Source organism: Phyllostomus discolor, chromosome 8 (genome assembly GCF_004126475.2).
Source record: "Phyllostomus discolor isolate MPI-MPIP mPhyDis1 chromosome 8, mPhyDis1.pri.v3, whole genome shotgun sequence".
In the NCBI taxonomy this organism is placed as follows: Eukaryota; Metazoa; Chordata; class Mammalia; order Chiroptera; family Phyllostomidae; genus Phyllostomus; species Phyllostomus discolor.
This window is the reverse complement of record NC_040910.2, coordinates 113,908,622-114,042,117: the sequence shown is the minus strand read 5'-3', so window position 1 is coordinate 114,042,117 and position 133,496 is coordinate 113,908,622. Positions and strand designations below refer to the sequence as shown.

Here is a 133,496-nt window from a genome sequence, read left to right as displayed (position 1 = left end):
GGTCTCCTGTGTTCGGTCTGGCTGAGGGCGGCGTCTGTGTTACACAAGCCCCCACCACACACACACGCACACACACACACACACACAGTGTCCCTGCTGCCCAGAGTCGGCCGCCCCGGGCTGGGCAGCTCTGCGGGAGAGACAGCGCGTGGGTCTCGTGGCCCTCGCCGCTGAGCAAGAGGGCGGGCCACGGTGTGCGGGCGGCTCACTGCCAGGGTCGCCGACGCACCGAGGGGCCGCTGCTCTGTCTGGGGTCCCTGTGGGTGGGCGTCGGAGGAGGGAGCAGCACACCTGTCCCCCGGAGCGTGTGCAGCTGGGTCCGAGGAGAAGGGCTGTGCTCTGGGAGCTGCCACGGAGCCCGCCTCTGCTTCCTCCTGCCCCCCCCCGCCCCAGGACTTCCACAGCCTGGCCACCTACCTGTCGCAGAATACCTCCTCCGTGTTCCTGGACACCGTCTCGGACTTCCACCTGCTGCTCTTCCTGGTCACCAACGAAGTCATGCCTCTGCAGGTACGGCCTGGGTACCGGGCGCCGGCGGGCCCGGGGGTGCGGCTGCACGGTGCCCCCCTCTGCTCCTGGCCCAGAGCCGCGGTCGCAGGCCCCACACGTCCTGTGGCGGTGACCCCGCACCAGGGGCTTGCTGGCCGGAAGGGGGCGTGTGCACGCTGCGTGTTTGCACTGAGACAGCGTCAGAGTGGGACGCAGCCGTGGTCAGCTCTGTGTCCCCCGGCACGGAGCTGGAGAGACGCCACGGAAAACTCCTGTCCCAGCTGCTCAGGGCCAGAGCCCCTGCTTCTCCCCCGTCTCCCTCCTCCCGGATCCGCTCCCCGCTCCTGCGCCCAGGCAGCCGGCCAGCAGTGCGGCTGGCTTCCGTCAGACACTCTGGGGGGGCGGGGGGGGGCTGTGCAGGTGGCAGCCGCTCTCTGCGCCGTGCAGGCCGGGGCCCCATCAGGCCCCTCACAGGGTGGCAGGCGCTGCTTGTGGTCCCCGCCCAGCATCGCTCCCTGCAGCTCCTGTCCCAGCTCCTGAAAGCTACGGGCCTCTCGTGCACGCGGTCCCGGTTCTCCGCCCCGTGACCCGGGAGGCCTGGGCTGGAGCGCGTGTTTGCAGGTGTGACGGCGCAGGCACAGGCACAGGTGCAGGCGCCGAGGGAGCTGAGCAGAGGTGGACTTGGGACCAAGGCTCCTGTCCGTCCTCACAAGCCCAGAGGCCGGGAGCCTCTGGTCTGGGCCGTGCCAGCTGGCACGGCAGCGGCGAGGGCCGTTTGGAGGAGTTCAGAGTCCAGCCCAGCCCAGCCCTTGTCCGTGTGGACGGACGTGGGCGCATTTGTCGCGTCGGTGGTGGCCCGTGAGGCTTCTGCGACCCCTGTGCCGTGTGTCGGGGTTTCGGGGAGGAGGAGACCTGCGAGCAGGGGCCCCTCCGCCACAGCCGGAGCGCGCGGGGACCCCTGTGCCGGCTTCTTGCAGGACAGCATCAGCCTCCTGCTGGAGGCCGTGCGGACCAGGGACGAGGAGCTGGCGCAGACGTGGAAGAAGTCCGAGCAGTGGGCCACCATCGAGCAGCTCTGCAGTAAGTGGGCTCCCAGTCTCGGGCTCCCGCGCGCCCTCCCGCGCCCACTGCCCGGGGGCCGAGCCCCCAGACAACCCCGTGTCCCGACAGGTGCTTTCATGGTTCCCCAGGCGGGGAGGTAGGTCCAGACGGGCGAACGTCCTCTAACCGTGCAGAACCACTGAGCTCTGCTTCTCTCCCCCCGCCCCTCCGCAGGCACCGTCGGGGTGCAGCTCCCGGGCCTCCAGGAGTACGGCGCCGTCGGGGGCTCCCCGCACGCCACCGCGGCCGCCATGTGGGCCTGCGAGCACTGCACCTTCATGAACCAGCCGGGCACTGGCCACTGCGAGATGTGCAGCCTCCCCAGGACCTAGTGCCACCCCAGCCCTCTCTGACGCAGGGTCGTGGAGCCGTGCCCCACGGTGGGCAGCCCTGGAGGGCAGGGCAGGGGGCCTGCCCCGGGGTCTCTGGCTCACGCAGCCTCTCGGCACCAGGCTTCCCTGAAGAACGGAGCCGGGCCGGGCTCTCCGGCCGAAACCAGGCTCCTCACAGAGGAACGGGGCAGCCCCCACGGGCGCCTTGACATGTCCGCCTGCAGAGGAGGGCGGGGTGCTTGCTGTGGCCGCCGGCCCCCCTCCTCTCTGGATGCCGTTAGTTCTTGCCCCTCCCCTGGCTGTGGGCGGGGCTCTCGCTGGCCTCTGTGCCCTGCTGCCCTGGGGCAGAGCCTGCCTGCAGGGGCCACTTCTCCCCCTTCGGTAGCCAGTGCCCTGTGGCTACGCGAGTGGCCACGGGCCGGCCGGCCTCCGTCTGCTTGGTCTGCAGTTTCCTCGCTGCCCGCCCTCGTCCTGCTCTCAGCCGACGTCCAGGTGGGACCGTGGAGTCGGCGCCGGTTGTAACAACAGTTATCAGTGACCCCCGCCCCGGAGACTTCTATTTATTTTTATTGAGATAAAAGCTGCATCAGAGGGGAGTGAGAGAGACTAGTTCCACTTCTTCCCTCCAGCCGCCCCGTGGGCGTGTGCAGGGTGGGAGGGGCCCTCAGTCAGGTCTCCCTGGAAGTAAACCTCAGTGCCTGGACTCTTCTGCCCGACCGCGTGGCCGCGGGGGCCACAGAAACGAGCCCCTGGCCCAGGGCGGGGCGGTGGCTCCAGCTGGGCGGAGGCTGCTGGCCGGGTGCGTGGGGTGAGCTGGGTTTTCCAGGACTGGAAGCTCTGGGCCCTTTGCCCCCCACACAGTCCTGCCCGCCCCAGCCTCTGCACATGGCATGGCCACCGAGGGGCCTGTGGTGAGGTCACAGGGCGGGGGGGAGGCCTGAAGGTGGCTGTTGTGCTGATGGTGAGGTCCGGGCCATCCCAGGACAGGCCATGCTGACGCCTCTTTGCCTTAACAAGAGCCCGGCCTCTGAGCCGCTCCGCAGGAGAGGCCGGCCCAGACCGGCTGCCGAGGGCCCTCACGCCTCCCCGGGGCCGGGCTGGCCCGTGGGCCCCTTCTCCTCAGGCTGTGCACAAAAGCACTCGGGCATCAGCCTTGGTGGCCGCAAGCGCTCTGCCGGGCACCTCCAGGCCCCGCGGTGCAGAGCTGTCTGCTCTGGGGGACAGGAGCCGGCCGGGTCTGGTCTGGCCGGGGCGGCCCAGCCAAAGCACAGCCAGCTGCGGAGGACTCTGGTTGCGGCCCTGGCAAGTGCCCTGGCCGGAGCCGCGGCCCCTGTGCTCTGGCCCCGCCCCCGGGTGCGAGGCTGCGGGCGACCCCGCACTGGACCTCGCCCCCAGGGGCGCCTCAGCGAGCTCCCGCCCTCTCCGCCGCAGTCCCCGCCCACCGCGGCCTCCTCGCTGCCCAGCCCCCGCGCCCACACACCTCGTTTGTCTCCGTCTGTCTTTTAGCGAAAGAAAAAGCGTTGTGACTTCTCCGCTCTGGCTTCGAGTCGCTCTTTGTTCAGTAACGCGCTTCATTCCAGGGTCCAAAGACAGCCAGGGCTCGGCCCAGGCAGCCCAGCCGCCTCCTCTCGAGCAGGGGAGGGCCCCCCCCCCCCCCCCCCCCCCCAGAGCAGTGTCCACGTGTGCCCCTGGCCGGGGGAGCACTGCCAGCCACCTCTGACCAGCCTGCTACTGCCCGGCACACCCCCTCCTCGCCACTTGGGCCGCGCGGTGGTGGACCTGGCGGCTCAGCGCTGCCGGACGCGGCCCTGCCGTGGGTCTAATAAAAGCACCTGAAGCGCTGCCGGCCTTCCCTGTCGTTCTGGCCCGGGGACCCCTCCCTGCACCCTGAGCCTCAGGGCCAGTTCCTGTGGCCTGGGGTCAGGTCGGGACCACTGTGGGGAAGGGGCCCCGCTGCCCCTGCCCGGGCTCCCGGTGCCTGTCCTGCCTGCCCCCCACCCGCGTGGCTGCTCCGGGCCTCTGCACGCTGGGACAGGCGTGTGGAGCCAAGTAGCCGGTGAAGGACGAAGCCCGGGCTCCCCAGGGGTGCAGGGGAACAGGCCGCAGGGGAACAGGCCACAGGTGACAGAGCTGGCTGGGCGGCCCCGTCACTGGGTTTGGTGCCGGCCTCACACGCCCCGCTGGGGCCTGAGGCCCCCGTGCCGGGTGGGCTTCTGTGCCCACACCCGGGGCTCGCAGTAGGCAGCCCCATGCCTGTCACCCCACACACAGTGGCAGTGCTGGCGCGTCTCAGGTTCCTGACGTGAGTTCTCAATGTGAGGTTCCCAGACCTCCCCGAGACACCAAGCAAACGGGAGTGTCCTCAGAAACAGGACCGGGGGTCCTGCCCTGCTCTCCTTGCCCCTGTGCCCTGGGGGCTGCACCCAGCACAGTCGGAAGCGTCTGTGGTCCCTGCACTCACTGCTTCCTCCTGGGTGGGCTGTGGTTTGTCCTCGGGAAGGTTCTCCCACCTCCGAGGTCAGCATGGAGACCGCTGACCGCCTGCGGCCAGGAGAGTGCGCCCTGCACATCCCTGCGCAGGCCCCTCAGCCCACCTCACCCCCAGGGTCAGCACTCAAGGCCCCCCGACGTCTGTGTGGGCTGGTGGTGCCCGTGGGTCCTCATGTTGCCCATGCAGGCTTGCCCGCTGGCCTTGGAGCAGTAGGGAGTGGGGCGGAGGGTCGGCCTGCCCAGCAGTGTTTGGGGGGATGTTCCCCCGCCCCCCACCCCATTTTGGGAGAGCAGCCCTCCCCTGGGGGGGCGGGTCTGTGGCTCCCAGGCTTGATGAGCAGAGCAGCTCGGGACACCCGTGCCCGTGGAGGTGGGGCGGGGGGCATCACCGGAACGCGTGCGGCCCTCCCTGCCCCAGCATCCCGGACGCGTTTCACGCCCACAGACCAGGGAGCAGAAGGGGCAGACGCTGCAAACGCCACACTTTGTGTGCATCCCAGCACGCAGGGACGGGAGGGCCGCCTCTGTCTGGCGCCCCGGGTGCAGTGCCCACATCCCTGCACACGGCGTGAGAATTTGGCTACCGGTTCTTCGTGTTTGGCAGGCACAGCAGCCTCCCCGATACCAGCTTAGCTTCCAAGCCCAGAGAGCACTTGGCAGCCGGGCCCCTTCACCGTGCCTGGCCACGCCCCCCGCGTGCCTCTCCTGGGAGACCGCCCCATTGGCTCCTTGAAGGAGAGGGGCGTGGCTGGCGTCTGCAGGCGCCTTGCCGGGGTGCTCGGGGTCTCGCAGTTTCTCCTCGGAAGAAAGCTCCGGGCCCCTCTCCGGGGAGCACCTCTCCGGAGCCCTGGAGGACAGGAGAGGAAGCAGTCCGGCGGGGGCGGAGGTGACTCGCCCGACACCACTCTCCGCCCCTGGCTGATGGCTGGCGACCGCCCCAAAGCCGTTGTCCCCTCAAACCCACACACCACGCACGGCTTGCGTCCAGGCAGGGGAAAGGAGGTACTTCGCCCACGGTGGGCTCAGCCGGCCAGAGGGACCCAGCCCTAGGCCCGGAGCCACTGGCCGTGGCGGTGGCAAGAGTTGGCACAGCTCGCCGCCGCAGGACCCCACGGCATCCAGGCGCTCCCCAAACTCTAGGAAAGCGCCTTAGGCGCGTCCTGTCTGCTCCACCGGGGGACCCCGCGGGCCTGCCCGGCTCGGAGACGCACGAAGGGAGCGGGACGTGGTGCCGGACCGAGGGGGCCCCCCCGGCCCTGAACGGGCGTGGAAGAAGATGCTGGGGACCGGCCGGGCACCCCCAAGCAGGCGCCTCGGGCCGCGTGCAGAACGGCCGAGGTGGGCGAACGCAGGCCGTCGGGTTTCCCGTGTTGGCCAAGCCGCTCCGTGTCCCCTAACTTTGCCGCACGGGCGCTGCGCCCCAACCCGCGGGCCGAGGTTCCAGCCCAGACCCCAGGACCCCGCAGGCTGCCGCAACGCGCGGCCCCGCCCCCCGCCGCGGCCCCGCCCCCGGTGCCGCTTTACGGCGGAGGCCGCGTCGTGACGTAGGCGGCCGTACGGCGCCCCCGCCCACCCCAGCACCAGCGCCTGGAGGCGGAGCGGAGTCTCCCGCGCCACCGGCGCTTCCCGGGCAGGGCCCACACCATGGCGGGCCTCGCGCCGCGCGTGGACTACCTGGCGGGCTTCAGCTTCCCGGTCGGGGGCCTGGCGGCGGGCAAGCCTCGCGTGCTGCGTCTCGGGGCGGAGATCCTCCTGTCCACCGGGAGGGAGCTGGTCTACGTCTTCGACTCGGGAGGGAGGCAACTGACCGTGAGCGTGGGGCGGCGTCCCGGCCCCGAGGGGCGCGCGGGGAGCAGGGAGGAGTTCGAGGAGTTCGTCCGCAACTAAAGCCTCCTGCACCCCCCGCCCCCCCGCCCAGGCGGTGTACAGGTTTCCCGGGCAGGTGTGGCACCTGGAGGTCCTGGCCCTTCGCAGGATGCTCTTCGTCCTCTGCGCCTGGAGCGGCGTCTATTGCTTGTCTTTGGACCAGGCGGGCAGGTGAGGAGGGGTCGTCGGGCGGCCCCGCGGGGAAACACCGGCCTGTGGTCTGTGCGACCTGCCTGCCAGTGCACTGGGGCAGGACGAGCCCTCACCAGCCCTTTCCCTGGAGACGCAGGGGGACGGTGGGTTCAGACCCAGCCTGGAAGTCGTAGGCATGCCCACCGCCAGCCCCTGCGTCCCCTGGCAGGCTGCTGCTGGCAGAGTCCGGAGTACACCGGGTGCAGGTGGGTGAGTCTGCCTCCAGGAGCAGGACTTACCCCCTTGGCCTTGGGGGTCCTGCCCCCTCGGGCCTGACACACCTCCCCAGTGGGTCTCCGTGGTCCTTGAGCCGTTGCCTAGAGCAGACTGATGTTGCCGGCGGGGCCCAGGGCAGCAAAGAGCCTGCAGGCGCCTGCTCACTCTGACCTAAGGCCCGGGAAAGTTTGGTGTCGGCGGTAAAGGTGACCTCAGGCTCTGACAGGCCCCTCACTGATGAAGCTTTTCCACCGGAGCTCCGTTTTCCGGAAGCCTTGCTGCGTGCGTGTCCCTAGGCCAGCGGAGTCGTCCGTGGGGCCGGCCGCTCCCTGCTGAGCCCTCCATGAAGCTGACCCTTCGCTGTGAATGGTCCAGAGCCAGGCTGGGAGCGGGTTGTCAAGGAGACAGCGTGTGAATATCGGGAGTGACGCTTCCCTGTCTCCTCCGAGGTCTGTGAGCCAGAGCGAGAGGGATGAGGAGGACAGTGAGCCCCCGGCCCCCGTCATCCCTGTGGACCCAGACGCCTGTGTCCTCCCCGACGCCACGCTGCGCGCTTTCACCGTGCTGGACGGCGCGCTCGTCACACTGGCCCAGGGCACCGCCCAGTGGAAGCTGCAGCTGTTCGAGTGTCCTGGTCCGGGGCAGGCCAGGCCCCTGGGCAAGACCGGCGAGGTGGAGCTGTCCGCCTCCACCCCCCCAGCCGGTGGCCCGGGGAAGCCCGAAGCCCCCCGCTTCCTCCCGGTGCTGTGCTGCGTGTCACCGCCAGGCTGCGGGGCCTCCCACGGCCTCCAGCGGGGTCCCCGGGGCTTTGTGCTGGAGGGGGCCCTGTTCGGGCTCCTCTTCGGCATGGACGCCACCCTCCTGGAGTCGCCCGTGGTCCTCTGCGGCCTCCCAGACGGCCAGCTCTGCTGCGTCATCCTGAAGACCCTGGTCACCTGCAGCTCGGCCCCGGGGGACCCGAAGGCCCTCGTCAGGACCCTCCATCACCTGGAGGAGCCTGTCATCTTCATTGGGGCCCTGAGGACAGAGCCGCTGCCTGAGGACGGGGAGGACACCCGCTGTGACTGCCTGGTGGCGCTCGGCCACCGGGGCCGGACATTGGCTGTCAAGGCCAGCCGCGACGGGGCCGGGAGTCCGGTGCCGGAGCTGCGGGAGTACTGCCTGCCGGGGCCCGTGCTCTGTGCCGCCTGTGGCAGGGGCGGCCGCGTGTACCACAGCACGCCCACCAGCCTCTGCCTGGTGGACCTGGCTCGGGGAAGTGCCCCCTGGCTCGGGGAGGAGGCGGATGTGCCGGCCGCCGGCCTGGGAGGCCTGCCCTCCCTGCTGTGTCCAGCCAACCTGAGTATCTGCAGTGTGGTCACCCTCACGGTGTCACCGAGGCCGCCTGGAGGTGAGAGTCACCGTGTAACCCCAAAACCAAAGGCACGGACACGGGTGAGACCACCCTCGGCAGTCCCCTCTCTCTGTGAGCTGGCCGGTCCTCCCCCGCCTCGCCCCCGGCCGCTGGACACCCAATGGGACAGGGTCAGCTCACCCAGCAGCGCCTCGTGGTCAACGGGACAGTGGGTGCGCCCTGCCTGGTAGGCTCTGCCCCTGGGTGGGCCAGGGCAAGAGCCCCTTTCCAGGACAGGCCTTTCGTCTCGAGGGATCTGGGGGGGATTCCCGTGGGCTCAGGTTGAGTCCTGACGTTTCCGTCGAAGGCCAGGAAAAGCCTCCTTTGCTCACTGCAGGACCCCCCAGCGAGCCCGCCCTGGGCTGGGGGAGGGCGGCTTCCCGGGGCTCTGACTGTGTGCACTCTGGGGGGGGGCACCCCCAGGGCCCGTCCCTGTGACACGGCCCAGGAGTTAGCCTGAGGCACGGCCCGTCTGCTGCTCACAGGCAGGACGCGGGTCCTTGACAGTCCTGGGCAGGGGGGAGGCAGGTCCCCCTGTTTCCTGGGGCACCCCCTGGTAGCCCAAAGCCAGCGCAGCGGGGCAACGCCAGAGGGAGGCGCACACGGCACTCGCTTCCCTCCTGAACCCCTGGAGCAGCCGTGCCCAGCGGCCTGCTGAAGGTCAAGGTGGGGCTGCGCCCGGCTGAGACAGGGGCCCACGTGGGTCCTTGTCAGGCCACTTCTAGTCCCGTCCGTGGACAGCGTGCCGTCTTGGTGCCGCCTGCGCTGTGCCGACACGTCCCCTCCCAGGGAGGGCCCTGGGGAACAGGAGCGTGAGAGGCCTGGGCGGCCCGTCGTCCTGCTCCCTCTCCTGGGTGTGGTTCCCGCCGGCGCTTGTCTCGGGTCAGGGGAGCTGTCCAGCAGCTTGGCCCCTCGCCCGTGTCCATCTTCAGGGGGCACCGAGCTCCTGGCCCTGTCTGCCCGAGGCCGCCTGCTGACCTGCCACTTGGAGCAGAGCCCTGAGGCGCCATGGCCCTCCAGGGGGACCACCATGGACACTGGCCGGAAAATCAAGGACCTGCTCTGTAGCATCAGCACCATCTCTGAGAGGTGAGCGGCCGGCGACGTCCTGGGGGGGCAGCATCCTGGGTGTGGACACTGGTCCAGGCCGGACCCGTTGCTTTGCCTCGGAGCACCAGCAAGAGCCCCCGACGCTGCCCAGCCGACGAAAGGCTGGCCCCCTCGGGAGACAGAGGGGGCTGCACGGCGTTCCCCAACCACCCCCGTCTCCTGGCCTGGGCCTCGGGGACCCTCTCCGCGGGGCCACCGCCCCCCGAGCTCAGCACCACTGCCAGCAGCCCCACCCTGCCTGCGCCCTCACCCTCCCTCCGGGGGGTGAGTGGGTGTCCTGCAGCCCCGGCCCTGGCCCCGGCCGGTGAGGTCCTGTCTGTAGTGCCAGTCCCTCTCGGGCTGTCATGGTGGCTGCAGAGGGCCAAGGGGCCACCTCCGAGCACAGGGGGCAGCAGGGAGGCCCCTGAGCACGGGCACCACGTGGCCCCGTGTCCCTGGTGAGGGTGGCAGGCTCCCTAGCCCAGACGGCTGCGGGCGGCGCCGGGATAGGTGCTCCTCGGGGCCCCTGGGGGCCACGCTCCGGCTCCTCCCAGCCCCGGGAGCCGGGCCTGGGCCCTCCACCTCGGCTCCCCGCGCCTCCCCGGGCCGTCTGCTCTTCCCAGGGCGTCCTCCCTGAGGAGGGCCGTGGAGCAGCGGGACCAGGCCCTGACGCGTCTCAACGAGGCCCTGAACGTGAGCTGCGCTCTGCTGTCCCGCCGGGAGGGCCCCCGGCCCATCTCCTGCACGACCACCACCGCCTGGGGCCGCCGGGAGCTGCGGGACGTGCTGACCGCCACCTGCCTGCTGGAGAGCAGCGGCGGCCCCCGCCTGGGCCGGGGCTGGGTGCTGTGCGTCCAGGTGCTCCCGGGCGCCCGGGCCCCAGACCCGGAGGCAGCTGGCCCGGCCATGACCTACACCGTCCCCGTGGACCAGCTCGGCCCCGGCGGCCGCCGAGAGGTGACTCTGGCCCTGGGCCCGGGCGAGGACGGCGTGCTGGACCTGCCCGTGACCGTGTGCTGCGCCCTCTTCTGCAGCCTCCAGGAGGCGCTGGGCGGGGCCCTGGCCCCCTCGGGCTCTTTCGGGGACGCCTCACGGGATGAGGACCGGCCCGACACCCTGCCCGGGCCGGGGGGCATCTGCCTGCCCCTGAGCGAGCACACGGTGGACCTGCTGCAGGGCCTGCGCTTCCCTGGCCTGGCCGTGCCCCCCGCGCAGGCCTCGGGGCCGTCGGGCCCCGCTCCAGACCCCGTGGACACTTTCCTGGAGGCCTGCTGCCGCCCGGCGGGACCCGAGCCCCCGAGGGCCACGTACCTGCCCCCCTCCATGGCTGCCATCACGGTGTCGGCAGAGCTGCTCAGAGCCGCCTGGGGGGGCAGGTTCTCAGGTTCGTGCTGCTGCCCGGCTTCGCTCTGGCCTCCAGGCCCCGAGGCCTGCGGCTGGGGGGGGTTCTCCTCGCTGTCCCGGGACGGTCCCAGCTCTCGGCCTGCATCTCTGTCCTGCAGGCACGTCCCTGAGCTGCGCCACCCTGCAGTGGCTGCTCGCCGAGAACGCCAGCGTGGACGCCGTGCGGGCCCGAGCGCTGTCCTCCATCGAGGGCGTGGCCCCGGACGGCACTGACGTCCGTCTCACTGTGCACGAGGCAAGTGGGGGGCCGGCCTCCGTGGCTGCTGCTCTCTGAGCCAGGGGTGGGGGTGGCGGTCTCCAAGCTGCTGGCAGGCACGGCCCGTCCCCTGGGGCACGGGGACCACACCGGCCCGGCAGCTCGGCCCCAGGTCATGGGCCTCACGTGGCATCCCGTGCATCTTCAGCTCGGTGTCGTCCAAGCCTCCGGGAGGGCCCGGGGCAGACCTCAGCTGCCCAGCCTGCGCCTCGTGTGCACACTGGAACCCGCCGTCGGGGGGCCCGGGTGTGCGGGGGGCTGTGAGCAGTGTCCGGGCCAGCCACAGCCGTCCCCTCACTCCGGGGGTGTGCTGCAGGGAGCAGGGGGGCCACTTTGCTCTCAGGCGGGTGGGCAGGTAGGTGGGCGGCTGGTTCTCCAGGTGGGTGTCACCCGGGGGCAGGGAGACCCAGCCTGAGCGCCCCCCGGCCCCAAGCCTCGCCCGGCCGGGGGGCTGTGGGTGGACTCAGGCCCCTCCTGTGCCGCAGGTGGCGGTGGCCGACGTGTGCCCAACGGGGCCCCTCCAGGCCGCGGAGATCCAGGTGCAGAGCTGCTCCCTGGCCAGCGTGTGCGGGGTGCATGGCGCCGTCCTCAGGAGGATGCAGGTGTGCCGCCGGCCTGGGCTGCAGCGGGGCGGGGAGGGGGGGCTCCCCTCGTCTCCGCCTCCGGGCGCCCCTGTGTGCGGGGTTCTCTGCTCACCCTCCTCCACTCGCCGCCCTCAAGGGTGCCCAGGACACACTCGGCCAGCAGGCGGACACAAGAGCTTCCTGCTGCTGCTCACGGGCCGGGGTCCGCTGGGGGCTCCTGCGCTGGGCTGGCGGAGCAGAGGCCGCCCTGGGCTCGGACACCCTGGGCTCGGGCCCGGGACGGGGCGTCAGCTCATCGGAGCCTCTGGGTCTTTGCTGGGGGGCGGGGCTGGGGCCGGCCCCCGGCACAGTGATGGCGGCCCCAGTGCCACGCGGACTGGACATCTGCGTGTTCCGGGGAAAGGCTGTCAGTGGTGCCCTCAGCTGGGCACAGCCCGGCTCCTCTGCTCGGGGCAGGCCATGCCACCACCTGCCCACTTGGGTGGTTTTCCGTGAGTGGGGTCCACACAAGGGCCTCACCGGGGACACACCAGCCCCCCCCCCCCCCGGGGTCCGAATGCACAGTTTGAGCTCTGACGAGGGACTGATGGCTGCCCTGGACGTCGGCAGGCTGGTCACCTGCTGGTCACAAGCCCAGGCCAGCCACTCTGATGGCCACCTCACGCGCCTCTGTGACCCTTCTGCGACGCTCCTGCTCCCGACCTGCCATGACCCCGGTGACCTCCTCGCTGCCATGACCAGCCGCCCCAGGGCAGCGGCGTGGGCCACCTTGAGCCGGACAGGGAGCTGCTCTGGGTTTCGGGGCCCCCGCTGCTCTCCCTTGGGTCCGAGTCTCCCCAAGTAACCTGCCCCTTGTCCCCCAGAGGGTGGTGGAGGAGCAGGCCGCCCGGGGCTCCAGCCCGCCCGACCTCCGCATGCAGCACCTGCACCAGACCCAGGCCAGCCACGAGGTGAGGCCCCTGGGGGTCCCGTCCTCAAACCCCCCACCAGCCCCGACAGTGGGGACCGCCCCTGGCCAGGCTCCTGTGTTGCCCTCAGAACTTGGGTGGGGAGTTGTGCTGGGCCACTGCTGTCTGTGGCCCCCCTTGCCCTAGCTGCTGGCAGGAACCCTCCTGTCCCCTGGGAGGTGTGGGCTCCCCTTGCACGCTCTCTGTCCCGAGGGAACCGCAGGGCCAGGCAGGGGGCCGCCCTTCTCGGGCACAGACGAGCCCATGCTCAGGCCTCCCTGCCCTGTCCCGAGCAGGGCGGGTGTGGGACAGGCGCCCCCCAGAGGGGCTTGGTGGGCATGGCAGGGCCTAGCGCTCGCCCCCACTGCCCCTGCAGGCGCTGCTGCGGGAGGTGCGGATGCTGCGGGACCAGCTCTGCGAGGAGGATGGGGCCGGCTCCCGTGCTGCCACTGCCACCGAGAGGCTCCTGCGGGTGTACCGGCAGCTGCGCAGCCCAGGCCTCCTGCTGCTGTGACCACTGCCGCTGGGGGTGCCCGCCTCGTCCCGCCCCCGTCCTCCCCTCCTCCGACCGAGGCCCACCGTCTCTGCCCTCTTCCTGGTGCTGCTGGGCAGTGTCAGCGGCGTCCACTCCACTCACAAGCTTGGGACCAAGGGCTGGACCCCAGGGCAGGAGTCGCGTGGCCCTGGGAGGCCAGGGAGAGACTGTCCAGGACTGGGACCTGGGGCGGGTGTGGGTCTGCCCGCCACTGCCTGGAGGTGCCGCCTCCCCACAACTGCCTGCCACCCACGGGGGACAGCTTGGCCCTGCCCCTGCACTGCTGGGGGGCTGCCCGTGACACAGCCCTAGGACAGGGCAGGGGGCTTCAGGTGGCCTGTGGCCGGGCCACCCCCACACCAAGCACTGCCTGGACCCCGGTGGGGGGCAGCAATGGTGGTGTCCTTTTCCGTGTTTGGGGAGGTGACCCCTGGATGTCCCCTGGTGCTATGTGTTGGGGGCTGTGAGGGCCCCGCCGCCACCTCAACTGACCTTTCTGTGAGCTGCCTCTGCCTCCCCTGGTCTTGTTTCCCGCTACCCCCCACCCTCCAAGCGGTGGTTTGGACCCAGATCCCTGGGCGCCCCATGTGTGCCCTGCACCAGGTGCGCCGTGTGCTGGGCTCTCTGAGGCCCTGGGGTGGAGCACTGCCCGGGGAGTGAAGGGGAAGGTGGGTACACCTGCGACGGGGCAGGAAAGGTGGGATGTGACACGGGGGACAGCCAGGGCACAGGCCGCAGGGCGGTGGCCTCAGCAGGCCTGGCCAGGGTGTGAGAGCCGGGTGTGCACAGGTGCCAGGCGGTGCCTGGGGCGGCTCAGCCAGGGGAGGGGGCCGTGGGCTGGCTGCTGCTGCGACATCCCCCACACACAGCTCCAGCCCGCCTCAGCCACAGGCCACCCTCTGCACCCAGTCCCAGCCTGCGCTCCCTACCTGGGGTGCCAGGGCAGCCCCCACTCCCCCTGCCCGCCGGCTGCAGTGGCTGCAGCGGCTGAGGTCGATGAGGCAAGCCCCCCGCCCTACGCCCTGCGGGTCAGAGCCCAGGAGCCCGCCGGCCTGGTGCGACCTGCCTTCGGGCCCTGACCCGCCTTCCCTCCCAGATGCCACCAGGGGGCAGCACAGGCCGCAGCTCAGCAGCCTCCCGGCTCCTGGACCGCTGGGTCCCGAGTCTGCTGCCGCGAGTTCACCGGTGCCTTCTTTGGGCTCCTGGCCCTGCCCAGACCTCCTTTGCCCCTAGGGTGAGGGGGCCCGGCCCGGGGTTCCATGGGGAGGGGCTGCAGGGAGGCTTAGGACAGACCTAGTGGGGCCCGCGCCCCCAGGTCCCCTCCTCTCCCCTCCCTTGGCCTGGCCCCGTGTGTCACACCTTCACTGGCACCTGCTTTGCGCCTCCTCCCTGCTGCCCCTTCGGACTGCCCCGCCCTCTCCTGGGGCCACACTGGTGGGACCCAGTGGAGGGGCTCCCACCCCAAGGGAGGGCTGGGCTGGTAGGGGCGGGGAGAGGGGCTTCCTCCCCAGGTGAGGTCTTCTGTCCCTCTGTGGCCTCCCTCCCCCTGGGCTCAGGCCCTCCCCCAGCCCCCATTGCCCTCATCCTCATGGTCCTGACCAATGCCAGGGGCACATCTCCCATCTCAGAAGACCCAGGCCACCCAGCCCATCCAAGGGGCAGTGGCCTGGGTGGAGGTTCTGGGTGCTGGCCGCTCTGGGCAGGCACATGGGTGAACCAGGACCCGGTCCCGTCAGCCACCCTGGCCTGGGGTGGCAGCTGGCGGCCGGGCGAGGCCCTCTGTGCACAGCTGGGGTGGGCTCCGCCTGAGAGCCCCTCTCCTGGGGGGGGGGGGTCGTCTGGGAGGCAGCAGGGCAGCTCCCTGAGCTGAGAAGGGTCCTCTCCCTGGCCCTCCATCCACAGGTGGTGGGGAACTGTGGGGGTGGTTTGTCCACCAAATGATTCCGGGGTTCCCTAACCTGCCCCAGCGCTGGGAGCAGCGATGCTCTGTGGAGACACACTGACCCCAAAGACCCTCCAACTGCTCCCTCTTGCTGGGCCTCCTGGGGGGCGGGAAGCGGGGCAATCAGAGGAGTGCTCCCCCACCCATTCCTGGGGTTGTGCAGGATTGAGGGGGCGTGACCCGCCGGGCCTTCCTCCTGGACAGGCCGCCACGCTGCATGTCCTGGGCATGAGAGGTGGAGAGGCGGAGCGCGACCCCCAGGACCCAGGGAGGGCCGCGGCGGCCGAGGACGCCATTCCGGGGCTCGGTGCTGAGTGACCAGGCGAGCCCCGCGCCCTGCAGTGCTGACACTCCGCGCCCGCCCAGAGCCGCCGCCGCCGCCACGAGCCCGACAGCCACTGAGACAGACACGGTTTAATGGGCGACCAGGCTCGCGCGCTCAGTACTCCCAGAGCGCGACCCCGGCGGGCACGTCCGCGTCGGCGCGCAGCAGCCCCGAGGCGCCGCCGCGCAGGTACTTGCCGTTCCGGGCGCGGATGGCCAGGCGGCCGCGCTCGCGGAACTCGAAGAGGAAGTCCTCGGCGCGCTCGCCGTCGCTGCACACGCTGCCGTGGCTGCCGGTGTGCCAGAACCCGCAGCGCCCTGCGGAGCGAGCGGGAGTCGGCGGGGCGGCTTCCGGCGCCGCGCGCAGCCCCGCCCGCGCGCCCCCCGGGCCCCGCCCGCACCTCGGATCTGGTAGGCGCCGTCGCTGAAGCTCAGGTGGAAGACGTCGTACACCGAGCGGTTGGTGTCCAGCTGGTTGGAGCCGCGGCGGTGGCACACGAAGCCGTCCAGGCCGCGCAGCACCAGGATGGGCCGGTTGATGAGCTTGAGGATGAACTCCTCGTCCTCGCCTGCAGGGGGAGCCATCCCTGTCCGAGCCGGTCAGGCGGGGCGCGGCGGGGGGCCCCCCAGGGAGAGCTCCCGGCAGGCTCGGGCTCCCGGGCCCAGGTCTGCCATCGCCGGCATCCTCCGCGACCTCGCGAGGGGCCTGCCGCACCCCAGCCTGGGCGCCCCGAAGGTGTCGTGGGGAGAAGGGTGCTCTGGGACCTGACTGCTGGGCTGCCGGCCACAGCGACGCTCTGGACCAGCCAGTGCCCGGGAGGGGGCGGGGCTGCTCTGGGCGGGCGGGGAGCGCTCACCCACGAAGTCGCTGATGGCCGCCAGCTGCCCGTTCTTCTTCATGCACACGTAGCGCCCGTTACTGGCCTTGAGGGCCACCCGCCGGCCTCGCCACTCCATCTCGAACATGGTGCTGGCCGAGCTGAGGGGGCGGGGCGAGGTCCCTTCAGAGCAGCAGCAGGTGGGGGCTCAGGGCCCGGCCTTCCCACACCCCTGCGTGCGACACTGCCCCCTGGGGGCGGGGCAGGCGCTTGCTTCCCAGCGGCAGGCACGCCGGGAGCTCTCCCCACCCGGCGGGCAGGCTCCCCAGAGGGGCTGCTGCGACAGATCTCCGCGGGGAGGGGGCTGGGGACGGCCCACTCACACTTGGGTGGCCGTGGCCTGGATGCCCCCGTGGGTCACCAGGGCCCAGTAGCCCCCGGTGCAGGAGTAGAAGGTGCACTTCTTCGTCTCCCGGTCGATCTGCATCAGGAAGGTCTCGTGGTCCAGCTCCTCGTCTTGGTTGGCGGAGACGTTGACCCCTGGAGGGAGGAGAAGGGAAGCCCCTCACGCCTCTCCCTGGGCGGCTGGGGAGCAGGCGGGGGGAGGGGGAGGCAACTCTTGGGGCGACCCCGAAGCCAGAGGGGCTCGTCTAGCCCCTGGGAGGGCTCAGGAGGCGCTCCGCTCGCTCCTCAGGGGCCTGGACGCTCCGCCCCCAGGGCAGTGGGGGCGTGTGGAACCCCGCACGCCACGCCCCCAGCTCCGACCTCGGCCGGGAGCCGGCAAATCCGCGGCCGATAATCAGCTGGTAATCCGCCAGCTCTGCTCCCCGCTGCGGCCCAGCACCCACACCGGCCTCTATTTATATCTCGGCCCTCGGGTGCCGTGTGGGCACGGGGCCCCTGTCCTTCCTGGGGCCGTGGCCCAGGGCACAGCCAGGGCCTGGGGTCCACTCTTGGGTACGGGGCAGGGGCTGGTCCCTTGTCACCGCCCCAGATGCCCACTCGTGTCTGGGGTCTCTCTGGTGTCCTAGGGAAGGCCAGGGCTACCGAGGCTGTGCCTGGGGTCTTGGGCTGGGGACAGGGGAGTGTCCACACTTGGATGGGGGACAGCTGGCGGGCTCTGGGGTCTCCCTGATATCTTCTCATAAACGAAGTTTCTGTTTCCACGGCAACTGGCTAGTCTGAGGGGTGCCGCCGGTCACAGAGGCCCCCCTCAGACCCCGGCACATCCAGCTGGGGGCCTAAGGGTCAAGGCCAGATCTTGTCCCACCCCGCACCACCGGCAGGGCTGGGCCTCCCTTCCTCCCGCCACAGCCCCCAGGCTGGGCCTCCCCTCCCATTCGGGCCACTGCCCGGAGGCGAAGGCGGCCAGGCCAGCATCCTCACGGCCATCCCCACCTCCCACCTGGCAGCGACAGTGAACAGCCCGAGCCCGCCCACCGCCCTGGGCTCCAGGTGGGGGGGGGCACCGCAGGAAACAGCCCCCCCTCCCGGCACTGATGGTCTGCAGGGAGCGGTGACAACTGGTGTGTCCGGTACCCGTGACCGCTCAGGGCCCGGGCCGGGGCCGGCCTCCTGGGGAAGGGGACTCGGAAGCAGACCCCAGGGGCCGGGGACAGCCCCAAAGGCACTAACAGGGTGCACGCCCCACATGGCCCTGCAGACGGGATGCAGCCGGGGGGGGGGGGGGCTCCCTGCCACACAGCCATGTGGGCGCCTTGACCTCAAGGTGGGAGACCTCGCACAGAGCCCAGCGCCCAGAGGAGCTGGCTGGGCAGCAGTGGGCGAGCACCAGCGGGCTCTGCAGGGTCAAGAGGAGTTCTCCCCACCCCTTCGAAGACACGGGAGGAGCTCAGGCCCCTGTCTCCTGCGGCTGCGTCCTGTCCGGACAGGAGGCCCAGACCACGGGACGCCAGCCAGTGGTCAGAGCCGCCCCTGGGGGGCGGGCACTCGGAGGGGAATGAACGGGGGCTTTGGTGCTGCCCCCGAGCCGGCAAGGGGTCCTGCCTGGGACCGCCCTCCCCCAGGCCTCCAGAAACCCCTGCACAGGACACACTCGATGTCCCAGTGGGTTTGCTGGTTTACAGCCGGCTTTTTGGTGCTCTTGGCAAGACTCGGACCACCACGCACCGCGCCTCGGTGTCAGTGAGGGGTGGGGCAGCCAGGCCCTGTCCCGGGGAGGAGAAAGCAGGCGCCTGTGGGAGTGGTCGGGGATTTGGGGGCCGCCTGGCCGTTGCCACTCTGCAGAACCGGCCGCCCCAGCTGCCTCGGATGGAGGGACGGGCCCTCCAGGACGGAGACGCCACATCTATCCTCCTCCCGACACCCTGGGCGCCCAGTCAGCCCCGAACCTCGGGGGGCCGTCAGGCTCACTGCCGGGGAGGTGGGGCGGCAAGAGTCGGCCCCTCGGCGGCAGAGGCGGGCGGTGGGTCTGGTTGCCGGCCACCGTTCCAGGGTGGTCCCTGCGGCCCTGTCCCTCGCCACCACCGAAACCAACCCCATGGACACTGCCACCACACTGCCAGAATCGCTGGGAGAGCCTGCAGCCCCATCCCGGTCACCACAGCCACCCTTACAGCCACCCTCACCGCCACCACCACCGCCACCGCCTCCGGCGGCACCACGAGTCTGGCTCGAGAGCTGAGCTCCGACCGACCCGGAGGGGGTCTTCCCTGTGTCACCGACCCCGTGTCACCGACACACCAGGCACGTGGGCCTGAAGCTGGACCGAGGGGCCCGTGGTGGGCGGGGGCGGGGCCCTCCGCCTGCAGCCAGAGCCCAGGGCCGGGCCACACGCCTGGACACGGGCTCGGGAGGCTGTGGGGCACCCGCACCCGTGCTGGCCTGGCCTGGGGGACACGGCTCCCAGGTGCTCACGTCGGGGCCTCTGCCCTCTGGAGGGAGGGGCTCTGTGCCAGGTCAGGGTCACTCCTGGGCACACAGAACCAGGAGCCCGGGCGGGAGACAGCTGAGCTGCCCGGGGCCACTCTGGGACCTCGGCTCCCTCGGCGGGAAGTAGGAGCTGCCCATGGGTGTTTGGGTGTGGAAGGGCCCACTGGTCACATGGGGCAGGCGACCGATGACCAGGGAGGCAGGGGGACCGGGCTGGACCCACAGGCAGGCAGAGCCTTCCCGCCAAGAAGCACAGACCTGGGGTCATCGGTGCCCTGCGTCCCCCTGGGCCCAGCACTGGAGGGACCCTGAGGTCCTGCCCCACCCTGCCCCTGGGCCAGCCACGTGAGGGTGTGGGAGCACGGCTCTGCCCACCCCCGGCTCTGTTGGCTCCTCCCCAGTTCCCTTTGAGTCCAGAAAGTGCAGTGTGGGGGGGAGGGGGGGAGAACTGGGACGGTCCCGGGCGGGCAGGGCACCGCCCAGCCAGCCTGAGGGGGAGCCCCTCCCTCCCGACCCCAAAGCCAGCAGCCCTCCACGAGGCACCCCCACCGGGCGCCCAGACGCGCCGCCCCGCGCCCCCTCACCTTGCCGCACGGACAGGTAGCGGTGGTTGGCGGCCACCAGCACGACCTGCGGGTGGCTCTCCTCCAGGTCGAACAGCTCGTCCTTGCCGGGCCGCGTGTTGCGGCCGGCGCGGAGCGTGCCGGCGGGCCCCACGGGCGCCAGGTAGCGGCCGTCGCAGTCCTTGAAGGCCAGCTTGCCGGCCTTGAACTCCAGGGTGTAGCGGGCGCGGGCCTCGGGCTCCCAGACGAGCCGGCCGTCGCTGCGCAGGTAGCGGCTGTCGCGGGCCCGCAGGCAGTACTGGCGGCCGCGGAAGATGAGCGTGACCAGCGCGTCCACGCCCCACGGCGCGTTGCTGTCGGCCGCGATCTCGTCCTCCTGCGGGCACAGGTGGGCGTAGCGCCGCCGGCTCACGCTCAGCAGGTGGGCCTGCGGGTGGATGGCCAGGTGCACCGTCCACAGCTCGGCCGGGGACACGGCGGTGGCGAAGCAGGACAGCCGGTCCTCGGTGCCGCCGAAGAAGCGGCCGTGGGGCTCGGACCGCAGCGCCCAGCGCCCGTCCGGCTGCGGCAGCACCAGGAAGCGGCAGTCGCGGCCCGGCCGCTCCGCCTCGCAGGCCACGCGCCCGCCCTCCTCGGCCGACAGGTAGCGGCCCAGGTGGCTGCTGCGGAGCAGCACGGCGGGGCCCTGGCCCGGGACGGGCTCCAGCACCCACGTCTGCTTCCTCTTGAGGCTGGGCGCCGAGGCGTTGACCTTGAAGCCGAAGCTCTCCGCCGTCAGGTAGCGGTCGGCGTCGTTGACCAGGCCGAACTGGATCTTCAGCACCTGGTGCAGCCCGTTGGTGGGCATCGCCGCGGCGGCGCCCCGGCGGGGGGCCTGGCCGGCTCTGTCCGCGCGCTCACGGCCCCCGGCGGCCCCCAGAGGCCCGGCTCCGCTGGGCTGGCCCGTGGCCCCCGGGCCCCGCCGGCGTCATGGACCCGCTGCCCGCCCGCCCGCTCGGACGCTGCCCTGGCCGGTGGCTGCGGGCCCAGGCAGCTCTTACATGACCAGCGGGCAGGAGAGGGCGGGTGGGGGGCGGATCAGACCTGGGCCGGCTTAGGGGCAGCGGCCGCCTGTCCTCGCCCCAGCTTGGATTTCAGCCGCTCCCGGGCGGCGGCGGGGCCGCAGCCGGGGCCGTGGGGCTGGACGGCGCCCCCGCGGAGGGCCTGGCCCGCCCCGTGGGGTCCCCGGTGGCTGCCGCGGCCCCGGGCTCCGGCCCTGTTCCCACCTCCTGGCCCTGGCACCTCTTGGCCCTCTCCCCCTCACCGCCCGCCCCAGGGCCCCCAGACCCAGCGCACGGACCCGCCAGCCCTGCCCAGCGCCTTCCCGGCCCAGCGAGAGCCACCGAGTGGAAAACACGGCGCGGCCGCAACCCGATCACAGCCCTCCACCCTCGGCGGCCGCCAGCGCCTGGCCAGATCCAGTTACCGCCTCCCTGGCTCCTGCCACCAGGGGCGCCTCGAGGCCCCCCACCTGGCGGCTGCAGCCCCCGCGTCCTGCAGCCCCCCGAGGCTGCCCCGGGGCCCCAGGCCCGATGCCCCCACCCCCCTGAGCGTGGCTGGGGCTGGGCGGCTGGTCCCGGCCCCTGGGGCATCAGACCCGAGCCCGGGCGGGCAGTGTGGAGGGAGCCAGTGCCCTGGCCCCACTGGGCTGGGCGGCCCGGCCGTGCCGGCCCCGGGGGGGCCCCTGCTTGCAGCCGAGGTGGCAGCCCTGTGACAGGGACAGTGACACCTGCTGTGGGCCACTCGGGCGGGCGGAGGGGGACGAGGGGGAGCGAGTATGGAGGCGGCAGGCCGCAGGCCCCGGGCCCCGGTCCACTCGGACCTCTTGCCCGCCCTTCTCTGGGGGGGACCCCTGGTCAAGCTGGCCGCGGTGGATGGCCCTGGGACCCCTGAATGGCCGTCCACACCGCCAGAGACACTGGCCTGTCCAGGGGGCTGTGTAGCGCTGAGGCCAGCTAGGAGAGGCCGGACACTGGCCACCCCCGAACCCGGCACCTCCCAGCCCCAGCGGCCGGGCCCCCCCCTGCACCCCAGCCCGCCGAGCCCCGGGGGCTGTCTCTGGGGACGTGTGCGGCCTGGCTGGGCCTGGCTCCTGCACCTGCCTGCGGGGCTGGGCGCCAGGTAGTGAAACCAGAGCTGCCCTGGGTGGGCCCGGGCCAGCGCGGTGTCCTCTTGCTCATCACAGCGTGTGACCCTCGGGGCTCCCTGGGGGCCGGGACCTGGGACCTCGGGGCACTCCAGTCAGTGGGCCCAGAGGCCTGCTCCACCCTCGGGGGCCTGCAGGGCCCAGGCGCAGCCCTGCAGCCGCCTGGAGGCCGGGACGGGCCCCGGGCTGTGGGGCTGCAGCAGGCGGAAATGGGCTCGGGCGGAGCGGGCGGGCCCCAGGCGGCGAGGCGGCAGGCGGCGCGAGGGTCCGTGGTTGGGGCTGGACGCAGGCTCAGGAGCCCTTCCTCCCTCCCCCAGCCCCCTGCGGCCGCCTGGCCCGCCTGGCCCGGGCAGACATGGAGGGGACCGGGACCCAGCCGGGATGCAGAGAGACACCCCCAGGCCGGGAGGACGGGGCGCAGGTCCCCACTTGGGGGGCCCTGCAGTCAGGCACTCAGTGGGGGGAGGCGGCCCCCGCTCCAGGGCCGCGCTGTTCGGCCTCTGCCTGCGCCTCCAGCCCTGGCCCTGGACGGCCGCCGCAGGGCCCGGGGGTGCAGCTGGCCGCCCCTCCGACCTCCACCTGTCTGTGCATGGGGGCAGCTGCGCCCACGGTCCCCCTCGCCTGCAGCCCGGGGACAGGGCTGGGACGGGCGGGAGGGCGCGTCGGCGCTGATGGGTGCTGGCAGGGTGCGCGCGGCACCACGTGCCTGGAGGGGAAGCCCGGCCGCCAGGCGCTAAGCGGGCCTGGCTCCAGGCAGCCTCTTGGCGTCAGAGCCAGCGTGGCTGCGGCCTCTCAGTCTGGGGCCCCCCCAGTCCCGGGTGGGGGTGAGGCGCCTGCCTGGGGTGGCCGTCGGGCCCTGGGGGGGGGACTCTGAGAGACGGGCCCCCCAGGCTGTCCCCTTGGAGGAAGGCCGTGTGCAGAGTGCCCCCCACCCTGTCTCTCCCTCGGGACCCCGGGCCCTCGCCTTTCCGGAAACCCCCACAGCTCTGGCACATAGTAGGTGCTTCACAAGTCCCGTGAACGTCCCGTGTGGGGGTTCCTGTGTGCCGGGCTGAGCTCTGTTCTGTGTGTGTGTGTGTGTGTGTGTGAGAGAGAGAGAGAGAGAGAGAGAGAGACCACACACAGACAGGGATGGGCAGGGCCGGGTACGGCCTGGAAGGCACAGCCGCTGGCCCACCCCCGGCTGCCCAGCAGGGTGAGGAGGAGGCTCACACAGACGTGCCCACCACCACGTCCTGCCCGGCCTGCCCCCTTGGACCCCCAACCCCGACACCGTCCCCTCCCGGGACAGGACGTGCCCACAGCAGGTGCCCACCGTCCCAGGCTGTCGTCACCTGCACCTGCCGGACCTGCAGGCAGGCCGCTCGAAGCTCCGACTGAAACAGGTTTTACGCTGGGGGCACCTTGTCCTGGGGGCCACCAAGAGGCCACGGGGGTGAGCTGCACCCGGCCCCTTCCTCAGGGAGGGACCATCTGTGGCTGGACACGGCCAAAGGGACGCTCGTGGCCACCGTGGGCCTGGGAGGCAGGGGACCCCTCAGTTGTGGGGAGCCCCCAGCAGACAAGGCGGGGCTGGTCCCCTTCGGGGTGTCCGGCAGGGCCAGGGGCAGGGAGGGCTGATCCAAGGGTCCCAGCCTCCGGTGTCCAGCCCGGAGCTCTCAGGGCAGGACTCCTTTCCCGGGGTGCTGGGGGCTGGGCGGACCGGGCCTCTTGGAGGGGCCCCCATCTCCAGCCAAGGCCCCCCAGGGCTGCAGGGAAAGGACCCCTCCTGGGCCCATCTAGACCAGTGGCCCTGGATGCCAGCGCCAGCCTGGGCTCCTGCCAGCACGCGGCCTGCTGCCATGGCGACCAGCACGCGAGCCAGGCTGGGTGCTGGGCAACGCTGCTGTTGGTGGCGTGAGCTGGCACGGGCCGGTGTGTGTGCTGGCTGGGGGCGGGGCGGCCCCCGCCTTGGCTGGCCCGGAGCCCTGGAAACTGGGAAATGGCCCAGGACGGAGGCTGGGCAGCCCCCCTGCTGCGGGACCTCCACGAGCCCCACCTTCCCAGACCCGCCCCAGGCGCCGGCCCCTGCTCTGGGCATCACTGGCCGCACCTGCCCCCGGGCCTCGAGGCTGCAGAGTTGCTGCCCATGGAGGAAATCCCAGTGCCCACCCTGGTGTCCAGAGCCCCTCGGCCCCAGGCCCAGCCACCTGCTACTCTTCGGGCATTGGGCTCCCGCCCCGCCCTGGCCCTCTGCCCCTGCACCAGCAGGCCTGGCCGACCCGCCCCTGCTGGGCCCCTGCTCCGGGAGGCCAGGCCGCCCTGCCAGCCCGGGTGCAGGCGGGCCCAGCCCAGGCCCGGGTCTCCTGGGTGCCCGTCCCAGCCCAGCCCCGGGGTCTCACGTGGCCGGGCCCAGGGCCCAGCCTTGCATGTCACTCACTCCTGCACACGGGCCGGCTCGGCCGCCTCATGACTTTTTCATGGCCCAGCTCTCTGTGGCCCGCGGCTCCCCTTACACGGTGGGCGGGGCCCGCTCCCCTCACTCCGGCCCAGCAGGGTTGGTTTACTGTGGCCCGAGGGCGGTTTAGGGTGACAGCTCCCCGCTGTAGGATGGGGGGCAGTGTTGGAGCGAGCAGCGTCGGGGCGGGGGGGGCCCGGTGCCCATACTGTGCCGTGCACACGGACGCTGGGGTGCCCAGCCCGCACTTTCTGTCTGCTCCACGTGAAACCACCCCCACCCCCAGGGCCCCTCTTCCACCCCTTCCCGGTGCTGGGCAGGGTGGGCCCTCAAAGTTCATGGACCCTCTCCTGCCTGGCACAGAGCCGCTGGCTGGACTGGGGGAGCCCACATGGGGCTGTCAGGACCCCAAGCTGGGGCGTCTCCTGTCTTTGTCTCTTGTAAGATCATAGCCGGGGGAGTTCGGTCCAGCAGGGGAGGGAGAGACGGGGGGCCTGAGGGCCACAGCGAGGCCGAAACGCCCTGAAGGACCATGGGGACAGAACCAAGGGCATCCGAGCCCCCCGAGGTGCCCCGTGGTCTTGGGCGATCATTCCACACCCAAACCCCAGGACCTTGGCACGACCCTAGGACCAGAGAGGAGCACCCCAAGACTGTCTCGGAGTGGGCCCCTGGCTGCATGGGGCTCAACCCAGGGACTAGACCCGCTTCAGGAAGACAGACATCCGCTTCCTGCCCACCTGGGTCTCCAGGTGCGCAGGGCGGGGGCCCAGGTGGGTCAACACCTGTCAGGAACTTGGGTGCCCCAAGAACCGGACAGCAAGTGCAGCAATCAGTGAGTGGTCAGTGAGTGAAATGGTCTCAGAACAGAAGGTTAAATGCTGGAGCAGAAGAAGAGATTCCACTGCAGGGTCAAAGGAAGTAAAAAACATCCCAGAAAATTATTTAAAAAAACAAAAGAAAACAAAACGAAGACAAACAGAAGAAAAAAAAAAAAAACGTTCATGAGTGCATCTAGTAGCTGTGACATTTAATAAAGCTTCCCCCCAGAAAGAACAGAGAAAATGAAGCAGGAGAGAAATGGTGAAAGAAATCACACAAGAAAACTCGCGAGAACGGAAGGATCTGCGCAGCAGGCGTCTCCAGGGGGCCAAGGCGGGAGCGAGGGGCCTCGGGGTGGGGAAGCCCCCCCCCGCCCCCCCCCAGAGGTCGGATGGGCGGGGACAGGGCGGCCCCGGACGCCGGGAGCGCAGCGCCTGCCATCAGAGACACCGCGAGGTGGGCGCCGGGCACCCAGGGGAGTGGGAGTGCCGCCTGGCCGCCTGGCCGCGGGCGTCTTCTGTCTACCGCCCCACGGCCCCGCAGTGACCTGACCCCACGCGGCTCTCTCCACCCCCCAGAGCTCCGCCTTCAGGGCCACGGCCCTCTGCTCCTCCCCCCACTCCCCCCAGGACCCCCCACTACCCGGGTGCAGTCCTGCGGGACCCCTGAGGCTGCCCCCCTGCCAGCACCCACCCCCTTGTGGTCCCGCGGCCTCCCACAGACCGCAGGGTGTGTGCACGGGGTGGGCGGGGTGTCTCAGAGGCCCGCCCCTTTGATTCTGGCCCCGCCCTTCCTGCTGTGAGACCCGGAACCGGCGCGAACCTCTCTGAGCCTCCCGTCCCTTCTCCCCGAACTGAGTAAATGCTGGGCGCTGCTGTGTATTCAGCAGACACGTGGGCCAGGTCCCCGCGTGGCCCTAGCTTTGGGGTCCCTGTGTGGGTGCCTGTGTGTGCATCGGGTGAGCTGGCCCTGCCCTGTCCCGTTGCCCTGTGTGCGGGCTGACCCGTAGGCCACCTTCTCTCCCTGCGTCAACACTGGCTGAGGTCACCAGCCACTCCCAAGCTGCTCTGCGTCACCCTTGGGCGCGGTGACTCCACGGGGGCCTGCGGCCCAGGGCGCCCCCCTAGACCCGGGCAGGGCGGGGCGGCGTGGGGTGCGGCGGGGCCCGCAGGCGCCTTGGGACGCCTCACCTCCGCCGGGCCCCAGGGCCCAGCCGCGACAGCGGGTCCCACCTGGCGGCCCACCTGGGAATGACACGGGACTGCCCGGGAGCCGGGCGCCCCCTCCTGGTCCGGGGCTCTAAGTGCCTCGCCTCTCCGGGCAGTGACCCTGGTGCTGGCCTGGGGAGGGGCGAGCCGACCGCAGACACTGCACCAGCCTCCAGGGTCCCCAGGGCCCTGGGTGCCCTCCCTGGCCGTGCTCCGCTGGGGCAGAGAAAATGCGGGGTTTCTGGTGGAGGGGAGGGGGCTCCGGCACCGGGTCGGAAGCCAGCTGACAGTGGGGGGGCAGGATGGCCGCGGGGAGGCAGGGCCACCTCAAGGATCGGCGCAGGAGGGCAGGCAGGGCATCCCAGGCCTCCGGCCCCCGTTGGCGCAGCTTGGGGGTCGCTCGCTGTGTTTCCCGCCTGGGCCCAGCCAGCCTCGCGGGGCCCTATTTCTCCCGCGTACACCAGCTAAGTCGGCTCCGGGAAAAGCCTGTTCCCGGGGGCGGGGCCGGACCGGGCGGAGCGTGGGTGGGGCGGCACAGGATGTGCGATCCGGCTCCGCCCCCGGACAAACCGGGACGCGCGGCCCTGGGCTGGGCCTGGAAGAGAGTGCCCTGGGGTGGGGGGGTCCCACGGGCCCGCGGGATCAGACCAGCTCCTCAGGGGGTGTGCTTCCCTGCCTGCTGGGGCTGCCCCTCCTCCCTGCTGTGCCGTGCCCCTTTCCCCCCGGAAGCCAGTGCCAGCGAAGGAGGGGCGGCGGCTATAGCCAAGGATGGCTAGTCAGGACCCCACCTCCCCCCACTGTGCCCACCCTGGGGACAGTGTCCGGGAGGACAGATAGCCCAGAGACACGGTCTCCTGCCTATACCCCACTCTGACCCCACTCTGACCCCACTCGGCCAGGTCACCTGGGCACCTTCTGTTTTGCCTCAAGGACCTGCCTGTTTCCTGCGCCGCGGGGAACCTACAGCTGGGTGCTGGCGGGTCGCGGGGGCAGGCAGGCCCCTTTCCCCTCAGCCCAGCAGCAGCCCTGTCTCCCCGCACGCTGAGTCAGGGCTGGGGTGGGCGCCTGTGGGGCTCTCCCCTGCGCACCCCTCAGCGTGGCTCCTCCCTTCCCGCTCCTCCGCCTCTGTCCTCGCTGTCTGCCGGGGTGGGTGCCCGGCGCTGCTCCAGGCGCCGGCGAACCTAAGCCCCTGGGGAGGAGGTCGGGGACAGCGGGGCACTGGCCGGGGCTGGTGGGCAGGGAGTCGCAGGTGCACTAGCTGAAGCGGCGGGGTCAGGTCCCGTCCGAGGCAGAGGGTGGCAGGAGGAACAGTGTCCTGATTTGCAACATCAGCTGCGGGGGAGCAGGAGGTGGGCGGACCAGCGGACACCGCGTGGGTCAAGGATGTGCCAGGGGCGCTGTGGCCTGGCAGGCGCCCTGGATCCTGTCTCTGGCTCCCTGCCAGTAAGAACCACTGGCGGGGGCGGGTGGCAGCAGTCCACCTCCAGGCAGGGGGGCCTGGAGAGTGCCTTCCACTCAGAGCGAGGCCCCGCTGCCCTGCTCTGACACACAGAGGGGCTGCGTGCTTCTGAGTCGCCACCAAAGATGGGACACCTGGGGACAGCAAGGCTTGAGGCCCGGCAAACCCCAGCAGTGAGGCCTAGGAGGGAAGGCCCCCCAGTGGCCCCCTGTCCTCAGGCCTGTCATCCAGGGCAGGTGGGCCCCCAGCCTCAGAGTCCATGGGGCCCAGGTCCTGACTCCCAGCCCAGCACTTTCCCGGGAGCCCCCCCTAGCCACTGCCCCCCATCGCCCCGGCCAGGAGAGGGGGAGCCCGGCCAGAGGCCAGCGGGCCCGTCTCTGCAGGCCCTGGAGCCCTCCTCTGCCAGAGCAGCAGGCAGGAGGGGCTCAGGGACCCCTGATCTGGGTGTCTCTCTGCACCTGCCCCCTAACTTCCTGTGGGGGGCACACCGCGAGCCTCAGTTTCCCTGTTGTGAAGTGGCACAGCCCTGTCCTCGGGCAGTGAGAGGTGGACGGCACGTGAGGCCCCACGGGGTGACTCAGTGGCATCAGCACACGCAGAGCTGGCTCCCTCGCGCAGTGACCACACGGCTGACCCCTGGAGGCTGCGGGGGGCTGTGCGGGCTGGGGTGCCGGAGGGGGCTGAGCCCAGACCCGGGGGAGCCCTGGGCAGCGGGACCTGCTGCGCCCCAGTCTGAGCAGCTGGAGAAGTGCCTATGGGGCACCGGCCCAGGGACGGGAGCGTGTGCCCCTGACCTTGCCCTTCGACTGGAAGGTGAGGGGGGGAAGCCATGCCGGTGGGAACCTGTCCTTGTCACCAGGGCAGCCCTGGGGGCTACGGTTCCAGAAACAGGGCCCGTCCGGGGGCTGCCCCTGCCCCCGGGGGAGCCCACCCAGCGCCCCGGAGTGGGCCTTAGGTGACATTGGGCCCGCCCATGGGCCAGGGAACAGGACAGTGAGTTGGGAGCGGAGGAAGTTTGGCTGTCCTTGGATTTTTTAAAAAGATTTTATTTATTTATTTTTAGAGAAAGAGAGGGAGAGAAACAGCCACGTAAGAAACACCAATTGGCCCTGGCTGGTGTAGCTCAGTGGATTGAGCGTGGGCTGCGAACCAAAGCATCGCAGGTTCGATTCCCGGTCAGGGCACATGCCTGTGCCGGGCACAGGCCCCGGCCCCCAGCAACCGCACATTGATGTTTCTCTCTCTCTTTCCCTCCCTTCCCTCTCTATAAATAAATAGATACAATCTAAAAAAAAAAAAGAAAAGAAAAGAAACACCAATCGGTTGCTTCTCATAAGTGCCCCGACCGCCCAGGGCTTCCCTGGACTCTTTAAAATAAAGTCTCCAGGACGAGGCCATCTTAGGGCTACAGAGGACTCGCAAAGGTGGCGTGCGCGCTCCTGCAGGCCCCCACCCTTCCATTCCCCACCTTGGTGTCCCACAGGCTGTCACCCTGCGATTGACCCGGCTGCGTGGTGCTAATTGCCCTCCAGACTTGACCTGTTCTTCCTGTTTCCTGTCCCAGGACCCACCCCGGGAGGGGAGAAAAGGCATTCCGGGCAGGTGGAACACGGCAGGGGCAAAGGCCAGGACGGGGAGGCCTCAGCGCCAAGGTTCTACCCTGCTGCCCGCCGAGGGGAGCCGTCAGCTAGAGGTGGGAGGGAGGCGGAGGGGTAGGGACGGTGCGGCGGGTGGAGACGGGCTTTGGGCGGTGCTGTGAGGTGTGGAGGTGACCCAGATCCTGGGGAGCAGCCCGAGGCTGGAGCAGGGAGGTGACAGGCAGCGTGGGTGTCGGGGGAGGAAGAGGTGGGAAGAGCCTTGAGTCCCGGCGGCCCGGTAGGCGGGCCTGGGGCGGCCTCGGCTCGGCCACCCTTCCCTGCACGGGGAGCCCCGCCCTACTCTGCAGCCTTCTCAGCCATTAGGGGGACGCAAGATGAAATCAGACCCACCGAGGTCGCAATAAACCCACGTAGGGCAGCGCTGAGCTAGAACAAAATCTCGTACTTCACGAGCCCTAAGTGTCCGTCCTCAGATTGGATGGACACATCCGCTCCGGGGGGGCGGGGCGGGCAGGAGGGCGACCGCAGGCGCGCTCTCCACCGCGGGGGGGCCCCCTCATTACTGGCCCCGGCTGCTCATCCACACGGGCCCCTCCCCAGGGGCCCCCGAAGTCGGAGTAGGGGCGGTCCTGCGCTTTCCGGAGCACAGCCCTGCGGTGACCTTGGGCGAGGCCCTCGCACTGCCCTGTTGCAAGACTGAAAAATCTGGTCGCAGAATGCGGCGCTTCCGCAAGCCCTGCGCCAGGAGGAAGGGGGGATGGGCTCGCTCCACCTGTGGCCTGCTCCCACCGCGTCCCCTTACTCCTGGCTTCGGGAGGTTCTTCCCTGGCGGCGGTCGCCCCTGTCCTCGCCCGCGGGGCATCCAGCTCCGCGCTCCCCACCTCGGCGCCCACCAGACCTCGGGGGACACAGGCACCTCGCCCCCGCCCCCGGCCCGCCGTGGCTGGGCCTGGCAGGGGGGCGGCGGGGTCCTTGGGAGGCACGGAGGGCCGGGGGTGGGGGTGGGGAGCGGCAGCGGTCCCCCCTCCTTCCCCCGCCCCTCGGAGGCGCCGGGGCCGCCCCGCCACCGCCCCTTTGTTCCGATGGCCAATCGGCGGGCTCCTTGACTAAATAAGGCGAGGAGCGCGCCGGGCGCCCGCCGTCCGTTACTTCCGTCCCCCGCCCCGCCGGTGACTCAGGGCCGGCGGCGGGCGGGGACGGGGCTGCCCTGGACGCGGTTTCCCGGGCGGCGCCGAAATCGCCAAATATGGCCGCGCCGCTCGCTGCCGCGCTCCGCCCGCACACCTGCGGCCGCACCTCGACTTCCCCGCCGCGGGTGACACAGCCACTTTAGGGGTAGTAGCTGCCCCCGCCCCGCCTCCCAGCCCTCCGGGTGCGGGGCTGGCGCCTTGCTGACGGGGAGCCCCGGGAATCTCGGCCTCGCCTCACTTTCCCCGGACTCTCTGGCCTTGCACTCGGCGCCCAGACGGGTGCAAGGTGGGAAACTAGGGCCGTAGGGCGGGGACAGAGGTCCCTGGGCCTCTGCCGCTCCATCTGTCTCCAGAAGCGGTCCACTCCCCCCTGCATATCCCAGACAAAGGAGGGTGAAGGGAACTGGATGGGGTGGCAGGCACCCCCCGAAGTCAAGGGGTCCGGCCAGGAGCAGAGGGTGGGCAGATGCAGCAAGAAGGTCTTAGATACTTTCCACCTCCCCCACGTTCTGAGTGACATCTCGGGACTCCCAAAGTGGAATCAATCACCTTGCATCACTGACGCCCCCACTGTGAGAGGGAGTCAGGGTGGGCTCTCGGGAGGCCCGGCCCTAGGGTGCCCCTTGGGTGGGGCGGGCACCTGACAGCCAGCCTCGCCTGAACCTGGGGCAGCCTGGGAGTCACTGACCTAGCTAGGCCCAGTGGCACAGGTGGCCAAGGGCAAGGCCCTGGCGTCTGGGGACTGCAGCCCTCAGGTGCTCGGGGCAGCTGCTTCCCTTCTGGACCCAGCGTCCTCATCCCCAAATGTGGCCGCCAGCTGACGGTGCAGGGTTCTCGGGGTGCCTGGCCCCAACCACCCCGCCCCCCAACCTCAGACACGGGCCCCAGTCAAGCTGAGTGTCTGGGACAATGGCCCAGGTCCCGGCCTCCCTCTGTCTGTTGCCACTGCCACCCCTCTTGGCAGGCGCTCTTCCCCTGGCCCTCTGGTGGTCATGCGAAGCAGCTCCCCAAGTTCAAGTGACCCCGAGAAAAAGCAGTACACTTCCTCCCCTCCCCACGGGGCAGGAGCACTGGCGCCAGCAGGTGCGGCCCGGCTGCGACTGGTCTCCCAGCACAGGCTCCGGCGAAAGGGCGCGCCCGAGACCAGGGAGAACCCACAGTCTCGGGCGCCCCGGCCCCAGGGCAGAGACGCAGTAAACCCCCCCACCCCCCGCCCCCGGGGTTGGCCCTCTCCGGGTATCGCAAATAGAGAAAACGGACGCCCCTCAAGTCTAGCGGGGGGTGAACCGGCCGGGAAAGTCGTTTCCCCTTCTCTGACTGCTTCCCCACAAGGTCCCCAAGTCATTTAAGTGAAAGCCCCATTCTCTCCTAGCGGATGGGGGGTGGGGTGGCCCCAAACCCGGAGCGGAGCAGCGCTTGGGGACAATCGGGGCTTCGGTTTGAGGAGCAGGATGCGTCACGTGTGGGTAACACCGGGCTTCTGTCTGCACCGTGCCCTGCCAGGGACCCTGAGCAGGGCACCCCCTCCCCTGGCGGAGGGGCCTGGGCGGTCACAGGTGCCCAGTGGGGCGGGGTGCGAGGTCAGGGATCCCCGGGGTGCCCCCGGCCGCGGGGCCAGAGCGCCGCAAGGGCGGCCTGCGGGAGCCCCCACCCACCCTTCCCCTGGCCTGGCACGGGCTCGAAAACAGCCTTCGCAGCCCAGCTCCCTGCGGAGCCTCAGCGGGGCGGAGGGGGTGCAAAGCCCCGCAGTGGGTCGGGGCCGCGGCGACACACCCTGACTTGGGGCGCGGCCCAGCCACCGGCCAGGCGGTTTCGGGGTGCAGCCGGGCCCTCCCCCACAATGCACGGCAGTCCCGGGGCGGAGCCGGCCGGTCGGTCCCGCGGGGTCCTCCCCGCGACCCTCTCGCAAACCCGGGGCACCCCTGCTTGCCCCACCCTCGCGGCAGCTCGCGCGGGGCGTCGGGCGCGGGGTCTCCGGAGCCGGGCCGGCGCGGGCGGGGCCGTTGGGGGCGGTGCGGGCGCGGGGCGGAGCCGAGCGCCGGGCCCCCACGTGCCCCGGCCGGGCGGGCCAATGGGCGCCCGGCGTTCGGAAAGATCGCCATATATGGACATGTTCTGGGGCCGCGCGCGCCGCCGCCCCGCGCGCGCGCCCCGCTCCGCTTAAATAGCGGCGGGGGAGGCCGCGGTCGGTCTCACTCACTGCACCCCGGCGGCTGTGCTCGTCGTCTCGCTCGTCCGCTCTCCGTTGCTCCGCGCCCCGCGACCGCCGCCCTCCCAGGTAAGCAGCCGGGCCTGCGCGCCCCGGCCCCGCTGCGAGACCTCGCCCCGCTCTCCGCGGGCCCCGTCCCGGGCCGGGCGTCCCGGCACAGCGTCTCCGTGAACAAAGGGCGGCCGGGGCGGACGGGCGGTGGGCCGGCGCCCAGGCCGCCGGCGGGGGGAGGGGAGAGGCGGGGCGGGGCCGGGCCGGGCCGCAGTGCGGAGAACCCCCGGTGCGCCGCCGCGGAGGGACGTGGGGGGCGTTCGGGGAGAGGCAGGCGCGGGGCCGGGCGGTTGCTGCTGCGGGCGGCGCGCTGGGGTCGGGGCCGGCGGGGTCTTGGCGCGGAGACGGGCTCAGCGAGGCCGGGCCGGGCCCCCGGGCGCGCCCCGCCTGAGTCCTCGGCCTCCTCTCGCCCAGATCGCCATGGAAGAAGAGATCGCCGCGCTCGTCATCGACAATGGCTCCGGCATGTGCAAAGCTGGCTTTGCTGGGGACGACGCCCCCCGGGCCGTGTTCCCCTCCATCGTCGGGCGCCCCCGGCACCAGGGCGTCATGGTGGGCATGGGGCAGAAGGACAGCTACGTGGGCGACGAGGCCCAGAGCAAGCGCGGCATCCTGACCCTGAAGTACCCCATCGAGCACGGCATCGTCACCAACTGGGACGACATGGAGAAAATCTGGCACCACACCTTCTACAACGAGCTCCGCGTGGCCCCCGAGGAGCACCCCGTGCTGCTGACCGAGGCCCCCCTGAACCCCAAGGCCAACCGTGAGAAGATGACTCAGGTAGGCGCCGCCCTGCCGCCGCCGCCCTGCCCGCCTTTCCCAAGTCATTTTCCGTTCGGCTTTATTTTCTGAAATTCAAGTATTTCTTTCGATATTTTCAGGGCTCTGTTCCTCTCCTGGCATTTCCTCCCTGAAGTCTCAAGGTTTCTCATTGTGTTTTTGCCTGCTTTCCTTTTCTGTCCTCACACATCACTCTGGGGGCATGCTGGCATGCGTCGTGTGAGCGTGGGGGGGTCCGGGTCTCGCCCCCCGCTAAGGGCGCCCGTTGCCTCTCGTCCAGATCATGTTCGAGACCTTCAACACGCCCGCCATGTACGTGGCCATCCAGGCCGTGCTGTCCCTGTACGCCTCGGGCCGCACCACCGGCATTGTCATGGACTCTGGGGACGGGGTCACCCACACGGTGCCCATCTACGAGGGCTACGCCCTGCCCCACGCCATCCTGCGTCTGGACCTGGCTGGCCGGGACCTGACCGACTACCTCATGAAGATCCTCACGGAGCGCGGCTACAGCTTCACCACCACGGCCGAGCGGGAGATCGTGCGTGACATCAAGGAGAAGCTGTGCTACGTCGCCCTGGACTTCGAGCAGGAGATGGCCACCGCCGCGTCCTCCTCCTCCCTGGAGAAGAGCTACGAGCTGCCCGACGGGCAGGTGATCACCATTGGCAACGAGCGCTTCCGGTGTCCAGAGGCGCTCTTCCAGCCCTCTTTCCTTGGTAGGTGGCGGGGGGGGCGTGGGGGTGTGGCCCTTCCGCTCCAGAGGGAGGCCCGAGTTAAGACTGAGCTTCTGTCTGCTAGGCATGGAGTCCTGCGGCATCCACGAGACCACGTTCAACTCCATCATGAAGTGCGACGTGGACATCCGCAAGGACCTGTACGCCAACACGGTGCTGTCCGGGGGGACCACCATGTACCCCGGCATCGCCGACAGGATGCAGAAGGAGATCACGGCCCTGGCCCCTAGCACGATGAAGATCAAGGTGGGTGTGCGCCCGGCCTGAGCCGGCCTGGGCACATGGGGGGTCAGAGTGTCTGGCCTGGCAGGCTGGGCCCCTGTGGCGCCACCCAGGGTCCTCACGATGTCCCTCTCCCCCCAGATCATCGCGCCTCCTGAGCGCAAGTACTCGGTGTGGATCGGCGGCTCCATCCTGGCCTCGCTGTCCACCTTCCAGCAGATGTGGATCAGCAAGCAGGAGTATGACGAGTCGGGCCCCTCCATCGTCCACCGCAAATGCTTCTAAACGGACCGTGGGCTGACGCGCGGCACTTGCTGCGCGAGTGGATCAAGTCCAAGTTTGCCCTGGCAAATGTACACACCTCATGCTGGCCTCGTGAAACTGGAATAAGCCTCTGAAAAGAAATCGTTCTTGAAGCTTGTATCTGAGCTCAGCACTGGATTGTAGGCCTGGTTGCTGATTCTGACCTTGTATTCAAGTTACCTGTGCCCTTGGTACACGCCTAATACCCTGTACACACCTTTGATTTCAGCCTCTGCGCGTGCGGCCGGTCACCGGCGGCTTAGAGGGGGGCGGGGTTCTGGGGGAGACCTCTGGGGGCTGGACGAGACCGCGTGTCCTCTTGGGTGGGTGTTAGCCCCTCGGTTTCCCCGGAGGCCGGCACGACCCTGACCCTGACCCCGACCCCGTCGCCCCCTGTCCTGCCGGTCTGACGGGGCGGGGGTCCAGGCCTTGGGACCCTTTTCCTTTCTTAGCTGATGTTTCCTGCCAGCACACCTGGCTTGTTTTACTTGCCTTGAGTTGGAAAACGGTTTGCATTTCCACCTGTAAATTTATTCATTCTTTTAATTTATGTAAGGTTTTTGTACGTAACTCTCAGTTCTTTAAGAGATGACAAATTTTGGTTTTCTACTGTCACGTGAGGACATTGGGCCCCAGCAACAACACGTCATTGTGAGGAGAGAATAAAAGTGCTGCAGTCAAGGCCGGCTGCTGTGTTTGGAGGGGGGAGGGAGGTCGGCGAGGTCGGGGGGGGGGGCAGCTCCTGCTCGGTCAACAGTTAAAAGAGTGTGATCAGGCCGACCCTGGCTTCAGGGAGTTGTTGCTGGCCAACGAGCTGGCCGACGTCTCGTCCTCCAAAGCTGGACTTTGTCCTCAGGCCTCCGGGTTGCCACCACAGGCGCCAGACCGGACCCTGCACAGCGGGTCCGTGTTTGGGAACAGTCTGCAGCATACCTGGGCTGTGAGGTTCCCCTGGGAGAACGGAGGCTCAGGCGCAAGGGGTGGGGGTGGTGCCACCCTTCAGGCCTCTGCCTTTTCCTGTCACCTCGCAGGGACCCCGCAGCTCACCCTTGCAGCCTCCCACTCGAGTTGGGGTGTTGTGGGCAGGGGCAGAGGACAGTGGACTGGACTGAGGAGGGGCTGTGTTGCCAGGGTGGGAGGGGGCTGGTGTGGCTGCCCAGTGAGTGGCCCTGTCCCACTCCACCCTGCCTGGCCCTGGGGCAGAGGGTGGGTGGGTGTGTCTACCATGAAGTGTATAAATGAGGTGAGGCCTTCCCCCTTCCCGCTGCTGCTCACCACAGGGGTCCAGCTCGACCCTTGCCTCCCAGTAGTTCTCGGGGGTTCCTGGGCCTTTTCTTCGTGGCACCCTTGGGATAGGAAGCAGGTGTTAGGCCCAATGACTGCCCACTGCAAGGGACTGGGTGCTCAGGGTGTGGCACCCAGCCCCAGGTTGCCCCAGCCTGCAGGGTGCCCCAGTGAGGCCCCGCAGGGACCCCGTGAGGACCTGTGAGGACCCAAAGCTGCTGGACACCCCACCGGTCCCAGTCCTGCAGCCCTGAGTGCACAGAAACAACTCTGGCAGAGGAGGCGGGGCCTGAGCAGAGAACTCGGCCACCGTGACCTCCAGCCAAAGCAAAGGCAGCTCAGTGCTGCCCACGCCTGGACCTGACCCAGGGCGAGCGTCCGCAGTGTGGGCAGCAAGGACGGGTCCGCGGCCAGGCAAAGGACCGGACATCAAACAGGAAAGTCTGGCTGAGTGACAGGAAAGCGAATAGCAACATAGAGAAATTGAAACCTCAAAGGCCGACCTCAGCTTAGTCTATGGAAGCTTCTAGGTGCCATGCCTCTGCAGAGAAGTGCCTTGGATGCTGGGTGTTAGCATACCTTGGGAATGCTCCCCTCCCCGAGGGCCGGTGGCCCACCTGAGTCCAGATGGTGGGGCCCAGCGAAGGACACCTGCCCAGGGCACAGCCAGCAGCCCCCACACCCAGCAGTCCACGTCCCCGGGCAGGAGGGGACATGGGTGGCGCTCTTCTCCCGAGCAGTCACTGTTTTAGCAGCAGACAGGCCATCCGGGGAGGGAGGTCAGGGGCTCACCCTGGGGGGGCTGCCGCCCCGCAACCCCAGCCCCCGACCGCCTGCCTCCCTGGCCTGCAAGATCATTTTAAATCGTGGTCAAGTGTACGCAACAAAATTTACTCTTTTACAACCGCACCAAAAAAGAATAAAATACTTCACAATTAGCCCAGGAAGCAAAAGACTTACACCGACACTAGGAAACCTCGCTGGGAGAAACCAAATGGGACAGAGAAGTGGAAACACGGCCGTGGGCGTGTTTCTGGTGCCTGTGCTGCCAGAAGCGGTCTGCGGCCTCAGAGCGGTTGCTACCACACCCCAGGGCTTCTGGGGAAGCCCACCCTGAAACTCCCAGAGTTTCAAGGGACCCCGAAGAGCCAAAACACCCTTGAAAAGGAAGAACAGCCCTGGCTGGTGTGGCTCAGTAAATCAAGTGCTGGCCTGTGAACCAAAGGGTCACCGGTTCGATTCCCAGTCAGGGCACATGCCTGGGTTTCAGACCAGGTCTCCAGTAGGGGGCGCGTGAGAGGCAACCACAGGATGCTTCTCTTTCTCCTCCCACCCCCCCTAAAAATAAGTAAATAATCTTAAAAATCAAAAGACACATCAGAGGCAGGCAAATATGGAGGAGGGACAATGAGGCTCTGCCCAGGTCAAGTCCACGGGCACGTGGTAAGAGGCTGTGCTTCCAAAGAGAAAACCACGGCGTGTTGAATATGGTGTGCTCTCCTGACTTAATGTCCCTTTCTGTATTTTTCTTTTTCCTCTCTTCCTCCCTCCCTCCGTCCCTTTCTTCTCCTTTAAATCTGATTTTAGAACAGTTTTAGATTTCCAGAAAAGTTGCAGATAGTACAGAGTGCCTACCAGGCCCCACCCCCTGCACCCTGCGTCTCCCCGACATCTCACACAGGGTGGGGCACTTGGTACAGTTCACGAGCCAGTCCTGATACATTTTTGTAACTGAAGTCCACACTGGACTTCCTCCGTCTTGTAACCTATCGTTCCTCTTCCGCGGCCAACTCTCCCCTGACAAGTGGGGGCGCTGGCTGCCTCTGGGAGGGTCCTGGTGCCGGGCGACCGGGGTGGGGCCGCGTGCTGGGCGGGGCTTGTGCGGACGTCCCTCTGCTGGGACCCGGGTGCCGAGTCTCTCAGGGTGGGTCTGGCCGCGTGGGCATGGGCGTGGGGCAGCGAGGCCACAGGGGCGAAGCGCCCTGGTCAGTGGTCACGACAAGGTCCTGCTGTCAACGTGAGTCACGGCGACGGCGCCGTGGGGCGCAGCCGCGCGACGCCAGCAGACGTCTGGCTCCCCACGTCGCGGGCACCTCCGGCCTCGCCCTTCTCCGCGGTCAGCTGTGGGTTTTCACGGGCTCTCGATGGGTTCGGGGAGTTTGCTTCCGTCTTCATTTCACTGCCGTTTACTTTTGTGTCGTGAGTAGGTGCCCAGGTCTGTCGCGTGCGTTTTCCGCGTCCCCGAGAGGGTCGTCCGTGCGCGTTCTTCCGTCCGTCCGTCCGTCCGTCCCGGCGAGTCCCGCCCACCGGTGCCTGCAGGTCAGACTGGCCTCGGGCTCCGGGAGAGCCCCGCCTCGTCCCGACGCGCGGTTCTCCCGCGGGTTGCGGGTGGGCTCTGCCGTGCGTTCAGTCTACGCACCCGCGTGTCCGAGGGGGATCCCTCCGCGGGAGCGCCCCTGTCCTGCGAGGTCCTCGCGGCCGAGCGCCGTCAGGGCAACGCGAGCCCAGGGGTGTTTGCTCTTCTATCTTTTGAAAGAGTTTGCAGCAGAGTGGCTGTTGTCTCACCTTACACGTGTGGCGGAGTCCACCACCTGGAGAATGTGCGCGCGCATGTGCACACCTGTGGAAGTGCGTGCGCATCCACGCACATGCGCATGCGATCTTTTCCTATCCGCGATGGTCGTTTGTGTCTTTCGAGACAGGTGCCTGTCCCACCTGGGGGAGCTGGTGCCACGCCGCCCGCCCTCCTCGGACCGTCTCTGCACCGCGTGCAGGGTCCGCAGGGAGCCCCGCCCTGCCTTCCCCGATGTCGGCGCCTGGGGGTTGTTCTCGCTGCTCCTGGGCAGTTGCGTTCGTTGTCTGTGGCTGCCACGCGGAAGCGCCGCGGACGGGGCGGTCCCCACAATAAGAACTGACTTCCTCACGATCGGGAGGCCGGGAGTCTAAGGCCCAGGGGCCGGCAGGCCCCGCCCCCCCTCCCCGCTGAGGCCTGCGTCCCGGGCGTGCGGACGGCCGTCCTCTCCCTGCATCCCAGGGGGTCAGTCCTCTGTGTGTCTGTGTCCTGGTCTCTCCTTGTAAGGACCCCAGTCACACGGCCTCAGGGCCACCCCTTGCCCTCATTGTCACTTAATCCCCCGCCTCCAAGTGCAAGGACATTCTGAGGCGCTGGGGTGAGGGCTTTGGAACGTCAATTTGGGGGGACACCATTCGGCCCATCATCACCCCAGTTCTTACTACAGGTGTATCAAAGTTATCCAATTTTAATTAAAAAAAAACAGCTGTTGGCCCTGGCTGCTGTGGCTCAGTGGATTGAGCCCTGGCCTGCAAGCCAAAGGTCACCGGTTTGATTCCCTGTCAGGGCACAGGCCTGGGTTGGGGGCCAGGTCCCCAGTGGGGCACGAGGGAGGCAGCTGATCGATGTGTCTCTCACATCGATGTTTCTCTCCCTCTTCCTCCCTCCCTTCCTCTTTCTCTATAAAAATAAATATTGTTTCGAAAAATCTAGCTTTTATTGATTTTTCTGTAGTGCTTATCCTTTCTCTGTAACATTATTGACTTTTGCTATTATTTTTGTCTTTTTATTTTGGGGTTTTAATTGTTCATCTTTTTTCTAGGTCTTAAGATGGAAGCATAGATAAATGACTTTGGATCTTTCTCTCTTTTTAAAAAGATTTTATTTATTTATTTTCAGAGAGAGAAGAAGGGAGGGAGAAAGAAAGGGAGAGAAACACCAATTGGTTGCCTCTTGTGCGCCCCCTACTGGGGACCCAGCCTGCAACCCAGGCATGTGCCCTGACTGGGAATCGAACCGGCGACCCGGTGACCTGTTGGCTCACAAGCCAGCGCTCCATTCATTGAGCCACCACAGCCAAGGCTAGGTCCAGTTTTAATGGCGCTGAGTGTTCAAATCTTCTGTGCCCTTCCTAATTTTCTCTTTATCACCTCAATTTCTGAGAGAGGATGGTTGGAATTTCTACTTGTGCATCTTCTGTGAGGTTTCGCTTCACTTATTCGGAGCTTTGCTGTGGTGCGCCTTCACCCCGGGTGGCACTCCCCGTCCCTGGGTCCCCTCGCCCTGCTGTTAGCTTGGCAGTTTCCTGCCCTGGTGATGGGCGCCTGCAGGGCCCGGCACGCCCCACTCCTCCAGCTGTAGCCCACTCGCATCTCAGGTGCGTTTCCTGCAGACGTCGGTTATCCTGGTCACGTCTTCCACCAGGAGGTCGATGTCTGGCTTTTCACTGGAGGATTTAGACCACGTCCATGCAATGCAGTTCTCCGCGTGGCTGGGAGCAGGTTTCACCATCTCATTGTCGGGTAGATTTCCCCGTTGTTTCCGCCGCCGGCTTCTTCCGCGGAGCTCTCTCGTGCGCCCCCCTGCGGGGGTCCCACCCGCGCTCCCCCTGGAGGGTTCACCAGCTTCCTTCTGAGCACATCACGGAGCCCCTCCAGCAGCGTGTGGCCGGCCCACGTGCACTGCAGGAGGCTCACGGTCCTTCCCTTCCTCTTCATCCTCTTTCCCGCGGCTCGTTTTGCCGCAGACCGAGCTCCTGCAGGCGAAAGCCCGGCCCACACACTTCCCGCTTCTCACGCCCTTTGTTTCCATGTGGTACCGATTTCCCCCAGTCTGTGGACTTCCTCCACCGTCCTTGTAGCGCGTGTCTACACGTCCCTACAGAAGGGAAGGGAGAGAGAGAGAAGGAGAAGGAGAGAAACATCGATCGGTTGCCTCTCGCATGGGACTGGGCCCCTGACCCCGGCAGGCACCCTGGTTGGGGATCAAACTGGCAACCCCCCACTTTGAGGGATGACACCCCGCCAGCCAGCCCCACCGGTCCCGGCTGGATATGGAATGCAGCTGACAGATATTTTTTTCTCTTTTAGCAATTTATTCCGTGATCTTCTGGTTTGTGTTGTTTCTTACAATAAGTCAGCTGTAATTCTTACCCTTGTTTCCCTAAATAAAACGTGTCTTTTTTTCTCTGCCCACTTTTGACGTTTTCTCTTTATCACTTGTTTTCAAACTTTTTTTTTAAACAGGAGAAAATCAGGGGTGGGTTTTTTTTTTAAGATTATTTATTTATTTTTAGAGAGAGAAGGGAGGGAGATAGAGAGAGAGAGAGAGAAACATCAATGTGCGGTTGCTGGGGGCCGTGGCCTGCAACCCAGGCATGTGCCCTGACTGGGAATAGAGCCTGCGACACTTTGGTTCGCAGCCTGCACGCTCAATCCACTGAGCTACGCCAGCCAGGGCTGAAAATCAGGTCTTTAATACACACACAGGGAACACACGTGTGCATGGGAAGGTCCCCATTCTCACCTGACCAGGGTGGCTCAGCGGGTTGGGCATCGTCCTGCGAAACGGAAGTCGCCGGCTGGTTCCGCCCCAGGGCACACGCCTGGGCTGCGGGCCGGTCCCTGGGTGGGGGCGAGTGTGAGAGACAGCCGGTTGGTGTCTCTCTCCCTCTCTTCCTCCCTCCCTTCCCTCCTCTCTAAAAATAAATATATAGAATCTTTCTTTAGAAGAGTTCCCCATTTTCAGCCGATGGAGCTGAACACTTTGGTTCAGATATGTCACAACGTGGTTTTATTGTCCTTGGGATTTGTCCAATATTCGGATTTATAGTTGACAAACCCAAATGTGTGGGTTTATAGTTTTCAACAAATGCAGAAAAATTTCAGCCATTACGTCTTCAAAAACGTTTTTTGTCATCCTCTCCTGTCCTCCTGAGATTCCAAAATCCGTGTGTTAGTTAGACGGATGGCTGTTGCCCCACCGGCCGCTGAAAAAGCTCCTATTGTTGCCTCTTTCTCTCAGTGAGTGAGCCAGCAGCACTTCGGTCCGCGGGCCGGTGCTCGGGCCACTGGGCCACCTGGCCAGGGCTGTCACCTGGTTTTAAAGTGCATGGAAGTTTGCTTTGGCAGACAGTCCGTTTATCACCGAGCAGCCTGACCTCTTTGCAGTGACTTCAAAGCTTTGTTGAAATGTGTCTGGACCAGCCTTTTGCCCCGGGACAGCCGAGCCCTGCTGCTCAGGTCACACCCGTGGGACTCTCCCGAGACGCTCCGAGAGGTTCGCCGGGCCCAGGGGAGCCGCGTGTGCCTGGGATGCAGGCGGGCTCCAGGGACCGTGCAGCTCTGCTCTGCAGGGCTCTGCCCTCGCCACGTCTCCCGGGGTTCCCTCACGCACACGTGCAGTTTGAAACCCACCAGAAGCCTCAGGGGACCTCTGTGTGCCCTTCCGGACTTGTCCTCTGTGCCTACCTCCGCTCAGGCACCGCGCCTTGCAAATGCCAGCTGTCTCAGCCTCTCCCAACGCCGGGCTCTGCGTCTCCACTCAGGAGACCCTGCACTCCGTGCCTCGGTGGGGAGCGGGCCTCCTGCCGGAAAGGGAGGAAACCGGAGGGCCTGAATCTGCCGCGCTGCTGCTGCTGCCGCGCAGGGGTCTTGGTCCAGGGCTGCCTGCTGTCCGGTGTGCAGCCACAGCCACTGCCTGGCTCTTTTTCCCTGTTTTCCGGTGGTTCACGGCAGGCGGGCAAACCCCTGTCGGTGGTCCCAGGACGGCCAGGGCAGCATCCCTTCTATCCTTCGGAGTACACATAGTGACATGTCTTCACACATAAAAGATGTATGATGGCCCCAGCTGGCGTGGCTCCATGGAGTGAGCGCCAGCCTGGGAACCAAAGGGTCGCAGGTTCGATTCCCAGTCAGGGCACATGGCTGGGTTGCAGGCTGGGTCTCCAGTAGGAGGTGCGTGAGAGGCAACCACATATGGATGTTTTTCTCCCTGTCTTCCTCCCTCTTTCCCTCCCCCTTTCTCTAAAAATAAACAAATAAAATCTTTAAAAATAAAGATATATGAGGGACCTGATTTTCTTTCATCCACACACCAGTGGCACCTTTCCTGTGAATACAGTCAGGGGCCATGAAACAATGTTTCGGTCGACGGCGGACCACGTGCGCGTGACGGTGGGTCCCTGAGACATCGCCTGGCACCGCTGGAGCCACGATCACACTGTCGCCGTCACGTGTCCTTGGGCACAATAGTGGGAAATAGTTCCCGTTCCACGGTATCCCGCACAGCCCCAGGCCGCCTAGGTCTGTAGCCCAGGAGCTGAAGGGGATGACGCAATTTGTCACCCCAAGCACACCCCATTGGCCCAAGGGTGACCGCAGGCTGGGCGGTTTCAAGAAACAGACACGGGAGAAACTCTGACAACCGCGTACAAGTGACCCTTTGCCGCAGACAGGACATTTGTGAGGGGGACCGCCCTGTGTCAGGGTGTCCCCTCCCTGCACGGGGAAGAGGGGGTGGCCTTCCTTCTAGAAGCTCTCCCCAGCGCAGAGGGTAGAGAGTTGTTGGCTGTGCTTTTCCTGACTCCACCCTCCCCCCACCCATAACGGACTCCCCCCCCACCCCTCACCCCCGCCCCCAGCCTGTCGCCCTCAGCGGGGAACGGCGTCTAGCATGGTGGCCGTGGCCTTCCTAACCAGCCACTTGGTTCTCCAGGGTCCCTCCCAGCCACACAGGGGTGCGCGTGGTGCTGAACTTTTGGGGTTTTTTTCCCTGCTGGTGGTCTTTTATTACGGGGGCCCAGCCCGGAAGCCAGAGGGGCCGAGGGAGAATGTCTTTCCTCCCCCACCGGGCCCAGGCGGTGGGTGTCCCAGAGCCCGGGGGTGCGGCGGGTGTGTGTAAGCGCCCCTGGGAGGGTGCACGGTGGAGTCACGTGACAGTGCGTGTCTCAGGACGCGGTGCGGCAGCACGGGACCGCCGCACGCCGAGGGGGCCCTCTCCGCGGCTGCTCCGAGTCGTGCGGTGGCGCTCCCCGCCCCCCACCCCCGCCCCCGTTCACAAGCTCTCAGCGGACGGCCGCGGGGTGGGATCTGGCTCCTTCCTGCTGCCGCCGCCCAGGGGCGAGCACCCCCGAGTCCCCGTCTCCGCGGGTTTGCTGGGGAGGCCCCGCCCTCAGCCGGCCGACGCCCAGCTTCCACCGCGGCGTCCGCGTTCCACGGCTTTTCCTGTGTTCTCGGGGACGTTTCTGTTTGAGTGCGGAGGCTCTCCCAAAGCCCTTCGACCGCAGAGCAACCAAGGGCAATCACAGCGAGAAAAAGGAACAGACTGCAGGTTAAAAAACAAATAAATAAATAGATAAAATAAAAGTGGAGGCTTTTCCAAAGCTTCCTGCCCACTCAGTTTAAACTGGGCAGGCCTGCTAGTTTCTTGCCTTCAAGAAATAATCCGTCACGAGGTGGGGGAAGGAAGGAAAAAGTTGCCCGTCAGCCCTGGCCGAGTGGCTCAGTGGGTTGGAGCGTCACCCTGGGCGCCAAGGCTGTGAGTTCAATCCCCGGCAGGGCGCACACGGGAGTCAGCCAATGAGTGCACGAATGAGTGGAACAAGGCGCCGATGTTTCTCTCTCCCACATCAGCAAACACAATGAAAAACAAAGAAGAAAGAGTCCGTTCTCAGGCTCGGCCAAGACACGCACAGGTCGTGCAGCGTGGGTCGAGTCACCCGGCCCCTGGGGCCTCACCCCTCCCTTCCTCGCGGTGGGGGTCACCGTGCCTCCCAGGCCCGGGGGTGCGGCCCTGCTGGGCCAGGCCTGGGGTGCACTGGGGGTTGGGGGCAGGGCTCCAGCCTCCACGGGGTGCTCTGCCTCCGCTCCAGGCTCCCCCAGCTGTGCTGTTCCACGGGGTGCCCACCTCCTCCTGCTCCTGATTTCACCACTGACTCCTGCACGGGCCTGGCTGCCTGGCTGCGCCTCCTCCACCTGCTGCTTCCCCTCCCTCCCCTCCGGCGGCGTGTCACTGCCTGGGTGGTCCTGGCTCAGGGGCTCCCAGGGGGCTGTGTGCAGGGCCCGTGGTCTCAGGAGACGTCACCGACCCACTGGACCGGGCTCCTGCGGCTGCTGGTGGGAGGTGAGAGCCGCAGTGTCTCGCCACCTAATCTCAGGAGCGCTCTCCCTTGGGCCCTGCTCCAGCGGCCCCAGAACTCCGGCCAGTACACTGCTTGAGGGGGCCCTGGTCACAGGACCAGGGCACGGGGTCAGGGCCGGCCCAGAGGCGCCCACCATAGGGGGCACGTGTCTGCCCACTACCTGTTTGTTTTTAAAGCTGTTTGGCCAGTTTGTTATTAAGATGCTTTGGGTCCACCTGCAGCAGGTGAGGGCCACACTTGGAAAGGAGAAAGTGGCTGTTCCGCTAGGATTCTCCCAGAATCCTCTCTCCAGGGCCCTGCGGGCTCCAGGAACTCGGCCTGGAACAGAACCCCTCGGGTGCTTTCTCGTGCTTTTTGCTGACAGTGCTCTTTACCGTGGTTATGTCCCTCTGTGCGAGGCTTGAAGATCTTGCCTGTGAGGGAAGTGGGGGCCAAGGAATCACTCAAATTGTCCCTGCAGCCTGGACAGGCCTACGGAGAGCCAGCGCCCACCCCGACCCTGGCCGGGCCTCCTGTCCCCAGGGAGGCGTGGATGACAGGCCAGGGGCCAGGGCCTGCCACCTGACGGGGCCTCCCGGACGGCTGGGTGTCCCCGGCTACGGGCCAATAAGCCAGCTGCCAAGGCCAGCACCAACTGTGATGTCATCCCAGGGAGCGTGGCCGGGAGCCAAACGGAGGAGCCTCCGGGCGGGACGGGGCCTCCAGCGCAGGGGCCCCCCTCACGCACGGCAGCCATCCAGAGTCGGGGAGGCCGGGGGCTCTCTGCTGCGCGCGGCCCCTGCGGAGATCAGACACACGGGCTTTAAAGAGGAGTTAAATGCGTCAGTACAAAAAACGTCGGGCGGCGACGAGGAGCGGGGGAGGGGTGGAGCTGTGATTTATTGGCTCGTTAATAAGCGCTTCTAGGGCTGCGCTCGCGGCCTCCCACCCACCGTATGGTGCCCGTGGGCCCCTCCGCTGAGGTTGTGAGCGGATCCGCCCCCAACCTGGCACCCACGGGCAGCCAGGCCAGCTGGTGTCTCGGGAACATGGGATGCGAACTGCATGGGGAAGAGGCCGGGAGGAGCGAGGGGCGGGCCTCACCCGCACCCTCCTGTGTGGTCTCTGGTGCAGTTCCACCGAGTGCCCGGCAGGGCTGAGCCCGGGTTTCAGCGGCCCAGCAGCTGGGGCGGAGGCACCGCCCCCCCCCCCCCCCGCACAGGAGCCTGCGAGGCCTGGGGGGCCCTGCCCGCCCACCGTGGGTGTCTTTCCCCAGCCTCCCAACCCACCCCAGCCGTGACCACCGGTAATGCCTGCCAGTCTGCCGGGTGAGAAACGACCCGTTCCGGTTGCTGGGATGTGCACGTCTGATTCTGGGGGGACTGGAGCTTCTTCCCATTTGTCTGGGGCGGTTCTGGGCAACCGCTGGTTAGTTCCTGTTCACGTGCTGCTCTCTCCTCCCTGGTCAACCAGGACCCCCTGACGCTCCGAGCACGTTAACGGGATTTAACGTGAGGTGTGCGTCACGCAGAGCGGCTCCCGGCCGCATCACTGGCTCTGGTGTGGGGCTGGGACGGCCGCCCTCGGTCTTTAAGGGGGTCCGCAGGTTTATGGATTTATAGTCATTACTTTATTGTCAACAGATACTTAGGGAGGGCCTCCTGGGAGCCAGGCAGGCCACAGCTGGGAAGCGGGCGGAGAGAACTCACACCCCTAGTCGAGGGAAACAGACCGTGAAAAACAAGGAAACAGCAGCGCGTCAGAGCTGGGGGAAGGAACCTGGGGCTGGGGCCCGGCCTGGGAGGGGCCGGCGGGATCACGTGTTTAAACTGGGAGCAGGAGGAGGCCCACAACGGTGAGCAAAGATTTAAAGGAGGAAATGGGGGCGGCCAGAGGGAAGGGGGAGGAGCAGTCCACAGAGGGATGGCCGGTGCAAAGGCCCTGGGGTGACAGCACCCCTGGGTGAATCCCAGGAACTGCGAGGCCAGAGTGTCCAGGGGCCATGAAATGGTGGCGAACAGGGCAGAGGTCAGATTGGGCGGGGCCGTGGATGCCTGGAGGACTTCGGCTTCCCTGAGGTCAGCATCATTCTCCAGGTGCGGTGTGAAGCTGGAGCAGAGATTAGAGGGTTTACCCTTCCAGTTAGAGGCGGAGCCCCGCCCCGCGCCGGGTCTACACCCCCCTGAGGACCTACCTCCAGGTCTGCGCGCCACCAACCCCCCTGCAACCCAGGCAGCCCTTGGGGAGCGAAGTCCTCCCTACAAGAGAGGGGGAGGAGGGAGGCAGCCGGGTGTGATAGGTGCCCTCTGTTCTCGCGGCCACATGTCCCCACAGTCTGGCCCCCACTGTGCCCCCGAGCGAGGTGCAGCGGCTCCGGCCACCTACGCCCTCTCCAAAGGGATCTCGGAACCCAGCTGGACTCCAGGGTTGGAGGGTATTGGGGGGGGGGGGGGCGGAACCTGCTTGCAGGCCCACTGGCTCAGCCCTAGGGCGGGGTCACGTGCTAGGGGCTTCTCCGCGCCAAGGCTGCGGGTCCCTGCGGCCTTTGTTCAGAGCCCGGCCCGGCCACCTGGGCAGGCCCGAGGCGGAGCAAGGACAGGTCGGACAGATGTAGGGCTGGACCCCGAGGGCACGGCCGCTAGGGGAGCGGGCACGCCGAGCCCTGCGAGAGGCCTGCCTTCCCCGGGAAGAGGGAAGATCCTGTCCGGGAAGATGCCGGTCCCCGCGGGCTCTTCAGAACCCGGGATAAGGGGCGGGGATCGCAGACGCTTTGATTCGATTAGTTATTCTCCACAGCAGAGCTGACCTGGGAAAAATTTCCCCGAGCCTTATCTCTTAATCTTGTCGCTTGGCTGCCGGGGGGCTGGGGGAGGTGAAGGTTGTGAGGAGGAGGGGGGAAGGGAAGGAAAGGGAGAGGGGAGGAGGGAGGAAGGGGAAGGAAAGGGAGGAGGAGGAGGAGGAGGGTCAAGGGCGGAGAAGGAGCTAGGAGGGGGAGGGGGCTCCGTCCCGCCCGCCACCGGGGGACACGCGATCCGCCGCCAAGAACCCTTCGGGCCCGCGCCCGCCCGGAGGGGCCGACAGGGGCCCGGGCCTCTGCGGCCTCGCGGGTCCGGGGACGCCTTTGTTTCTAGATAAAGGAACCGCTCTTGCAGAACGCCGCAGCCAGATGTCGCCCGCCGGGCTCCGAGGGGCCGTCTCGTAAATTCTGCGTCTCCCTTTTGTGCTGAGCGTTTGTTCTCACAATAACGACAGTGCCGCGGCCAAACAGTGCCTCCACCTCCCGGTGCTCGTTGGAAGTTTGGGGCGCCGGGGGGCCCCGCACGGCTGGGGAGGGGCGGTGCGTGTGGGAGACCCCCGGGAGGCGGGATCGCGGGCACACCCCGCGCGAGGAAGCCAGGGCCTGGGGGCACCCCGCAGGTACCCTCTGGTGACCGGACCGGCCACGCGCAGGGCCCAGTGCGCACGCGCGCGCCCCACCCGCTGCGCTCCCATTGGGCGCTGAGCCTCTGCCCTCCGTGATTGGCCTGAGTAGCCACCCGCTCGGCCAATGGGCACGCGACTCCTGGCGGGCCCGGCCGCGGGACCCGCAGGGCGGCGGGGTCTGGGTCAGGTCCCCTGGGGGCTTCCTGCGTCCAAGTCGCTTGGCCCCTTTTTAACTCTCCCGGCGCCGCCCCTCGGTGAGGGAAGTGAGGCTGTGAGCCAGTCTGCGGTCGTGGGCGCCCTCAATAAGGGGCCTGCACACAGATCCCCAGTGGCCGACCCCCCACCCCAGGCGAGGCGCGGCTGCCGAGGGCGACCCTCGCAGGGTTTCAGGGTTGTCCCCTGCCTTCTCTGCTCTCCCCCTCGCCGCGGCCCCGCCATTCCCAACACCGAGGCCTTAGAAAGCAAACAAGCCTGCTTTCACCCCAAATCAGCGCGGTCACCTGCAGGTGGCAGGTTTGCAGGAAAATACAAAAGGCCTTTCTCCTCTGCAGCCTCTAAGTTATTTTTCACGAGTATATAGTTTGCAATGAAAATATTACTTAAAAAAATCAATGCTATACTAAATAATAATAATGAAAGTAACGAGTGTTGGTGAGGATGCAGAGAAATTGGAACCCTCGTACAATGCTGGTGCAGCCATTATGAAAAGTGTGCCCACTCTCAAAGAGCTAAAGACTGAATTACGTCCCACCCCTAGGAACATACCCAAAGGAAACGAATGCATGCAGGGGCTCGACAGTTCATGTTCATTATTCACGCAGGGAAAGGGCGGAGACAGTGCAAGTGTCCGCCAGCAGACGATGGACCAACCCGGCGTGGTGTGGCCGCTCGGTGGAATAGTCCTCAGCCATAAAAAGGAGTGAAGTTCCGACCCAGGCTTCGGTGTAGGTGGACCCTGAAGACATGATGCCTGGGGACATAGCCGGACATGAAAGGGTGGATGTTTTATGATTCCACTTCTGTGAAATACTTCAAATAGAAACAGAAAGTGGGTTAGAGGTTACTGAGACCTGGGGGGGGTGGCGGAAGGAGGCCTTATTGCTTACTGAGTGTGGGGTTTATGACATGCAAAGGTTCTGGGAGTGGGTGGTAACGGCAGAGCGTGGTGAATGTACTTAATGCCACTGAACTGTACACTTAAAATGGCAACTTTTGTTATTTACATTTCATTACAATTAAAAAAATAATGCTGTAATATGCCAAAACCACGGAATTGTATACTTTAAGAATTATTTATTTTTAGAGCGAGGGAAAGGGAGGGGGGAAGAGAGGGAGAGAAGCATCGATGAGTTGCTAGGGCCAGGGACCAAACCTGTAACACAGACATGTGCCCTGACTGGGAGTCGAACCAGAGACCTTCCAGTTTTGCGAGATGATGCCCAACCAATTGAGCCACACCAGTCCGGGGGAATTGTACATTTTAAGTGGGGGAACTGGATGGTATGTGAGGTATGTCTCAACAAAGCTATTAAAACATTTAAAGCCCAAAGACTGGAAACCGTGTCTGCCTGCCCCCGGTGTTCCAGAAGTGCTCTTGGCTGGGTGTGGCAGGGTTTAAGTTCAGAGGAGGCGCCGGTAGCTTCTGGGTGGGCCGCGACACCCTGCTTTACTGTGCGCTACCGCCTCCGCCCAGCTGGCGAGCTCCGCGGGGCGGGCTGCGGCGCGAGGAGGCATTCCCTGCCAGAGGCTGCGTGCATCACAGAGACAGGGACGGGGGGCACACAGCCGCCCCGCAGGGGATACAAGCAGACGCAGCTCCCAACCGCCGCTCTCTCTCCTCCTCCCCAGCTCTGCCCCCTCGAGGCTCCAGGCAGGAGCCCCGCAGGGTCACCCTAAGCGGTGTCTTGCTTCTGACTCTCACTGGGCAGCTCCCTTTCGGTTCCCAAGTTCTGTGCGGTCCAATCAGGAACAAGAGGCCGCGGGGGCGCTGTCGCGGAGGTGCGGCGGGGTCCAGAGGCCAGGCGCGGGGAAGCCGCCAGCCTTTCCTCCCGAGCTTGTGCTCTCCCCACGCCGCCGGCGCTTCAGGTTCTTCAGGCCGGCCGCCTTCCCGGCCGCAGCCGCTGGAGGGCGCCTCCATACCGCTCCTCTCGGCCGGCGGGCTCCGCAGGGAGGGCCGACGGCGGCGCCGAAGGTTGATTTCCTGGTTCACGCCTCCTGGTAGACCCAGATGAGTGCGGGAGGCCGCAGAGGCGGCTTTGAACCTGGTCCCCAAAGTCACCGGGCTGCAACTTCCTGCCCCAAAGCTGCACCGCAGCTCGTAACGTTGGGCGAAAGTGCAGCAAAAGCTCCGTGGATAGAGTAACCGCCATTCCTTTCTTCTAAGGCCCGGCGCCTCCAGTTACCTGCTTGAGCGCTCAGCAAACCTGGACCAGTCCCACCCTCCCGAGGGGCTGTCTGCGATGCGGCCCGAGCACTCTGTCCCGTGAGACGCACACTAGATGGCCAAGACCCTGCGTCGGGTCACTCCGGCCCATCCTCAGCACCACAGTGCCTCAGAACCCTGCCCGAGCAGCAGGTGTGGGTCCTCAACAGGTGCTGAGCAAGGAAAGGGGAGCAAATATCACTCTCTCCCCGCCCTTTCCCATCCCACCCCCACCCCCAAGCAGCTGGGCCTGGGACTCAGGCTGTCCCGGGTGGCCTGGCAGGAAGGGGCGGCATCTCCCTGTGAAGTAGCCCCGGTCCCAGGGTAGTTTCTGGAAGTGGGCCCTCGAGCCGGCCCTGGCCTGGGCATTGGTCAGTGTCCTTTCTCAGCCTCTGCCCTGCGGTCCTGAGGGTTGGCAGGTGAAGACCACGCTGCCCTGCGTGGGACTTCGCCCATGAGGTGTCCGGCCGCCTCTGGTGGCCCAGCTGACATCAAGGGGCAGATGTGGTCTGGCTGTCCAAGGGGGACAGGGGGGTCACCCAGCAGAGGCACTTGGGCGGGGTGCCTGTGTGCGATGGCAGTGGGACGGGGCGGGGGCGGGGAGCCCGGCCTGACCCGCAGGGACCCTGCAGCAGCCCCAGAAGCTGCCGCCGGCCGGACCCCGGTCTCTCGGGAAGAACATACATCTGAGAGGGTGGCCCTGACGTCCTCCTCAGGGTGGGGGGACGGGGTGCACCTTGGGCAGAGGGGTGCGCCTGCGACAGCTGGGCTCCGGAGCGGTGGCCAGCTCCGAGTCAGCTGGGTCACAGAGCAGCTGCCCCCTAAATCACGCTGGGTTGGCCCAAGGGGCAGGCTTCCGCTCCAGGTGGGGGACTGGCGCGCCCCCTGTGACCCCCGCAGTCTGTTTCCGCTTCCTCCCCTGCCTCCCTGGGCCTCCCTGGGCAGCAGCCTCCTCTCTTGGGTGGAGCCTCCCAGCTTCCGGAGGCCTCCATGTGGGAGCGACAAAGTGCCTTTGAAAGGAGGCCGCGGTGTCAGGGGGCACTGGCCCCACAGGACTGCGGGCCAGGAGGTGGAGAAGCCCCGAGTGCCTGCATCTCGGGTGGAGAAATGGGTCTCGGAGTGGTGGAGCGGGGCAGGCATGAGGTCCGAAGTCTCCTCCGCACCCACCCCAGCACCTTGTCCCAGCTTCCCCGGGCTGGCTTCGGCTCTTGCCCCGGCCCCTCCCTCTCGGCCTGTGGTCCGCAGGGAGCGTCCCTGGAAGGGGGCACGTCCTGCTCGCCTCTTCACCCTGAAGCCTTGGCGGGGAGACACCCCCTTGGCTCTGCTCCCATCCTCCTTCCGTACACTGGGCTCCCAGCCACCCCGATGGGGCCTGTTTAATTGATTCAATTTGTCCAACAGTAAAAACACTCCACAGATGTCAGCCTTCCAGCTCCCCGCCCCCAGGGAGCCAGCAGACACCTGCCAAGGACCTGCGGCTGGGAGTCCTTCCAGGGGCCACTGCAGGTTGCAGGGGAGGACTCTGACCCCCTCGCTGCCCGTGGAGGGCTGGAGAGGGTGGTCCAGGGCTCGGGGGCCGAGGGGCCGCCATGGCTGAAGGACCATACCTAGGCCGCACGGGAAGAGGCGCTCTGAATGCTGATCAGATCAGAATCTGCCTCCCTCGGGGAATTGCGTTTACTTTTTCATTTATTTTATTTTACAGACTCTCAGGTCCAGGCTGGTGACCTTGGAGAGGACTCCCGTCTCGGTCGAGCTGCGGTCCTTGAGCCACTGTCGAGCCTGCATTCTCTGCATCGACACCCTCCTCTCCATCAACACTGACATGGGGGGGGGGGCGCTGAGGATTCTCTGGGGTCTGACCCCCTGACTCAGTGGCTGTGACTTAGTGGTCTCCTTGGTGGCCACCTGGCAGAAGAAAAGGAGCTGAGCCTGGGGCGCCAGCTGGGAGGGGACCTCAGGCCGCAGCAGCCCGGAGTTCAGGAGTCCAGAGCCCGCACCCTGGACCGCACTGCTGCCTGTCTGCCTTCCGGGGGGCTTCCAAGAGATTTGGGGTGTTGGGGGTGGTGGGAGGTGGTGAGCTGGCCAGACCTGACCCCCCAGGCCAGCCCAGAGCCCTCAGTCCCTCTGAGGGGCCCTGGTTCCTGCAGCCGCCGCTTCCCGCCGCAGGGGGAGGCCGCTGCGGAGAGTGGCTGGAGGGAGAGGGAGGAGGGTTGGGGAGTTTGCACAGCTGGCCGGGCTGACTCAGGGGCCTCTGCCCCACCCCCCACCCAGCCCCATCTGGGACCAGAGCCCCCAGCCGGCCGTGATTAGAAAGGGACTGTCATTCAGAATCAGGCTCAGGTTAGGGCCCCTCGTCTCCCCCGCTCCGCAATCTCCCACGTGCTGCCTCTCAGGAAAAATCAAAGCCTTCTATCATTGATTGGTTACATTGTAGAAGGAGCCCGAGCTCATTTTTTATGGGCTCTTCCGAACAATTCCCAGGAGGCAGGCGGAAAGCAAGGGTTAAGGGAACCGAGGGGGAAGAACTGAACGGGCTTGTCCAAGGTCAGCCCCTGCGCAGGCCGCGTTTCAGGCGGTTGATTCTTTCTCCTGCGTGTGGGCAAGATGGGGACGACGGGGAGGGGGTGGTGAGAAGGGCCGGGGTCCGGAGAGGCCACCTGCGAGGGGCGTCGGCCACGGCCAGCAGCCCCCCACCGGCTCCCGGCAGCCCAGACCAGGCCTCGGGGCTCCGGGGTGGGGGAGCCCGTGGCGCCGCCGAGGAAAGAACAAAAGAGAGCCCCGCCCCCTCCGGGGCCGGCCTGCTGCGGCCAATCAGCGCGGCTGCTGCCGATAACACCCTCGGATTGGCTACGCGGAAGCCAATGGGGTGCGGGGGCCGCGAGCTCGTGCGGCCCCACGTGGGGCCGTTTGCTGGCGGCAGCGGGTGGGGCGCGTGGGGCGCGGGTGCGCCCGGTGGACCAGACAGCTACCCGCGCCCCACGCCGCTCTGGGATCCCCGTGCCGCCCCCAGCTGTCCCAGAGGGCCCGTGAGAGTCCTTTGCGCACGAAGCGCCGTGCCACCTCTGTGTTCCGCTGTGTTGCGGGCCGGAGTCGTGGCTGTCCCCATTGCACGCGCGGAGGTGGAGTGGCAATTTCAAAGTCCCGAGCCTGTTAGGGTGGAGGCCGCTGGGGACCGAGTTCCCTGATTCCCGCTGCTCGGCGCGGGTCCTCGCCTCCCCCGGGAGCCTGGGCACAGGGCTTCTGCACCCACCGCTGTATCCCCAGAGGGCTGCGCGTCAGGGGACCGGGAAGGAGGGAGCGTGTCCCTTGGGCTTGGCTGGGGAGGCTGCAGCAGGTCGGGCTGAAGGAAGGAAGAGCCGGTCTGCGGCTGGGTGGCGGAGGGGCCGGGCGAGATCAATCTTTCATCGATTGGGTTAGTTATTGACACTCTCCACTATGATGTCCTGGGGTACAAACAGAGGTGGCCGCAGGGGAGGCCTGGGGGCTAGCCTCCCTTCCAAGCTCCTCCAAGTAGAACATACACGAGTGCCCTTTGATATGGGTGGTTGACATGGTCTTACATTTTTACGGCACCCTCAGACAGGTTATTAGAGGGAAATTGAATAAATGGAAAATGAATGAAGGCGGGGTGGTGCGGTACCCGGGCCCAGCCACAAGGGGAGCTGTTACCACCCCCCGACCTGAACAGCAGCTGCAGCCATAGGAGAGACCCAAGGAGCGGGAGCTGTGACCTTGGGGAGAGGGACACAGCGACCGGGCGGAGAGGAGCCTGGTGATTGATAGACTGACCTCGCTTTCCTCCCGTCTGCTCCCTGCATCTGCGGGCTCCTCGCTGGCAGAATCCGGCCCCGGCGGGGCAAAGGAGCCCCCACGGACGCTGCCTGCGGGTCAGCCCTGGGCCGCAGGGCAGGGCGGGCAGGGCGGGCAGGGCAGCGCCCTGGCGACATGTGCCACACGCGTTCCCGAGTGTGCATAAAAGCATCTTAGAGACGTTGCTGTTTTGCGGACAGTGACACACAATGTCAGCGAAACCCACGTGCAGTGGGAACCTAAGTGGAGTCCTAGGCAGAGGCAGCCTGAAAAAGGGCGGGGCCCCTCGGCCCTGCGGAGCCGTTCAGAGCCTCCCCAGGAGCCAGGAGACGCCCTGCAGGTGACGAGCTCAGCGTGAGGCGGAGCAGTGGAGCAACAGCCTGCCTGCCCGTCTGTCCTGTGGCCCACGACGGTCTGGGTGCCTCCTCCTCCAGGAGGCCCTCTGACATGCTCCGTTTGTGTTACACAGTGGTATCACAGGGCGCTGCCTGGCCGAGGCAGGCACCCGGCACACACTGGGGGGAACGGCCCAAGCGTGTTCCCTGGGGGGGCCAGAGACGGGGCTTCCCTCGAGGCAGATGCATTTCTTCGCTCAGCAGACCTTTCTGGGGGGCGGGGGGCCTCTCTCTGCCCAGCTGTAGGGCTCAGCCCCAGCGGGCCCCGCGGACACAAGGCTGTGTGTGCTCCAGATGTGAAGTTCATGGCCGGGCCGCACAACCGTACAGAAGTCCAGGGCTGGGCGGCCCGAGCCGAGGACTCTCTGCAGGAATGGGCGCGAGGGAAGGAGGTGGCCCCGGAGCCGCTGTGACGGGCGGGGAAGAGATGGGGCAGAGGAAAAGGGGAAGAAAGGCAATGGGCACCGAGGGGACATTGCGGTGTCCCAGGGTGTGGCATCTGGGGAGCTTGGCTGTGTGTGCACACCCCAACCTGCCACTGTGGAGGTGGGTGCCCCCACCTCCCCGTGCGGCAGCAATAGCAGGATGACCGGGCAGGTGAGACAGAATGCAGTGACGCTCTTGGCGCGGGCTCGCACTCGGTAGTCACAGGCTCGGGGAGCGCGCACGAGCCGCCGTCAAAGCACGCACTGCCGCCGGGAGCGGGTGGGTCTGGCACTGTTCAAGGCTCCTGGGGGGGGTCTCGGGGAGCGGGAGGTTGCCGGTCCTTCCTCCGCCACAGGTGACAGTTTTCACTGATCCATCGGCCGCTCTTCCCTGCGGAGACTAGCGGTGGCCTCAGAGCCCTTCTGGGCCCCGGCGTCTCACACAGACGACCCTGTCGGCCACCCTGACTCGGCCGGCGCTGGCAGCTGGGGACTGACGGGCGGGCTGGAATCGGAGGTGCCAGTTCTGGCCCGGGGCCTCTCTGAGCCGAAGCAGCCCCACGCCCAGCCCGTTGCCCCCCGCCCCCCCCCCCCCGGGGGAAGGAGGCCCAGCAGGAGGAGGAGGGGCTGGGGGGCGGAGTGGGCGTGTCCTCCAGCCGCAGCAGGTGTGACTGTTGGAACAGCCACAGCCCCAGGCCGGGGACGCTGCTCGGTGGCGCTGGTCCTAGAAGCTGGCCCCGTGCTCGGCATAAGCGGAGCCGTTTGCGCCTGTCTGTTCTGCTGCGGGGTGTCGCATTCACGGGTGCACCACGGATTACTCGCCCAGCCTCTTGCTCAGGGACATGTGGGTTGTCACCCAAGCCTGCCAGCAGTGCTGCCAGGAACATTCCGGCACGTCTTCTGGGTTCTCCCTGGCGGTGGGGTGCTGGCCAGGCAGCTTCAGCTGCAGTGCATGGGACCCATCCCCCACGCGGCAGGCCCGCCGCCCCTCTCCCCGGCAGCGTCCAGCCAGCACTTGGGCCTGTCCGTCCTCTGCTGTTAGCCCTTGGGGTTGGGCACGCGCTCCACCCTTGCTCCTCCGAACACCCCTGTGAACAGAATGCTTCCCACGGGGTGGGGGGGGGGCTGTACTGTCACCATTTACAGGACAGAAAGGGGGTGTCTGAGAAGCGAAGCCACATCGCCAGCGAGCGCTGGAGCTGCTTCTGGAGCAGCTCATTCTCAATTTCATTCTCAATTCTTTCCTCATGACCGAAACCAGAGTGCAGACAACGAAATGTGGCCAGCTCTGAGAGCTGGGAGGGCCTGGGGCCTGGAGCTCCCCGGGGAGGTCGGGCAGCAGCTGGGAGGGGCTCTGGGCCCAGGGGAGGGGAGGCAGGGGTGGCGGGGCAGCAGGGGCCATGGGAGCAGAGGAGGGGCGGCGGTGGGGAGGGAGGTGGTGCCAGCAGGGGCGCACCCACTCGGCTGGGCTGTGCTGTGCTGGGTGAGCACTCGTGCCCGGGCCCCGAGCTGGGCACAGGGACACAATGGTGACCGCACTGAGACAGGGGCCCTGCCCTCACATTAATGACAGTCCCGGGAAGCAGGCAATCAGGGAAACTCACGTTAACCACATAATGATAGGCCGTGCTGAGCACTGCGTGCCGTGAGGAGGCCTGACCCGGCAGCGCCCTCCAGCCTGAAAACGAGCCAGCCCTGCAGAGCTCGATGTCCCAGGACCTTAACGTTTTGTTTAAATTTATTGATTTTGGACAGAGAGAGGAAGGGGATGGGGTGGGGGGCGGGGAGAGAGAAACATTAATTTGTTGTCCCACTCATTCGTGCGCTCATTGGTCGATTCCTACGTGTGCCCCGCCTGGGGACCAAGCCGCAACCTTGGCGTGTCCAGACCACGCTGTAGCCAGCTGCGCCACCCGGCTGGGGCTGCCCGGGACTCATAAAGGGTGTGGCCCAGGAGAAGGCGGGTGGGGGCCGGGAGGGAGTGGAGAGAGGTGGACGTCCTCAGCTTGGACACACAAGGAGCACCCAGAGGAGGGCCGTGGAGAGGGGGGTGGGCTGAGCTACACCCACACTTAGACTAGTCTCCACGGAACTCCAAACTGGCAGCGACCTCAACAAGGGAGACACTTCCTTCTCTTCCACATAAAGTCTCCAGGGCAGCTGTGGGGACCAGGCAGTCATCAGGCACCCAGGCTCCTTCTGCCTCGTTGTTCTCCTGTCTCCCCGTGTGGCTTCCTTCTCAGGATCCAAGACAGCTGCTGAAGCACCAGCTATCATGTGTACTTTTCAACCAGCGGGAAGGCAGGAGAGCCAGGAACACAGCTCACTGTTTAAGGATACTTCCCGCTGCACATGCACGGCGTTGCTCTTCTCCCTCCCATGCCAGAACTTGGTCCCAAGGCTGCATCTAGCTGCAAGGGAAGCTGGGAAGTGTGGTCTTGACTCTGGACAGCTGGGTGCCCACTTACAGGTTGGGGTTCTATTACTAAGGGAAATGGGGAACACAGTCTCTGCCCCTCCGAGTAACTGGAAAGGAGGCGATGGTGCTGAAGGCACGAAATGACCAGCGGGGTGCGTGGGTCTCTGCCCCTCCCTGTAGACACTCACCACTACGCAGTGCCCAGCCGCCAGGGGCCCTGGCGAGCGGAGAGCAGGGTGGTGTCTGCATGGTGAGCCTCCTGCTGCAGCCGCACTGCAGCTCAGCTTCCCAGAGCCCCCTCGCTCCCCGCAGTGTCCACACTGGCCGGTGCCGGCGGTGAGTGGCCGCACTGCTGCTGGCAGCCGTGCAGCGCCACTGGCTTTGTGCTGGAAACCTTGGTGTGGGAGTACTTGTGGCTTTGGGGGATGGGTCCTTTCTCTCCCAGCCTCACCCGTCACAGAGTGTTGGTGGGGCCGCAGGGCCTGGGGGTGCTGGGGTGCGGACAGCAATGGGTGACTGCAGTGGGCCCGTGGCTGCGGTGTGAAAGTGGGGGTGCCAGGGCCCCTGACGGTCAGAGCCGGAGCTGCTGGATCCTGTGGCCACAACGGGAGCTGCAGCTCGGACTTGCCTGCTGCCGTCACCGCCGGAGCGGCCAGGACTCGGCCAGCGGCTGCAGGGATGCGCTGTTTCCCGTCTCTGACTTTCTCCCGCCCATCAGCTCTGCGACTCGCTGCTCGCCGGCCTCCTTCTCTGCACTGGGGGTGGGGGAGGGGTGGGGGCAGCCCCTGCAGGAGGAGCGGCCAGGAGGCGCGGCCAGGAGGCACACGCTCTCCCTCCTCTCGGCCCGTGACCCCCGGAGCCTGCGCAGTGCTGCGTCTGAGGGTCAGTGAACCTCTTCTTTCCCACGGGGGTGCGCTGGGGCGGGCTGGGGCAGGCCTCTCGGCCCGGCCAGCAGTCCTCCAGGGCATGTCCACTCCCGCCCTCCTGGTGAGGATCTGCCCAGCGTCCACTCCCTCTGGCGGAGCCGGAGTCACCACCGTCTGCGCGCTGGTGCCCACAGCTGGGGGGCAAGAGGGGGGCAGAAGCAGAGAGCGCGTGGCCCCAGGCAAGCCGGGGTGACCTCCTTTGTCCCAAAGGGCTCACGAGCCACAGTCGGGATCCGTGACCCCACTTGCTGACCATCCATGCCGCCCTCTGGCCAGGGCCTTTGATGTGTGGATGTTAACCCCAGTGGGCCGACCCAGAGCCTGCGTCTCTTGCCCCCACCCTCCCCTATTTGGCAAAGGTCCCTGCAAACCCATGGGCTCGCCTAGAAGAATGTTCCTGTGGCCCCACAGCCCCCCACCCCCCCCAGACTGGCACCCCCACACCCTCTTTCTGCCCATTTGCTTGGTGTGGCCACCGTTCCTGGTCCCTGGCCGGACAGCGTCCTGTCCTGGGCGCCACACTGGAGACCAGCCCAGCTCTGAGTCAGGACAGCAGACAGAGCCCAGGTCCCTGGTGCTCCTGTAGCTCCTGGGCCCCGGGCGGCCGGCTGAGGGAGAAGCCGCCCTTGTTCAGGCTGTGCATGCCCCCCCACATCCCCCCCCCCCCCCCCGCCCCGTTCCTCCCAGGTGTCCTTGCTCCCGAGCTGTGGGTGCTGCACCTCTGCTCAGAAGCGAGCTCCCTGGTGCGGGGGCTGGGCGGGGTTCCCGGAGCAGGGCTAGGAGTTCGCTGGCCTCACGCGGCCTCCGCTTCTGGTGGAGCGAACTGCTGCGGCGCCGCGGTGGAAGGGCCGGAAGTCAACCAGCGGCCACCACTCGCCGCCTGGTTCCCCGGGGCCACGGACTCACAGCCGTGACGTGGGGCCTGCTGCCGCCACCGAGGGCTCATCCGCGGGCGGTCCAGGTCAGTCGTGGCAGGGAGGCGGGGGAAGGTTCGCCGCGGGGTCCTCGGGGCGTGCCCTCTGACTGCCCGCTGTGCTCTCCCAGCGGGCCTGGGGCAGGCTGGGGGGAGGGGAGGGGACAGGCAGCCCGGGGCGGGTCACGTGCCCCCCTGACTGTTAGGAGCGCCTCTCCGTTGAACACGCGTTGCGTGGACACGGGCGTGCAGACGCTCAGCCTCTGGGCACCGCCCATGATGTCTGTCCACTCTCCCTCCTCAGACCACCTCCCTGACTCGTCTGTCATTTGCTCCTTCCAAGCCCCTCACGTGTGGCCAGACGACCGGGCACTGCCCAGGACTCTGTGTAGGCCTTGGCCTTGGACATGCCGACTCGGTGTCCCCGCTGTGGGCCACTTGGGGCTGGGCTGGCACCTGCTCAGAGTGTCCATGAGCTCGGCTGCTGCTTCCCCGGTGAGCAGGTGGCGGAGCTGCACCAAGGCCGTGGGTTTGTGGCACGAGTGGGCTCCGGGGGCCTTCTGGGGACGACCTTCCTGCCCCACGGTGGGCAGCTGTGGGTGCCCCTGCTTAAGGACAGGCGGGCTAGGGAGCGCCCAGTTGACCTTGGGCAGCTGGGTTTCGAGGTCGGCCCACTGTGCCACAGTAGCAAGTAAATATAGGGTGCCGGGTTAAATATAAGTTTCAAACAACAAATAATTATCATAGGTGTATCCCTAAAGTGCACTGACCACGCTCATACGACAGTGTTATTTGCTGTTTATCCGAAGGCCGAGTCGGACTGGGCGTCCTGCGTTTTCTCTGGCCGCCCGCCCCACTGCGCTCCGGGTTGGGTCCCGCTGCGGCCGGGTACCGAGCCGCCAGGGGCAGGCTCACAGGTGCTACTCCCGCGGGCGGCCACGGGGCGCGAGGGGCACGAGGCGCGGGCTCACGTGTCTCACGGGACTACTCAGGCGGGGCTGTGCTCAGAGGTTGACGCAGATTGGCTCAGCTTGGGTCACATGCTCACCCCAAAGCCAATCACCGGGGAGCGGAAGGCAGAGGTGTCCTGATTGGCCCTGCCAAGGTCAGGTGACCATATGGTTTCCATGGGGGGGTGTGTGTGTGTGTTTCTGCCCCCGGGTGCATGCGCGGTGCAGAGAAGCCTCTTCCGGCTGCTGGAGGGGCTTGTGGGTCCCCAGGAAAGTGGTCTTGGGCAGTCGCATCCAGTGGGCACCCCAAGAGGAGAGCCATTGCGGGGGCTTTGGGGGTCCCCAGGCTTGGGGTGCTGGCCCAGGATAGGGGGGTGGCCGAAGGCCCAGGGTGACGGACAATCGCCCTGTCCGTGCGGAGCTTCCCGACCCGCGCTGCTCGCCGCCGGGCCTGGGTCTGTTTCTTATGAGCGAACAGAGTCCCGACGAGGGGCAAGGCCTTACACTCGCTCCGAGGCTCCCGAACAAAAAGCGTGGTTTCCCCTTCCCCTCCCAGCACACGGGCTTGTGTGGGGGCTTCTCCAGGGGTGTCTGACCTTGGGGCGCCTCTGGGCCACACTGGAAGAAGCAGCGTTGTCTTGGGCCCCACGTCCAATAGCAAACAGTAATGAAAACGGATGAGCAAAAAAGGGTTTTTAAGTAAATTTACGATTTGGTGTGGGGCCGCCTTCACCCCCGCACCCTCCCACCTGCTGGGAGAAGCGCTGGGGCTCCCGGCCGTCGGGGGAGGGGCTGCGGGAGGCCCCAGGGCAAGCCTGCTTACTGCCTCCCCGGGTGCTTTTACTGGGGGGGAACCCTGATCCCAGCCCCCCTGACTCAGCCAAAGCAGAGGGCCTGCTGGCAGGGACCCTGCAGTCCCTGAGTGGCAGACCCAGGCCTACGGGGTGCTCTGCACGTCACTGTTACTGAGGTGACGCCGTGAAAGATGGCTCCAACCCAGTGCACCCATCACCCTGCCTTCCTCAGTGCTGGGCTGTGGGTCCCCTGGTGGGTGGGTGAGGGGGGGAAGGCGTGGCTTTGAGGACCCTGCCAGGCGTCCTCCTCCATGGCTTTGAGGACCCTGCCAGGCGTCCTCCTCCATGGAGCGAAGCTGGGTGGAGGAGGAAGGCTCCTAGCATGTCGTCAGAGAGGCAGAGAGGCTGTTCCCCTGCCTCCCGAGCACCCCTAGGGGAGCCCCCAGAAGGGCCATGGGGACCCTTGTTGGGAGGGGCCCTGAGGAATCACCAGGTGGGGGGCAGCCAGGCTCCTGAGCAGGGTGGTGGGGTGGGCCCCCGAGGCACCGTGTCCAGCCCGGGGACCTGTTCGTGTCCCCATACTCCCGGCCCCGTCTCCGCTGGCTGGGCCGTGTCCAGGAGGCAGCCAGCCAGCCTGCCTGGAGTGTGAAGCTCCCAGCGGGAGGCCCGGGAGGCACGGCGTGGGGCTGAGGTAGGGCCCCCGCATGGGGGTCTGGAGATGCCTTTGCAGCTCCCGGGAACCCCCCCCGCCCATGCTCATCAGTGGGCCAGTCAGGAACCACACCGCACAGGCCAGGCCCTGGAGGCCCCCAGCTGTGGGGGGTGGGGGTGGGGGACAGCCGGGCCCGTCTCGCCCTGTGGCCTCCACCTGGCTTCTGGAGGCCTGAGTCCCTGCCCATGGCGCTCTGGCTGCTGGTGGACAGTGAGGGGCCTCGGCCTCCCTGGACCCCCACCGGTCCGGCTGGAGCTTGTGCGTGGGGTGTTGAGACCCCCAGGTTCCAGTGTGAGGCGGCTCTCCAGTGTGACATCCTCTCTGCCCACTCCCTCAGCTGGCACCCGGGGCCCCTGCGGCGGGTCCCTCCGAGCCGCTGCACAGACTCAGGAGGCCACCACGGGCCAGGCTGGCCATCGGCCAGATGGCGCCCTGAGTGCCCAGATGCCCCCTGGCAGGCTGGACCGCCCTCTCCCGGTCCCCGCCCTGTCCCGGCCTTGGGGGCCTGGACCGTTGAAGCCCCTCGTCCCCAGTCAGTCTGTGGCTTGGAAGACGAGCTGCAGTCAGCCGGGCCGTCGTGTCTCCTGATAAAACATCGCTCCCATCGACCTTGCTCTCCGGCGTGTCGTTTGTCTGGCTTCTGCGTCTCACACGCAGGCTCGTTCGTCTCCATCCAAGTGTGGGCCCGCGCACTTAACCCCCGGGGCTCTGCGGCCTCCCGAGCCCTCCCTGCCCCTGGCCTGGGGCCCTTCGGGAGGGCAGGGGGTCACCCCACCTGAGTTTTTGGGGGGTTGGGGAGGCTGCTGGATGGAGAGAGGGGAAGGGAGGAGGTGGGCCGGTGGGAGGAGACCCGTGAGGACGCACCAAATCCTGCTGCAGCCCCGACTTGCTGTGTCCCAGTGGCTACCTGCCTCCCTGCTCCCTCCCACCGGTCCACACGCCCGGGGCTGTTGGTGGCACCTTACCCCCTGCCCCCAGTCCAGCGTGTGCCCCTGTCCCTCACCCTGGGCCCTGAGGGCCTTTCTCTGGGTGCCAGCTCTTTCCTCAGGGGCTCCGGCCCCTCTGACTCCGACCCTGGGGCTGCAGAGTGAGGGTCTCAGTCTGCCTGCTGACCCTCGGCCTTGAGCCTGTGGTGCACTTGGACTGTTGTGCAGCAGACAGGGGAGCCCCCCCACCCCACCCCGCCCATGGGGTTGCTGCCCCAGCCTTTGCCTCGCTCAGCCTCAGGATCAGGGCTCCTGAAGGGGTGTCAGCCCTAACCTGCCCGGCCCAACCCTCTCTGCTGCCGTGGAGCCTCCCTGTGACTTCCCTTCCCCACGTGCCTGTGCCCTGTGTGGGCTGACCCTCCAGCTTCCCCTCGGGGGTGTCCGCCGCCCTGGCCACAGGGCCTAGTGCAGGCTGGACATCTGACTCTCTCAGGTGGGACCTATAAGGCCACAGACCCTTGTCCCGGGGCAGCTTGAAGGCAAGGTCCACCGCAAGCCCCAGGCCCGAGGGGCTTTGCTCCACTACTGTGGGGGTGGGGGCAGGGCGGGCCAGGGCCAGGCTCCGTGGGTCTGCGGAGACCCCCGCACCTCTGGGGCCTCTGGGGTGCCCCTGTGTGACGCACACCCCACACCAAGGCACAGTCAGGATTCCGGACCACGGAAAACCTGTACAATAGTTCATATATTTATTCTTAAGCAAGTTATCAATAAAAAATTTAATACTAAAATGCATTTACATAGAGTTTGCTGTTCATAAAACCTTTGTGTTTTTGTTTGTTTTTAGTGTTTACATTGAAAAAAACCCACCCCTCTCTTAGTTTACACATTTACAACAGCCGAGCTTCTGCCGGGGTGGGGGGCGTCGCACGCACCGGACGCGGACGCAGCCGCAGATGCAGCGAGGGCGGGGCAGAGTGTGCGGGACACAGCTTCTCGCTGGGGGGTGGGGTCAGGAGGTGGGTGTGGGTCCTGCACTTCCGGGCCCCTCCCCACCACCTCCCACAAACAGCTCCGGGCTCCCACTGCCTCGCTAGGCCACCCCCACGCCTCCCCGGGCTCCCGGCCCTGCCCCTCCGCCAGCATCAGGCCTCCGCAGCCGCCAGCGGGGCTGGCCTCTGCCGCCTGCCTGGGCGGCCGCCAGGAATGAAATATTGCACTCGTGCGGAGGCGAAGGGGGAGCCAGGGTAGGGCAGGGGAGCCGGGGTGCAGGGGACCCCCTCCAGGTCCTTGCGCTTCCTGCAGAGCTGCCGGGGGCGGGAGGAGGGGCCCTCCAGGCAGCAGGAGGGTTCCTAGTTAGAAAGGGGGCCTGAGAGGGGAGGGGAGGGGTGTCGGGTACCTGCCGACACCCCTTGTTTCCCAGGAACTTGGGCTGTGTCTGTGGGTCACGGAAGAGCTCATCCTAAGGAGTGGCGGCTAACTTGGGGGGCTTCCTGGGGCGACTGAGGGGACGCCTGGCCCTGAGTGCAGGCCAGGATGAGGCCATCAGGGCACAGGTCCGGCGGGCCCTGTCTGTCCCTCTTGACCTCCGGAGAAGTGAGGAGGTGACGAGTTCTGCAGGACGCCCACCCGGCACGGTGGTACCCAGGGCGCTGGGCAGAGGGGTGACAGCTCCCAAAGGTGCTGCCTGCGCACGGGCCGGAGGGGACCGCTCCTGCTGCAAGCGCCCCTCACGGGGCCATCGGCCCTGCCAGGGAGCTTCGGAGAAGGCTGGGAAGGCCCCTGGTGTTGGCTAGGCCGGCCTCCCCCCACTGCTCTGAGTGCCGGCCAGACAGAGGTGGATCGGAAATAACCTGGACTGTTCAGGGGAGGAAACCGAAGCGTCCCCGTTTCACGCCAACACCCGAACGTCCTTGTTCATCTGTGTTGTGTCGTCGGAACAGAGGGAAGGGACACATGGCTGCCGCCACACTCCGCTCAGGGGGTCCTGGCTTTCATGTCAGCTTCCGGGACCCCCTCTGCCCATGGAAGCCTCGCAGGCCAGCCCTCACCCCCCCAACCTTCTCCCCAGGAGGTGGATTACAATGAGATAAACTCCAGCGTGATTGCCACCCTCCGCCGTCTCCAGAGACCGGCGGGAGCAGCAGGGGCCCTCCCTGGCCCGTCCTCGGGCCCCGGCCCCTGCTGCCCCTGTGGGGACTCAGCCAGGCTGAGGACAACAGTGCATTTTCAAAGAAAACTCCCCGAAACAAAATCCCTGCACGCACACGCGCACACACACACACACACACCGCACACGCATGCACATACACCCTCGTCACACACGTGGGGAAAAGAAATCTTTTTCCACTATTTTTTTCCATAAAACTTCCCCGAAGTAGTACACTATTTACATGGAGAAATAAATAGACAACACACCTGATTTCTGCTCTCCCTGGTGGGGGACAGTCGGAGGTACTGGGGAAATATGGCTTGGATTCTAATCTCTCGGGACGCGCCGATGGGGGAGCAGAGCGCCCAGGGCAGGGGGCCCGGGGGCACAGTGGCCGCCGCGGCGGGCGGGGCTGGGGTCTGGCGCCCAGGAACTCTCTCTTTCCAGGGACAGTGACAAAAAGCCTGGATCTCGCCTCGGTGGGTTTGCATATTTGCTCGCTCCCTGGCTCCCTCGCTCCTCTTCCCGCTCAGCGGGGCGGGGCCGGCGCCGCCCATCTGAGTCCCCCGCCTCTGCGCCCGGGGCGCCGCGGACACCGCGGGGCAGGCGCAGGCTCAGCACAGGATGGGCACGCCGTCGGCCGTCACCAGGCGCCCCGTGGCGGGGTCGTAGGTGCCCGCCAGGTAGTAGAGGTCCCTCCGGTCCTGGCGCGGGCGGCTCTGCGTCATCCGCTCGTACTGCTCGCGCCCCACGACCTGGCACTTGTGGGAGATGGTCTGCACGTCGTTCTCGTCCTCGTGGCACGACTGGTACAGGGCGTTCTGCGGGGCGAGGGCGGCACGTGCGTCGGGGGCGGGGCCTTGGCCTGCGCGCCCCGCCCAGCCTGGGCGCGGCTCTGCCTAGGGGCCCCGGGACTGGGGCGGAGCCTGGACTCCGGAGAGGAGGGTGCGGCGGGCGTGGACAACACTGTTTCCGTGCGTCTCCGAACGCAGGCTCTGCCCAGGGAGGCCCGAGGGGGCGCGGGGGCGTGTCTGGGGGGGGGGGCTGCAACCGCAGTCCGTTTCCGGGCAGCTGTGAGGGTGGGGCAGGGGTCTCAAGGTGTGGGGTGTGTGGGGGTGCTCAGAGAAGACCGCGCCCTTTGTCCTGGCTGCTGCCCGCCCACCCCCGCTCCGGCCCCCGGCGCCCCGGGCCCCACCTTCCCGTCGCTGTGGCGCTTCCCCAGCTTGGTCTCCTCGGGGTGGTAGAACCACTTGACCTTCACCACCATGTTGCTGCCCCACGACTCCCACAGGCTCTCGATGCGGCCGATGTAGGGCAGGTTGGGGCGGCCGGCGGACAGGAACACGGCGCAGTCCCCGACACGCAGCGTCTCCTTGCCCCGGACGATGGCCTTGTAGAACAGCTTCCTGGCCTTGCCCTTCATGCCGCGCCTCTGCAGGGGAGACAGCCGGGGCCCAGCGTGGTGAGGGGGCCGGGGCCTCGGGACCGGGGGCGGTGACGGGCGGACAGAGGAGAGAGAGAGTTTGGGGGACGGACAGTGAGTCTTGTGTGCGGGCAGGTGGGCCTGGGCGGTTTCATGGGCGAGACAGGGCGGCTCAGTGGCTGCCCCACCCCCACCCCAGGCAGGGCGGGGTCGGCCACGCCGGGCTCTGTGCTGCCTCGGCTGACGAAGGGACCCGGAGGGACACCGTCTCTGTGGGTGGGGAGGCCCGAGCCCCGTGAGACGTTCACGGCGGCACAGTTCCCAGGGCAAAGCCGTGGGCCGTGACGGGCCCCGCCCGCGGTGCGTTCACGGAGGAGCACGCGTGTGTCTGTGCCCCGGTGTCTGCGAGGCCCTGCCCAGGCCCGAGCGTGGCTTGTCGACGTGGAAAGGTGCTCAGGGAGACCCACAGAACCAAGCACGGGGGTGCGCTGGGGCGCGCTCATGTCCCCGGTCAGACCAGCAGAGCGAGGACCCCCGGGGAAGGGGGCGCCGGCCACTCGGGTCCAGGTGGGGTTCTGTGCTTCCCCGAGTGTCCCGGTTTTTTGGACGAAATCGCACAATCCCGGCTGCAGAGAAGAGGGAGCCGCAAAGCTGGAGCGTGCGCCACCCCGCCCTGCCCCGCCCTCGGGGCCACCTACCTGCGTCGGGCTCCCTGACCACTTCCAGAGCTGCCGGGCCGGCAGGAAGGCGGAGATCTTTGGCCGGTTCTCCACGGACGGCAGCCGCTGCCTCCGAGAACCCTCTTTGGCTTTGGAGAAGCTCAGGGCCTCCTTGCGCTTGAGCTTGGACTTGCCGCTGCCGCCGGGGCCCGCGCCCCCGCCCGCCAGGGCGGCCCTGGGCAGGAAGCAGCGCTGGGCGTGCGGGTGGGGGCCCCCGCCCTTGGAGCGCAGGGCCTCGGGCTGGGCCAGCAGGGCGGGCACGGGGTGGGTGAGGCAGGTCTGCAGCAGCAGGGCCGGGTCCTCGTCGTCCGAGCTGCAGGAGGAGCCCTCGTCGTCGGAGGAGCAGAGGCTGGAGGTGGACAGGGAGCCCGAGGACGAGGAGGTGGACGAGCCGGAGGACGAGGAGGACACGGACAGGCGGGCGAGGAAGCGGGAGGGCACGCCGGGGGCCAGCCCGGGCCCGTCCTCCTCCTCGTCCGAGTAGGAGCTGTGGCAGTCGCTGTCACAGGGCAGCGGGTACTCGGCCTGGCCCGCAAACTTGCGCAGCGCCAGCCCCACGGGCAGCGGGGGCACGGGCGCCCGCCCCTTCCTGTCCTTGCCCAGCAGGGCCGGGTGCGCGTAGCTGGGGCTGGGCAGGGGGCGCCCCAGCTTGGGCCCCGGGTCCTTGTCGCCCACCAGCAGCGCCTTGCAGTTCTTGTTCTTGGGGGAGGTCACGCCCTCGTGGTCCAGCTTGACCAGGAACTCGCCGCCCGCCCGGCGCCGCCCGCCCTTCTCCGCCTCGGCCCGCTCCGCCTTCTTGGCCCGCAGCAGCCTGTGGGCGCCCCCGGGCAGGCCGGGCCCGGCCCCGCCCACGAAGGGCGCGTAGGAGCTGGCCAGGCTGCTGAAGGAGGCGGCGCGGAGGCCGTCCCCGAACACGGGCGCCGCCACGCTGTGCACGGGGAACAGCGCCTCGCGGGCCCGCAGCCGCTTGGCGCCGCCGTTGGTCTGGAAGAGGTTCTGCAGCAGGCCCGGCCCCTTGCCGCCCGCCACCGCCGCGGCCTTCCGCTTGGTCTGCGCCACGGCGGCCCAGCTCAGCAGCGGGCTGCCCCGGCGGCCCAGGAAGTGGTCGGAGGCCCCCACGGGGGGCTTGGCACCTGAGGCGAGGAGGTCCGCTTTGCCTGGTCGGGGGGCGGGGAGAGACGTGACCGAGCTTAAACCCCCCTCCCCCATGCCCCCCATGCCCCCAGGGAGCCTCCCCGCCCCGGTTCTGGCCGGTCCCGAGTACCGGCTTTGTCTTTGCTGCTGGACTTCCTCCCGGGGGCCTTGGAGACGTCGGAGCCTTCGTGCACCTTGGGGGACAGGCTGGGGGCCGCGGGCTCACTGGGCGGGGGGGCCTCGCAGGAGGCCTTCTTGGTCCTGCGGCAGCTGCTGGACACCAGCAGGGCCGGCGAGGGCTCCGTGCCTGCGGAGCGGACCGGCGGTCTCAGTGCTGGGCCCCGGTGTGGCCGCCTCCCCTCGCCCCCACCGCGGGAGCCTGCTGGACCCAGAGGTGGCCCAGCCCGGTGCTGGCCGTAGGTGGGGCCGACCAGGGCGGGCGGGTGGGGCCCCCGGCTCACACTGGATCTTGAAGTCAGGAGGCAGCAGCCTGATGTTGGAGACGGCGATGTGGCCGGTGTCCCCGTCGTCAAACTCCACCACCACAGAGTCCAGGTCCTCCTCCTCGTCGCTGGAGTTGCCTGGGGGCGGGGAGGGGGGGTTTGGCTGAGCGCGCGGCCCCAGGCTCAGGGCCCACGGGGCTCTCCCTGCGGTCCCCCGGAGGACGGCAGGGTGGGGTGCCTGACAAGCGAGGTTGGGATTACTGTGCTCCTCGACCACACCGGCCCTGGCGCTGGCAGGGCGGCCGGCAGGCCCCTCTGCCCCCGCAGCACGGCTGGGGGCCGCATCACATCTACCCATCACCCCCACGCTGGTGCACACACAGGGACTCAGGCCAGCTCCCCCCACACAGGTGTGCAAACACACACCTGGCCCACCGCTCTGCCTGTTCATCACCTGTTAGACCCCAGGAGCCCCACCACCCCGACCTGGGGGGGTGAGGGTTCACCCCAGTGGAGCTGGGCCCGTTGACCCATCCACAGCCTCTGGGGCTGGGGCTCTGGCTGTCCTGCTCTGCAGGTCTTTGAACAGGAGCCCCTGTCCCCTGCCCCCCGGGGCCTTCTCCTGCTCACCAGGGAGCGGACCTGTTCCCTGCTCCCCTGCTCCCCTGCCTCCTGGCCAGAGGGGAGGGGCCGGCCAGCTCACGGGGTGGGGGCGGGATGGGGCGCAGCCATGGCTCACCTCGGACCACGTTGCCTGGGTACAGGCAGCGGGACCTCTGGCTCCAGTAGGCGCAGACCCGTGTGCCGGGCGGGAGGAACCTGCTGGACTGGGGCCGGACATCGAGAACCTGCAGGTGCAGCCGAGGCGGGAGCGTGAGCAGGCCTCGGGGGAGGGCTGGGGGCGGCCAGGCCACCTCCCCGGGCCGGCGGGGCGGGGCCCCCTCACCGCCTCCTGCAGCAGCTGCTCCAGCGAGTAGATGCGCTGCCGGTTGCCTCTCTCCCCGTCGATGACGATGCTGTAGCTGAGGGGCCAGGGCGGGGGGGGCGTGTGAGAGGGGCCTGGGGGTCCACGGCTGCTGCCCGAGGCCCCCAGCCAGCCGCGGCGGTGCCCACCCTGCCCGCAGCCCGGCCTCACATGTCGGGCGGCCGCAGGGTCCTGACGCTGCCGGCGTACAGCAGACTGTCCTCCTTGGGGATGAGCACGGGCAGCCCGTCCTGCAGGTCCTCCTTGTGGATGGTGCAGGAGCGCGCTGGGGGACAGGGCTGTCAGAGCCCGGCCGGCGCCGCCCCCCCGCCGCTGCTGCCCCCCACCCCCACCCCTGCCTGCTCTCAGCGCCCCTCCCGGCCGCTCTCACCCAGGGCGGCGCTCTGCTCGGAACTCAGGGGGCCTCCAGCCGCCTCCTCCTCCTCCTCCTCCTCCTCCTCTGAGAAGCTGCTGCTGTCGTCAAACTTGAAGTCGTCCTCCACAGCGAAGCTCTCCAGCAGCCGGCTCACTGCCCTGCCCTTGCCCTGGGGGGTCGGGGGGGTCAGTTCCCTGGGGTGGGGGCGGGGTCTGGGCATTCCTGCTGGGCGCCAGGGGCGGCGGGGCGGGGGGGGGGGGGCTACCTGCTTGCCGACGGCCTTGCTGGCCTTCCTGCCCTTCCCCAGGACGGCCTTGGCGTTGCGGGGCGACAGGGCGATGGACAGGGTCCCGTTCTTGCGCTGCGGGACAGTGGGCGGGGCTGTGGCAGGCTGGCACGGGCCTCCCCACCCACGGCCCGCCCAGGGCGCGGCTCAGACCGGCCCCCAGGCAGGGTGTGGCGAACAGGGATGGGGACCGAGGGCCCCGGAGGCCTCCCCCCGCCGGCCCGAGACCCCGGGGTGCTCACCCGCAGTCCTGGCTGCAGCACCGAGCTCTTGCGGGTGGCCCTCTTGAGGCGCTCGCTGGCCAGCTGGCTGCCCTCCTCCCGGCAGGGCAGGGCCCTCGCGGGGCTGAAGAGGGCGTCCCGGCCCGGGGGGGCCCCCGGCTCTGCTCGCAGGCCGCCTTTGGCCTTGCCCTTGGCCTTCTTCTTGCCTGGCGCTCCCGGGGGCCTGCGCCCGGGGGCCCGCTCTAGCTTGGTGCCCACCTTGGCCTTGACCGTTCGCCTCTTGATCTTGACCTCGCTCTCCGGGCTGGACAGGCGGCAGGCTCCTGTGTGCGGGAGCGGGGCCGTGGCAGGGACTCCAGCTTCTGGGGGCACCCCGGCCCCAGGGCGCCCCAGCACCCCCCGCCGCCCGGTTACCTAGCAGGCCCTGCCGCTCCCGCTTCTTCTTGGCCTTCTGGTTGGCTTCCATCTTGACCACGGAGGAGGGCGAGGGCCCCGGCACCGCCCCACCGGCCCCCGCCGGCAGCGCCAGCCCGGGCTCCGCGGGGAGCGCTACCGTGCCCAGGCGGCCCTCACAGCCCTCACTGTCATAGCCACTGCCTGGGGGGGGGGTGGGGTCAGGATCAGGGGCGTCAGGGCAGCACCGTCTGGGGGCGGGGGCCGGGGAGTGGACTGTGTATGAGTGTGGGTAACCGGGGGGCTGTGAGTGGAGCCCCGTCACTGTCACACCGGCGGCCACTCTGGTGTGGCACGTGTCCAGGGAAGGGTGGGGGACAGGGATGGGGAAGGGCGACCTCTCTCTGACCCTCGCTTCCCCGACTGCTTTCCTGATACCCGGGCCAGGCCGTGGGGAGCAGGCCTCGCAAGCTGGGGGTCCCCCCCCAGGGCAGCCCTCCCCCCTTGGCTCCCCCTCCCCACGTTCTCTGTCAGGCAGGCCTGGGGCGGGGGCGGGGGCTGCTGGGGAGGAAGTGTCTGTTTTTGCAGGCCCCGGCTTCTGGACCTGTTTGCTGGGGCCCAGATAACCCTGCAGGTCAGCCTGGCCGGACGCGGCAGGGGGAGCGGCCGGAGACGGGAGAAGAGCTACTTTTAGCCCTTTTCCAGGATGCCCTCGCCTGCCCCCGTCTGGGCGGGGCGGGGGGGGGGGGGGCAGGGAGCCGTGGGCTCTGCCCTGGGGAGGGGCCTCCTTCCGCAGCCAGAGGGCCCGGCCCCTCAGGGGTCCTGGCGGCCCCCGCAGACCCACTTGCCTGCCTCCGGGGCCGTGGCCGCGGCCACCTCGGCCGGGAACTTGGGTGTCAGCTCCCTGCCGCCGCCGCCGCCGCCCTCGGGCTGCAGGTGTCTAGCTGTCGCAGACACCTTGGCGCTCTTGGCTCGGGACAGCTTCTTCCGGACGCGCCCCCCGGGGAACGGGCCGAGGCCAGCGGGCAGTCCCTTGCTCTTGACCTTTGGCTTCAGCTGGGCGACCTTGTGGGCCACTGCGGACGCCAGCTCCCCCTGACCGCGGCTCTGCTTGCACCGGACCTTCTCCTGAGGACGGCAGGGGCAGCTCTGGGCGCCGGCCCCACCCGACACTCCGGCCCCGGCGGCACGTCCCCCAGCCCTGCCCTCCCGGAGGGCCGAGGGGGCTCCCAGCCTGTCCCGCCCCTGACTCCTCCGCCGCCCCTCCTGCTGCCCACCCTGCTTGGCTGGGCTGGGGGGAGGGGTGCCGAAGGCCCTGGGTCTGTGAGTGTTCTGGGCAGAGGGGCCAGACTCCTGCTCTGGGGGGGGGGGGGGGCAACGTGAGAAAAGGCTCAGAAAATTCCCCCCTCGCGCGGGCCTCCCGGGACCCCCCCCCCCCCGCCCGGAAGCGGGGTGGGCGGGGCAGAGAGCCGCCCGAGGGCGGGGCTGTGCCCTCATCAGGCCACGCCCCCACCCTGTGTATGTGCCTGAGGCTGCGGCCCTGGGGGCTCTCACTCCCAGGAAGTGCCCGCGACCCCCCTGGGTCCCTCTCCTGCTGGCGTGGGCTGGGCGTCGTGGAGCGTAGCCAGCCGGAGTCGCCCTGCAAGTTCGGGGGCCGCCTCCGCTGGGAGGGACCTCACTCCGTCCGTCCGCCTGAGTCCCGGTCCCAGCCGTGCATGGGCTGGGGGCCCGACCCCCGCGCCGCGAGCCCGAGGTGGGGCCGGCGGGGACTCACCGCAGCGCCGGCCTGCAGGCCCACGTAGACGCCCTTCTCCAGGCGGCCGCGCTTCTTCGCGGGCGCCTCGCCGTCCCGCAGCTCGGCGCACAGCAGGCTCAGGCTGGGCCGCACCGCCCTGGGGTGGGGGGAGGGGCAGGTGGGCACCCCAGGAACGGCGCAGCCCACCGGCTCCAGGGAGGGCCCCACTTCTCTCCCGGCCAAGGCTCCTCCCCCAGAGGGGCACGTGCTACCGCGGGGGCGGGGGCCCAGCCTGGGCTGAGCCCCTCGGACACCCACCTCGCTGCCCGTCCCCTCCGCCCGCTGACCGGGCGGGAGGCCCCGTGCCCAGAAGCCCGGCTCTGTGGGCGGCGGGGCCACCGTGTGAGTGGGACCGTGGCCTCGGTCTTTCCACTGGGAATGGGGGCTGTGCCTGTGCCTTCAGCAAGGCCGAGGCCCGAGGTGAGGGCACGGGGGAGGGCAGCCGTCAGGGAGACCTGCGCCCAGGCCCCGCCTCCCGGCCCCAGGCACCCCTGCTGCTGGTCTCAGGCCCCCCCGAGAGCTCCGTCCTCTGCTCTCAGTTCTGGGTCTGGAGGCGGAGGACCCTGCACTGTGCCGCCCTTCTCCCGGATGGGGACTGGGAAGTTCGGACACCCAGCCTCAGTTTCCCTTTACCCTGCAAATAGGAGGCTGGGAGTGGCTGCCTGTCCTCCCCCAGATGGGGGTGGGGGCTGGGCCTTTCGCTGCCCCTCCCCCCCACCCATATGGTGGTCACTGAAATAAGTCACAGATGGGGGCTGAGGGTCCTGGTGGGCCCTGGCCTTGTGTGGTTGGACCCTGCCTGCCTTTACCTTTCTGCCTGGAGAGGAGGCCAGGTGGCAGGCCGGCCTGCGGCCACACTTGGCCCCGGGACGTCCCCCCGCCACTTCCTGCCTGGGCCCAAGTGCCTACACCCTGGCAGGGCCCGCGGTGGGAGGGAGAGTGGGCCAGAGGGAGCCCCAATTCCGGGGAAGGCAGGGCCCGGGGCCTGGCTGCCTCCCCTCCCCTGAGGCCGCTGCCTTCCCGCAAGGCCCGGCCCTGGCCCTAGGGCTCAGGGGAGAAGGTGTTGCAATGCCAGCTCCAGGAGGGGCCTGAGCGGCCGGGGGGCCTCGGCGCCAGGACTCCCCCATGGGGCCCCTGGCCAGCAGCCCCCACAGCAGCCCTGGCTGGCCCTCAAAGAAGACCCCCCCCCCCCAGGGCCCCTGCCAGGCGACACCTGGGCAGGGCGGAGGAGGGAGGGCCCGGGAAGCCCCCAGCCATATGGTGCCCCTCCCGCCAGCAGCCGCGGCGGACTCCCCCTCCCCGTAACCTTCTCCGCGTTTGCTAATGTTTTGTGACATAAAGCCCCGAGATTAATTTTTTGCCTCTGTCTTAATTGAAGGAACCATTTAGTGCCGATTTAACTATTATTACCAAATCATGAGGATTGATGCCGCGCACGCATGCCCGCGCCAATCGCGTTTGGAGGAGCTCGGAGGATTTATGCAAATGGGCCTGCCGGGAGAGGCCATTTGTAGCCGAGAAGGACAATTATCCCAGGCCGGGGAGTGCGGCAGCGACCGTGCAGCGCGGGTAATGGATAATAACGTCGCGCGGCCGCCGTGAGCAGCGCCGCAGCGTGACCGACGACTTTGTACCGCACAGATAAAGAGGCTTTCACGCAAGGCCGCCTCGCACGCGGGGGGGCCAGGGGGGGTGGGGGGGGCGCCGCCGTGGCCAGGTGCGTGCAGCTGGCGTGGCCGCGCTCCAGGCCCACGCGGCTCCGAGGAGAAAGGAGCTCAGGGCGGGCCGAGGGCGGGCGGGCCGGCCGTGGGGACTCTGTGCCGGGCTCTGCCCGCCGCGCACTCCGGCCCAGAGTTCAGGGAGGAGGGGCGCCCGCAGCCCCCAGACCCCACCAGGGGCCCACCGGCCCGGGACGCCCCGAGCCCCCGGGACTCACTTGACTTTCTTGACATCGCCCCCGGGGCGCAGCGCAGGCAGCAGGCTGGACAGCTTCCGCTTCCGCGGCCGGCCAGGCCCTCGCCGCGCCGGGCTCCGCGAGCTCTCGTCCCTCCTGGCGGCCACCGGAGCGGGGGACGGGGGGTCAGGGGCTCCGGCCACACTGGCTCCCCAATGGGGCTGGCGGGGGGGGACACTGGCCTTCCTGAGACGTGGCCCTGGGAGCCCCGCGTCCCTGCAGTCCCCACCTCCCAGGCCCAGAGTCCTGCACGCACCCGGGGGCTTCCACCCCTGTGACAACTGTGCCCACAGAACCCCCTCCAGCCCCCCCCCCCCCCCGCACTGGCCTCTGCTGGGCGTTCTCCCCCCCGGGAACCGCCCCCACCCCCGCCCCCACCCTGGTTGGCTCCTCTGCTGGGGGAATGGCTCCCAGATCCCAGCTTCCCGCCGAGCTCAGCCCGGCACGCCCAGGCTGACCCCTGACCCCGGGGTCCAGGCCGCCCGCCCCCCCCCGCCCCCCGCCCGGGCCGTACTCGGGGTCGTGTTTGCGCTGCAGGCGGGCCAGCTCCCGCTGCTTCTCCTTGTAGCGCCGCTGCAGCTCGGCCAGCCGCAGGCGCATCTCCACCTCCTGCGTGTCCAGCCGGTCGATGGCGGCCTTCAGCGGGCACACCTGAGGGCCAGGGCAGGGGCCGTGAGCCACCCGGGCCCCGAGTGGGGCGGGCGGGTGGCCAGGTGCTCAGAGACGCCCCCCCATCACGGCAGTGGGCAGTGGGGTGCCCAGGGGCCTCCACTCACAGGCTTGCTCTTGGGGGTCCAGGTGTCCTTGCGCTGGAGGATCTGCATCCGGGGCGTGAGCGGGGGCGCCCCGCAGGGGCCGGCTGCAGGGGGCCGGGCCGAGGAGGCGGGGCTGTCCAGGCTGGCGGCCTCCACCAGGGACCAGGCCGAGGCCAGCGTGGCCAGGCGCCGCAGGTTGAAGGTCAGCACGTCCTCCTCCTCTGTGGGGAGCACGAGGGTGGGCGTGTGAGCATGGAGGTGGGCCGGCACACCCCCCCCCCCCCCCGCCCCGAGAGGCTCTGGACAGCTCTTGTGGCCCGGACGCCCCAAGGCCGCCTGGCCCCCCAGGGGTGAGGACCCGGAGCAGCGGGGTACGCACCCAGCACCCGCCTCGGTGGGACCAGTGGGTGCGGGGGCAACATCCCCTCTGGCTACCTCGGGTCAGGCCTGCTGGGCCGGCACAAGGGCAGGGCCCAGGCCCGTGCCCTTCCAACGGGAGACGCCTGCACCTTTGCGCCCACTCCCGGGTTATGAGAACCTGGGGCGTCAGGGGGGGCGGCCTCCCGCAGGGTCAGCGCCCGGCCGGTGTCCCTCAGGGGACAGGCCAGAGTGGAGATGCCGGACCCGGGGGGGGGGCAAGCACGGGGCGGGGGGACTGGAGGCAGAGATGGGGGCGGGCGCACAGGCAGGCGGACCCCAGCAGGAGCCGCAGCCCAGGAGGGGCCGGGTGGCTTAGGGGGAGGTCTGGGCGGGAGAACACGCAGCCAGCTCTGCCCCCCGGCAGAGCCTGGGAACAGCGGCACCCCGGCAGGCACGGGCACACGCAGCACCCCAAACTTGGCTTCTGATCCCATCCTCCGAGGAGAGGCCCTGGGCTCCCGGGGGAAGGGCTGACTCAGGGTCAGCGGGGGCTCAGCGCGGGCCGGGGACACGGGACGTGTGGAGAACAGCAGGGGCACCCACACGGGCCGGCCACAGGGCCGGGGCTGGGGCAGTTTGCTCGTGAAATTCAAGAGCGACCGACACAGGAGGACAGGACCCGGGAGTTGCACGGACGCGGACGGGGGAACGGGCTGCCCCGCCTCTTCCAGGGGCCTCTCAGGAGACACCTGCTCGCTCCAGGGAAGTGCCTGGCCCCCACCGTGGTGGCACCAGGACGGCGACCCACCCTCAGCCACGGGACAAGCCGGAAGCTCACACCTCTGGGCCTCAGTTCTGGGCCGAGGCTGAGGGAGACCCCCTGCCCAGAGATGGCGGCTGGGCCCACGGTGCCCGGGAATGGGGTGCTGGGGGACATGCACCCCCGCCTCCCCTAGCAGCCAGGCAGCGGTCTCTGTAAGCCAGGTTTTAGCTGAACGTTCTGCAGGGTGCCCCCGGCTCCTGGGGTGCCCCTCGGCTCCCCTCCCCCTGCTCAGTCTTCCCTGAGGCCCCCACTCCTCACACTAACCCTGCTGACCCCCCGCAGTTCACTGGGTGAACCGGGGGAGAGGGTCCTCTCTGGGTTCCAGAAGACACCCACGAGGCTCTGTGTGCTCCGGGGGCTGTGGGGGGGGCACAGTGACAGGTGCGCCCCACGCCCGGGGTGGGGCCTTCGCCCCCTGTCCCTGGGAAGCCCTGGCAGGCTTCGGGCTCCACAGACTTGGGTGGCGGTAAAAGCCGGTGGTGGCTGGCAAGGCAGGGCAAACGGGGGGGGGCACACACAAGACCGTCTGTGCTTGGCGTGCTGGGGGGGCAGTTCGACGGGGCACCGGGCTCCCTGGACTGCGGCCCAGGCAGGGGGCACCCGCAGGCCGAGGGTGCTGGGGGGGCGTGGGGACAGTGAGGTGGCAGGGCCAGCCCTGGCCCTGGAGCAGACGGTCTGTGGGCCGCCTCACCTTTGCAGACCCGGTGCCTCCTCACCCCCGTTTCCTAGGCCCCCACCCGGCCTTCACCCACTGCTCTGTCCCGCCCGGGGGACTCCAGGGGGTCTTCCCTTCGGAGGAGGGGCAAGAGGTCCTGCCGTGCCCCTGGGATCCTCACGCCTCCATCTCCGCCCACCCTCCCCCCTCTTCCCCCACATTCTCTCCGGGCGTCCCGGACGGGGGGCAGGGGGACGGAGCTCCCCTCCGGGCTAATTCCAGGCGAGCGGTCACTGCGCTCGTGGGGGACAGCTGTGGCGCCCAGGCCACTTCATGGGGACTGAGGGGGGGGGGCGCACAGGGAGGGGGTGGGCCCGGAGGGGAGGATGGGCGGAGACCCCCCCCCCCAGCCGCCGCAGCGCCTGCCCACCCTGGGACACCTGGTCTCCACGTGAGCACGTACTGAGGGGGTGGGTGCGGTCCAGCAGGCACCCACACGCACTGGCCACACTGACCAGGTGGCTGCGCCTCCTCAGGCCAGCCACACTCACCCTGGGGTCTGGACCCTGCCCAGGGCTCTCTGCCTCACCCTGCAGCTGGGGCTCTGCCTGCCAAGGGCTCGCCTGCTAATTCCCGCCCCCCCACGTCCCCCCAGCACCGAGGCCCGTGCAGGGGACACGGCGGCCTCTGGGGAAACCCACTTCTCGGGAACGGCTGCTCTATCTGCTCAGCACAAAAGGCTCGGGCGGCCGTCGGGGGCCAGGAAGCTTCCTGCTCTGGGAAGACAAGCCAGCAAGCCAAGGGCTGGGTGGCGCTCTTTCCGGAAATACCAGAGCAGCAGCGCACACCTGGCCGAGGGCTCCCGGCGGGGCCGGGGGGGGGGGGGGGGGGGGGGCTTCTCCCACCGTGGCACCTGGGCGGAAGGGAGAGCCGTCCAGGGCTCCCTCAGACTCTGCATCTCACTGTGGGGCAGCGCCAGCCCCTGCCTGTGCCCTCGCGCCGGGGCGGCTGAGGGGTGCCCCGGAGCACCCTGTCCTGCACCCCAGCCCCCCGTGAGGCCTGGGCGCGGGGAACAGTCTCGGGCCACCTCCCCCGCCAGGCAGGCAGGCACGGCACGTGTCCGGGCCAGCAGACCCGCTCAGGCCCCGGGAGGGAGCCGAGGTGGCCACGGGGGAGTCGGGGTTTGGCAGCCTGCAGAGGGGTGTGCGCACTTCCCCGCTTTCTGGGCTGTGAGGAGGCCTCAGTCCAGCCACCTCACCCCCACCCCTCCGTGGGGGGCCTGGCACCCCCATGTGCAGGGTGGGGACAAGCCGGAGCCTCCCTCAGGGTGTCACGAACACCCATAGCAACAGGGTGCTGTCCGGGGGCCGCTCTGCGGCCACCCTGAGCACCCAGCTCCTGGGGACCAGTCGGCAGCCAGGGCTGGGGGCGACATGGGCGGGCACGCCACTTTCCAGCGGGTGGGGGCCACGGCTGACCCCGAGCCCGTGCTGGAGGGGCCAGCCCCTCGTCGGGCCCCGGGGTGGGGCAGGCAGCAGCAGCGCTCACCTGGCAGGGCCGGCTCCCTCCTCTGCGGCTGGAAGTCCAGGTCGGCCAGCTCGCTGAGCAGGGCGATGCCGTGGGTCCCTGAGCTGGGGGGCCCAGGGAGAGCAGGCGGGCCGGTGCCAGGCAAGTCCCCCAGGTCGATGGTGGCTGCCACCAGAGCGTCCAGGCCCAGCAGCACCCTGGGCAGGTGGCTGTCGCCAGCAGTCAACCCCCAGTCCCTCTCCCCCTCCCCCTCCAGCTCCTGCTCCTCAAACTTGGCCGCCTCCTCCGGCCCCACCTCGCGGGGGGGCTGCCATTCACCCTGCTCGGCCCGCTCCAGGGTCCGGGGGCTCCCCGTCTGCCGCTCCAGGGCCCGGCCGTCAGCCCCCGGCGGGGGCTCTTGCTCCCCCTGCTCCGCCCCCTCCCCCGTAGTCCTCTCCTCTCGGGCCCCTCCCTGAGTAGAATCAGCCAGGCCAGTGGCTTCGGGGCCCCCTCCCTGGAGGAGGGCCCCACATCGCAGTTCCTGCAGCCCCTCCAGTGGGCTGGGGTCCGCCGTCTTCTCTGGGGGGCCCTGCTCAGCAGGGCGGGGGATGGCAGCACTGGTCCCGGGGGGCCTCCCTGGCCCCCGAGGGCAGCCCAGGCTCCTCGGGGCTCTGGGGGCCTCGGCGGGGCGGCTCCCCGGGCACAGGCGTCCTTGCTGGCTCAGGCCGGGCCCTGGGGACCGGGGTTTGCATAGTTCTGGGGTCGGAGAGGTCAGGCGAGTGCACGCTGGGGGGCAGGGAGAAGCAGCCCGAGCTGGCCGCGGGGCACGCGTGTCCGAGAGGCAGGTCTGCAAACAAAAAGGGGGTGTCAGGGGGGCAGCTGCGGCCAGGGCGGCCCCAAACCCCTCAGACCCACGCCTGGGAGGGAGGGGCCCCCGCCAGCCCTCTGCCGGCCCATGGGTGAGGCAGAAATGGGGTGCATCACAGGGGGGCAGCAGGAAAGCTCCGGGTGCAGGAGGGCTGTGAGCCCTGCCTCCTGCTGTGCCCCTGGGGACTCCCGGGGGGCCCTGGGGGGGCCATCTCTGGCGTGGTGTGGTGCAGCTAGCCAGAAAAGGGGGGAGGTTTAACACGAGGTAGCGTGAATCGGGGGCTCCCCTGGACCAGAGCGAGCCAGCAGCCCGTCGGACGCATCACACCCCATTAACGGCAGTAAAAAAAGTGGGGGGTGGGAGGGGGGAGCCTAAAAACCCCGACAGCTTCTGCCGGCTCAGTATCCTTCTCGTGGAATCGGGCGGCTTTCATGTCGCCACACGGGTTCCCGTGTGAACTCGCAGCCCGACGAAGAGAGGAGGGCACAGCTGGTGGCAGCAGGGGTGGGTGCTGCAGGGGTGGGTGCTGCGGGGGAGGGTGCTGCGGGGAGGGTGCTGCGGGGAGGGTGCTGCGGGGTAGGTGCTGCGGGGGAGAGTGCTGCGGGGAAGGGTGCTACGGGGGAGGGTGCTGCGGGGGTCGGGGTGCTGCGGGGTGGGTGCTGCGGGGGAGAGTGCTGCGGGGGAGGGTGCTGCGGGGGTGGGTGCTGCGGGGTGGGTGCTGCGGGGTGGGTGCTACGGGGGAGGGTGCTGCGGGGAGGGTGCTGCAGGGAGGGTGCTGCGGGGAGGGTGCTGCGGGGAGGGTGCTGCGGGGTGGGTGCTGCGGGGTGGGTGCTGCGGGGGAGGGTGCTGCAGGGAGGGTGCTGCAGGGGAGGGTGCTGCGGGGAGGGTGCTGCGGGGGTGGGTGCTGCGGGGAGGGTGCTGCGGGGGTGGGTGCTGCGGGGTGGGTGCTACGGGGGAGGGTGCTGCGGGGAGGGTGCTGCAGGGTGGGTGCTGCAGGGCTGAGGCCAGGCCAGAGCCCCCCCCTCCCCCGCACAGGCCCCCTCCTCGCCTCAGGGCCAAGCGGCGGCACCTTTGGCCCGGACAGCCAAGGACAAGCTCCTGGGCCCAGCTTCGAGGCCAGGGACAGGGCCTGCGGCTGCGGCCCCGTGGTCCTGCCACTGTCCACAGCGGGCTGGGTGCCTGACCATTCCCAGGGCCCAGTGCTGGCCTGCTGGGCCTGCCCCTTGCCCCGCCCCATCTGCATGGGCTTGAAGGAGACGGTGGGGACCCTGAGTGCTCCCTCAGTGGGCCCCTCGGGGCTGTGGGGAGGGAGGAAGAGAGCAGGCAGGGGACGGACAACATGGCCCTGGGCCCTACCAGGGGGCTGGGTGGGAGAGGGCACCCTAGCAGCCGCCACACCAGGCAGCACCCCGACTGGGCTCCGCCCACCCGGGAGGGGCCCGGGGCCTCACCCGGTTCCAGCGCGCTGAGGCGGGCTCCGGCGCGCCGGCCCTCTCCACCCCTGTCCTCGGTGCCGGGCGGCTGGGGGCCGAGCCCGGGGCTGCCGGCGAGGCAGCCGGATAAAGTGCACGGGGCGGCGGGACACGGCAGCGGCGACGCAGGGCAGCTGGCGGGGGGCTTCTGGGGAGGGGAGTGGCAGCAGGGCGACAGCTTGGCGGGGCCCGTGGTGGCCGGCGAGGGGGTGCCCTTGGCCGTGGGGGTTAAGGCAACTGGCTTGTGGGTGGACTTCAGGGCCTTCTCCTGGGCGGGCTCCTGCAGCTCCAGGGGGTGGTCCTCGGGCTTCCGCTGCAGGGGGGGGCGGGGGGAGAGGCTCAGCCGCATTCGGCCCTGTGCGGGGCGTCGGGGTGGGGGGGGCGGGAGTGTGCGGGGGCTCCGGGCCGGTACCTGGAACTGGGCGGCGGCCCGCTGCTGCGGCGGCTGTGGCGGCGGCTGTTGGTGCTGAGGTGGGTGCTGCGGTGGGTGCTGAGGTGGGTGCTGCAGGGCGTAGAGCTCCTGCTGGCGCAGGAACTGGGACCGCGAGTACATGGGGAGCTGGCCCGGGTGCTGCATGTGGGAGGCGGGGCCCCGGCCCCCGTACATGGGGGGCCACAGCGGGGCCTGGTCCATGACTTCAGCTGCGGGCAGGGCCGGACAAGCCCTCAGCCCCAGCAGGCACGGGGGGGGGCGCCGGCCGCGTCCTCGGCCACCCCAGCTGGCCCCCTGCACCCCTCGAGCTCACCCACCTCCCTGCTTCCCCCTCCCTGCTTCCCCCTTGCCCCCACCCCCGCGGGGGCTGCCGCCTTCCTCGGACCTGCTCCTGGCACTCCCCCCGCCCCCGCCCGCCCCAGCCAACGGCCTGGCCCAGGAAGCCCTTACCGAGCGAGTGGGGGGCGGTGTGGGGCGCAGGCTCTGAGGGCAGGATGACCAGCTGCGTGGGGGCGTCCTGGGAGAGGGGGAACACGGGGGGCACGGAGCCGGGCACGGAGGCGGGGAAGCCGGGGGGCAGGTTCTGGTGCAGGGCGGGGTGCCCGAGGCCTGGGGAGACGAGCGAGGCAGAGCCGTCAGGCGGCGGGGGGCGGCGAGCCAGCCCTGCCCGCCAAGCCCCCGGCTGCCCCCAGGACACTGACCGTAGGAATGTCCCCCCATCCACAGGGAGGGGCTGCGGGTGCGGGGCAGCCACGGCGGGTGGGCGGGGTGGGGGGGGGGGGCCGGCTCCGTGCCCAGCTGGCCGCTCTGCAGGGAGGAGCCGCCCGCGATCATGAGGTGAGGGGCCAGGTCTCGGGGGCAGCCGCCCGACGGGTGGATCCGGGTGAACTCCACGAGGTCCTTGTTGTCCCTGCACGTCACGGGGTGGGTGGGGGCTCAGGACAGCGACCGGGTGCCCGTCCTGCTCCCCCACCGGACCCTGTGGCTGTCAGCCTCGGAGGGAGCCAGGGGTGGCCTCAGGGAGGGCCGGGGCTCCACGTCAGGGGCTCCGGGCCAGCAGGGGCCCCGTTGTCAGAGCTCCCCCCAGCGTGGGCAGAAACCCCAGCAGGGCCGGGGCGGGTGCACATCCCGGACCCTAGCCCACGGGGCACCCAACCAGGACCCCCGGCCACACAAGCATGGAGGCGTGGCCCGCCCCCACCGTCTGCCGGCCTGGCTCTTACTGCAACAGCAGCTCCCGGCCGGCCAGCCCCGGCGGTCCTCACACAGGCGCGCCCGCTCCTCCTCGGCCTCCAGGTCCAGTGTGTGGGCGGCGCGGGGCCCGCCGCCGGCTGCAGGGGCAGAAGCGGCAGAAGGGACGGGCGTTGGGGAGGCTGGGCTGGGGACGGACCAGGCACTTCTGGCCTCCGGGGGCTGTGGGGGTCAGGGTGGGGAGCCTCAGGGCTTGGGGGTGGGAGGGGCAGTCAGGACCGAAGACGTGGGGGGGTCCCCGGGGTCCCCAGAGCCCCGGGAGCGAGGACAAGGGCAGGGGCAGCACTCCCCAAGCGCCCCCCCCCCCCCCCAGGGTGGGGCCGCCCCTTTGAAGGCGGGAGCCGCCCGGCCCTGCCGCCCGGCATTGGAGCCGTAGGCCGTCTCTGGCCGGCTCACCGTGTCCTTCTGCCGCGCCAGGGCCACGGCGATGCCCACGGGGGGCTGCCGCACCTCCCCGTCGCCGTGCGGGGCCTCGTGCTCCCGGCTGCGGGCGCAGTCCGGCCTCTCCGCCTCGCCGGGGGCCGGGCCCGAGGCCTTGCCGGCCGGGCACTTCACCTCCTGCTGGGCGCAGCTGGCCTTGAGGCCGCCGCCGCCCCCCAGGCCCACGAAGGGCGCCTTCTGGCCGACGACCAGGGCCTGGTTGCTGTACTTGAGCAGGTTCTTCATGGCCGAGACCTCGTCGGGCGGGGCGGGCAGGTCCTGGGGCAGGAGGGCGGCCTGTGGGAGGCTGCCGCTGAAGGGGTCCAGGTAGGCGCCGCCCTTGGGCTCCTCGCCCACGGCCGTGGCGGCGCCGTGGCCCGACCGGACGCCCCATGGGGGCAGCTGGGGCCCGCTGCAGCCCAGAGACGCCGCCAGCTCCAGGGACTTGCGTTTGGACTCAGGCCCCAGCGCCCCCCGGCTCCACCTCGGGGGCCACCAAGTGCTGCTGGTGCCGGATGCGGGCCACCTTCTGGGCCCCGGGGGGGCCCGCGGGCGCCTCCTTGCCGGCGGTCTTGTCCAGAGTGCAGCAGGCCTGGGGCGACCTTCCCGCCCAGGGGGTCCTGGTGGCCCGGCCGGGGACAGTCCTGGGCGGGGGCGGGCAACTCGAAGTAGCTGCTTTTGTCCAGCGCCCCCGTGGGGAGCCCGGGGAAGGGGGCCTCGGGGCCTGCGCTGTGGAGATACTCCAGGCCCTTCAGCCGGGGGTTGAGGGCCGCCTCGAAGCCCCCCGGCCGCCGCTCGCCCTTGCCCTCCGCCTTCAGGTGGGCGTAGGAGACCCCGTAGGGCGCGGCGTGGTCGGACTGCCAGGGCCCCGTCCAGGTGCCGGTCCTTGCCCTCACCCGCCACGGCGCAGGTCTCGGCCCCTTGGAAGGGGCGGCTCTTGTCCGCCAGGTGTCCCACGGAAGGCACGAAGGTGGGCCCGCTGGCCTTCAGGCCCCGGGGCACTTTGTCCTGCAGCGGGCAGAGCCCCTCGGGGCCGGCGTGCAGCTGCAGGCAGGGGAAGGAGCCGGCGGCCGTGCTGAGGGGCGGGGGCGGCCCGGCGGGCAGGCCGGAGGGCACCGTGTAGGCCGCGGCGTGCTGCAGCGCCTGCCGCCTCTCCAGGCACTCGCCGAAGGCCTGGCCCGGCTCGGCCGGCCCCGCCGCCTCCTTGGGGCAGCGACCCGAGGCCACCACGCCCACGCCGGGCCGCACCAGCACGCCACCCGCACAGCTGGCCAGCGTGGCCGTGCCCATCTCGCCGTTGAGCACCTTGGCGTTGAGGAGGCAGGAGGCCAGGTGCTTGGGGCGGCCCTCGCAGGGGCCCCTGGCCGCGGCGCTCTCCTTGCAGGGGCCGTCGGCCGGCAGCGGCAGCACCAGCTTGTGCCGCTCCTTGTCCTCCTCCGCCGCCGGCCGCTCCTTGCCCTCCGCGGCCTTGCCGGCCTTGTCCTTGCCCAGCTCCTTGCCCATGAGGAAGCGGCCGAACTCCTTGGTGCCCTTCTGCAGCGTGGCGGCCTCGCCCCGGTCCCGGCTGCAGGAGCCCACGGGGTGGCTGGGGGCGGCCCGCGCCATGCCGGGGAAGCCGTGGTTGGTGGGCAGCAGCGTGGGCTGGGGGGGCAGGTTGCGCAGGTAGAAGTTATCTGCGTGCCGGGAGAGCCAGGGTCAGCGGGCGGCTGGGCTGCAGAGCCCGAACTACCCCACCCGGTGCCGGCCGGCAGCCGCCCGGGGTTACTGTGCGAATCGGCTTAAAACGGTGAAATGGACACAGCCTGAAACTGACCCCTTGGACCATTCCTAAGTGGGAAGTGCAGGGTGTTAAGCACCTTCACCCTGGCGCGCGGTCCGCACCACCCCCCGAACTTGCTTGTCCTCCCCAGCCAGGGCTCCGCGCCCCCCGCACACTGACTCCCGGCCCCCGGGAAGGTCCTCACTCACGTTCGGACCCCAGGAGAGGAGGGCCCCCCCAACCCCCGCCCATCCACCGGAAGCAAGCAGGGCCCCCCATGGTGGAGTCGGGGGGCGACAGGCAACATTGGGGTCTGTAAACTGGCTCGGTCTTTTTTTTTCCCCCCGTAATTTTCCCTCACCACCATTTAGTCCCTTCACACCCCCCTCTCCCCTCGGCCCAGGTCTGCACCAGCCCTCAGAACCCTGGAGCCGAGTTGGCACGTGGCAGGCGGCCTGGCTGGGCCCCGGCACCGTGCGTGCCAGGAGGCCCGGCCGCCGCAGGAGGGGCCGTGTCCTGTGGACAACGGCCGAGGGCCCTTGTGAGTGCCCGCACCCCCGAGGGGGTGAGGCCTGGGGGAGACAGGTGTCTGCAACCAGGCTTGGTGTGGGGACCCCGCTCACCCACCTCCTGAACCCTCTGCAAGGCCCTCGCCCCCTCATGGCCACCGGGGGCCTCTCGGGAAGAGGGGCAGGAGGGAGGTCCTGGTTGGCTGTCCCTACCCCGGCCCACTATCGGCTTTCAATGTCCCTGCAGCCCCGGGACCATCCGCTCTGGTGCCCTGGTGGGTGGTGCGTGTACCCCCCCACCCCCGCTCCCTGTGCCCGGGACTGGCCTGCTGTCCTGGCCTGGGCCCTCAGCCCGAGCACTGCTTCCTGCCCAGGTCTTGCTCTCTTCGTGGGGCTCCAGTCAGCCCTGGGGATGCCCAGTGCTCCCCAAGCTGGGGCCGGGCTACCATCCCTGGGGACCACCCCCTCTGGACCCTGGCCGGGGTGGCAGACGGGCAGCGAGCATGGCCTGGAGCCCCGAGACGGAACCAGAGCAGAGGAGGGGGGACCAAAGAAACATTTGGAACTTGTAAAACTGTCCTCAGTTGTGTAAATTCCCTGTCAGTTTCCTGCTAATTAAAACAAGGGCAGCCTAGGCGGAACCTAATTAGCTGGGTTTCCAAAGCCCAAGGGTTCCTGAGCGGGGGCTCCACCCCGCCACCGTGAAAGCGGAGAGGCCGCCAGGGCCCACTGCCCAGAGGGGTCCCTGGCTCTGGGGCTGGGACCACCTGTTCGCCCCTGACAGACGCTGTCAAAACAGCTGCACTCGCCAGCTGAGGTGGGAGTCTGGGGCGGGGGGGGGGCGGCTCGCGGTCCGAGGGGGCCGTGCTCTGGGCAGCGGAGCACGCGGCGTCTGCCCACCCCCTGGCTGGGGCAGGGGGCTTTCCTGGCCCTGTGTGCTGGCGGGGCCTTCTCCCCACCGGTCCCAGCTGGCTAGTGCTGGGTGGAGGCTGAGGCCGAGGCCTTCTGCCGCCTGGCCAGGCCCAGAGGGGCGAGGGTGCCTCTGGGAAGGGCCTCCAGCCCCTCTGCGTGGCAGCTGCAGGCGCACCCCGCCCACAGCTGGGGTCCTGGGGGGGTGCCTAGGGTCCCTGGACCCTCATGCCCCTTCCAGGCTCCCCACCACGAGGCCCCGTGTCCCGGTTCAGGTCCGTATTACTTGTCACCTCACCTGAAACACAGTCACTAGCCCAGTGTCCCTGCCTCCTGGGCACCACCCCAGGGAGACCTGTCTCACGTGCAAAGGAGAGAGCACCCAGCCAGGGCGGGTGCCCAGGCCTCGGCCCCTCCCCACAGGTCTGTCCTGCAGGCCCCAGGCTGGGGTCGCGCCCGGGAGGGCTCTGCACCAGTGAGTGAGCGTGTGTGTGTGTGTGTGTGTGTGCGTGTGCGCGAGAGCCCTCCCCACGGCCCCACCAGCCCTGACTTCTCACTGGCCAAGCTGCAACCTCGGCCTCAGGCCCTGGAGCGGGGCACGGGAAGTGCAGGCTTCTCGGTCGCCCCCACCCGAGCACCCGGGGACCCTCGGGCTGCTGGGGGTGGGAGCAGGGAGCCAGCCCCTCGGGGCCAGGTTATTGGAGCGGATTCCACCTGAGCCCCAGGGCTCCAGGCGGCAGGGCGGTGTCTCCCGGTGCCCGGGAGCCCCGTGGAATCCCCTGCTTTGCCGGGGCCCTGGGGCCGGAGCCGGAGTCCCCCCAGGGCCTGAGCAGTGGGCCCGGCCTCCTCCAGACCCGGAGGGGCGGGCCCAGCAGGACGCCCGGGGCGTAGGCCCCACCCAGATCCTTGAGCCCCCGAGCCAGCACTTGCCTTTCTGGGTTCCATAGAAACGGTGCTGTCCGTAGAGAACGTTGCTGTTTCCATGGTGATCCAAGTGGCTCATGGGTAGGAAGGTGGATGCCAGACTCCCCGAAAATCTGGGGTACCCTGGAGCTAGAGAAGCAAGAGGACGGGGCTGCAGAGGCACCTCCAGGCTGCAGCCCACTGCCCTCCGGCCCCCGGGGGTGGGGTGACGCCCCGAGGAGCCCAGCGAGCAGCCGCCCATGAGAAATCAACCCATCACAACATCCCGTTAACTCCAGCTCTGTGAATGCCATCCCTCCGTGCACCCCGACCGCACTGCCAACGGGCCGCGGGCGGAGGGAGGACCGTGCAGGGCACCTCTGTGCCGTGGCACCGAGTTCGAGGTGGTGCGGCCACAGGGCTCCGGGAGGACGGGGCCGCCAGTGGACACAGCGAGTGCAGAGGCCAAGCTGCGGGCCAGGCACTGCCTCCCCGGCCCCTCCCCACTGGCCCTGGGAGAGTGGGCAAGGCGGGTCCAGCGGCCCACAGCTGGGGCTGGCAGTAGCAGGCGTCCCCCTTGCTGGGGGCCACGGCCCTGGGCTCCCCGCCAGCTGGGCCCCCTCCACTACTCTGAGATCTGCGAAGGGTCCCCAGCACAGGGCATGTTCTCCCCAAGATCCCCCTGTGTCAGTGTCCAGGCCTGGCACCTGAGTCAGGCCAGCAGGCCACTCTGTGTCGCTCGGAGGGGTCTGGACAGTCCGCCCCGCCCAGCTGTGCCCAGCACAGGAATGCCAGCCTGTGCCCTGGAGCCCGGCTCCCCCATCGGCGCTGGACCTTGGTGGGCTCTAGCCGCTTGGGACGTGCACGCTGCCCCCAGAAGGGACGAGGACAAAACCGCCCCCTGGCTGGGGAGGCAGGCACGGGGGAGGGGCAGCCTGCCTGCTGTGGGCCCAGAGCCCCTAGCCCCCTGCCACGCGGCCCCTGCCCAGCGGGCCCAGAGGGAGCGGGGGGCTGGCCAGCGAGGTGCCCGCGGGACGGGGCAGGCGGGAGCCTGTCTGACTCCAGAGCTTGTGCCCTGAGCCTCTGCCCGGGGAGAACGGGCCTCGGAGAAGGAGCCCCTCTCAGCGACCGCACGACCAACCTGGCTACGGGAGCGCCTTCCCACCCGACCTCTGGGCCGCCTTCGCTGTGACTTGGGGGGTGGGAACCCCGGGGTTTCCCCGGGAGCCGAGTCCCCAGGGCGGCGAGAGGGAGGGCGGGAGGGCGGGAGGGGTCCCGGGCAGGTCTGAGTGCCTGAGCGCCGTCCCAGCTGCGCCGTGCAAAGGGAGCCCCGAGCCACAGGCCTCCAGGCCTGTGCTCACCCTTGGCGAGCCGGAGCGTGGCAGGTGGCAGAGGCCGATCCCAGGGACCCTGCGGCTGTCGGCCTCGGGGGTAGGGGTGAGGGTGGAGGCGGGTGTGGCCTGGATGCTATCACGGTGCGGGGGGTCGGCTGGTGGTGCCAGGAGGGCAGCTCGGAGGTAAGGACGGTGGGGGAGCTGCAGGGACAGAGCTCAGGGGGGCAGTCAGATGTCTACCGGGGGGCACGCCGGGGTCCCCCAGGAAATAGCCCCCAGCCCAGATGGGGTGTCCTGCACCCCGGTCCCAGCAGGTCCCTCCGCAGTGACCGGCCACCACCACTCAGCCCTTAATGCCACAGTTGGAGGTTCTCTGGCCCAGAGGCCCGAGGGCCATGGCGGGTGCCTGCCAAGCCCCGGTGTCTGGGTCCCACGGGCCGAGGGACAGCCCCGGTGGAGGCCATGAGGAGCAGCATGCCGAGGGGTCCCGGCCGGCTCCCAGGCCTGTCTTTGGACCGGGAGGCACCAGGGCCCGCTGCCCTGCCCTGGCCGCGCACCCCCGCCCCATCCCGTTCCTGCCGGGCGGGGCTGAGCCCGCAGAGCGCCCGGCCTGGCTAGTGTGCAGAGACACAGCTGGGGCAGGTGTTTCCCAGATGAAACCCGGCTCCCGGAAGCCTCGACAAAAGCGGCCGGGGGGCGGGGGGAGCAGCTGGGGCGGGGTGGGGCGGGGGCCCCGAGAGTGCTGCCCGGGGGGGCGGGGGGCGGTGAGACCACGCAGCTGCCCCCTTTAATTGGCTGCTGTTAAATGTTTTACAGGGCCTCGTTTTGGTAAACAGAAGTCTGTAAATTCCTCCTTCCCAGACTCCATTTCCCAGGCGTGGACCCCCCTGTGACCCCTCGGGAGGTCCGGGCCTCCCGCCCACCCGCCCTCCGGGGGAGCCGGCGAGGGGTGGGCTCCTTCCTGCCGCGCCTCTGGGGGCGGGGCGGGGCCGCGGCCCTGCCTGTGTGCTCCCACTCTCGCCCCAGGGGGGTGACATCCTCCAGGAGGGGCAGAGACCCACCAGGGCCCGCCTCCCATCCTCGGGCTGCAGGGGCCGCACCCCGAGGACCCCAGGACTGGGGGTCAGGGCTAGGGGGGTGCGGTGGGGGCCGGGACTGAGCGGGGAAGGGCGGGGAAGTCCTCCCGGCCCGGCTGAGGAAGGCCCTTGCTTTCCCCAGCACTTTCTGAATCGAGGAGGAAAATAAAAAACGGTTTTTGTGAATCAGAACAGCTGCTCGGAGACCAGAAGCCAGAAGCCGGGGCTGCCAGGCCTTTGAAGGGGCTGCCTGGGAGGAGCACTGGGGGAGTCCTGGCGGGGGGGACGGGTTCCGGGCAGGGAGAGGAGGGCACAGCAGCAGGGTGGCGGCAGCCCGGGCTGGGGGCTGGACACCCCGGGGCCCGGCAGGAGCCCCTGGGCCGGCACTGCTCCAGGGCCGTGCAGGTCAGGACGCCCTTCCCAGACCCTGGCACCTGCCCAGGTCGGGGCTGCTGTGGTTTCTGATTGACAGGCGGCACCTGCAGCACAGCCCTGGCCCTGCAGGCCCCGCCCCCCGGCCCGGAGCCCTGGGAACCCCCGCGAGCTCTAAGGGGGCCCTAGGCCTGCGTGGGTGTCTCTCGGAGGACCCCCCGTCCTGCCCCCACTGCTGGGTTGCCAGGAGACTCAGTCCGGTCCCACGACTTGAGTGGTCAGACAGAGAGCCAAGAGTCGATGCTCTCAGCGCCCCAGCGGGGCTGTGGGGGGGGGGCGTAGCCAGGTCCCTGGGCTCCTGACCCCTCTACGGGCAGCGCACCCCACTGCACCCCTGGCCTGTGCTGGCCACGCCCAGGAAAGTCGGGGTGCTGGGGACATGGACGGGCAGACAGGCCGGTGGACAGGGTCTGATAGAGGGGGCGGGGGAGGGGTGGGCAGGGGCCCCACGCAGAGCAAATAAACGAGAGGGCAGGGGGCTCAGACCCCCTGGGTGTGCAGGCTGTGTTTTCAAAGTGCGGGGGCAGCTGAGGGAGACCCCTCCTCCGGGCTGGGGTGGGCTTGGAAGCTCAGCCTCTCAGGGGCCCCACACCCCGGCCTGGCCCCACATGGCTGGGGGCTGGGGCCACATAGTGCACCCACGTGGAGCCCTGTCTCGTCCCCTGCAGGGCAGGCGGCCCCACGGCGGCACCCTGGTTCCAGCGCACACGCACACGCTGACCTCCGGCACGCCAGGTGCCCAGCCTGGGGGTCTGTTCCGAGCCGAGAGGTGTGGTAACAGCTGGGTGGACGGTGCTGGGCTCCCCTGGACACCTCTGGACAAAGGACCCGGGCAGCCTGCCCGGGGGGAGCCCGTGGATCATCCCCAGCTCCCGGCACGTGCTCCCGGCACAGGGAGGAGGAGGCCCGGGGCCCAGAGCGGCAACGCCCACTGGTAGGGCGGGAGAAGGCCGGGTCTCTGGGCCGCCACAGGCCTCCCTCCGCTGGGGAAGGGCCGGAAGCACAGAGCCTGGGCGGGAGCCACCTGGCGTGGCCCTCCGAGCCCTCTGAGCCTTCGCCGGCACCCGGCACCGCCGGGGAGCTCCGCCTGCCCCACCCTGCCCCCCCAGACTCCTGCCCTGGCCCTCTGGCGAGCCCCAACCCCCGGGGAGAAGCATCCTGGGCTCACATGGGTCAGCGTGCTGGGGGGGTGGGGGATGCGGTGGCCCCAGGAACTTGGGGCCGTGGGAACCCTGAGCCCGCCCACACAGGCAGGCGGCGGACAGAGACCTCCAGGCAGTGACCCCGGGCCTCCCCACCCGGTCAGACTTGGGGCTGCCCACGCGCAGGACCCTCTGATGCTGCCGATGTCGGCACAGCCAGGGGCCTGGCCCTCTGGTGGATGGGGACAGGCAGGGACAGGCGTCGCGGGGGGGTGCCAGAGGAGGCCTCCCTTGGGCCCTGGGTGGGCTGCCTGCATCGCGGGCCCTGAACAGCACTTCCGCTCAGCGTGGTGTGCGGATGGGGAAACCGAGGCTCGAAGACGCCGCGGTTCTCCCGGCCTCAGGGTCTGGCGCCTCGGACTGGAGGCCAGAGCAGCCTGTGGCCTGGTAAGGGGCCGGGGCGCAGTCTGGACCCCGCCGCCCACACGACACGGTGTCTCTGGGAGAAGTAAGTAGGCAAGGGCCGTGCCAGGCCAGGGGTGGGACGACACGCCGTCACCCTGAGCGCCTCAGGTGTGCCGCCAGGACCCGGGCCACCTGTGGCTGCAGGCCCCAGGCCGTCAGTGGGGCTGGCAGCGCTCCCTCCGCTGGGCACAGGCTGGGGCAAGGGGACCGGCCACACGAAGCCCTGGGGGGGGGCCCGAGGTCCAGGCAGGATGGCCGCCCTGTAGCTGTCGAAGGTGGCGGGGGCGAGGAGGGGTCTGTTCCCACTGCACTGAGTTCTAGGGAGCCTGGGCCCTTCCCCCCTAAGCTGCCCCCTCTGGCCCGTGGGCAGGGCACAGGCAGGCGGAGCAAGGGTCCTGCACTCAAGAGGAGGCCCCCTCCCGGGGCCGCAGGGCAGGGCTGGGCACGACAGCCGGGGGTCCTTCAGAGGTCGAGCCGGCTGCGGGAAGACAGGTAAGGAGGGAAGGCACGGCCAGGGGCGGGGGCCACGTCCAGGGCCAGGACCCCCCTCAGGGGGCGCTGTCCAGGGCCAAGCTCTCAGGACAGCCCTGGACGAGGAGCTTGTGGGGTCCGGAGGGCCGCTGGGCTGCACAGAGGGGGCGGCCGTGGGGCGGGCCCCTGTCCCTCACGCAGCGCGGCCCTGCCCTCTGCCGGCTCCCAGAAGCCCTGGCCAGCCCTGGGGTCCCAGAGGAGACAGGAGGGGCAGCTGGGGGGACTTGGGGAGCTGAGGGACAGGCCTGGCAGGGGTGCTGGTAGCTCTCTGGTGCAGCCGGGTGCCAGCCGGCCCAGAGACGCAGGGGAGGGTGTGGCTCCCATAGAGGGGCTGCCAAGGCCAGGCCTGGGGCCTGGGCCGACATGTGTGCCCCCTGCCGCCCACGGCTCTCCCTCCAGGTGGCACAAGAGGCCACCAGGAGCTCAGGCCGCGCGGCCCAGCCGAGGGGCCCCACCCTCCCCGGCTGAGCCCCCAGGAACAGAATCCCCTTTCATCAGCCCTGTGGGTGGTCCCGGCCAGGCAGCTGGGGGGAGGGACCGGAGGGAGGGGGCCAGGCTCACCGACAATAGGGCCAGCTGTGTTGAGCCCCCGCCCCCCCCCCCGGTCCGACCCCTGGGGCAGGCTGGCTGGACACTGGCTCACCCCAACCCCGGCCAGTTCCGCCGCCCACTCTCACCCTAAGCCCAGAGGGGAGTGTCCAGCCGCTGGCTGTGTGAGCCTGAGGGGGGGCGGGCGGACACAGGCTCTGCCCCCGGCCAGATGTTCAGGGCCGCTCCCCTGCACTCCAGCTGCCCCCAGGGGAGGCTGGGTCCACCAACGGAGAGGTGGGACCTGCCCGAAATGGGGGGCACCTGGACCCACCCCCACTGGCTGCCCCATCCCAGCCTCCCTGCCCCAAAGATAAGCACCCACTCTGAGGCCCAGCCCCGGCCAGGCTGTGGGGGTCACCTGCCGTCCCGCCCCTCCTGGGGCCGGCAGAGAGAGCGGAGGGAAGAGCAGCCCGCCCCGGCGGCCCACCGCGCCGGCAGCCCCCGCTCTCCGGCCGTGTCGCGTGCCCCCTCCCCCCGACACACACGGCGGAGAGACAGGCCCCGGCGCGCGGGGAGCCAGCTGGCACCCAGTCAAACTAGCAGCCAGGCACGCTGCCAGGGCAGCCAGCCAGCCGGCGCTGCCACTCGCCGCCCCGCCCGCAGCGCCGGCCTTCGCGCTCACGGCTCACGGCTCTCGGCGCGGCGGCCGGCACCACGTGGCTGGCGGGGCTGCCCCGGGCTGGCCGGACAGCGGGGTGGGGGGCAGGGGCCCCCGCAGGAAGGGGATCCCCGGGCGGGGCGTTCCTTCTGAAAGCACCGAAGGGGGGTGGAAGGGGTGAACGGGGGCACCTCGGACCTCAGGTGGGACCCACGCTCAGCTCCCTGCCCTGGAGCCTGGGGGGGCGGCTCGGAGCCACACCTGCCGCCCCCGTCCTGCGTCCACCTGAGCCCACCCCACGAAGCCCGCTGCCCCGGACAGGCATCCTCTCCCCAACCTGGGCACGGGCACGTCCACCCAGGGGGGTCCTGGGCAAGGACAGATGACCACCAGCCCTTGGGGCTGGCATGGGGCAGGCACGCCTGAGTGTGCCCCAGCCCCGGCCCCTCCCTCCGCTCAGCAGGCAGCCCCTGTCCCCAAAGAGCTGCTTCTCCAGGGGGGCACCCTCCCCCCGCCCACGGGCCTCCCTCTCAGCCAGGTGGGCGCCCCTGGGGCTGCGGCTGCGGGCGGGGGTCGCCCCGGAGCGGCGAGCGGCTCCACCACGGCGGCGGTTGGCTGGGGGAAGTGAGTGGCTGGAGGCTGTTGAGGGTGCTGTCTGCGGGCCGCCCGCCCCCCAGCAGGGGAGCGGGGCGGGGGCATCGTCCCCAGGGCCCGGGGCAGGTGGTGCTGCCCACAAACCGCCCTCCGTGCCTAGAGGTCCCCGAGGGGCGGCGGGGCTGCCGCCACCCCCAGGCCCCTACGGGGGACAACGGCTGCCCGAGGGGGAAACCAAGTCAGCCAGCCGGGGGCGTGCGGGCGGCACACCTGTGGCCGGGCCGGAGACCGCGGAGGCCGTTATGTCGGTTGAGGGGCCCAGGAGGCGGCTGCGGCCTCCCCTGCCAGCCCCCCAGCGCCCAGCCGCCCCCTCCCTCCCGTAGACGCCCCGGGAGCCAGAAGCCGCCGCCGCCGCCTGGAGTGTGAGGCGGGCACAGGAGGGCCGGGAGAGGCAGGCGGCCCCCCCCCCCCCCAGGCAGGGCCCGGCCCGGCTGCACTGGTCGCCCCTCGGGAGTGCAGACCCGGGCAGCGGCCGGGGTTGGCCCGGCCCTGCCCTGCCCACCGGTGTCCCTCCTCCCGTGGGGCCCGCCCAGTGTGCGCCCTCGGCCTGGCGCTCCGGGCCCAGAGCGTTTTAACAGCTGTCCCTCACTCGTCACCTGTCCCGTCTGGAATACGGCCCCTTTCCCGTTGCACAGAGAGAGGCTTCTCTCTCACTCCCCCCCCCCGCCCCCAGCGGTGCCGGGCGCTAACCTCCCGCCCGGAAGGCGGGCGGCCCCCAGGCCCGGGGTGCGGGTCCCGCGCTCCACAAACAGCGCTCGCCGCTCGGCAGCCGCTGAGTGACAGGGGCGCCGGTGCCAGGGGCGGAGAGCCCTCTGTGCCCGCTGCCAACTGCAATCACCTCTCCACGTGCCAGCCGCCGCCGGGCTTAACCCTCCCCATGCCGCGGGGGACGAGGCCCGGCGGGCAGCAGCAGCAGCGGCCGCGGGTTCGGGGCCATCGCCCACGTCACGGTGCCACGGGGCTGAGCACACGGCAGGCAGCCAGCGGGGCGGGGGCGGTGGGGGCACCCCAGGGTCCTCCAGTGGCCTCCAGGGGCCCTCCTGCCTCCGACCACTTGTGTCCATCAGGCACCTACTGTGTGTACGGGGCTGTGTCCTACCCGGAGGCAGGGGACCCAGGGGGGAGGGGGAGACACCATTCTGGGCCAGGCCCCCTGAGTGGCAGCCTCGGTGTGACGACAGCTCCCTCCCTCCCGGCCCTCCCACCCTCCCGGCTGGCACATCTGGAGCCCATGCCTCCCCGAGTCTGGGGGTGGGCGCAGCCGGGGGCGGAGGGCGCGGCCCCACCGGGCCAGCCCAGCTGGGGCCCACATTGCCGGGGCTCCCTGGAGCCCTCCTGGCCCTGCCCCCCTCTCTCCCTCCCTGCCCAGCTGCGCTGCACATCTGGCCGGGACCACTGCCTGGTGGGCCCACCCCGTCTCCAAGCTCTCCTCCTCCTCCTCCTCCCCAGGCAGGCAGGCCAGCAGGCAGGCAGGCCGCCCCGCACCCGGGCCCTCGGCACAGCAGCGGGGCCGTCGCTGCATCCCTGGCCCAGACGCTGGGCCCCCGACTTACCTTCGTGGGAGTGGGAGAACCAGAGCTGGGAGGGGGCGGGGTGGGAGCCGCGGTAGGCCTGCTCCGAGGGGGCGGGCGTGGGGCCGCTGGGGTGCGAGGAGGCCGCTGCGCCCAGGCCACCACTGAGGAAGCTGCCCATGAACGAGGAGGCCGGGGAGCTCCCCATCAGGCGGCTGCTGGCTGTGGACACAGGGGCGAGAGTCAGCCCGGGTGGCAAGGACGCCCCTCCACGGGCCCTCGGGGGCGGCCCTCGGGCCCCTAACTTCCCGGGTTTCTGCCTTCGAGTAGCCATGGAGCTGGGGCAGGAGAGGCTGCCGCTCGGGCCCGACGGCTACCCTCGGGGTCGGGTGCCTCCCGTGACGGGGAAACCCTCGAGAACGGCACATGCATCGCCCCCTGCCCCCCAGCCCAGCCCACCCCCACCCACCGGGGGCCGGGCACCGTTCAGGGGCCCTGGGGGGCAGGGGACCCTTCCGGGAGGCAGAGCCCCTCACTTTCCCAGGCCCCTGAGCCCGGCTCTCCAGCCAGAGCGCTTTGCCCGCAGCTTCCGGAAGGGGTTGGGGTCAGCTCAGCCCCCGGGGCCCCACCCTGCCCTGCAGGCCCAGCCGTATCTGGCCACCCTCCAGCCGGCCCTGGGGTCTGGCCTCTCCACACGGGGGGGCCCCCCCTTCCCCCAGGCCCACTGACTCCTCAGACTGGGAGCCCAGCCCAGGGTGCACGGGAGGAGACACTGAGGCAGGAGAAGAGCAAGGAGGGAGGCGTGTGGGCCGGCTTTTCCGTCGCCCCGCTGGCCCAGGGCCAGGCCCCGGCCGGGCTGGCCCGGGGCCGCGGGCCGTCACTCAGCCCAGGATGCCGGTGGCGTCCCCGGCAGCCAGCCTGCGTGCCTGCCCGCTCTGGCTCGCCACGCCCACCCCCCACCCACACCCACCACCACCGTGTCCCCTCTCTGTCCAAGGCCAGCGGCCAAGGCCAGGGTGCGTGAGCGGGCTTGGGTTTCCATGGAAACCGGGGACTCGCACAGGAAGAACATGCCCATACACCCAGCACCAGCCCGCTGCCTGGTGGGTGGTCCCGGGCCGCAGGCTCGGCCCCCACCCTGGCAGGGCGCCCCGGTCACCTCCCCACCGGCGGGGAGCCTGGCTCGGGACTGTCCCGGGGGGCGGGGAGCGGGCAGTGGGGGGCTTGCTGCCCGCTGGGCCGAGCGTAGAGGCTGCCAAGGTGTGCGGGGGCCCGGGAGGCGGCAGGCCCGGCCCGAGGTGAACCAGGGCAGCCATTTCCCAGCCCCGGAGGCAGGAGGACTTTGTGAATCTGTGATGCCTCATGCAGCTGGGCCGGGCCCTGGGAGTGCCCCAGACCCGGGGTGACTCAGCAGAGGAGGGAAGCCGGAGCCGAGCGGGAGGGGCTGCCCCGCCGGGCACCCGGGCTCCGAGGCCAGGCCCTGTGGCTGTCAGGGAGCTCTCCCGGGCACGCCATGGAGGAAAGGCCCACCGGTGCTGGCCGGGGACTGGGGTGTGAGCTGCCTTCTGGGGTGTGTGGGGGGGGGGCGTCAGGCTGCAGGGAGACCCGGAGAGGACCCAGGGGCAGGGGGCAACAGGGCCCAGGAGCCAGGGACTTCCCGGACCGCAGGGCTGGGGCGGCCGTGGGCCACGGCCAGACCACAGACCCATCCAGCCAGGGGTGGGGACGCGGGCCTGGGAAGGGAAGTGCTGGCCTCCCAAGCAGGTGGGCGGAGCGGAGCGGAGAGGACCCCGGGGGGCCATGCCTGTGGGGTGAGTGAGGCCTCTTCCTGCCTCGCCCCGGCCCGCCCCAAGTCCCCCGGGCCTGTCCTCCCCCACGCCCGCCCAGGAAAGTCCCTCACACTCGGCTTCTCCGGGGACAGTGGGCAGCGGCAGCCCGGGCCAAAGGCTGGGCCTGGACGAAGGGTTTCTCCAGGAGCCCGGCCTGAGAACCCCACACCTTGGGCGCTCCCACACCCCCGCTGCCAAGGGGGCTGGCGGGCCCGGCCAGCGCCCAGGGGCCCCGCGGTCCTCTGAGCCAAGATAACTGGGGAGTGGAGGCAGCTCCCTCAGAGGGTCTCAGCCGGACGGGGCCCCTTCAGAGGGCGGAGCAGGCTACCCCTAGAGACGCTGGCCCCCAAGAGCCACCCCCCAGGGTGAGGGCTGGTGGGGGGTCTGCCCCGACCGCCCCCAGACTGGAACGCAGAGACAGACCCTGGCCTTTCAGGGGGGACTCTCAGGGGCATGCAGTTTGGGCGCCACCCCAGAAAGGGGGTTTCACCGAGAGGGGGCTGTGGGGGCCGGGGGGGTGGGGGCGGGGTGGGGTGGGGCGGAGCTCAGCCAGCCTCAGGCCCAGCTCTGAGGAGCCGGAGACACCCAGTGACAGGCTGTGCTTCCCGCTGGGGCCGGGAACCCCCACCAGCCTGGCCCCCTCCCCACCTGACTAGGCCCCGCCACCCCAGCCACGGGGCCCCTCCTAAGTGGGGAAACTGCGGGGGTCCCCAAGTGTCCCCACTCAGGCTGGGCCATCACCCGGGGGGTCTCCACTCCTCTTTCCACACGGAAACCTGAGACCCTCGCCACGAAAATGTGTCGTGACGTGTTCCGGCCACGGTGACCCCGGGAGCCCGCCCCAGGCCCTCGCCCTCCCGACCCCCCAGCCCCGACGCCCCCAGCCTGGGCCCACACAGCAGGGCCCCGGGTCAGTGCTCTGAGGCGTCCGCCCCCCCTGCCCTGCCTCCGGGCCAGGGGTTCGGAGACAGAGAAGCACCTGTGGGCCCAGCCGGGCGGGCCCTGCCCTGCGGGGTGTCAGGCAGGGGACTGCGGGCTCCTGACCCGGGACGGGGCGCCTGGGGTCCCACTGTCACCTCCACCTCTGGGAAATCTGGTGACGGCACCACGCCTGCCAGCGGAGCCGTGGCAGACCTGGCTGCCACCTCCGCGGCCCCTGCCGCCGACCAGTAGCCGCCAGCCCCAGGCAGAGCCTGAGCTGAGGCAGCCTGGGCCCCGGCCAGGGCTGCAGCCGTGCGGCCAAGTCTGGCCGGGAACGGGGCTGCAGGCTCCTCTCCTCCTGGCAGTGCCCTGGCCCATGGAGGCTTGGGAACCGGCCTGGGAGCACAGGGGGGGACGGGAACACTCTGGTGGGACCCTGAACCCTGGCACCGTCTGCACCGACGTCTTTACAAACCCCGTGCTAATCTGTGTCACCGCCATGCCCGGTGGCCGGCCGCCCTTCAGCTGGCAAAGGAATGGGCATCGCTGGGCCAGGCCCGCAGCCCCGAGCGCCCGGGCTGTGGCAGGCATGCAGTCTGTCCACTCCGAGGCCGCCCGCCCCCTCCAACACCCATGGTCAAGGGGGCCGTTCCCCCAGGCTATCAGCTCTGGTCACCAGGATTACGGCACCGGCTGGGGGTGATCTCAGAAAGGGGCCCGCACGCTGTGTGGGGTGCTGGCAGGCCTGGGGCGGGCCACTCTGGGCAGAGCACCAGCCCCCCGCCGCCCCTGCCACCTGGCCAGCCCAGCGCGGCCCGGCCGGGGCTGCAAGCCCCAGACGCAGGGCCCGGCTGCGGCTCTGCCCAGTGCACCGCGGAGGCCTGGCGCGGGCCCCAGGCTGGCTGAGAAAACCGGTCCGGAAGCCAGCCCGCCCGGGAGGCCTGCTTGACACCCCCGGCGGCCCGGCTCCTCAGGCTGCTCCGTCCCCACGCCCCGGGGCCTGGACGGCCTGGACCCTGGCGGGGGCGGCCATTTCCCTCCTGGCTGCCCCAGCTGGACGGGGCCGGCCGGGCTGGGATGCCTGGACACCCCGAGAATCTCAAGTGACCGTGGAGCCCAGCCTTTGGCCACGGGGTCACGGCGCAGAGCATGGCACCAGTGCGCGGCAGAGGCGGTCCTCGGTGGCCAGGCCACGCCGGGTCTGCCTGCCTCAGCCAGGACGCCCGACAGAGGGCGGGCAGCACTGAGGGGCCCCTGCCGTGCGCCCGGAGCCGAGCCTCCCCCCTCACTCCAGTCCCCTGTGACCCCAGCGGAGTGGACGGAGGGACAGAGGAACGGACAGACGGGCAAACGCGCCGTGAATGCGGGGAGAGGGCGGGGGCGGCCGGGCCAGCAGCAGAGTGTGTGCTTGCTGGGACCCACGTGAGCCGCTGGGCCGTTGCCCGCCTCCTCCGGAGGCTGTGGAATGGGCTGTGAGAGATGAGAACAGGCCTCCCCGAGACGCCGCCGGGGAGGCTGGCGGCCGCTCGCACGGAGCAGTCGCTCCCCAGACGCTCAGCGCTCCCCGAGGCCCGGCTGGCGGGCTGCTGGCACGGGGCGCCCGCTGGGTGACTGGCGGCCACACCCCCGCCCGCGCCGGCTCCCACGCCCCCGCTCACACCTGCGCAGGCTCCCCGCTCCCCCCAGCGCCCCTCCTCCCCTGCACGGCCTCCCCGGGTCTCCCCCGTGACTGTCGGGGCAGCTGAGGCACCGAGGGGACAGGTGGCCTCCAAGTGCCCATCCTGGGCAGGGGGGGGGAGCGGGACACACAGGATGAACAGTCCACCAGGGGGACCTGCCCAGCCTCCACCCCCTCCTCCAGGACAGGGAGGGAGGAAGGGCATCTGGGCTGTGTGCCCTTCGTGGGTAAAGGTGGAGAGGACCCCTCCGATCTGCCCAGAGGTAGGCGGGCACCCCTCTGTCTGACCGCCCAGAGGGTGCGGAGACCCGGCCCTGGAGGGAGGGGCCGCTCTGACCCCGCCCCCCAGGGGTGGCCGCAGGGGCCTTGCACCCCGAAGCGCTGCGGAAGCCCCAGTGGGTGTGCAGCGGTTTGCAGGCGCCGTTCCCAGGCGCCAGCTGGGGGGTGCGGTGCCGGGCCTGTGGGTGCCTGGGTGGGGGCGCTCGCGGGCGTGCCCGGGGTACACGCGTGGGCGTGGGTGTGCAGGAGGGCGATGGTCGGGCACGCAGGCTACAGATGGGCTGGGTGGGCCTCAAGGGTGCTGCTCCCCAGGGTCAGGCCTCCCCCAGACTGGGCCCCGCACTGGCCTGGACTCTGGTGGCACGGGAGGGGCTGTCCCGGGTCCCTCCCACCCCCTCCACCCCAGGAGTGGGGGCACATCCAGGCTCGCCCCTGGCAGAAGGGGACCCCTGCCCTCCAGGGTGCGTCGGACTACAGCCCCGAGACCCGGACCGGAGCCCCAGCCCCCCGCCCCCATGCCCGGGGGCCCCTCCCCCACAGCAGCCTGAACTCCACACCCTGGAGAAGCCCCCGAGACAGGCACGAGGCCCCCTCTGGTCTCCAGCCCTGCCGGTCAGGCTCTCGGGGCCCCAGGAGAGCTGGGCAGCCCTCCGTGTCGGCCGGTGCGGCACCACCGCTCAGTCCCAGCGGCCTGGGGCCCACCCTGCCTCGAGCCGCCCTCTGCTCCCACAGCCTGGCAGCCCCCGGGGTGCCACCCCTGACCCCGGCTGCCGCCCACGGCTCCCTGAAGGGGGCCGGTCGAGAAGGGGACGCAGCGGCCCCGCGGGGAGAGGGCCAGCGTGAGAATGCGGGGGTGGGGGGGGTGGGGACGGAGAGGAGCCAGAACCACCAAGACACGGGGGAGGGAGTGGGAAGTGGTGGGCGGCCCCCCCCCACTGGCCTGGCCCTGGGGGGCCGCGGGGGCACCCGCCCAGAAACATGAGGCAGTCACGCGGGAAGCCGCTCTTGGCCAGCCCAGGAGAACGTTCCAGAAGCCGCGGTTGGCCCAGGAGCAGCGCCTCTAGGGCCATAATAGGGAAACCGTGGTTGCCAAGCCACCGGCCCCGGGGACTGGACGATGACAGGGGCCGGGCCCCACCAGCCGCAGCCCAGAATTAATAGAAGAAAAGGAAAATCGGATATGCGTCTGGTTCTTATTAAAAGGGTAAATTTGGCCCTTGGGCGGGGGGCGGGGAGGGGCCGCCCCCGGACTCTCTGAGAGTGACTCACAGGCCGGGTGGGGGTGGGGGCGGGGAGGGGCACCCAGGCAGCCAGCGAGCGGGAGGGCGGCTCCCCCCCCCCCCCCGCCCCCGCCAACTCCTCTTCTTCACACCTCCCGGCTCTCCTTGCTGTCCCTGGCTGCTGGCCAGCACCTCCCCTCCTGGACACTGGAGGCGGGACTGACGGACGACAGCCACAGTGAGAAGCTGAGCACTGGCACCGGCAGCCCCGCCCCCTCAAGCCCCTCCCCCCACCACCCCGGGGTCAGCCTGCTGCGGGGGGCCGCCCTGGCCGGGACCGGGGACGCTAGCTCATGCGCACACTCACGGGAACGCAGGCGCAGGGACAGGCGGGCGCCTCAGAGAGAGAGGCCATCTGGGGGTGTCCGCCCACGCTCCTGCACCCCATTCCCTGGACCCAGGCCCCACACTCTTGAGCTGACCCTGGACGTGCCCCTGTCTTGGCGGTGGGCGGCCGGGAAGCGGGCAGCCGGGACAGGGGCGCCGTGTCCCCTGCCCGCACCAGACAGCCCCCCGCTCACGAGGTCCGGTGTGGCCTGGCCGCGCCAGCACAGGCTGGGCCCCCGGAGCCGGTCCACAGGCAGGCCCTGTGCCCGTGGGCGGGGGGGGGGATCGCCCTGCTGGCTGGGTCTTCCCCAACCGCGGGGTGGGCCCCGCCGCACACGGCGCCCTGCACGGCCGGACGCTCTGGTGGCAGCCGGTGCGTGCGGTCTTCACCCCACCAGCCCCGCAGCCCGGACACCGGGGCTGCACTGGCCGAGCTCCAGGGCTGGCCCAGCGGGAGAGGCTGGGGGCGGGGGGCGGGGGAGGCTGGTGCTGGTGGGGGGCCACTGGGGCACCCCCCATCATGCCGATTCACCCACTTCTTGTCCGTCTGTCTGTCCTCGAACCCATGCTCTCCTCTAGCCAGCCAGGGCCCCAAGGCACTGAGCACCCACTGCCCCCTGCCACAGCGGGCCAGGGGCTGGCTCAAGACAGACCTCCCGCCCTCAGGAGTGCGCGTGCCTGGGGTGGGGGGCCCCAGGCAGGGGGCCTGAGGGGAGGGTGGAGGAAAGCCGGGGTCTGCGCACGGGAGGCCTGGCGCACGAGGAAGCATCCGTCGTGAGAAGCTCGGGAAAGGCGGCCGGCGCGCGGGGCCTGAGCTGTGACAGGAGGGAAAGGGATTCCGTGGGGGGAACGCTCTTGACTCCTCACAAGACCTCACGGCCCAGCGGCGGGGTGGGGGGGTCTGGGGGGACGCCGTGTGGACGGGGACCCGGCAGAGACCTCCGGCCGCCACCCCCCCGTCGGGCTCCCGGGGGCCACCCTCTGCGTCCCACCCCGGGCGACGCAGGCATGCCGCCCTCCCCCTCCCAAGCACTGAGATGACGACTGTGCTCGCATGGACACCCCGCGAGCTCGGGAAGAGAGAACACGGTTCTCCGAGGTGACGCCGTGTTTCTGGGAACTCCCGCGGGGGCTGGCTTCTGGGGCGAGGGAGACCGCACCCCACAGGTCCGGGGGTCCCCAGGGCGCAGGAGCAGCCCTGAGGCAGCAGGTGGTGGGGGGTGGGGGCCAGACCAGGGGCGGCAGGGGCTGGGTGGGGCTCAGGGCAGCCCAGCAGGAGCTTCCCTGCAGAGACACGACCCTGGTACCCAGCCTTGTGCCCCGCGAGCCCCCCCCCACTGCAGGAGGGCACGGCCAGGGCTGGGGGAGGGGCTTGTGTCTCGCCGTGCTCCCAACGGGACCCTCCGCCCCCTGCACCCCATCTGCCCGGGGGTGGCGGGTGGCACAGGACTAGCCAACTGAGGGCCTGAGGACCGACGCCTCGCCCTGGTCGCATGGGGGCTCCGAGCGGATGCCCTGTGCAGAGACGGCCCCGCAGCTCCAGACGGGGGGGGGGGCGCCCCGTGCCTGCTGGTTCACTCAGCACCCCACCCCCGACCTCCAGGGTCGGGAGGCAGAAAGGCGCGCCGTGTCCCTCTGGCCTCCTGGTCCCACGGCCAGGCCCAGGGCCAGCTCCCCACGCCCCAGGGCGACCCGGGGTCCAGCGGCGCTGCCCGGGGGCTGCCCTGGATCTGCCCGAGCTGCCGGCGGCCGGGGGCGGGGGGTGGCGGGGGATGCCCAGGTGAGCCCAGGGCACCTGCCGACCTCGCTGGCACGGGCAGCAGGCGCGGGAACGGAGCTGCAGACGGAACGGCACAGCCATCGCGGACCCCCAGCCCCAGGCCGAGCCCTGAGCCCGCCCGGGACTGGAGCCCTAACTGAGCTCCTTCATCAGACGGACAGGCAGGTGCTGGGTGTCCGCGGTGCGCCGCGGGCTCACCCACCCTCACCCACCCTGACCCCGGGCCGGCCTTCGGGCTGAGGAAGTCGCGGCTGCCAGGCACCCTTGGGCTCCCTGTGGCCCTCTGGCCCCGAAGCTGTCCTGAGGCTGACTCCCTGGCCTGCTGGGGGCACGCCCCGGGGCAGGGGCCCATCCCGCAGGGCGCGAGGCAGCCCTGTGCGGCTGCGGGCAGGGCCGCCTGGCAGGTGTGGGAGTCTGCATTTGTCTGGCCAGCCCCGGCTGCACGGGCTCTGGCCAGGCTTCCAGAGGGGACAGGCGGGAGTGGGGTCCCTGGTGAGGAAGTGATGGGGGGATTCGGGAGAGAGGAGGGGGACCGAGCTGGACACGAGGGGTCCAAGGCTGAGAGGCTGGGAGTTGTCAGTGGTGTCACCCAGCCACACGAGGGGCGACGGGGAGGGGCGGGGGAGCCCTCCAGGCAGGGAGAGGACAGGGGCTGCCGAGGGGACCTGGGTTGCTCGGCCCGTGGGGGCAGCCAGTCTCAGGAGGGGCCCCGACGGACCCTGTCCCGGGCCCCCCCCCGTGACCTCCGAACCCCAGGATCCGTGCCTTTATGTGACGTGAGACCCCCCCCCCCAGACTTGCTTCTGTGAGCGGGTTGTGGCTGTCTGGCTCGCCACCCAGCGGAGAGGCCCCCGACGAGGGAGGCTTCGTCTCCGGCCAGCCAGGGCCCGAGGCCCCACTGGTGGCCGAGCGGGGGCAGGGCCCCCTGCAGCCGAGCCTCAAGGCGCCCGCAGCCCGACAGACGCCCGGACCCGCCCGCGCTCCACCGGAGCGGCGAGACGATGAACGCCGGCCGCTCTCAGCTGCTGAGTGCGGGGTCGTCTGTTACCCGGCCGCAGCTGCCCGGTACACCCTCCCCCCGCCCCATGGAGCCGCGTGCGGGGCCCCACAGGGCTGACCGTGTCGCCCAGAGCAGACGGAGAACCTTCCGGAAGGTGCCAGGAGGACCCGGCGGAAGTCAGCTACTTAGGGAGCAGGTCTGCGCCCGCAGATGAGTCAGAAAACCGGCCGCGTGCGTGTGAAATCCCCCTCACCGCCCGCCCCCCCCGGACCGCGGGCTCCCGACCCAGGGACACAGACGCACAGGCACGCCCCCACCTCCCACCCGCGGAAGCCGGCTCCCCGCCAGCCAGGCCCTCGGTCACGGCCGGGACCAGCAGGCGCGGGGACCCCTGCTCTGCCCTTCCTCTCGCTCCGCGTGCTGAGGGCTGTCTCCCCGTGGCCCGCCCGGGACCTTGCGGACGGACGGACGGACGGACGGACCGCCTTGGGTCTCAGCGTGTGTCTGTCCCCAGGCCCGCGCAGGCCGCGGGCTCGGGGACCGGCCGTGGGCACCGCCCCGGCGTCTCGCGGCGTCACCTGCGTCCTCGCATGTGGGGCTTTTTAAGGGTCTGCGTAAAGATGCATTATGATTTAATTTAGATTTAATTTTAATATTAATTTAAAATAAATTAAAAGCTTATTTTTAGGACACCCAAAGGGACGCACAAAGTCTCCAGAAGGGGACCGGCTTCAGGCAAACTGGCCCGGCCTGACCCCCTGTCTGGGGTGGCCGTGGCCCCTGGCCAGCCGATGGGACAGGGCGGCGGCCCCACGGGGCCGAGCGGCAGGCCCCGGGGGACTCGGGCGTCCGGTTCCTCTCCCCCTCTGACCCACGAGGGTGTGGGGGGCCCTGCTCATGGGCCAGGGACGGGCACCTGGGTCCGGCCCCTCTGAGCGCGAAGGGCGGCCCCTAGCACACGCACCAAGGCCAGCGGAAGGCCACTGCCCGGCGGGGGCAGGATGTGAGCTTGTGCTGAGAGGGAAGCCTGGCTGGGCCTGCAGAGGCAGAGGTGAGGGGTGGCGAGGGCGCTGGCAGGAAAGGATCTCGGTGAGATGGGCAGGCTGGGTGGGGGCAGTGGGGGCGGGGGGGTGTGCAAACGTTTGGAGGGGGGGCTGCCCAAAGCTCTGGGACTGTGACGGACTTGTAGTGCGGGCTCCCCCCGGGGGGCAGGCGGGTGGGGGGCCTGGAACCCGAGACAGCCACAGAGGGCACACACCCTGGACCCGCCGCCTGGGGGACACCGGCACCTGTGCGGGGCTGCCCGAAGCCCACCTGGGCCGCCGAGCTGACCTGTTTGGGAGGCCAGCACACAGGCCGGCCCCGGCCCACGGGTGACCGGGGGGGGTGGAGGGAGGGGAAGGGGGAGGGCCGGTGCTGCCCTCCAAGCCCCCCTGGCCACCTGCGCTCCTCAGGCCCTGAGCCAGCGTGGAGAGCCACGGACCCCTCCCTGGGGTCTCCCCTGCCCAGCTGTCCTCACTGAGCTCCACTCTCGTCGGCCTGAACCGACCGCAGGCCTGGGCTCTGGAGACTGCCTGGGGTCAGTGTCTGGGGGTGCAGGGGGGTTCTGTGTGGGCCTCTTGGGCCTGCCCATGCCAGGGGAGAGCTGGGGGCCAGGAGGGGTCCCAGACGGGGGGGGGGGGGAGCGGGAGGCGAGCCCCAGGTGCCCTCCCTCCCAGCTGGAAGCCAGAGACTCCAGAGAGGAAAGGGGTGCTCACAAAAGCAGTCCTTTCCAGAGGCATCCGCCCGGGGGTTCGGTACTTGCCTGCCGGCAGCACCCCAGGGTGAGGGCCCCTGGAGGACCTGGAGCCTCCCCACCTCCAGCCACCTGCTGGGTCCCCCCGGGTGTTCTGCCTCTGACACCAAGGCCCCCAGGGCCCCCAGAACCTTGGAGCAGGGCTGGTCTCCACCCCCGAGAACCCCAAGACACCCCCGGGAGCTCCCACCTCCAGCCCCAAGGCTCCCAGAAGCCGGGGCCCTGCTCCCTGACTCCGTGTCGGGCCGAGGCCTCGGGACTGCAGGACATCTGGACAGACAGCCTAGAGCAGGGCGGGGGACTGCCCCAGGGGGGGTGCAGCCCCTGGCTCCCCACGGGCCTCTCGGCCCAGCCCCTGTCCTCCCGACGGCATTTCCCCAGAGCCCTCGTCGCCCGTGTGGGGGTGAGGCCACAGAGGAAGACCAAATGACTCTCTTCACGTCCACAGGCCAGGCGTGCCACCCAAGCCGGGACAGGCGCCTGTGCCCTGAGGCCCTGCCGTCCGGGGTGGCTGGGCCCAGCTCTGGGGGGGGGTTGCTAAGGGGCCAGAACAAAGACAGCCCAGAGGGGGACCCTGCAGTCCCCGGGGAAGGTGGTGAGTCGGGGAAGGGCCCCCCCCACCAGCACGGTTGGGGCAGCCCACGGGCTGGGGGGTGGGGCAGACTGCCGGGTGCTCGGGGCCGGGAGGGCGTGCAGTCGGGAGGCGGGACAGGGAAGGAGGGTTGGCGTGGGGGCTGGGGGCTGGGGGCTGGAGGGAGCTGCACTGTCCACCGGGCGTGCAGAGCGAGACTGCTGTGGGCCCGGGACCCCCGGGACCCCCGCTGGGATGAGAACCCCGGTTGGGCCAGCCACCGCGCAGGCTGGGGGCTGCCCCAGGAGGGGCGGGGCGCACCAGCCACAGTACTTGGGGAACTGCAGGGTCATCGGGAGGGGGCTGAGCTGAGGGGTGGCAGGCTCCGGGGAGGGAGACCCAGGGGGAGGGAAGCAGGGGTGAAGGCACCTGGTGTTGGGGGGGCTGACCTGGGGGGCAGGCGGGGCCGGGGGGAGGCTCTCCTGTAGGAATTCCACGTGGGGGCAGGACTCGGCCGCCTGGGCGGGTGCTGGGAGAAGGCCAGCCCGGGGTGGGGGTAGCCCCAGAAGGAGTCCCGTCTGGACCTCGGGAAGCCAAGGCGGGCGGCTCAGCAGCGGCCAGCCCGGCCCCGGGGGGGGGGGGCGCCCCAGCCGTGCCGCCGGAGGCCACCGGGGACCTCGGGCTCCCCTCCAGCAGGCAGGCAGGAGCCGGGGGCGGGAGCAGGTGGCGGGAAGTGGCACGGACCGGAACTCACATGCCCAGGCTGGGCGGGCCGGCTTCCCCGAGGGTGGCCGCGCCGCGGCTCCCGGGAGGCCAGGGCGAGTGAGGGCCTCCCGAGGGTGGCCCCGCCTGGCGCGAGGTGCGTCCTCTGGGCTCGTGGGAGCCCCGCCGGCACGCCCACTGCTGGCCTGCGGGGAGGTCGGGGTCCGCAGGGTGGACTCGGCCTCTGCCCACGAGAGGGTCGGCCGGGGGGGCTGCCGTGAGACGCTGGGCCTCCACCGACGGTGCAGCCCTGTCCCCACCCCGACACCGCACGGCCCCCCGTGCCTTCTCCTCGCCCCTGTCCGGCTGTGCTCCCAGCACTGGGGGGGCCCTGCCAGGCCCGGTCTCTGATGGGGGGGCTGGGACGCCCACCCCCTGGAGCTGCCTCTGGAATTCCCGGGGAAGAGAGCCCCCAAAGGTCGAGCGAAGGGACCCCCGAGACCTGCCCTCTCCCGAGAGGACGGCCGCTGGGCAGGTTGGTTCTTGCTTCCTAGACCAGAGCGGGCGCTCTTCCCGGTGGGGGCGGGGCACGGAGGAGAGGCCACCCTGGGGGCCTCCGTGGGCAGCACCCCATCCTCTGCCGCCCCCTCCCCACCGCTTCTGGAAATGCCCAGTGGGAAACCGGCCCCCGCACCCAGGGGCTGCCTGGCCTGGCCTCCGGCTGCAGGCCCTCGGCGGGCACCCCCAGCCTTGAAAGTCTTTTCCTCTAGATACTCGACTCTCCGTCTGGGGGGGCCTGGAGGCAGGGAAGGGGCGAGGCCCCCAACCCACCTGTTTGTTCCCTCTTCCTCCCCAACCCCCCCGTCAGGATGAAAACAAAAAACAAACAAAACGCCCCACCGCTTCCTGGCTGATCCGGTCTGGAAGCCAGGGGCCGGACAGCTGCAGCCGCCCCAGACGCCGCCGGGCTGGCTCCGGGCCGGGCACCGGGCGCTTGCTTCTCCCCCCACCCCTGGGCCTGCCCGCTGCACCCCCAGCAGGGCGGGCGCCCCCGCCTCGGAGCCCCCACCCGGTCCCCACGGGTCCCCAGCCCCAGAGGCCGCTGCTCTCGGGGCCGAGGAAGGCGGCAGTGTGACGCACCACAGCCAACGGGGCACCCGCTGGCAGACAGGCCCGTGTGGTCTACGGGGTGCATCGTCCCAGAAAGCCGTCAGCGGGCCCTGCCGCCCCCATGCCCGTGGGCTCCCAGGACTCGCTCCCTCCACGCCCCCGGCTGCCGGCCGGGCCGGTGTCTACCACACGTCGGGGCTGGTTAGATTCTGTCGTCGGCCCCCAACGGCAGCCCCAGAGGCCGAGGGGACCGTGGAACCCCGGGAGCCAGTCCCCCATCGACCAAACACACAAGGCACAGGCCTGCATCCGGAAGTCACAGCAGGTGGCTGGTGTAACGGGATGAGGGCCTTCCAGGAGGGCGCCCCCCCCGCCCCCCAAGGCTGCGGGCAGCGGGGCTGTGAGGCCCTTCTCTGTCTGGTCTTTCTGCCCCTGGAGCCAGCCCCCGCCCCAAAAGGGCTTCTGTCCTGGGGGGGGACTCACTGCTGTTAGGGACCAGCCCGAAGTCGGGTGGGATGGGCGCGGGTCACCACACATCAGTACAGAGAAAGCCACTGCTGGGGAGGATGTGAGGCTGGGAGGGCCCCCCAGAGGTTGTGTGGGGGTTTTCTCGTGGGACGCCCCACCCGACACACCAGCCCTGATGATGCCCTGCACAGTCCCGCGGCCCCTCCACGCTGGCCCCCCGAGGGGGTGCCCGGGGCCCTCTGAGGAGGCGGCCCTGAAGGAGGGCACCTTGCTGGGCTGAGATCAGGGGGGGTGCTGGGCCCCCCCCCCCCCCACTCTGGCCGTGCCAGACGAGGCAGCCGCCACGCGGGTCTCTTCTGTGGGGCGTGGGCGCCCATATTCTGATATTTATGGTAGGGAGGGAGCCAGGCGGGGCCCGGAGGCCTCTTCCGGGAGGAAGGGCAAAGGGGCGCTGGGGGGGCGGCCACCAAGGCCCCTTCCGCTGCCCGGCCGGCCGGCCGGAAAACACTCCTTCCCAGGGGCCCTGGCTGACCTCCATCTGTGCTTGGGAATTCCCAGCTCAGGGCTGGTCCCAGGCTCAGACCCTGGAGCTAGACCAGGGCATTCTGGGAAGTGTAGTCCTCTGGGAGTTAGGAGGGCCCTCAGATAAGAGGAGGGGAAGGAGACCAGAGAGCAAGGGGCTCACCCTGACCCTAATCCCAGGGTGGCCACTTAACATTCCTGGGAAATGGCTGAACTTAGACATGCGCTGCCCCCAAGGACGCCAGCCAGCCAGCCAGCCCTGAGATTCCGGCCTCAGATCCCGCCCAAGGCGGCTTTTCTGAGCAAGCCGCCTGGCGCTCTTATTTTGGTGGGGAGACCCAGGCCAAAGTGCCACCCATCCCCACCCCCGTGCCTACTCCTGTGCTCCCGTCTGCTACCCCCAGACACCAGGAAAGGGAAGCACCCACGGGGACAGGGGTGTGGCCTGCAGGCTCCCGGGAGGCTGCGGCACATCCTGGGCTCGCCGAGTTATTTGTGCTCACAGCCTGCTCTGGTGACACGCTGACAGCGAACGTCCTATCAACCTGCTGGAGTGTATCTTGATGGTTGAAACACGCTCTCAAAGGTGTAGGGTCGTTTATCAAATTAAAGTAGCCACGCCTTGCCTGTCCTTGCCCACCCCCCGCAGCTCCCCTCCTTCTGCTCTTCCTGCCCCGGCACCCAGACCCTGGTCCTGGGGAGGAGGGTGCCACGGCCCACGACCGTAGGGACCCTTGACTCGGGGACCGCCTCCCCACCCCGCCCCAGGCCAGGGCAAGCCCACTAATCGCCAAGAAGTGACAAACGCCAGAAGCCCCACCAATTAAATTTAAACTCATGCAAAGCTCAGTGGCTAGTAAATTATTATTTTTATTAGCTTGAACCAAGTTCCCGTAAGAGAGAAAGTCAACTTGCTCCCATGAATGGCTCTTGTATAATTTATTTAACTCCGAGCTCTTTGCCAAAGCCCGGAATATTTTTAGCTCGTTCTGTTGTTGGATTTGGCTTTTTTATGTGTGTTTCGGAGGGGTATTTTTAGCCTCATCCATGTTATGCTAACAGCCTCCTGTGTGTTGTGTCCTGTCTGTGCGGGCTGCTGAACCCTGTCTCGCAGCCGCCGCCGCCGACGACGAAGATTTCTAAGAATAACTGGGAGCGTCGGGGGGTGCCGTGCTTCCCAGGGGCAGGGCGCTATGGGCACAGGGCCACTCCCTGCCTCGCTGGCTACTCTGCCTGCCTTCTCACGTGACCGGGATATTCCTATAGGAAAATCCTCCCAGGCGTGATCAGATACGGGGGCAGCCCAGGGCCCACGGAGGGAAAAAGCCACATTCCCAAAGCGGCGCTGGTGGGGCGGGCCCAGGAGGGGCTGGCTCCCCGGGCTGGCTAGGCGCTGGCAGTGGCTTTGAAGCCCGAGTTGTGCCGCTGACGGAGCAGGATGGGTAGAGAAGCTTCGGAAAGTAACTCTGTTCACACCTACTTAATGTTGGTAACTGTTGCAGAAACACTCCATCGCGTCACTGAGTTAATGAGGTATTTACGAAAATGTATTTTTTTTCCTTTACAAAAAAAAAAAATCACACGGGAAGGAGGGGAAACCTTTGATGGGGTCTTTTCACACTAGGGAATTATCTTTTTTCTCCTCTCCTGCGCTTTTCGTTCTGAGATTGGCGGGTCCCAAGCACATGGGGAGGAAAGGAGTCCCCAGCGGTCACCCACCAGCGAGGCCGGCCGCCCTGTTTACTCCGACGACACCCCCGGCCCAGGGCGCCTGGCTGAGGGCCGGGCCATTTACACCCCAAAGGAGACAGGGGAAGGGGCGGAGAGGAAGACCCAACCCACCGCCAGGCCGCTGACACCCGGCTGGGACGGCCCCTCCGCCTTCCCGGTGCCTTCCTCGGGGGAGACCCGGGGGTTCTCGGAGGCTCGCCCCCTACGGGGGGCGCGCGCGGCGCCCGCCGGGCGGAGGCTTGGACGCGGCCCTGGGGGGCGGAGCCGCCGGGCCTCTCCCGGGGCCGGGCTGCCTCCGCACGAAGCGCGCTCCGGAGAGGCGTGCTCCCCGCTCGCTCCAGGCAGCGCTGCCGATGGAAAACCTCGGGCGGGTGCGCTGTTGATTTTCCTTTTTTCCCCCCTTAGATTTCACAGCTTTGCCTCCGGACCATCTGTATTAGAGACAAAATCTAACGCTGCACTGAGAAGAACGACTCCAAACACTGTAACTGCACCTTTCGGTGGCAAGGTTAGGGGAGCAGCCCTTCCCCAGAACGCCCTGCAGCCGGGGCAGTTTCATTTTTCCAGAAGCAGCAGGGGCGGCCCTGGAGCCCGCCGTCCCACCGGGGTCCCTCCGGGTGACCTTGGGAAAGGCCCTGGGTGGGGGCAAGGCAGAACGGAGGGGCAGCCGGGAGGGACGAAGACCCCTGGCCCAGCCTGGGAGGACATGCCAAGGCCGAGAAGTCCTCAGGGGCCCAGCGCTCCGTGTCTGGGGCTGGACCCGGCTCCCCTGCCCCAGCTGGGCCAGCGGGAGGGAGCCCGGAGCAGTTCTCCCTGCAGGGAGCAGCCCGAGCGGGGAGGGGCCGGGCTGGGGCGGTGTGGCCCGCACACCCTGGGGGAGGGGAGGAACCCCCCCCCTAGACTGACCATTTGGAAACCCCGCACACGGAAATGTAAGAGCAATTTTTAACTTAGTTACACTTTTGCCCTCTCTAGACTAGATCGTGTATAGATACAAAGCAAAGTGATGGGGGTACAATTTTCTTCTTCTTTTTTTAATGATGCAGCTAAATTTTAGAAACCCACATGATATTCTGGCTTTCGCTCATTTCGAAAGTCTGTTCCGGTGGCAGATGTTTCTCTCCGGACGCCCGCGTGGCCAGCCTTCCCACCGCAAATGGGTTGGACCTCGCCAAGCACAATAGGTCTCTCAGGTCCCCCAGGGGGTGGGAACGGCCTCCAGGAGCAGGGGACACGTGGCCCTCCAGCCCCCCTCGGAGGGTGCCCTCCAGACCTCCAGCGCCCTCTAGAGCCCCCCCCCCGCGTGAGGGAGGGGTAGGCCGTAGGGAGGGTCTGGGCCAAGGACACGGACCAGGCAGCACCCACCCGATTTCCCCAAGCCCTCCGTGGCCCACGCTCCGAGAACCACGTGGTCAAACTTGCAGTGAGCAAGACAATGGTCTGGGCCACCGCGCCACGTCCCCACCTGACTCGAAGGTGCCTGCTCGGAAACCGGGGCCAGAGGGGACATGGCGGTGGGCCGGGACCAGGCCAGGCTGTGGGGGCTGGTGAATAGGGAGGGGGCCTCCGGTCTGGCCGAGCCTCCCCAGGGGACGGCCCCAGCGTGCCTGTGCACTACCGGGAAAGCTTGGGGGTCAAGGGCCTTGCAGACCCTTGCTTTCAGGCGCCGGTACCTGCCAGGCTAGAGGGCAGGGGTGGGGGCGAGGATGCAGCCGCTCCCTCCCCACCCCCCAACCTGCAGGCTCAGCCTTCCCGCCGGCCTCCCGCAGAAGGGGCTGGTAGGGGAGCTGTGGCTCTGTCCCTGCAGCGGCCAGGAGCCCCCACCCACAGCCCCCCAGGGTGGGCTGAGCTGGGTGGGCAGCACCACCAAGGCAGGGGCAGGAGAGATACCACCCCGGGGACAGCCAGAACAGATACATTTAAATCACCAGCTGCCCTGGTGAGTACTTTTTCTCTTTCGAGAGTCACCAGTCTAGAGGAGGAAGAGGAAAGGGAGGGAAAGGAGGAAGAGCAAGGGCAGGAAGGAAGGGCAGCCCCTCGGAGGTCCGCTCACCCCGGGCACGAACCCCGAGGCCGGCCGGGGGCTGTCCCCTCCGCTCCCCGCCAACTTCTGGAACTTCCTCACGTCTGTCGATGCCAAAAGCCCACCGGTCATTAAGCAAGGTCGCCCGCGTTCTCATTTTAGGAAATTCTTGTGTTTCTCTCTGACCGCCTTTCCTTCTGACGCTTCCCCTTCTAGCCCGACTCTGCCATCCGTTTTAATTCACACACTAATTGTAATCCCATTAAAGCAGATATAATTTTATTAGTATTCACAGTTCATCAAGCTAGCAATAATAACTGTTACTGCCAAATTAACAACAACAAAAAGAGGCAAACATTTCTGATGTTTAAAACAAACTGTAACCAAAGGCAAGCCAGCCTTCCAGGGCGACCGCGGGGTCCCCATGCGCGCGCCGTGCAAACTCGTGGGGCTGGCCAGGGACCTCCGGGAGCTCGGAGAGGTAGCTGCCCTTTCCTCCCTGCCCCCGGCCCGCTCCTCTTCTGTCCTAGCTCAACCGTAAAATCAACGCCCCCCCGGAGGAGGACTGCTCCGGAGGCCGGGGTCAGCTCTGCCGTGGACCCACCCTCTTGGGGAGGGGTTCCGAGAGGACTGGAGCTAGAGGCCGCCCGCGCTCTCTCTCTTACAGCAAATTGATTCCGCAACTCGCCTGCACCGAAATCCCGCCGCGGCCGCGCCTCCCCCAGCCGAGCCGCCGGCGCTGCGCTCCCCCGGGCCGCGCACTGGCCACGCGGTGCCCGGCTTTAGCAGGATACCAGAGGCACTTGTTAAAGCAAAAGCATCCCCTGCAAACCCATTCTCGCCCTGACACTTCAAGGCTTTATATAGAAACAGGATTTGCTCGTCTGACACCGGCAGTCCCTATTAACGCTTACCCCCGAGCACACCGCCCTAATCCGCGAGGCCGCAGCGCGCCCCGCGCCCCCCGCCCAAGTCACAACAGCCGTTTTGTTCCCCACAGAAAGTGCCTCGTTGTCCCAGCCCCGGAATGTCTTAAGGATGTGAATGCAGAATGCAGAAATGTGGTTTCCGCGGAATTCAGTTCTGCAAAGAGGGGTGGGGGAGCGTGGCAGGAGGGTAAAGGCTTCGTTTTTTAGCTAGCTCTGGGGCTGCCTCTCGGAGACCCCGGGGGGCCCCCGGGAAGGCCGCTCTAAACCGCGCTCTCCGTCTCCGGAGTCGCCGGGGAAGCGCTCCGCGCTGGGGCTGCCACCAGTGCCAGAGCAGGGAAATGAAACCAAAGGCTTCTTCGCAAACGCTTGGAGGAGAGGAGGGGCGTGCGCCTATTCGACCCCGACCGTGTCCACCCCCCGCAGGGCCTCCTCTCCCGCGCCTGCCCGGCAGGCACTGACCTGTGTGCGAAGCCATGGGCAGCGGCGATGGGAAGTACTTTCCGGGCTGGAAGTGTGCCCCGGGCTGCGCGGCGGGCCCGGCCGGGGCCAGGCGAGCGGCGGCCGCGGCGCTTCGGTGGCCCAGGCTCCCGCGCTCCGACAGCAGATGCGGCGGCGGCGCGAAGTCGCGGCCATCCATGCCGGGCCCTGGCCCCGGCCCCGGCCCCGGCCCGCCGCCACCTCCTGGGAGCAGCGCGGCCGGGGCCCGGGGGTGGCTTGGCGCGCGGGCGACGCGCCGGCGGCGCGGAGGAGGTGGCGTCCGGGTCACCGGCGGCGGCGGCGGCGGGACCGGTCAGCACGCCGGTGGACTGGGCTCGTCGGCAGGCGGCCGCGCGCGGAACCGGCGGCCGCCGTGCGGGTCCATAGTCTGCAGAGGCAAGCAGAAGAGACTCGGTGACTCGGGGGCTCGACTCCCCCGGGGGTCCCCGCCCCGCCCGCCCCCCCGCCCGCCTCCCCCCTCCCGGAGGCTCGAGCCCGGGCCAGGCCCCACGTCCAGGCCGGAGCGCTCCGTGCGTCTCTCCGCTGCACGCTCACGAGCCCGGCGACCCGCCACCCCGGTCCCCGCAGGCACACGCACCGTCCCGACCACGCTCTACCCGGAGCAGCCGGGGGAATCCAGAGCACCGCTCGCCTCTTCCCCTTCGCGTCCCCGGGGGTCCCTGCGGCGAGGGCACCGTGGCGAAAGGCTGCTGGCTCCGCGGGGTGATAAAATCCCAAATCTGCGAAGCCATCACGCGCGCACACACGCGCACACACACACAAAAACTCACTCGCACGCACACCCTTTCCCCTCCCCCGCTGCCCAGAGGTGTCTTGGTGGAAGGGACTGGGGTCCACGCTCTCTTTTTTCCTCTCCCCTCACTGCGAGGTCCAGCTTCTACTGCATTCCGCATAACTGAATAACCATGCTAATTAAGCGAGTAATTTTATTGATTGTAACTCAAGAGTTTTTTTATAACCTTCCGTTTCTCCCCTTTCCCATCCCCCCATGCGTTTTTCGGCCCATTCTTTTGAACACACTGTCCCCCCAGCTCCAACGGGACCAGGCCCCCATTCTGCACACCCGGTCATGAAGGACCCTGGGCTAGGTCCCCCGAGCCCCTGGCGTTTGCGCCTGCCGCTGGAGTCACCTGGGCAGCCGAGCCGCAATGCCCGGCCTGCTGTCCCCCCGGAGCTGCCTAGCGAGGCTGGAACAATCACCCCACCCCCCAATCAGATTCGCCCAGGATCAACCGCTGAGGATTGGGGGCTTTAGGCGGTGGGGGGGGGGGGGATACTCTGAGCACCAGAAATTGTTCTCTCTCCCCCAAACACCCAGATCAGCCACGGGGTTTCTCCCTTCAGTGCCTGCCCGGGGTCGCGGAGCGGCGCCGGTCTCCATGCGGCCAGGCGGCCGGGAGTCACGGGGTCTGTGGCGCCCAGCTCGGCCCTCACAGGCTCGGCCAGGCTCAGCACAACCTTCGCCCTCACCCACGTCCCAGCAGACCCCCGACTTCCGTCTCCCCCCCCCCAGGGCCTCATAAAAACGCCCCCACCTCCCGTCTCTCCCACCCCCGCCCAAAGCGGAGAGCCCACTCCGAGACTACGCTGGACAATTTCAGACGCTTGGGTGCGGAGCAAGGGGCACAAACCGGAGGACTGGGCGCCGGCGTGGGCCTCTTTGATTTCGCGGGCTTCTCATTTCCTAGCTCTCCATCGTTCTGTTTCCTATCACTTCCAACAAAAGGGAGGTGGATAGGCGCAGTGGTCCTAATTGTGAACTTTGCAGAAAATCTTTTTTTTTTTTTTTTTGCCGCCCACCGTGACAACAAAGCGATTAAGATGTTTTCCATTGCGCGGATACCATTTTAAATTGCAATATTTAATGCTATGGGTTCTACAACGTCTGATTAACAGACGATTTCGTGTTTGATTTCATCTATAACCCAAAACATAATGTATTAAGTGAATACATATTTGCTCAGCTGATAAGCTTTTTTCATATTTATTCGGAGAGCTTTTACACTTTAAATAAATGAGCCGGGCCCTACACAGCGTCCTCTTTGTCTCCGAACTCCACACAAAGGGGTTTGGGGCTCGCTCCCCTCTGGGATCGCCCGCTCTCTCCCGGGTCTAACAAATAACTCGGTCGCCGCCGCCTGGGCCTGCACTGCGAGCTCCAGGCCGCCAGGGCCGCAGCGAGGCGGGAACCGAGGTTCGCGGGGCGGGACAAAGGGAAAGAAGAAGGGGAGGGAGGTCCGGAGCCTGCGGCTTCAAAGACGCCGAGGACCGGGGGGCTGCACGCGCAGGGGTCGTGTGCACTACCCTTTTGTTTTGTGAGGTTTCTTGTTTCCAGTAAGAAATTCAAAAATTGTCCAGAAAGCGTGAGCTGCTCCGATTCTCGGGACGCGGGCTCGGCTGCCAGCAGCAATTTTAACCTCCACCTCCCGCGGGCGGATCGCAGGCTGCACTGACCCCTCCTCGCCAGCCTGCCTGGGTTTTACGCAAACTAGGAATGTATTATTGTGGCCCGTCTGTGCCGCTGCGATTCTCACTACGTTGGAGGGGGCTTTTCTTTGTGTTCTTCGCTCCCGGGGAGAGGCCGCGCCGCGCCGCGCCTCTCACAGCGCCAGCACGCGGCTCCCGAGGCCTGCGGAACCCAAGCAGGACAGGGAGCCGCGGCGGGGACGTGAGGGCGCAGAAGCCTGGGCCCGGAGCCCGAGAGTCCTAGCGCTGCCACCCGCGGGTCCCAGGGCTCCGAGCGCGCCCCCCCCCCCACGAGGCCGTTGCAAAGGATAACGACGCAACTCCGGGTTGGGCCGACCTAAGGCAGGAAACAGACCGCAAGCGGCGGCGGACAGGAGGCCTGCGCCCGCCAGATAATCGCTGACAAGGGCATTTTCGTAAAGAACCGAATCTCGAAACCCGAGCTCTTCCCTGGGGGAGCGGGGCGCGGTCCTGGAGCCAACCGTTCCTTCTTCGCGTGGCTCGTGCACTCCAGGATGTGGGATCCCTTAGGTCTGCTTTGATTTTAACTTATGCGCCTCAAAACCCGCCCTCGCTTCGGGATCCCGCCGAGGACGGGGACTTCTTTCCGTCCCACTCCCCTGGCGCCATCTCCGGGCGCTCGGGTGCCGTGGGGCCTGCAGGCTGGGCTGGGGGCTAGGCACACACCCGAGGTCGGCTGCTCTGGCGCCGCCGAAGAACCCGCTCTCTGCGAAAAGGCCGCCCCCCACATACACTTCTCGAGAGAAGATCCAGGGCTGGGCTCGCGCCGTATCCCTGCGCACCCCGGGTGCACCCGCCGGCAGACCCCGCCTTGCGGGCCGTGGCTCGAGCCCCGCACGCTGTCCGGAACGCGCGCGGCGAAAACGCCCGGCCGCGCTGGCTTCGCTCAGCCCCCTCCTCCATCATCACCCCCCACCCCGAAAAAATATTCTTTAGTGGATTAGGCTCTGGAAATCGAAACCCGAAAAACTCGCCATTATCCGTCCGCGCCCCGCACCCGGCCGTAAAGCCCCCTCTGGTCAGTTGCTGGGGCCGCCTGGGCCACCAGGAGCCGGCTGATTCCCCGCACCGCAGAGCGACCGGGTGGGGCCGACCCAGACTGCTTCGGGGAGGGGAGCAGGGTGGGGATGACAAACAATCGGGGTTCGTTGGTGGTGCCACCGGAGCCGGCACGCGCCGGCGGCGTCCCGGACCTTGCAGGCTGTCAGCCCGCAGCCGCCCGCGCGGTTCGCGCGGTTCGCAGCCTGACGGTCCCTGTCCTGTCTCGATTATTTATTTTTAATGCTGTGTGTCGATCGAGACAACAAGCGCTCAGAGCAAAGCAAGGACGCAATGGGGGGGGGCATTTTAAACCGATCGATAAGATTTTTCAGAGGCAAAAAATCGCTCTTACATATTGTCCATCTTAAAAAAAAAAAAACCCTGCTCGACATTATAACGGATTTTTTAAAAGGGAAGGTATATATTTCTTAACATCACAATCCTGACTTTCTCTTGCTTAAAAATGTAAATCCCCAAAGCAAAAAAAAAATAATAATAATAACAAAAATACAAAAACAAAAAATGAAAGCAATTTCAGTTACTTACTGGAGGCTGTTTCCTGGATACAATTGAATGCAATACAATTAAACCAGTAAATGTGACTTTGTTTTGTATTCCTATTGGTATTTTCAATGTGCTGACTGTTGCACTGTAAATGCACCGCTTCCACAACAACGACTCTAGCGAGCCCATCCAGAGCGGCTCTCAAACCTGCAGCCCGGCGCGGCGAGCCACAGGCCCTGCATACTAATAAGCTCGTGCCACTCAGACCCGAGCAGCCAGAGCGCTGATTGGCCGCGCGTCCCTCCGCGGCTGGGAGCTCGTGCCACTCATTCCGCGTAAACAGGCCTCCCAATAGGCTGGCGCCGGGCCAGGGAGCTGCCAATCAGGGAGCAGCAGGGCTACTACCGAGCCCGATGGCGCTTAATTCAAGCCCGGCGACTGCGCAGCTTCTCTGCGCAGATCGTAGCTGCTGAATGGGAATGTGGTGGTGCAGGGCGGGAGAGGGAGCAGGGGCGAGGGGGAGCGCGTGTCCGCGCCGAAGGGGAGGTATTTATTTATTTATTTATTTATTTATTTATTTATTTATTTATTTTATTTATTTTTAAACTTAGTCCAGTAGGTCTAACGTTTGGCTTCTGGTGTACATAGCCCAGGAGAAGAAACTTCAATACCCCTTAAAGCAGATGGTGTCTTTTTTTTTTTTTTCCTAATACCTGGGATCTGTCTGGCAGGTGGCTGAATGAGGGCACACGTAGGCCCCAGTTCCAAGCACAGAGGATTCCTCAGGTTGCCTGGCCTTCCTGCCACTGAGGCCTCCGCCTGCTTGGACAGAGGTCAGAAATACCCGCATGCCCGCGGCCTGGGAAGCACAGGCTGCAGGGTCACCTACCTGGTCTACCCTTCCCCCTGCCCCAGGAATCCATTAGACCCCAAGGAGAGAGTCCTGAGTCCCCGGACACCTATCTGCGGGCCCCTCAGTTCTTATCTTTCTCGGCTACGCTTTGCAGCTGAACACCGATTAAAATGGAAATCGGTGATATATGGCCAAGAAAAAGATTGTCCTTTTTTCGTCTGCAACTAGATTTTTAAAATATGCCCACCTTGATACGCGCGGAGCGAAAACCACGCATGATATTTCTCAGTGCCACTCTCCGGAAGGTGCGCTACATTCTCGCCCCAATTAAAAAGAGCCACTGAACAAATTATCTGCATCGCAAGCAAAAAAAAACACCTCTTTTTAAAATATTCTCCAAATAAATATTTCCTTTAGAATTTGGCTTCCCAACAAAATGCTATTTGTTCTGGGGAGTCAAGGGGATATCTGAGTGGTGATGGATACATTATTTTTACTCCTCTTTCTTCACTTGAGTCTCTGCCTCCCCCTCTGGGGGACAGAAAAAAAATGATATTTAAACTAGATGCCAACCAACGCAGGCACACTCCTTAAAAATACTCCACTGACTCATTCCGATAGGGACGCGAAGGGGTTAAGTGAGGGTTTTTTCTGTTGTCTTCTTCCTATCCTGCTCCCCCGCCCGCTCCCACGGGACCTCTGGGATTGGTTGGCATCCCGCCACCAGGCTGTCAATCACCGAGTGTAAACAAGGCGCTGATTGGCTGTTGTCCAGTCGGCACAGGGCCTCCTGAAAAAAGCAATTACTGGCTCCGCGGTTTCAAGGAGGCCCAAGGCCGCTTGATGAAAGGAGATAAGCTAGGGACCGTTTCCAGGACCCCCGCGGGCCGACCCCAGCAGCCCCCGGAGCCGAGGTGCCGGGGAGAGCCCGCGGATCAAAGGAATCCGGAGAGAAAGGGGAAGCAGGCGCTCAGCCCCGGCCGGCCTTCGCCCGCGGCCATCTCTGACCTGGGGTGGGGGCTCGGGCCGCTGCTAGGGGCTCCGGCTTGGGCGCCCGCTTGGGGCGGTGCGGCCTGCAGGGCAGCTCCGGAGAGCCCGGGGCTGGCAGGTAAGCGCTGGGGCTCCGCGGACCCGGGCCGGGGCGCAGGACAGGACTCTCTGGCTAGAGTCCCGGCTCCGGCGACGCCCCGACCCGGCGGCGGGGAGAACGCCCCTGCGCGGCTGGAGCCCCAGGCAAGCCAGTCGGAGCGCGGCGCCTTCTGAAGTGACCCCAGGCGGGGCGCGGCGGCGCGGGAGGAGAGCCTGTACACATAAATCCATAAAGCGCCCGGAGATCCGATTAGCGCGCGGCTATTCATTAGGCCTGCGACGATTGAATTAGGTCCTGGGTGCCGGCCCGGTTTGGGTGGGGGCGGGAAGTTGGGGGGCGGCTGCGCGGGCTGGGCGCGGCCGCCGGGGCGGGAGTGCCGACGCGGATCGCCGGGCTCCGGCCGTGGCTTCAGGAGAGTGAAGTCTCAGTGGCGGCCTGGGTGTGTGTGTAGGAGACACTGGATTCCTCCGGGTCCGGCTCCTGCGGCTACCCGCGGACTGGCCCGCTTCCCACGCACGCGGAGGCCAGCCTAAGCCCGGCCCGGCTCCTGAGAAACTGCGCCGGCGGAGGCGTGGGAGGCCGCAGGCCTCCGCTCCAATGCGCGCGCAGGGCCTGGCGGCGCCTGAGCTCTGGCCCGGAGCCGCTGGCCGCGCCGTCCCGGAGTGCGCGGGCTCCGGGGGCCCGCCAGTTTCCCGGAGCCCGGCCAGGTCGCTCTCGCTGACGGCCGTTTCCTACTCTCCTTTGGAAGCGGAGTTCTTCGATGCGCTTGTTTTCCGGCCTAGAAACCACCCCCGCCCTTTTTTTTTTTTTTTTTTAAGTTTAAAAGTCCCATTTGAAATTTTTTAAAAATAAGAAAAGATTATAAGAGAAAAGTTCTCTGTCCAAGAGAGACAACACCTCAGCGACCTGCGCGGTCCCTGAAGTTGCTCTGAGCAACCCGAGCGCGCGTCGCGGAGAGCCAGCCCGCCCTGGAGCTGGATGGGAGCTCCAGCCTCGGCCCTCCGGTGGGGGAGGGGCAGGGCCCTCCAGCCCCTCCAGCCCCGGGTTTAGACCAGTGCGTGTGTTGGGGAGGTGGGGTGCCGGCTGGTAAGCCCCTCGCCGCAGAACCCCAAACCCACCCCACACGCAGAAGGTTGTCTCGGGCCCTGGAGACTGGCTGATGGGCCCCACCGCAGACGCTGGAGATGGAGAAGCAAGGCCAGCTGGGGGTCAGGGCCTTCCTCCTCCCGCCCCCCCCCCCCCCCCCCGCTGGCGCTGGTTCTCGCCGCTCGCCATTGCCAGATTGCAAATTTAGGGGGTGAGGACGGGCTTGCAGAACCCCTCGTGTCCCCTGCCCCTTCTGTCTAGCATCCAGAGAGGAGCTGCCTTCCTGGGGTGGGCCTGGCGGCCTCGGGTGCGCCTGGGTCATGCGCAGCTCCCTGCCCCGCCGCTCCCTCCTACTTCTCTCCCCCCAGCGTCATTTAAAACAAATCTAGTGGGCTTTAAAAAAAATACTGTTTCAAAACAGTTGTTACAGCAATAGCTGCAGACGGGCCTGCTGGATGCGGCAGGGGCTGGCAGCTGCCCAGGGCGGGCACAGGGCCGCTCGGCAGCTCCCGCGGTACCAAAATAAGCTCCCGTGTTCCCCTCGGAAGACGTGAACCAGGCTTCGGCCGGCCGGGGCATGTTTGGCTGGGCGTGCTATCAGCCTGGAGGAAACCTCCCCGGTCTCCTTTTTAACTCTCCCCGCCGTCCAGAGCTAACAAATGTTTTTAATTTTTGAGGAGCATGGTGTGGGGATCTGCAGACTCTCCTTTCACTGGAGAGGGAGAGGCAGAGAGAGAAGACAGGAGGAGGGACAATAACAACGTGGGTCAGGGCTGCGCCTGGCTGTCCGGGTCTCTGCAATTGCCTGCAGGTTCGCAGACCAATGGGCTCCCCTCAGGCCAGCCCACACGCCTGGCCCCAGCCTGGAGCGCAGCCAGGAGCGTCCTCCAATCCCCAGAGAGCCTGCCCTGCCTTGCAGGAGCACAGGCCTTCCACAGCCCCACACACCCCTCTGGTCTGGGGACAAGATAACAGGATGCCCCTTGTAGCCAGCTGTGCCCTGACACCTGGGCGTGCACAGGACACTCGAGCACATGTGCAATGCTTGTGTGCGGTCTCATTTGTGCGCACCTATCACACATGCATGCACACGCATAAACATGCATGCACAACACGTGCACGCACACCCTTCCCCATCACACACCAGCACTCCAGAGAACCCGCCTTTCTGCACACAGTCCAGGTGCCCGCTGCCTTGGAACCTCTCCCCCGCCCTGGAGCCTCCGGCCCTCGCCGTGCCCCCAAAGTGGCAGCAGATCTAGGTGTCCCTGCACCCGCTGTCTGAAACCCAGAAATAAATAATCATTTTTAACACGAGGGGGTGGGGGTGTCAGGCGAGTTACATAAAATCGTGAATTAGTCACCGCTCCCAATGAACGCCTGCTCGGGCCGGAGAGCAGGCGGGCGAGCTGCTCCGGGGCAGTGTGTCTGGGCGTCTCTCCATTGTTCCCTGGGCCATCAGTCAAAGAGCAGATGAGAAACAATTTCTTGACCCAAACTGACTCTTAATTCTTGCCCCCAGAGGTGCAGAGGACCCGGTCCCGAGGCCAGGGCCAGGTGCCGGCCGTCTGGAAGGACACTTGCCCGGTGGCGAGGACGGTGTGCAGAAAGGGGAGAGGGACGGCTGGAGGCCCCACGAAGGGACTGAGTGGTCCACAGCACCCTCCCCTCCCCCACTGGAAGGCAGCCGACCCCACCTCCAGCGGGAACGTGGCTGCCCACTGTGCACAGTGCCGGCTTGGGAGTTTGCGCCCTTCCTCTCAAGGAAGAGAGAAAATCACAAAACGAAGTTTCCCAGAAGTCCCCTGGCCCCCAGCACCACTTCAGCCTCCAGGAAGCAGGGCCGGGCACCACCCAGTCCCCCTGCAGGAGGCCTTTTGGGGGGTGGTTCCTTTCATCTGGGCCTTTGGCTGGTGCAGTGGAGGGGTCGGCGGTGTGTGTGTATTGGGGGGAGGTCAGAATTGGACGCCCCCACCCCGGGTGCTGCCTAGCATCCGTGCCTGGGGGAGGCCTGTTTTGCAGGGGAAGAGGGAGGAGATCTCTGGGTCCCCAAAGGGGAGGTGCTGCCCCGCCCCACCAGAAAGAACGCCTCTAGTCGTCATGTGTTTGTGCCCAGAGGGCTCAGGGGGCAGGGGAAGGGGCCTGTCTGAGGCCCAGGCTTGGGGCAGCACCTGACGGGGGAGGGGGGGGGCGTCAGGAGGGGCCTGGCCAGGCGGGGAGGGGCCCTGTGCACTGGCCTGAATCCCGCCCTGGAAGATCCAGCGCAGGCCCGAGCGAGCGAGGGGCCTGCAGGCCCCAGACAGGCTCTGAGAAGATTTGGGGATGTGGCTGTAAGTTTTAAAAGGCGGCTGGGGGGGGGGGGGGCTTTGAAGTCGGATGAGCGGCATTCCTGCCCACTCCCTCCTAGGGGTCTTTAATTCTGTTGTTGCTGCTGCTTCCTCCAACCAGGTCAGGAGCCTGCCCAGCCCCCATGGCTCGGGGAAGGTGCTTGTTAAACACAGAGCCATAATTTGAGGCTAAATATAACTCGGTGTGCTCACAGGAAAAGTGTAACTCAGGTGCTGGGTGTGTGAGGTTACCAACCAGGAGACCCATCTGGGTCAAACGGGGGCGATTTTCATAACCAGGCAGGAGGGTCCCCTTGCCAGGTTTCTCTCTCCCTGACGTTTTATCGGCGGCCGTGGGATGGTTGAGGATAAGGCCGTAGGGTTGGGGGGGGGGATGCCTGAGACCCCTGCCCCTGATCAGGGGAGATGCCCATGGCTGCCCCTGCCGTCCCACCCACTCCAGCCCCTGAGTCAGTTATCCGTCTCCGTGGAGGAGGCAGGGGCCCGGGGTAAAGAAAGTCTGGGCAGGGACCAGCAGGCCACCCTGCCGCTTCCCCACTGCAAGGGTCCTGCCCAGTCTGGGTGGGTGAGGAGGTAGGGGAGGCCGGCCGTCTGGGGGGCCCAGATTCACCCTCTCAAGCATACATTGGGGGTAGGGATGCACTATGGGGGTCTCCTTGCAGAGGGTGACCTAAACTAGGCCCCCCTGTCCTGCCCAGAGCCCAGACCCTGCCTCCTGGAGTGGGGGAAGCGTGGCTTAGTGGCTGGAACTGCCCTGCTCGGGGACAAAAGCCCCGGTAGAGCCCAATGAGGGCGTCTTCGCGGGATGCTTCCAGGCACGCCCCACCCCCGCCGCCGCCCGAGCCGGCTGCCTGCCCTTTGCGGAAGGGCACCCGCCTCCCTGCGGACCAGCCTCTCCTGCCGAGGAGGCGGCGGCCGGGGCTGCTCCTGGGGCGGCGTTTGGGTGTGTTGACGCCGTCTCTGTCGGGGCAGGTCTGGCCGGGGCCTCTGGGCCGGGCTCCCCCGCCTGCTCTCCTGCTGGGGGAGGGCCCGGGAAAGGGGTGCGGGCTGGACGGCAGGTCTGCCGTGACGGGACCCAGCCGTGCAGGCCGAGCTGCCCGCAGCTGGCCAGCCGGGCCTGGAGAAGCTAAAGGTCAGGCAGGGACCGGGACCTGGCAGGCCACACCCCCACCCCGCAGGCCCAACACGGCTCCTCTCCCGGGAGCGCCAGTTACAGAGCTCGGGCGGCGGCCGGAGGGCAGGGCCACACCTGCCCCTCGGGCCAGCCCCTGGGGCGGGCAGGAGCCTGGCAGCCAGCTTCCCGGAGGATTTCCTCACGTTCCCAGACTCGGAGAAGCCCCGGCCCCGCCGGGCGGCCCCTCCCACCTCGGCCCCAGCAGAGGGCCCCAGAGGGTAAGGCGCTGCCCATTCAGACTGGCTGCTGGCGGCGGGACCGCAGGCCTGGGCCGCACACCTGACCCGCCGCCCGCAGTGACGCTGCCGCTGGCCCGCTCCCCACGCACGTGGCGGCCGGCTCTCCCCTCCCCGCCCCGCAAGCCCCCTCGGGGCCTCTCCTCGGCCACCCCGCCCTGCAGCCCGACCACCATCCTCCCCTGCCGGCCGGGCTGAGGATCCCTCCGCGGCCGGCCTTCGGGGAGGAACCAGGTTGCCAACAGGCCGGGCTGCTCCAGGCCCCTCGCGTCCACCCCCCTTTTATTTGGCCAGGGTAAGGGGTGGGGGCCGAGTCCTGGGCCTGGTTATCTGCGGCAGAGACAGACCAGAAATAAATTATTCTCTCCAAAATTCCCACCGAGCGGCCAGGCCTGCGGCAGAGCCCTTGCCTTGCGGTACCCCGGGCAGGCGGCCGGGCTTGGGGGGGGAGGTCCGGCTGGGGGGCCACCACTCTGGCCCAGCTCAGGCACCGCCACCACTTCCTTTGTTGACCGGACACTCGATGGTTTAACTAAAAAATCACTCAATAGACCCACTTTTTCCTGACCTGCAAAAATACATTATCACACCTCAGCCCGCGACACATCTGCGCCAGCTGCAGGCGGCAGTCCCCCACAGGTGGGGGTTCTAGGAAAACGTCCCAAAGGGAGACTCCCCAGAAAAACCCCTCTTGCAAAGGCCCAAGTCAGCACGGCCTGGGGAGCCCACTGGGGGAGGGGAGGTCAGCTCCCACGGCCACTTCCTCCGGGGCCTTTTCGGGCACATTCCACTGGGCCGGGTCACTAGCCCGCGCTCGGCCGGGGTCTCTTTCAGTATGCAAAGGCCAGCTCGGCGGGCCGCGGCCTGCCGCCCCCGCCCCCACCCCGGGGACGCGCAGACGCTACCAGGGGCTTTTCTTTCTGCAGAACTGATTTTGTTTGGTTTGCATTTGTATTTTTTTAATGGCAGGCATTTGCCATGCAAACAGCCTCCTGAGGCGGGTGGGGGACTATCAAAGCCCCTACATCCAAGCCAGAAACAAAAGCCTTTTGGAAATTGAGCCGCAGGGCAGGCGGCGGGGCGCGCCCCCAGGACCCGCGTCGGGAGAAGCGGCGCGCAGCACCTACCGCACGGCGGCTCCGCGGCGGCTCCGCTCCGGTCCCGGCGGCGGGTGTCCGGGAGCGGCCGTCCCGACGTGCGCGCCGGGGTCCGCCCCGCGCCCTAGAACAGGGAGGCGGCCGGAGGCGCCATAATCGTAAATTTATGGCCTGGGTGACGTGCTTCCCTCTGCCACAATGGGGCCCGGTGACATTAAACAGAAAATTGATGAGAGAGGGGCGAACTCTAATCTCTCCTCCACGCCGGCTCTGCGCGGTGTGCAGGGAGGGGCTGGGCGACGCGGGCAGAGTGGTCGCTGCGAGTTGGTGGCTCCCAGCCCCGCGCCAGATGCTTTCTCCCGAATTCCTGCTCCTGGCCGGCGGCCTGGGGGAGGGACCGCGACCCTCGCCCCCCGTCCCGCCCTCCTCAGCCCGCCTACTCTTAGCCGCATTTCGGGCAGAATCTCGGCTTCTTTGCACGCTCCCTGGCCGGCCCTGCGGAGCGCGGAGCCGAGCATCCCGGTCCTATTCGCTCGCAGGGCCCTGGACCCCGGGGTCTCTCTAGCTACGGGGTCCCCATTAGCACAGAGCTCCCCGCCCCCACTGTGCGGAGCCTGCTCTGGGAGCGCAGGGGAGGACCCCGGCCGCCCAGCCCCTACCGCGAGCAAGTGGGAAAAGAGAACAAGTGAGCACGCGGGCCGCGCCTGGGGGGGCTGCCGGCCGCGCTTCCCTGGCCGTGAGCGCCCGCTTCCCTCCGCCGGTGCGGGGCTCCCCCGGGGCGTGCTCGGCGCCTCCTGGCACCGACCCCGCCGCGCCGGGTCCTTAAAGGCGCCGCCCGCCCAGCCGGCCTTTGTCCGAGCCGCGGAGAAGGTCACGTCCCCCCGGGCGCGAGGGCAACGGCCCTGCCTGGCGCGGTACGCCTCTCCGCCCTCCCCCTCCTCCAACTCTGGGACGAAATTCCGCGGCAGCCCCTTCCGTCCCTGCCTCCGGGTCTGGAGGAGGCCCTTGGCCAACAGTACCCCCCGCCCTGCCACGGGCTCCCTGAGACCTCCAGGCTTGGGCCAGATACACTGTCTGTCCTGCAGGTGGGATACAGGGTGGGCCTGGGAGGCGGCTCTCAACAAGTGGGGGTGGCGGGGCTTCTCAGACAAAATGGATGAGGGAGCCCCAGGGGGGCTGCTTGGATGAAGAAAGCCCAGGTGCTCACAGAGAGCACCCCTCCCCAACCAGCCTGGCTGTGCTGGAGGCCTGAAGGGCAGCAGTGAAGGCCGGGTGGGATGGGGTGGGGGTGAGCCATGAACAGGGCCCTGGTTGGGGGCGGCCAGCCTGGGATACTGAGGGCCAGGCTTCCGGAGAACCCCCCCCCCCCACCACCTGTCCGACCTCCATGACGACTCGGGCACCTGGTGCCGGATGCTGCCCCAGACACGCACTGAGCCCTCCAGACAGCCTGGGACACACGTCCTGCTGACCGTGCCCGTGTCAGGGACAAGCAAACTTCCACTCAGGCGGTCACTGACTTGCCTGCATCCTCCCCCAGGGGCGAGGCAAGCCCGATTCAGTCTGTAAAACCAGGGCATGGACCAGCGGTCCCGTGGGCCCTCGACAGCCCCGAGACTCCCCTCCTGACTCCCACGAGAGCAGAAAAAGTGGGCCTCATGATCGCAGCACCCACGGGGGACGCCCCCAGGGTGCATTCTCCCCGGGAAGCCTGCTCGGCGGGCTGCCCCACGGTGCCTGGCCCAGAGGCCCCGGGAGGCGGGTGGCCGGCCATCTCTGCAGCTGGGGGGGCCTGCCGACGCACGGCAGGAATCTGGAAGCCAGACTCCAGAAGGTCATATTGGGCTGGAACCAACAAGACCACGCTGAACTGGCTGGATGTGCACCCCCACTTTTAGGTTCAAACGTCGGTTGTAAAAATGCAGGCGGCTTCCCACAGCAGACGCGATGAGCCGGCTTGCAGCTGTCCGCACCATTCAGAACGAACCCGCCAGAAAGACCTTGCTCCCCGGTGAGGCCCCTCGTGAATTTCCCCCAGCCCCAGCAGCTGAGGCTGCGCCCTGGGGGAGTGTGGGGGGGCCTCCCGGGATGTCAGGATGGCTGGGGGAGGGACCAGCGCAGCTGGGGACAGCAGAGAATGGGGTCCTTGTGCTGCCATCGTCAAACCCAGGGCCGGATGAACACAGCTTTGTCTGCGTCCACACCCCCGCAGTGACCAGGGAACCAGGGATCAGCGCCTGGGGCTTGGGGGGGGGGGGCTTCGGAGCTCGGCCGGTTGCTGCTTTCTGGCCTCAGTTAACCCTGAAGTGGACGCGCCGTCTTCCCCCAGCTCCGTGCCTGGGGTCCAGGTGGGGGGCGCGGGCAGAAGAAGGGAAAGACGTCCGTGTCAACCCTGAGGTCCGCAGCAGGGTTAGGGAATGTAATTCATTCCAGACGTACACAGCTGTGGCCAGTGGGGGAGCTGAGGGGGTGGCCCCGGGGGGGGGGGGCGATGCAGTGGAGGTAACTGGGAGACACCCTCGGCCTCCCCACGGAGCCGCCTTCCCACGACGGCCCCGCTGGGACCAGAAGCCCCGTGCGATGGCACCCCCGTGCTGGCCTGGCTCCCGCGTGCGCCCCACTCCTGGGGAGCTAACTCTCAGTCCCCCAGAGAAGGAGGCCCCGCGCTGGGCGCCCAGCAGCCGCCCTGACCTCGTCCTCGCCGGGGGGGGGGACAAGGCCACCCGACGGCAGCGGGAAAAGAGCCTACAGACCCTCTCGGGAAGCTGGGGGACCTTGCAGGGGCTCCTGAGCACCCTGGGGTGGGGGTCAGGCTGGAAGGGCCAGTGGAGGCAGGAAGGGTGGGTGAGGGTCGTTTGCAGGCCTGACGGCTGGAACTGCGCTGTGGGTCTGGCGTGGGGAGTGGGGCCCTCCCTGTGGGGGAGCCGTGTTCCCTCTTAGTGAGGGTGGGGCGATGGGGGGCCAGTGAGGACGAGGGGGACCCCGGAGCCCGCGGGCTGTGCTGACTCCGGTCCAGCCCAGGCCTGTCCCGAAGTCCTCCTGGGTTTTTTCTCTGTGTGTGCTTTTCTATGTTTCTCAGATTTCTCTTTAGAAATGTGTTGTCTGTAATCAGAGAAAAAAGATACGGGTTACCCCCAAGTAAATCTCCAGGCTTAGGCATCCCTGTCCCCCAGCAGCTCCGTTGGGGCCCCGGGCACCCCGCTCCTGCTCCCACTCCCGGTCGCCCTGGGAATGAACAGCCTGGCTCAGGCAGGGCTCCCGGCTCCCCAGCCCCTCGGCCCCCACCTCGAGGGGTTGGAGGCCCTGGGGCGCCTGCATTTGCCCCCCCCCCCCAGGCCTTATGCCCAGCTCTGGTCCCTCGGGCCATGGGGTCCGGCAGAGACGCAGGCCGGCACCCAGCAGTCCTTCCAGCCCCGAAAGCCGGGGTGCGGCCCGAGACTGAGCACTTGTCTCCTGAGCACCCGCCGGCAGAGCCCTGCCCAGGACGAGCCTGGGGCCAAGGCCGAGGGCACCAGGTACCGGGTGAAGCCAGCCCATGCCTTGTCCCCCTGGGGTGCTCCTGGGGTCTTCTCGTCTTTGAGCGCCCCCCTACCCCCCCCCGCCCCCAACCAGGGAACCAACCTCCCGACTTCCGGGCCTGCATCTGCTTTGCCTCCTTTGAGCCTCGCCCTCCGGCGGGAGCCACGGAGGGAGCGACCGTGTTTATGCGTGGCTCGCCTGGGGCGGACGCCTGGGTTGCTTCCAGTCTGGGCTTCCCGAACGGCCCCTCCCCACCCGGGGAAAATGTATCCACCAAGTCCCATGACTGGGACCTTGTTGACAAAAAGGGTTTTTGCAGTGTAATTAGTTCGTACGTGATATTGGGACAAGATTCCCCGGGATTAGGGTTGGCCCTGGGTCCAAGGACACATGTGCTGAGAGGGACACAGAGGAGAGGAGGAGACACACAGGAGGGCCACGTGGTGACGACAGAGATGGAGACAGGAGTGATGCGGCCACAGCCCCCCCCCCCCCCCGACTCCAGGGATTGCCACGGCCCCCGGAAACCGGGAGAGGATCTCGGGCAGAAGCCTCCCTCAGAGCCTCTGGGGTGAACGGGCCCTGCAGACCCCTCGGTGTCACCCTTTTGGCCTCCGGGACGGAGAGTGAGGATGTGGGCTGTGGACCCCGAGCCAGGGCTCTGAGGACAGCGGTGGCAGAGCCCCTGTTTGCTCACACCGTGCAGTACGCACGGTGCAGGTGGAAAGCGATGGGGACGTGTGCTATAAGGAGGCGGCTCGCACGTTTGGGAGGCTGGGGGCCCAGGAAGGGCTGGTGTTGCGTCATAAGCAGGAAAACACGGACCTGCACCCCGGGGACTGGCAGGAGGGCCTCCCCTGACCCCCGAGGGCTGGCCCGTTCCCTCCGTCCTGGCCTTGCACCGGCCGGCCGGGCCTGCCCCCGCGGGGAGGGGGTCTGCTTCACTCGGCCCATGGACGCCAACGCCGATTCCGTCTCAGATCGCCCTCCGACACCCAGAATCCTGCCGGCCCAAAGAGGGGCCGGGCCACACGGACACCAAGCTGACCATCTCGGGCAGACAGCTAGAGAGGAGTCGCCACGTCGGAGCCTGGCGTGGGGACGGGTACAAATCGCCGATGGTTTCGGAGGCGGGGGCACCCCTGCCTGCCCCTTGCAGGCGTGCGAGGGGCCCGCCGCCCCCACGCTCACTGGCTCGAAGCACCATTAGCCTCCTTCCTGGGAGCCGGCAGTGAGAGGGGGGTCCCTGGGTCTGGGTCTCCCTGCCCGGGTGGTTGGTGAGGCGGCCGAATGTCACCTGCATAGTGGCTGTTTCCATGTGCATCTGCTCTGTGAAGTGCCCGTTCAAGCATTTTACTCACTAAAAACTTGGCTTGTTTTTCTTTTTCTTTTTTTAAGATTTTATTTATTGACTTTTTAGAGAGGGGGGAAAGGAGGGAGAGAGGGAGAGAAGCATCGTTGTGCAAGAGATTACATTGATTGGTTGCCCCTTGCACGCCCCCAACCGGGGACCTGGCCTGCAACCCAGGCATGTGCCCTGACTGGGACTCGAACCTGTGACCTTTTGGTTCGCAGGCCAGCACTCAGTCCACTGAGCTGCACCATCCAGGGTGTGTTTGTCTTTTTAAAAGGCTTTTTTTTTTAAGATTTTATTTATGTATTTTTAGAGAGGGAAGGGAGGGAGAAAGAGAGAGAGAGAGAAACATCCATGTGCGGTTGCTGGGGGCTGTGGCCTGCAACCCAGGCACGTGCCCTGACTGGGAATCGAACCTGGGACACTTTGGTTCCCAGCCCGCGCTCAATCCACTGAGCTACGCCAGCCAGGGTGTTTGTCTTTTTAAACATTGGTTTGCAGGCACTCTTGACTATTCTGGACGCAGGGCCTCGGGGTCGGGTCTCTCTCTCCATCACAAGGTGCAGGGACACATATGGAGTGAGCGGAGTCCCCCCCCGCCCCCCCACCGTGAACTTTTGTCTCCCCAAGGGCACGGGGAGGACCAGGTGTTCTCACTCCCCACGCAGCCTTTCTCTTTGTGTCCTACGTAGACATCTTTGCCGGCCACTATGCCGCTCTCTTTTTAAAAACCAGAACCCAGCCCTGGCTGGCGTAGCTCAGTGGATTGAGCACGGGCTGCGAACCAAAGCATCGCAGGTTCGATTCCCAGTCAGGGCACAGGCCTGGGTTGCAGGCCACAGCCCCCAGCAACTGCACATGGATGTTTCTCTCTCTCTCTTTCTCCCTCCCTTCCCTCTCTAAAAATAAATAAATAAAATCTAAAAAAAAAACAAAACAAAACCCAGAACCTTCCTTGGGCGGCCCATCGTTGAAACCCTGGAGACCAACTGAACGCTGCGGCCTCAGCCCTCTGGGGTCGAGGGGTCGCTCCCTCCCAGAACCCACACCTCCACCTGCGGTGCAGGACTGTCCGGTGCCTCGAGTGACCGGTCTCGCCTTTGCCACTCTAGTCACCCTTCTGCTTCTGCAGGGCGGGGAGGCGCACCTGCCTGGGGGGGGGACGTCTGAAGGGGGCAGGCGGGCCTTTGGGAGCGGTGGGTGCTCTGTGGTCCATCGCTAATGAACTTGAGTGTGTGGTGGGGCAGGAGCCCAGGGTCACATGTCCCACCCACACCCAGGGGACGCGGGACTTCCAATGAGAAGGCTGCCCTCTCCCCCGGTGCTGCAGTGGTGTTTGTGATGAGTGACTTGATTGAGGAGGTGGGCCAGGGCCTGGTTCGGGACCCTCCCATGACCTTGGTCCGTCTGACTGTCTAGGGGCCCGTCACCCAGAGCCCCTGCCCGCTTCTCAGTAAGCCCCCCCACTGGGGTGAGGCCTCGGGGTCAGGGGAAAACTT

At 68.3% G+C, this 133,496-nt stretch overlaps 5 protein-coding genes and 1 long non-coding RNA gene across 7 annotated transcripts in view; 4 read left to right on the top strand and 2 right to left on the bottom strand.

The window, feature by feature from the left end:
• Positions 1-2,891, top strand: part of NPLOC4 (NPL4 homolog, ubiquitin recognition factor) — a 27,955-nt gene extending 25,064 nt beyond the window's left edge. The window contains exons 11-13 of the mRNA XM_036009084.1: positions 394-510; positions 1,467-1,569; positions 1,765-2,891. Coding sequence (XP_035864977.1) covers positions 394-510; positions 1,467-1,569; positions 1,765-1,922 — 378 coding nt within the window. The 3' untranslated portion in view covers positions 1,923-2,891. The remainder of the gene's footprint in view (positions 1-393; positions 511-1,466; positions 1,570-1,764) is intronic.
• A 3,081-nt stretch (positions 2,892-5,972) lies between these two features.
• On the top strand, positions 5,973-12,907 carry FAAP100 (FA core complex associated protein 100). Its single transcript, XM_036034254.1, has 9 exons — positions 5,973-6,221; positions 6,331-6,449; positions 7,136-8,076; positions 9,012-9,168; positions 9,792-10,552; positions 10,671-10,807; positions 11,314-11,430; positions 12,276-12,362; positions 12,736-12,907. The coding sequence occupies exons 1-9, from the start codon at positions 6,057-6,059 to the stop codon at positions 12,871-12,873; spliced, it is 2,622 nt and encodes an 873-aa protein (XP_035890147.1). The 5' UTR covers positions 5,973-6,056; the 3' UTR covers positions 12,874-12,907.
• Positions 12,908-15,232: 2,325 nt separating this feature from the next.
• On the bottom strand, positions 15,233-20,934 carry FSCN2 (fascin actin-bundling protein 2, retinal). Of its 2 annotated transcripts, none has more exons than XM_036034253.1 (5): positions 19,455-20,934; positions 16,362-16,518; positions 16,018-16,139; positions 15,562-15,747; positions 15,233-15,478 (listed from the first exon to the last, which is right to left on the bottom strand). In XM_036034253.1, exons 1-5 carry the CDS (start codon positions 20,278-20,280, stop codon positions 15,276-15,278), a joined length of 1,494 nt encoding a protein of 497 aa, XP_035890146.1. In that variant the 5' UTR covers positions 20,281-20,934; the 3' UTR covers positions 15,233-15,275. The 2 variants fall into 2 exon arrangements, with proteins under 2 accessions (XP_035890146.1, XP_028377490.1); XM_028521689.2 differs by having other exon boundaries at positions 15,562-15,729; positions 19,455-20,459.
• Positions 20,935-32,434: 11,500 nt separating this feature from the next.
• On the top strand, positions 32,435-35,318 carry ACTG1 (actin gamma 1). Its single transcript, XM_028521667.2, has 5 exons — positions 32,435-32,610; positions 33,007-33,375; positions 33,656-34,094; positions 34,177-34,358; positions 34,476-35,318. The coding sequence occupies exons 2-5, from the start codon at positions 33,013-33,015 to the stop codon at positions 34,617-34,619; spliced, it is 1,128 nt and encodes a 375-aa protein (XP_028377468.1). The 5' UTR covers positions 32,435-32,610; positions 33,007-33,012; the 3' UTR covers positions 34,620-35,318.
• A 26,654-nt stretch (positions 35,319-61,972) lies between these two features.
• On the top strand, positions 61,973-79,188 carry LOC118502264. The gene is made up of 3 exons (XR_004904979.1): positions 61,973-62,004; positions 62,309-62,314; positions 79,055-79,188. It is a non-coding gene; the product is annotated as an uncharacterized LOC118502264 (long non-coding RNA).
• Positions 65,301-119,466, bottom strand: BAHCC1 (BAH domain and coiled-coil containing 1). Its single transcript, XM_036034252.1, is given in 33 exon segments — positions 65,301-65,921; positions 66,296-66,532; positions 67,222-68,399; positions 68,507-68,683; positions 68,838-68,957; positions 69,559-69,667; positions 69,766-69,841; positions 69,955-70,069; positions 70,175-70,328; positions 70,425-70,520; positions 70,688-70,989; positions 71,081-71,263; positions 71,908-72,187; positions 72,834-72,951; positions 74,791-74,904; positions 75,323-75,459; positions 75,585-75,784; positions 78,950-79,494; positions 79,496-79,754; positions 81,227-81,560; positions 81,660-81,889; positions 82,131-82,289; positions 82,382-82,590; positions 82,904-82,934; positions 82,937-83,011; positions 83,258-83,810; positions 83,812-83,952; positions 83,954-84,208; positions 84,210-85,024; positions 87,459-87,581; positions 95,808-95,987; positions 115,170-115,575; positions 119,283-119,466. Coding segments are annotated over 32 exon segments (7,890 nt in total). The 5' UTR covers positions 115,348-115,575; positions 119,283-119,466; the 3' UTR covers positions 65,301-65,714.
• Positions 119,467-133,496: the final 14,030 nt, after the last annotated feature.

Excerpts from the sequence above, each read along its gene's own strand:
- FAAP100 (XM_036034254.1), top strand. The coding sequence starts at position 6,057 with ATGGCGGGCCTCGCGCCGCGCGTGGACTACCTGGCGGGCTTCAGCTTC. Across the intron at positions 6,450-7,135 it reads TCTTTGGACCAGGCGGGCAG|GTCTGTGAGCCAGAGCGAGA; the intron begins GTGAGGAGGGGT and ends GTCTCCTCCGAG. Across the intron at positions 11,431-12,275 it reads CCGTCCTCAGGAGGATGCAG|AGGGTGGTGGAGGAGCAGGC; the intron begins GTGTGCCGCCGG and ends CTTGTCCCCCAG.
- FSCN2 (XM_036034253.1), bottom strand. The coding sequence starts at position 20,280 with ATGCCCACCAACGGGCTGCACCAGGTGCTGAAGATCCAGTTCGGCCTG. Across the intron at positions 16,519-19,454 it reads CTACCTGTCCGTGCGGCAAG|GGGTCAACGTCTCCGCCAAC; the intron begins GTGAGGGGGCGC and ends TCCTCCCTCCAG. Across the intron at positions 16,140-16,361 it reads CAGGCCACGGCCACCCAAGT|CTCGGCCAGCACCATGTTCG; the intron begins GTGAGTGGGCCG and ends CCGCCCCCTCAG.
- ACTG1 (XM_028521667.2), top strand. The coding sequence starts at position 33,013 with ATGGAAGAAGAGATCGCCGCGCTCGTCATCGACAATGGCTCCGGCATG. Across the intron at positions 34,095-34,176 it reads CTTCCAGCCCTCTTTCCTTG|GCATGGAGTCCTGCGGCATC; the intron begins GTAGGTGGCGGG and ends TCTGTCTGCTAG. Across the intron at positions 34,359-34,475 it reads CTAGCACGATGAAGATCAAG|ATCATCGCGCCTCCTGAGCG; the intron begins GTGGGTGTGCGC and ends CTCTCCCCCCAG.